This window comes from Panthera leo, chromosome C1, assembly GCF_018350215.1.
Source record: "Panthera leo isolate Ple1 chromosome C1, P.leo_Ple1_pat1.1, whole genome shotgun sequence".
Lineage (NCBI taxonomy): Eukaryota > Metazoa > Chordata > Mammalia > Carnivora > Felidae > Panthera > Panthera leo.
Window position 1 is genome coordinate 45,008,920 of NC_056686.1, and position 116,613 is coordinate 45,125,532.

Here is a 116,613-nt window from a genome sequence, read left to right on the forward strand (position 1 = left end):
TGTTGAGGTTATAAGCATAGTCTCTGTCCCTGCCACTAAACTACAGGAATCACATTCTAGTCATCCTCATACCCCTTGTACTTAGTACAATAGCTGCTTGTTGTTGCTTAGTAAATGTTTGCTTAGCTGAGCACATTCTTCTTGGAAACTTCATTATTTGTTGGTCCTTAATGAAGAATAAGAAGAAGAAGGAGAAAGAGAAGGAGAAGGAGAAGGAGAAGGAGAAGGAGAAGAAGGAGGAGGAGGAGGAGGAGGAGGAGGAGGAGGAGGAGGAGGAGGGGAAGGGGGGAGGAGGAGGAAGAGGAGAAGGGGGAGGAGGAGAAAGGGGGAGGAGGAGGAGAAGGGGGAGGAGGAGGAGAAGGAGAAGAAGAAGAGGAGGAGGAGGAGGAAGAAAAAAGAAAAGAGAAGAGAAGAGGAAAGAAAAGAAAGGAAAAGAAAAGAAAAGAAAAGAAAAGGAAAAGAAAAGAAAAGAAAAGAAAAGAAAAGAAAAGAAAAGAAAAGAAAAGAAAAAAGTCCTGGAAGAGACATTAAGCATTAGCTAGAGTCCATGAACCAAAGACACAAAATATCACTACCTTTATCCTGGCCATTCCTGCTCTCTCGCACAGTGATTGCACTCAGTTCCTCCCTCTTCTGTTCTTCCTTTTATCTCCTCTTTCCTCTGATCCCAGTTAGAAAATATAAAGAGTTAGGAAACCCACAGTTTGAGACACTTATGCCACCTCTTTATTTTATGCCACATCTTATGCCACCTCTTTATTTTACAAATGAGGAAACTGGGTCTCAGGACCCAGATGTCCCTACTCCCATTCACACCTTTATTTTTCATTCTCTGTCTATGTAATCCTTATCTCCATGGGAGTTCACTCTTTTTTTTTTTTTATAATTGAAGGTTATCTTTTCTTTTTAATGTGAAATTTATTGTCAAATTGGTTTCCATACAAACACCCAGTGCTCATCCCAACAGGTGCCTTCCTCAATGCCCATCACCCACTTTCCCCTCCCTCCTAACCCCCATCAACCCTCAGTTTATTCTCAGTTTTTAAGAGTCTCTTATGGTTTGGCTCCCTCCCTCTCTAACTTTTTTCTCCCTTCCCCTCCCCCATGGTCTTCTGTTAAGTTTCTCAGGATCCACATAAGAGTGAAAACATATGGTATCTGTCTTTCTCTGTACTCTTAATCTTCACTCCATAGACAGCTCGCTGCACCCTCACTCCATTCCATGCACAATGAGGAATCTGGATCTACATCTTGACATTCTAAGATACTGTCTTGGCCCACCTTCATAAGGGCTAAAGCTGCCAGAAATGTTCAATGTAAAGTATGATTCTGATACTTTTTGGATTATATCTCTTTTCCTTTTTGGCTTATAAGCCAGGTCCAAAGGAAGCTGTACCTGCCATCTCACTCTGACATAACTGACATTGATGTATAGGAAATAATAATTTTAAAAATTAGCAATAAAGTCAACTTTGTTGAACACCTCCTAAGTACTCTGCTAAATGTTTTGCATCCGTGATCTCATTTCATTACCACCAAGACTGTGCAAGACAGATATTAGGCCCATTTCATAGATGAAAAAGCTGAGGCTCAAAGAGGTCAAGTAGCATGCCCCAAATCATATAGTCAATTAATGGATGAGCCAACATTCAAAACCAGCTTTCTGGTTCCAAAACACACATTTTTTCCCTTCCGCTCAACCATGAAGATATTTAAGTGAAAGAAAGGTTCTGTTTAGATGCAGCATCTAATTTCTATACCCCTTTCTGGAAGCTAGCTCCTTCCTTCCCCTACTCTTCCAAAATATCTCTAGGGAAAGCTAGTTGTTGAATAGGTAAGTTGCCCCAAACTACAGGAGGTGTAGAACAGAAGCCAGGGATCAAAAACTAGGAGCTATGTCAAAGAATAGAACCCAGTACTATGGGAAAGAGTTGTAAGTCCAGCTCACTCTGTGAATCTAGACAATGTGGTTCCCTCCCATTTGGGAAAGCTTTTAATGGGCTTTTACCTAGTTCTTCACTCTTACCTAGCAGCATCTTAAAAGCACCACTGAACTCATGCCACTGTGTTCCCACTTGGCCTTGAAGGATCGCTCCGTGGGCACAGCAATTGTAATTGAAACTGTGGGAACTCAAAAACTTCCTGGTAATTTCAGGTTCTGCCATGACAACGTGACCGTTTTAGCCAAACCAAATAACTTCTCAAACGGTACTCCTGCTAACCCCAGACTCTTCAGACTTTAAAGTAGAGAATAAAGACCCGGCAATGCCACTTTACTCCCTCTCAAACCTTTTTTTCTTCCTGAAGTCTGAACCCATGGTCAATTTTTACTCTTTGATTTTGCTTTTTCAAAGCAACCTAGAATCAAATTGGTGGTTGATTGTGAAACCAGAAGTCAGACTTCAACGATGATTCAGCATGCAGGGTTATTCGAAGAACTTGACACAAGAAGTATTATGCCAGGTGACTTCTTATCCATTCCCTGATTTATCCTCACAACAACCTGGTTGGGCACAATTTTGCCCCCATGTTGTAGATGACAGATTAAGTACATTGTCCAACGTCACACGAATGAGAAGATGCTATGCAGAATTTGAATCCAGGGTTGTTGGGTTGTTGTTGTTTGCTTGTTTGAATTCCTTTCACTATTTCACAGCAATCTCCCAACTAAAGAAACAGATGTCCACAACAATGGGTAGTTTCAGGAAGTAACAAATGCCCATAGGGGCAGTAAGACATGAAAGGGCAGAGGACGTGTGAATCAGTGCGCTTTAAATAAAAAAATTAGTGGTGAGTAACGGGAGAGGGGTCTGGACAGGAAGTCAGGGCCAGTTCATTGAAAGCCATATTAAGGCACTTGGGCACTAGGCAATGCAGAATGTTTGAATAGCTTTAAGTAATTAATTCATCATTCTTTCAACAAATATTTTATGCAGTACCAACTACGTGTTAAGCCCTGGGGACAAAACTGTAAACAGAACAGATGTTTCCTGTCCTCACTGGACCCACGGTCCAACAGGGTCATTTCCATATAGAGTAGAAAGTGCTCTGATAGGGGATGAGTAAGGTGCTAGGGAAGTATTAGAAGGACCAATGAAGGGAAGACTGCCCAGGGGAAATGGTGCCTAAGTCAAGGTTTGATGGAGAGGGAGTATGGGGAAAAGGCAGTCAAGGAGATCCATAGAGTCAGTGGAAAAAGCGTGAGCAAGGCTAGAGGTGAGAGACTGGATGGCGCACTAGGATAACTGAAAGACTGTAGGGGCGCCTGGGTGTCTCAGCCGGTTAAGCGGCCAACTTCGGCTCAGGTCACGATCTCGAGGTCCGTGAGTTCGAGCCCCGCGTCGGGCTCTGTGCTGACCGCTCAGAGCCTGGAGCCTGTTTCAGATTCTGTGTCTCCCTCTCTCTCTGTCCCTCCCCTGTTCATGCTCTGTCTCTCTCTGTCTCAAAAATAAATAAACGTTAAAAAAAAATTAAAAAAAAAAAAAAAGACTGTAGAGGGGCTGATGAGCATGGCTAGAGATGAGGCTGGAAAGGTTGGACATGAGGCTGGGAGGGTCAAGATCAAGAAGCCAGGCAATGTTGCGAGTGATTTCTGTTTTAGACCACTTTGAGTGTGGTGGCAGCTGGATGCATAAAGTCCTTAGACATAAATTCAAGGCTCTATCTTTAAAACACCACGAAAATGTGGTTCAAATGTGCATGGGACCTCAGGAAGCAAATGTGCACCTCTCCCAATCAGGATGCCTTCAGGGGCAAGCAACAGAAACTCAAACTGGCTTAAATAATAAGGAAATGATATAGTATATGAAAGGAAGCCCAGAGACAGGGAAAGCACAGCACAGAGGCTGAATGATATAATCAAGCATTTTGGTTTTTTCCATCTCTCCATTCAGCCATCCTCAACATTGACTTCATTCTAAACCTGCTCCTCCTTGCGATTGTAAAATGGATGCCATTAGCAATGGGGGGCTCTGTGCTTCTGCCATCATCTATCCAGAAAGAGAGGGAAAACTCACTTCCTTGAGCATGGAACCTAAGTCCTTTCACTTAGCTGATTATACTCAGAAGTCACTCCTGAATCACCGGCCATGGGGAGAATGCCATGCGTTTATTAATTTAGATTAATCAAGATCTACCATTGAAACTGAAAATGGTGTCAACTTTCCCTGGGTTTCATGGTGGTGGAGAATATGGATGCTAGAAAATAATCACATGTGAGGAAGAAGCTGGGGAATGGATGCAGAGTCCACTGCCCTCCACCATTACAAACTGGGCACCTTTGCTTTTGAACAAGTGACCACAGCTCGGATACCCTGTCTGTTGGAGCAGACAAGCCTCAGGTCAATCCCTCATCGGTTATCCATCCGGCAACAACAACAACCAAGTGGTAACTCTGATCACCCAACTTGGTAAGTTTAATTGTATGGACGTCATTGTGTGTCTAAACAGTCCACACACCGGACATAAGCAATCCTAGATACAACAGAAGTTTATGAAACTAGTCTTCATACTCACATAAATAACAAAAAGATACTGTCTCAGCCAAGATCTTTTCTCTTTTTTCCTTCACAGAATAACGTTGAGGATCAATTTCTCCAGCTTAACATCACCAGCCTTGGCAGCAGCTCATATTTGGAATATAAATGATGTCATCTGGTTGGCCTTTTCCCATCACAAACAGTAAATCTCCGAATCTGGAGCGATCTTTTATTTGGTTACACATATTGTACAGCATCAAGGGGTTAGAACACATGTGCTGGAGATTATTAAAATCATCTGGAGGAGGATGGCTTAGTATTGGAAAGCCCAGAACTTACGACCCTTTCACGCCTGGAATCTCCATCAACTCTACTTTTGCTCCTGCCTTTTCAAAGCAACAATTATGGCCGATTGGCTCGTAATCCTTTGTGGACTGAAGTGTTTCTGGTGCACCATGTTTCTTCTCCAGAATAAGATATCCCTAACATAGTGAATGTAGAACACAGAGGCCAGGATGAGGAGTCAGGAAGCCAGCCTCAGCTCAGCAATGTTTACATGCTCTTTGCATATTTCTCATCTATAAAATGGAGATGATAATAACCAGCCTCATAGGACTGTTTGAGAGGAATAGTAAAAAAATTATGAGATCTTTGTTCATCACTTTATAATTTGCTAAAATCTTTCACATTAGCATTAGACTTACCTTGTACAGGGAAGCCACTCAAATGCTTGTCGGACAACATGGAGGTTGGTGGTAATATGGCTTGATGGATTCTGAGTCAAATTGGCTCACATTTCTGAACGTGGTTTTCCTCGTTACATGCATTCAATAATGCATTGAATTATAATATGCGTTCAATTTTAGCTTCTTTTTAGGGCTGTTGGAGGAATAAAGGAAATAATACACATGAAGCATCATTGGGTCAGGCACATCATCATGGTCAAGAAATAGAGGCTCCCTTTTCTCCACTACCTTCCTCTTCCAGAGTCTCATGAACTGGTAATAATACTGACATCCCACAGAACTGGTAATAATACTGACATTCTAGCTATGGAAGGACACAGCCCTGAAGGAGAGAGAGCAGCAAGTCCAGGCTCTGGTCTTAGCTTTCCAACTTCCTAGTTGTTTGAACTACAGTTGTGTAAATTTTCTGAGTCTCTGTTCCCTCGTCTGAAAATTGAAGGAGATGGTCTAGATCTGTAGTTCTCACATTTTTGAAATCCAGAGATCAAACAACCACACAAAACACCCACAGACCAGGAGCCTAACATAGCACGGTCAACTCTGTTATTTGATGAATAAGCATTTTTCAGGTTAACAGCTACTTACCCTTACAATCATCTCAGACAAAAGGGTAAAGGACACCAGAAGAGAAGGAAGAGCAAGACATCAGAACACAAGACATCACTTTAAATGGGATGAGTTAATTTTAGGAAAAGAATGCTGCATTGTCCTATTTTCCTTATTTTTTTCTTATCATTCCACAGACTGGTGAAAATTTGTCAGGACCAACATGGGTCTTCAGAGTCATGTATGGAAGCCAGAAGATTGTATGACCTGGAAGGTGTCCTCTACTAGGAAACCTCTGTGATTCTATCATGATTCTATCATGGCGAGAGGTGATGGTGCTAAAACAACAATTTATTTAGGGAAAATTAATAAAACAGTGAGTCAGTCCAGAGAAGAAATCAATCCAATAACTGATTTTGCTGAACTGAACGTTTCTGGGCCTAAATAGGGAATTTAATTTATTCAAAACAGTCTAAGATATCATATACATTTTGACACACACAGGCATGCCCCACAAGTCCTCAAGACACTTCCTTGTCCCTCATGTTAATCCTTCTGATTCAGCCTTCACTCTTCACTGACTGTAAAATGACCATTATCACACTTACAGTTACATCAAAATGTGAGAGAGATGTGAGCAGACCAAATCCATCCAAAATATTCCTAACGCAGGCACCACATGTTCACCCTGAGGTCAGCTTGTCGAACACCTGCCATTCTCTAATCTCAAGCCAGAAAAATGATCTTTGAGCTCCACTGTGGTGCCTTCAAAGTCCCCGCGTGAATACCACATATTTTCTTACTAAGATTCTAAATAGAGACTCCCTGATTCAGAGTTAGCACTCATTTTTAATGAGATTGGTTATCTGGTTTTGACAAAATTGGAAATAGGCAAGCAGAATAGAGGTAGGAGAAGCTATTAAGACAGATCAGTGGTTGAGGCTATGCGTCCACTCCCAGAAGGAAAAAAATCCAAAACAAACACACAGAACGGTAGTGCTACTTAGAACAACAGCAGGTGTTTATAACTTTGATTTTAAGTCATCAAGAAAACTCTAATCTATATTCTATAATCTTTTAAAAGAGGTGAATGGTTATAGATTTTAACCAAACTGGTTGGAATAGATGCTCAAAGAGGCACATCTCAGCTATCAAGAAATTCACCCAAAGTAGGTAGATGCTAATTCTCCTACGATCCGACATAAATGAAGTAGAACAGTAATAGGAACAACTGGCTGTCTTGGTGTAGTTTGCCTCTTATGAAGTTATCTTTATATCCCTTTTTACATTTAATATTCATATCAACCTTGTGAGGGACAAATTACTATTATCCATTCATCTCTCCAAATGAGGAGACTGAAACTCAGCGTGGTTTAGTAGCTTGCCCAGGATAGCAGAGTTAGTAAGGGGCAGGGCACACAAACCCAAGGCTTCTGACTTTAACCCCAATGTTTTTCCCACTCTATGCTCCTCTCTCATCCTTATAAATAGCTATAAGACTAAGAGGTTCAAAGGAACTTCCTTCTGGTTCTCAGGACCATTATAAATGCCACTTGCCCTGGGAAGGAAAATAAAGTCCATGCTCTTTGCTGGCCTATGTGCTAAGTCATTGGCGCCCAGAAATAACCTCCTGGAGACTACGGGCCTTGTATTTACCACAAAGCAGTGGGTAAATAACTAGTTGGTGTTTTAGTGTTTTGTGGTCACTTAATCTGTTGTGTTCCTTCCCAAGACTCTGAAGGTTTCCTTTTTCAGTTAATTTTTATTTACGTTTCTGAGGTCTGCGTTGTTTGGGGTTTGGTTCATTGGATGTTTTTCTTGGAGTGTGCTGCCATTGGCTTCAGGAGGTTTCTGCTCTGCTATTTCATGGAATTTTCCCCGAGTGTGGATTGCTATGTATTTCTTCAGGGCAGTGAGCCAGGGCAGCGTTGGTATGCAATCTGTTCCTCTGGCCAAAGGACTTCTTGTCACCCATCCACATGGCTTGATTGTATTTCTCCACTGATAATTTCCCTCTTGTATGTTAATGTGCAGCAACCTTGGAGTTCAGCCATCTTGTATGTTGTATGTTATTGGCTCTGGATAAGACGAGCCCCGTTGCTTCTGATAGAGGTTGTGTCAACTGATTCTACTAATTTGTTCTATCAGCCCAGGGTTGGGGAAGGAGATACACAGCAAATATTATGGGAAGAGTGGAGAAGGCTCATAGGGTTAATGTTACAGACTAAGCGAGTGTGTGATTGAAAATGTCCAGCTCTCCACACAGCTCTATGCCCCAGTAGGAGACAGAGCCAGGAATGCCAGGTGCCTCTCAAGCACCACACGCTCCCATGACCCTCAGCAAGCCTTTCTTCCTCTGTTTTTGACAAGACCATAAATGATGTGCCAGAGAAAAATAAGAATTTGTTCCATATCAGAAAGTTTTGTTCTTTAGATGTTTTCTTTGTGGGTAGAAAAAAAAAAAAAAAGAAAGGTCAAGTAGTGTTTGGTCATTAAAATGGCATGTTTCTCTCAAAGCTTTCAGGACAATTAAGATGCAAAACACACATCGAAGCAGAAAGTTGCCCTGGACAAATCCTTTCTTTGGCTCTTTCATTTATTGTACTTCATTTCATTGTTTGGTTTATGTGTTCTATACTGCTACTCTTTCCACAACGAATTTGGGATAGCTTACAAAAATATGTCAATACAAAATAAAATATTTCTAAATCATTGAAGAGGCAGGGCAAATGGATAATTTTAAAGATGTGCGTACAATTCCTGTTTAGAATTTCTTAACAGATACCCTTGTAAAATTGTTGAAAGCTATTCACACAATTGACTCCAAAGGCCTACTGTTTATCACTTAAAATGAGCTGTGGCTCTCTAATCTACAGTGTGAACTGGGTACATTTAAGAATCTGCACCCATTGTATATATAAACCACATCTTCTTTATCCATTCATCAGATGATGGACATTTAGGCTCTTTCCATACAATGGAATACTACTTGGCAATGAGAAAGAATGAAATCCTGCCATTTAAAGCAACGTGGATGGAACTGGAAGGTATTATGTTAACTGAAATAAGTCAGTCAGAGAAAGACACATACCATATGTTTTCACTCATATGTGGATCTTGAGAAACTTAACAGAAGACCATGGGGGAAGAGAAGGGGGAAAAAAGTTACAAACAGAGGGAGGGAGGCAAACCGTAAGAGACTCTTAACTACACAGAACAAACTGAGGGCTGATGGGAGGTGGGGGAGAGGGGAAAGTGGGGGATGGGCATTGAGGAGGGCACTTGTTGGGACGAGCACTGGGTGTTGTATGGAAGCCAATCTGACAATAAATTATATTAAAAAAATAATACAAATTTAAAACAAATTTTTAAAGAATCTGTACCCAACTTAATTTTAATTTGGAGGTAGAGGAGACCAACTTCAATCCCCATGCTGACTTAGATATTCTAGCACACCTCTGAAAGCCAACAGCGTTCTTATTTGCAAGTAGATAAAAGGGGAACTAACATTTACTAGTTCTATAATACATATTAAGCATTGTATAAGTATACTTGACATTTAATAACTCATTGAGTTCTCCCAACCACTCTACGAGAGAGGAATTACCTCCATTGGACAGATGACAGAACCAGATAAATAACTTGCCCAAGTTCACCCAACTAGCAGAGACAAAATCAAGATCAATGCAGGAACATTTGACCTCAAAGCCAACATTCTTCCTATTTCATTAAACTATCTGCCTGAGAGACAAGTAAAAAATTGTGGAATACGCTTCCTCCAAGTTAGTGAGTATTAAGTTCTCAAAGGTAGTCCATTCAAAGGTTGCCCCCAAGCTGTAGGCTGAACAGGACATAACTGTAAGTTAAAAGAAAATCAGTGTCTGGTGGTTACGGTCAGCAAAAAGTTATCTGTGGCTACTGGTACTCCTATATAAATGTCCTCCAACCAGCCCAGAAAAAATGTATCCCAAATTCCTTGAAATTAGAAGCCATAACAAAACAGGAGGAGTAAGAAGTTATAGTCTGGATACAGAGGAAGCAAGGAAGCAATCCTACTAAATGGGGACAGAATGAACATTGGTGTTTCTTGGGTTGGCAAAGTCACTTTCAAGAGCTGCAAAAGAGACAAGAAAAATAACCCTGATATTTGTAATAACAGCTGCCACAATGGGTGTCTACTAGGTGCTAGGCATACTCTATGCTTCATTGTTAATCTTCATAATGGGTCTCTCCTTTTTCAAATGAAAAAACAGAGGCTCAGAGAAGTTTCATGGGTGGCTATGCAAGCCCACTAATAAGGTTCAGAGCCAAGGTCTCAATCATGAGCTTGGCTAACTCTGAAATCAGTACTCTTTACTGTTTTGCTGCTGCTCCTGTGCTACCCAGGCCAACCTGGGGCAAAGCTAAGGCAAACGGGGCAACACTGATGCCCAAGATCAAATTATGAAGGAACAGCAGCATCTACTTCTGGAGTCTTGTAGGCATCAGAGAGATGTCTGCAACAGCAGTACTCTGGGGAAGACATGACCTCCAGCCCACTGTCAAGACAGGGGAAGAGGCTTGAAAGGAGAGAACTGGGACCTTTGAAATTCTCGTGAAGGAAAGGGTAGGTGCTTCCTACTCTCTCAATTTAGTGGCTCTTTCATAAGCTGGTGAAACCTGGGAACACGAATAATTTAAAACTATCTATAATATAAAGGAAAAAATTACAATTAAAAGTAAGTCTCTCTTTCCATTAGTCTGCTTTGGCTGCTATAACAAGATACCACAGATCGGGTGGCCTAAACAACAGAAATCTATTTTCTCACAGTCTTGGAAGATAGAAGTCCAATATCAAGGTTCCTGCCAATTCCGTTTCTGGTGAGAACTCTCCCCCTGGCTTCTAGATAGCCGCCTTCTCATTATGCCCTCACAGAGCCTTTTCTCGGTGCCTGGGCGGAGTGAGAGAGTTCTCTGATGTCTCTTCTTAAAAGGACCCTAATCCTATTGGATAAGGATCTTATCTTTATGAGCTCATTTAACCTTCATTTCTTCTTTGGAGGTCCCATTTCTAAATATAGCCACTTTGGGGGTTAGGACTTCAACATAATAACTTTGGGGGTACACAAGCATTCATTCCATAATATTCTTCCACTCCAGACCATTCAGCACGTTCCCCTCTCCAAAGGCAATTACTGTTACTGATTTCTGAGTATTCTGCCAAAGACATTCCATGCATACCATGTGTTTATACAGATGAACGGACACTCTATGCTGTGCTCTACATCATCCTTTGGTCTCCTGTAAGTAGAAAGGGGAGACTGTCCCATGTCTGCACATATATCTTTCTTCTTCATTCTTTCTCATGATCACATAGTATTCCATTTAAATTCCCATAATTAAATGTAATCAATCCCATACTTAAACATACTAAATTTACACTTAGTCTTTGGCTGTTACAAACAATACTTTAGTAAAACATCCTTACTCAAATATATTTGTAATTGTGCTACTTTGCACCCACAGGATGAAATCCCAGCTGACATATAGGATCCAGTGGAGCTGGTTGGGGGCTGCACAATTCTCCATGTCATCTCCAGCCACTCACTTCCTCCTGCAGACTATAGCTTTCCATCAGAGCAAATCAGTAACAGTAGAAATCCCCATGGTCTTCAGAATTATCATACCTCTAAGCCTTTGCAGGTGTTATCCTGTCTGCCCTGCCATACTTGTCTTCTTTGGCAAGCTTCTACTGATTCTACAATCTCTCAAATGTTCCTTCTTCTGCAAAGACTTCACTTCTTTCTCCTACACAGTCTTAGGGACTCTGTCTTCAATGAAACTATTGAGGTTATGTACATCTACATCATTATTACTGTAATTTTGTATGCTTCTCTAACTTCCCATTGGATAGTGATAAAAATATGGAAAAAATTAGTTCTCACTTTTTATTTCCAATGAGCTCACTGAATCTTCGAAACAACTCTTTGAAGTAGGTATTCTTAATATTCTTACTTTACAGATGAGAAAAATGAGGCACAAAGGTATAACACAACTTGCTCAAAGAGAAAGTAAATGTCAGAGCAGGGACTTGTACCCAAACATGGTGGTTCCAGAATCTATTATATAAAAATCCTCACCAGACATGTCCAACCCCCCTGGTCCCCTCTTAGTCTTATTCCAAGGGGGGGGGGGTTCTTGTTGTCTTTTTCTCTCCCAGCCTCCCCATCTCTCCTCCCATTACAACTCCATTTCTTCCTTCCCACAAACTGTATTCACTCCCTCCTAATTGGTGAAGATTAATTCGGCCTTCTCCTGGCTCCAGTTTCAAAACCCTCCTCTTACAACCACCAGGGATCAGCACACAAAGGGTCCCTAGCTACCAGGGCCCACACACCATCATAGGGAGTGGAGGATCATGAATAATAATTACAACATTAATAGAACATCGGCATCAGGTGGGGCTCACCAGAAACCAGAATCTGAATTGAAGATTAGCATACAGGACTCTATTCAGGAGACTTAGGATGACACCTGTGGAAGGGGAGGGGAGGGACACAGGGTTGGGCAGAGTGAGAAACTGAGCTCTAATACAGTCCAACAAAGACATCAGCTGACCCCATGAGGAGTACTGGAGCTGAGATGGCCTTTCAGAAATGTACCAAGTTGAGATGAGGTAGCCAGGCTATTGATCAGTCATTGGAAGCAGGCTGCCCGTTAAGAGGTGTTGTGACATTGGGCAAAGCAGTTTTCTTTTTTCACCAAGACTGACACTGAGGGCTGTCTTCAGCAGCACTCCCTGCAGTAACAAGTGTATTCCTGAAGGGGGGTCAGTATGGTACATCAGAGCATCCACTCAATGTCCCATCCTTTAAATGCCTAACATCGCATTATTCTAAGCAGTAATTTCATTTTCCAGATGGGATAATCAAGGCTTAGCAGGGCAAAGTTAATTGGTAGAGATCACATAGACAGTAGCAACGGAGCTGGTATAGGAACCCAAGACTGGCTGAGTGCAAAGCCCATGTTCCTTCTCTACATTAAGCTACCTCCCTCAGGCACATTATAAATTGTATGACAGCATGTATGTGGTAATCTTTTGAAGACCAGAAATATACACTCATAGAACTGAACTCCTTCCAGAACTGTGCTCTCCCATCATCCTCCAAACAAGCAATTCCCTCTGAGCCCACACACCCACTTGCTCTCATTTTCCACATGTTTACTTGGATGTAGTCACCAATTACATACTAGGCAGATGTCATCTGGAAAAGAAGCCATGGTCATTATCAAAGAAAAGTGAGAAATGCTTTCAAATTATACTTGATGTCTAGTCCACATTTGAGGCTAGCTTACCTTTTAAAATAAAAAAATACTAGCAATGTTTCCCAAATGTGGTCTATGGACCCTGGGAATACCCAAGATTCTTTCAGGGGGTCTCTGAGGTAAAAACTATTTTCATAATAATAGAAAGAAGTATTGCTTCTTTTACTGTGTTGACATTTGTGCTGACACTGTGTTGACTGATGGCAAGAAGCCATCGTGAGTAAACAGCTGATGCTTTAGCACGAGTCAAGGCAGTGGCACCAAACTGTATTAATAGTTGTATTCTTTAACACCGTGCACTCACAGTTAAAAGATAAAAATAAAACTCAATTTCACTCAAACATGCTTTAAGAGGGAGCAATAAAAAATATTTGTATTACTTGTAAGAGAGACTGACACAAACTATGGCTATTTAGACATGGGCATATGTCATACATTTTCTTTAAATTGAATAAAAAGAGCCTGCCATTTCCAGAAAAACAACTCATGGCATTTGTTGCCAATGGTTAAACTCAAGCTTTCAAGCAAGAATTTAAATTTTGGAAAATGTGTATCTGCCATCATGAGCTTGACAACATTCTAATACTCACATTCTGATGAGATTGGTGGTGATAATAAGGAATGTGATTTTTTATATTGTATAATGAAATGAGTCAACATTCTGAAGATCTGCATAATTCAGTGAATTGATATTTTCCATATGACCAGTGCATGATGTTATAATGTTATGCGTGGGTAAAAAAAAAGAAAAAAAATCCACTCAAAGGAAAGGTAGACCAGTGGATTTCAGCGCAGTAGAATGTGAAAAGCTCACTGATATGGTTTCAGATTTCACATTGTAACTAACATTTAAGAAATTATCACTTGTCAAGTTTTGGTGTAGTATCAAAGAAGAACATCTACAATTGTCTGATAAGATTATTAAAATGACTCCTATACTTTACCTATCTGTGTGAGACCGGGTTCTCTGCACAGACTTTGACAAAACATTACACTGCACAGAATCTGACTTCAGAGCAGATGTGAGAATCCAGTCTTCTATTGAATAAGATATTAATGAAAAAAAGTTAGAGAGGGGAGAGTCAAACCATAAGAGGCTCTTAAAAACTGAGAATAAACTGAGGGTTGATGGGGAGTGGGAGGGAAGGGAGGGTGGGTGATGGGCATTGAGGAGGGCACCTGTTGGGATGAGCACTGGCTGTTGTATGGAAACCAATCTGACAATAAATTTCATATTAAAAAAAGATATTAATGAGATTTGAAAAATATAAAACAATGCCACCCGTTTGACTAATTATTTTTATTTTGTAAAATATAATTATTCTTCATTAAAATGTCATTTCTGTAAACATGAAATAGAATACTGTCATTTTAAAATAAATTAATAAATAGTCTCATAATTCCCCAGTTCTAATTTCTCTTTTTTAGATGTTTATTTTTGAGAGAGAGAGAGTGCACGCACAAGCAGGGGTGGGGCAGAGAGGAGGGAGACACAGAATCCGAAGCAGGCTCCAGGTTCTGAGCTGTCAGCATGGGCTCAAACTCATGAACTGTGAGATCATGACTTGAGGGGAAGTCAGACACTTAACTTACTGGGCCTTCCAGGCACCCCACTCAGTTCTAATGTCTAATCTCAATAAATACATCCCACATAAACAAAAGTTCTTGGGGTTCCTTGACAATTTTCTATAGTGTAATGGGTTCTTGAGACCAAAAATTTTGAGGACCACTACTCTAGGATCACTTAGCCAATACTTAGAGAGCAGAGGTAGGATTTTTTTTTCCCAAGTGAGTTATTAAAATATTGAATGAATAAATGGAGTATTTTTATCTTTTTAAATTTTTTCTCCTCCAGTTTTTATTTAAACTCCAGTTCGTTAACATACAGTGTTACATTAGTTTCAGGTGTACAATATAGTGATTCAACAATTTCGTACAACACCCGGTATTCATCACAACAAGTGCACTCCGTAATCCCCATCTCCTATCGTACCCATCCCCACCCACACATCCCCTCCAGGAACCTTCAGCTTTTTCTCTATAGGTAAGAGTTTCCTGGTTTGAGAGATGAGACAGAGAATGCATGTGCATGTGCACACTTGAGTAGTGGAAAGAGAGAGAATCTTAAGCAGGCTCCACACTCTGGGCAGAGCCAACATGGGGCTTAATCTCACGACCCTGGGATCATGACCTGAGCCAAAATCAAGTGTCCCGCACTCAAATGACTGAGCTACTCAGGCATCCCTGGAATAAGTATTTTTAAGTGGATGAATAAGAAAAGGTTAAGCGGATAAAGTATTTTCATAACTATATGAGGGGAGGCAGAATGTTGACTGAGACTGATTGTGTATATAAATCTAGAATACGAAAATATGAAAATGGGAAGACCCCTGGAGGTGAAGACACTTAATGTGATTTGTTCATTAGCTACCATATGACAGGCACTTTGTACATTTGCCCGCATAGTCTCACGATGGCTTAAAGAGCCAGGGATCCTCATTCCCTTTTCACACAGGAGGCGTTGATTCAGGAAAGTTACTGACAAAGAGGACATGTGGGGTAGGGGGATCCTACCCCAGACGTATGTGATTCCACAATCTTCCTGTCTGTTTCCCCATACTATGCTACTTCCCACCTGGTATCCATCCCCGCTCACTCCTTCTTTTTACAAAAGAGGTAAAGCTCCAAGAAGGCAAGTAAGCAGTAGAGGCCACTGAATGAATCAGTGGCAGAGCCAGATCCAGAAAGTACCTCTTGGTTCCTCTGGCTGGCACTCTTTCCACTGCCCCGTGCAGTGTCAGGCCAAGTTCTTCTGAAGAGGAAGATATTTTGCAGGATGAGTTACATGGTCCCCCAGCTCTGAGAACTAAGGGTTCTAAGACAAAAAGGAGAAATATGTGCTGGAAAATGAAGTTTGAACACACAAAGTGTGAGGTGAGGTGGCTGGGTCTTTTACAGCAGCTGAAAGGAAACTGAAAGAAAGGAAAAAGGCAGAAGTAAAATTTTTAGGCAGATGAAACCCTCTTGCTCTTTCTCTGGCTATAACTTCAGGAAACATGTGTTTATAAAGCACCTCCATGAGCTGGGCATTATGTTAGGTGGAACATATGCTGGATGCTGGAGTTTGGGCCCGGAGTCACAGATAATCCCATGGCTGGGGGTCTTGCAGTCTTACGGGGAACACCAATGGGAACAGTTCCAATATACTGGGAGTGATCAAGGTTTTGACAGGGAAAACGCTAGGTGTATGGGATATGGAAGAGAAACATGATCTTGCCAGGGCCTGATAACATGGCACCTGCTCCAAGTCTTAAAGGACTCAGAATTGCCTAGGAAGAAGGCATAAGGGATGTAATGCGTGTCACACACCCAAAGTGTGACATCTTGGAGAACTAGAAGTATTTCATTCTTCAGAGGGGGAATGGCCTCTTTCACATCTTGCAACAGCCACTCCCACCCTCCCTTCCATACTCGGTCATACTGAAATACCTTCAGTTCAGGTTTAGACATTTAAAATAACCATGGATCCATCATGACTCCCTTCTTGGACTTCTGGAGGTCTAGGGATCCCAGGATGAGGATCAGTGGGCCAGATACTGTGAGATTTTTCTGAGTTTGCACAAGGGAGATATCACTCCCTCCCCATACACGTCATGCAAGGCTTTTCACCCATGCCTGGCCCATAGTAGGAGGCCCATAAATATTGAATGAAGAAGTAAGAGTCTTTTTCACTTCTGCTTTTTTTCTTCTATTCTTTTTATTTCAGCTGCTGCCGAAAAATCAGTCACCCCACTCTACGCGTGCTGAAACTTCCTTCCGCCAAACAGACTTCTCTTGTCATTTGTCCCCGGATCCCCAGTTCTCAAGCTGGGGTGGGAGGGGATGTACATAACTTACCTGCAAATTGGCTTCCTCTCCAGGGGATCTTGGTTCTTGGTGGATCATATTTTTACAACTCGACCTGATCACACCAGCAATTTCTTGAGGACAGGAAACTTGGCCTTTTCATCTCTGAATTTCCACCTAAGACCAAAGAACATTTGTTTACTGAAAAAAAGAAGAAAAAAGAAGTAAAGGTTTTTGTCCTAATGAAGCCCTCTCGTTCTTTCTCTGCTGTAACTGCTACCCAGACGTTCCACTAAAACTGCAGTGACATCTTTTCTTTCCCACATGGACAAGTTTGTCATGATTCCTGTGTTTATATTTCCCAACCCACTCTGATTCAGGGGGAAAAATAAAGAGGACTCCACAGGAAAGCACAAAACCCGAGCACAACAAGCTGGGTGTGGGGAGATGCTGAGCATCTGAGTCAGCTCCCAGAGGCGAGCAGATGCTGGATCCCTCTCACCAAAGTCTTCCTCAATTTCCTTTCTTCCCTACTCCAGCCAGGATACATCCTGAGCTGCAGCAGCTGATGGAAACCGGGCATAGAAACCCATGGAAAAGTCCAGAGAGACAAGAGGAATCTCGAGCCAGGTCTTTCCAAAATCCAAAATGAAGGTGACTATGAAGGTCCTTCCAGCTGCCGCTAAAATGGAAAATTACAACCATTTCCTCCAACGTCTGGTTAAGTCTCTCCTGAAATCTTGCTTCATCAATAACCTCCAGTTTAAGGTACAACCTTTCCCTTCCTCCTGTGGCACATCATCATCAGTCTTATGCACCCAAATAACTTATAACCCTCATCAGTCTTATGCACCCAAAAGAAATCACATTTTTTTTTTGAAGACGAGGACCAACAAAAAAATAATGAAAAATTAAATCCTGCTCCTGAATCTTCCTTTGTCTTTTATCTATTTTTCTTTCTTTTCTTTCATCTAATTTTCTCAAGAACTTTTCTTTCTTTCTCTGGCTCCATTTTCTCATCCCTCATTCATTTTTTTTAAATTCAAGTTAGTGAACATACAGTGTAGTATTGGTTTCAGGAGTAGAATTTAGTGATTCATCACTTACATATAATACTCAATGCTCATCCCAACAAGTGCCCTCCTTAATGACCATCACCCATTTAACCCATCCCTCCACCCACTTCCTCTCCAGCAACCCTCAGTTTGTTCTGGATTTAAGAGTATCTTATGGTTTGCCTCCCTCTCTGTTTTTATTTTATTTTTCCTTCCCTTCCCTGATGTTCATCTGTTGTGTTTCTTAAATTCCACATATGAGTGAAATCATATGATATTTGTCTTTCTCTGCCTGACTTATTTTGCTTAGCATAATACACTCTAACTCCATCCACTTTGTTGCAAATGACAAGATTTCATATTTTTTTGATTGCCAAGTAGTATTCCATTGTATATTATACCACACCTTCTTAATCTACTCATCAGTCAATGGACATTTGGACCCTTTCCATAATTTGGTTATTGTTGATGGCACTGCTATAAACACTGGGGTGCATGTGCCCCTTCAAATCAGCATTTTTGTATCCTTTGGATAAATACCTAGTAGTGTAATTGCTGGGCCGTAGGGTAGTTCTAGTTTTAATTTTTTGAGGAAACTCCACACTGTTTTCCAAAGTGGTTGCACCAGTTAGCATCCCCACCAACAGTGCAAGAGGCTCCCCTTTCTCCCCATTCTCACCAACATCTGTTTCCTGAGTTGTTGATTTTAGCCATTCTGACAGGTGTGACGTGGTATCTCATTGTGGTTTTGATTTGTATTTCTCTGATGATGAGTGATATTGAGCAGCTTAGCATGTGTCTGTTAGACATATGGATACCTTCTTTGGAAATGTCTATTCATGTCTTCTGGCCATTTCGTCACTGGATTATTTGGGCTTTTTGGGTGTTGAGTTTGATACATTCTTTATAGATTTTGGATACTAACCCTTTATCCAATATGTCATCTTCTCCCATCCCGTCGGTTGCCTTTTGGTTTTGTTGATTATTTCTATCACTGTGCAGAAGGTTTTATCTTGATGAGGTCCCAATAGTCATTTTTGCTTTTGTTTCCCCTGCCTTTGAAGAGACATGTCATATAAGAAGTTACTGTGGTCACGGTCAAAGAGGTTGTTGCCTATTTTCTCCTCTAGGATTTTGATGGTTTCCTGTCTCACATTTAGGTCTTTCATCTATTTTGAAATTATTTTTGTGTTCCCATCTACTTTTAAATCCACTGCAAGCTGGCCCTTCTTTCTCTCTCCTGATCACCAGTTCCACTGTGCATATTCCTGCCTTTATCTTATTTGACATCTTGGCAGCATTTGACCTTCTTGGCCATTCCTTTCTTTTCACTGTCCTACTTGGACTTGGACTTTTAAAGTACTATTCTTGCTTTTGTTTTTTCTTTTTTTTTAAAAAATTGTTTTTAATGTTTTTATTTTATTTTTGAGACAGAGACAGAGTGCAAGTGGGGGAGGGGCAAAGAGCGAGGGAGACCCAGAATCTGAAGCAGGCTCGAGGCTCTGAGCTGTCAGCACAGAGCCTGACACAGGGCTCAAACCCATGAACCATGAGATCATGACCCGAGCTGAAGTTGGAAGCTTAACCAACTGAGCCACCCAGGCACCTCTTGTTTTGTTTTTCTATCTCTTTGGCCACTTTTTCTCAGAGCTTCTCACTGTTTCCCTTGCTCTTCTCTTAAATATTGGTGTTCCCTAGATTTCATCCACTTCATTCTTGTTCGGTTTATTCCTTTCTCACTCCTCATTTAAGGATATTTTTGAGTATTTTCTTTGTATCAAGCATTGTGTTCTAGGTAACCAGGAATTTGTAGACAATTCTGTCCCATGGAGCTTAGAGCATAGAGGGGGAGACACAGGATTTTCTACTCTGCACACTGTTACTAAAATATTTCATCTTCATTCATCATTTCAACTACTACCAAAATGCTCTTAACTTTATAACCTATGGTTTCTATTCTGAACTTGATTCTATATTCCAGACACATAGCTCTACTTCAAACTCCTTTAGGGGCGCCTGGGTGGCTCAGTTGGTTGGGCATCCAACTCTTGATTTCGGCTCACATCATGATCTCACAGTTCATGAGTTCAAGCCCCACATTGGGCTCTGCATTGACCATGTGAAGCCTGATTGGGATTCTCTCTCTGTCTCTGCCCCTCCCCTGCTTGTGCTCTTTCTTTTTCTCTCAAAATAAATAAATAAACTAAAAAAAATAAATTAAATTAAAAAATACTTACCAAACTATACAAGACATAATCTCCATCTCTTACAGGAACTTAATTCTGCTTATTGAAACTAAATTTCTTTTCCCCAACTTTTATTTCCTGTGTCTTGTGCGAATGGCATCATCACCAAACCAGCCATTTAAGTCCTAACCACAGGAGACACTTAAAAGTCTTCCTTTCTTGCAAAGTGGGTGGAGGAGAATAGAAGGTACTGGCTTCCAGTTATGGAATGAAAACGTCACGGGGAAGAAGGGTATAACAAAGGGAATATAGTCAACGGTATTACAATAGTGTTATATGGTGACTGAGGGAAGCCACACATGTAGTGAGTGCAGTGTAACATATAAAGTTGTGGAATCACTATGTTGTACACCAAAAACTAATGTAACATTGTGTGTCAGGTACAGCTCAATATAAATAAAATAATTAATTAATTAATTAATCAATTGCTGGTTTTCACTTACCTTTCATCCAATCTGTTCCCAAGTCATAAGGATCTCTTACGTCTCTATGTCTCGTTTACAAAAACCTTGTAAACACTCTAATCAGGTCAGCATCATTGCTTCCCTCTCTTGAATTAATAAGCTCCTATTAGCCCTGTATCATTATCCCTCTACAGGTGTGCTTTCTAACATACAATATAGATCATGTTACTGCCTTGCTGTAAACCCTTCAGTGCTTTCCTACTCCTGGGCAAAGACAGAAGTACTTCCCAGTTCGCAAGGCCTTCCACGGAACAGGCCTTCCATCATCAAGGCCTTCATAAATTGAGCCATACTTCCCCAACTGCTTTTTGTATGGTCACGTGTTCCAAAGGCACAACCAAACTGAAAGCTTTGGCATTATCAGGGTGGGAGGTATCTCATGCTTATGCCTCAATGACACTGCAAAAGTGCTTCCCTCTTCCTGAAATACCGTACTTTTCCTTACCTTTTAGAAAATCTTGCCATTATCCAACATTTGGGTCTGAGGCTAATGTCTTCCCTTACACCATCAGGAATAATCAATTTCTTTCTTGTGTTTGCACATGTTTCATTTATGGCGACTTTTATATTTTAGAAACTGCTTTGGTATTTTAGGGCCTAGAAGTTACAATTTTCACTTCTGTATCCCCTGCTCTACAAAGAGCCATCAGCACATAGTTGATGCTAGGAAAATATGTGATGAAATAAAAAGCCCTACAAACCAACCTGGGCTTTACTTGGATTGATTTGAATTTGCTATTGTTTTAATCCCATAGTATGTATGTGTGTGTGTGTGTGCATGTGTGTGTGTGTGTGTGTGCTTTAGTTTTTTCACATGGAGAACGGTATTTTTAGAATGTGCATTATCTCTGGATACAAAATGTTTTGACTAAATCTAATCTGTCACTGGTGAGCACCCAGACTGGAAACAGCAGAGCCATTTCTGAGCTCCTGATACAGCACTATTTCTGGGGGATCAGCTGGTTATCCAGTAGCTGGTTGATTACCTTGAATCCATCATTTCATCACGGAGGGAGCAGTATTTATTCTAACAAGAATAGACACAATTCCTAGAGAAAGATTTCCCTTCCCTGCTTACATCCTTAAGACAGTTCTACCTTTTGTGGCCTTACAGAATACTTTACCCATTGCTACAATGTCCTATGTATCATTGCTTCCAATTAGTGAAAACATTTTATAACAAAGGAAGTATAACACAGGGTTTCCATTTACAGACTTTACTAGTCTTACCATGTGTCCCATTATTCATATATAATTGGCTTGAGAGAATGATGAAATGGCCTAACAAGGGCTCACTTTTGACACTATGTTGGACACAACCTCCTATGGAGAAATTTTTGCTTGCGAAACCATTATCTTGGGTTCAATAGGTTTGGGGTTACTACTGTCCTAAGGGAGCAACACTTTCATCAGAGTAAAGTTCTATTAACGTTGAATTAGACAGTACTGAGACTACCAGTTCCTCATATTTTCTGGGCTACTCATGTTGCTGAACCAATAGTTAAAGAAGGGTATCATTGCCCCAGCAAGGATATTTAAGTCCAATTACCAGAGGGAAATTGAGATGCTATTACACAATGGTGGTAAATAGAACTGTGTCTGTAGGGGATTCATTGGGGTACATCTTATTCTCCAACAGTTCTGTTCAGTGGAAAACAAGGGCAATCCAAAACAGGATTTTCTAGGACTTACATCTCATAAGAATAAAGATTTGGGTTACTTCAATAGATAAACAATGTCACCCAGCTGAGGAATTGGCAGCGAGTAATGGAAATGCAAATGGCAGTGGAAGAAGGCAGCTACAATTATTGACATAGGCCTCATGAGACTTATATGAAAGCTGAGGTTATATCTGCATGTTTTCCTTAATTAATATTTTTCTTGTCCCCCGCCCCCCCCCCTTTTATTTCTACCCACAGTCTTTCCTTAAAAACCTGGTGATGGCCAGAATTCTTTCAGGCTTCAGATAGGAATTTCATCAAACTGAGACCCCCATGGGACATTATGGTACCTGATGGGATTTTTGTGCCATCTGTGTTGAGGGAATCGATCTTTCACCTGGACAAAGACAAGAGGGGGTGCTGAAGGGCAAAGGTGGTGGCCATTGCCAAATTTCTTCCAACTGGACCATTATATTTACTTTCCACCATTCTCCAACCTGCACTGTGCTCCTGGACACTGGCTTTATTAACCCATCAACAAGTTCCCATGATCAATGGCTTCCATGGGTTCAGCCAAAGGGAGACAAGAGAGCAGAAGACAGAAGGAAGGTGAGATTAGGTATTTATTCTTTAGGCTATTTTCATGACAGATCACGTCAGGTTGGCTATGTCCTTGATCTGAAAGCCACAGGTCCTGTCAGGGATCCTCTACTAAGATGTTCCTCTCTAGGTTCTGACAACTTAGCTTCTTCTTCTCAAGCTTCATAGCATAAGCCTCTAATCAGTTCCTGTTACTAGCCCCGGGGGACTCCAGCATCCCTTGACTATACCATCATGAATATTTCTTTTTGAAAACCATCCTCAAATCATTCAGTTGGAGAGTGTCATCTGTTTCTAGCTGGGATGTTGACTGATAGAGCTGGTGCCCCTTGCATTATGGAAGGATGGTTCTGATTAAATAAGAGTCTTAAAAAGACCGCTGTTACAGATTTATACTCCTGGGGAGGTCCCAGATTTCTGGATGAAATAGCTTTAGGGGAGACTTAAGAAAAAGTCTTTTTTTTTTTTGTTTTTTTGATAGAGCTGTTAATAGGGCTTCCCTCCACCACTTCCCCCCAAAGCAAGAAATATGTCAGAGCATCCTAAATGGAGGTTTGGATTCATTTCAATTTGCTCTGATAGTGAATTCCATAGCTGTGGACCTTGGACTAGGATGGACTAGGTGTAGCTGAGGACTCACAGTGGCTATTGTTGGCTGGCTGAAAGGGGCATTTATGAACAGCCAGCCACAGGGTCAAGCCACAAAGTAGCATAAAGAGGACCGTGTGCGCTTCTCTCAAACTGCTAAGTACATTTCTAACAAAATGATCTTCTCCATATATTAACAGCAACAACAAAAAATTGAATCACCTGTGAACTGGACCATGAAGGAGAAATGGGTCTCCTCTTGAAAGGAAAATGACTCAGGAATCAAGCTCATTTACTCCAGCCCCCCCACAAACCTTCCATGACTTTCTCGACCCCGCTAACCATGCCCCAGGGCGCTCTATGGTTCTAACTAGAAATTCAGGGGTATTCTTTGCCTCTCCCTCTACTCACCTCAAGTTTTGACTGAGCCTGGCTTACTGGAATTATCCAGACAGACTGGGTTCAAGTTGCAGCTCTAATACTTCAGAGAGCTGTGACTTTGACCAGCACGTGTTTCATTCTTTAGTTTCAATGTTTTCATCTGGAAAATGGAAATAATGATATCTAATAACCCTTGATTTGACATAATATGAGTGCAATTAATATGTTCAATGAGCATGATTTGGAAAGTAATTAAAACATAACTCTGTTTTCCATCATCCTTTCAAAATATTCTAAGTGAAAGTAATCTTATCATTCCCCTGGATGAAAAAGACATGTGCAGATCCTATGATTTTTCTCTTGTTCTTTCTCTTAGCCTGAGGCGCTAAATAGCCCACAGTTCTCAAAGGAGCAAAACCTGGCTCCTTAGAGACATCAGACGAGGGTAAGACACAAAAATAATTAGGTCTAGGGGAATAAAAAGAAAAATGACCGTCATATTAGAAAATTATATAACTATCTCTGGAAAACCTAAAAGAACCTATGGACCAATTCTTAGAAATATTAAGATAATTTTAAAATGTGGCTGCTTCTAAGATCAATATATACAATTTCATTTCATCCCTTTCAACCTCCAGAATATATAAATGACTCACATATAACAATAAGAAAATGCTAAGGATCTTGGAAATATAATTTAAATGAAGATTTGAATTAATGGAAAGATACAATGTACTCATAAAGAGAGATTATTTTAAATATGTTAATTATCTCCAAACTGATCTATAGATTTAAGACACTTGCAGTTAAAATCCCATTAGAATGTTCTGAGGAAGCTGACTCCCTGATTCTAAAAAAAAAAAAAAAAAAAAAAGGAAGTAGAAGCTTGAAATGCATAGAGTATCTTTTTTCAAAAAAAATGTGTTTCTGAATACAATAAAAAAATAAACAAAAATAAAATGTATGTGAAAGAGCAAAGGCCAAGAAACAGCCAAACACTTCCAAAGTGAAAGGATGTCTTCTATCAGATATAAAGATTTACTATAAAGCTTGTTAACGAAGACAGTACAGTATTGGTATAGGTACAGACAAACCAATCATAGGATTAGAAAAGAGATTCACAGAACAGGGCTGCACATATATGAAAAATTGATATCTGACAGAGGGGCATCACAACCTACTTGAGAAAAGAGTATTTATTCGTTCAATGGTGCCAGGACAATTCAATATCCAAACAGGCAAAAATGACATTAGGATCCTTCCTACATACTGTACCTAAAAATCAATTCCAAATGGATTAAAGATGTATATGACAGGCAAAACTTTGTACTGGATTGTAGAGGAGACTAGCTTTACAAGCATGGAGTAAAAAACATTTCTTAAATAAGACACCAAAAAATGCTAATATGAAAGAAAAAAACCTGGTATATCCAACTGTATTGAAATCAGAGACTTCATTCTATCAAGATACCATAAAGAAAGTGAAAAAACAAGCCACAAACTGGGAGATCATATTTGTAAAACTTTTAAGTGGTAAAATATTAGTGTATAGAATACAAAAATAACCTCTAGAATTAATTAGGAAAACCAAATAACCCAAAAGAAAAAGTGGGCAAAAGTTATGAATTGGCATTTCACACACACACAAAGTCACACTTACACGGCAAAAAATATTTGAAAAGAGATTCAACTTTTTAGAAGTCCGGAAAATGCAAATTGTGATATGATATTCACTTACCACACTAACAAAAAAATCACTAAGTTTGATATCGGTTGGTGAGGATACAAAAGAGAATGTAAATTGTTATGACAAATAGTTGACATTGTTTTATAAAATCAAGTATCTGCATAGCCTATGGTCCAGAAGCAGTTCCACTCCTAGAGATGTAAATGGGTAACACAATTCTAATCTATAGGAAAAGGGCATGTAAACTGTGGCAGTTACACACATATTACAGAATAATGAAAATTAACTTGCTACAGATTATGACATAGATGAATCTTAGACATACGCTGTAAAGCAAGTTTCAAATCATTAAACTCTGTAATATAACAAAAATGATTTTGAAATAAATTATTGAGAGAATAAATACATATGTGATGGAAGAATGGAAATAAAAGAACGATAAGAAGAGAATACTAGAATTCTAGAATTGATACCATTCCAGTTCTTAAAGTTGGTTATGGGTGCTTAGGTATTCATTTTATTGTTTTGCTTCTAACTATATTATACATATTCTTTGTCTCCAAAATGTTCCTGAGACTCTTAATTTTTTTCTACCTTTTCCCTCTTTCCTCTGTTCCTTCCATTGTGAAATTGAGACTCTACAGTGAATAATGTAATTCAGTTACTGGGCATTTCAGTTTGATCTGCTTCTCAATTATCATTTCTATTTGTCTGTTATAAGCTTCTACCTTACCACTTATTTCCAAAGTAGTCACTTTTACCTCATAGAGAACAGCTCTCATCAGGTGCCTTAAATTCTCTGTTTAATAATTCCAATATCAGGGTTATCTCTGGGTTGGTGACTATTGTCTTTTCCCTTAAAAGTGGGCCAGAGTTTCTTCGTCCTTTATATGTAATTTTTTATTAAGTCCTAGACATTTTGAGTATTTTGTTGTGAGGTTCTAGGTCTTGCTAAAATCCTCTAATGAATGTCAATTTGTTGTTTTAGGAGGGAATCAGGTCGCACCACACGTTCTAGCTCACCATCCGTGGGTGGTGGTTTCAACATGAGTTCTGTTTTCAAAGCCTTTGCTGTTTCATTGCATCTCAGGGGTAGGTTAGCGATTTGTGTCAGTTTATACACAGACTCAGGGATCCCCTTTTCCAGAACTCTTCCTTCCATGATCTCCCACACACTCTTTGGTTTCCATGGAAACCAGAGGACTCCCTTTCTGAGTCCTCTGGCTAGAAAATCAGGGTTCTCCTTGTGCTATTGAAAAGTTCTATAGAGATGGGCCTACCCTCATGACAAGGTGCTTTGAGAAACGAGGAGGGAAAGAACCAGGATTTCCTCTATGTTCTTTCGGCCAGGGGGGTCCTTTTTCCCGTTTATTTGGCCAGAAAGACAAGGGGACTCAGATGTCCACACCATGATCACTATTGCTATCATGCAGCTGCCCAAATGGAGCCTGCCTCAGGGAAGAACAAGGACGAAAGAAAAAAGCCAAAAAAAAAAAAAAAAAAGTAGGACTATTCTCCTATACTCTCCAGCTCATAGGAGGCCCCTACTCTCAGTCCTTTGGTTATAACATAGGGGAATTTTTTCAGAATTTTGGTATAAGTCCCTACTCTGCAGTATGGAACTCTGACCTACCTTTAGGTCAAAACTGGGAGAGATAAGAAGGAAAAACCCTAACCACAACACCCCAATTATAGGTCATTATTCAACAATGGACCTCCCTCCCAATCTGCCTGCTGTTGTTAATGTTCAGAGTCTTTAAATCCTGTTTTTTTAATCTGTCACAAGTTATTAGCTGTAATCAGTGAAAAAGAGAGGCTAGAGTGAACTTACTCCATCTTGGCTGGTGCCCAAATCCATATATTTTTATACATTGAATACTACATAATACAATTAAAAATTTTTTAAAAATGGTCTATCCCCAGAGGATCTCATAGTTCACGGGAGAAGACAGACTCTAAACACACCGTTTTAGGGAATTTGGCTTGAATAAGGAGAAAAGAAATAGGGTCAGAGGTAAAAGGAGACAAAGAGTAACCCTGAATGAGGGAGGTGTTTTGTGGGTTCTTTTAATTTTTTTTTGGTTTTTTGTAGTAAGACTTCGCTAAAGCGGGGCTTTTAGCTTCTCCTGCCCAGGAGTTAGCACACTTTAATTATTTTATATTTATTTAGAATAACTTATTTCTGCCTTCCTCCTCGGATGCTAAGCCACATGAAAGCAGGTCCATATCTGTGGTTCACCCTTGTGCTATTCCACACAGTAGGTGGTCAAGATACGTTTACTGACAGATTACGAAGTATTGGCACTTATGTGTTATACCACGTGCTATCAGGGCTCTGCCATATCCTCTTGCCCGTTACTTCAGTGTACTCTATCCCAACCTCTAATTGCCAGCTCCCAAATTTCTCCGCTTGAGGTCTTTCTCAGGCTTCTAAAGCATGTTTTGTCTACCTGCTTGCAGGTAGTCAGTGCCAAGAAATTACTATCTGCTAGGAGAAGACCTCAACCAATGACTGACAGAGCTGGTTTATAAACACTCCAGGCCCTCCCCCCTTGGGAGGGTTAACTCTGTGTCCTGTATCCTACAAGGGCTCTCAGAATTTCCCCAGCAGAGTTTAGTTCCACCAGCCCACGGTGATAGCTGGTTCGATGATGCACAATTGATTGGCTGCCTTTTCTTCTCTGACTCCCTTTACCATCCTCTTTTGGTATCTCTTTATCCTCTGATAATAAACCACTTTCACCTAAACCCTAATTTCAGGGTATGCCTCTGGGGCAACCGACATTAAAACAGCTGCATATTCCACCTACACAGGCATGGTCTTTTATCAAGAAGTTTCCCCGTAGCTGGGAGAGTGGGCAGAGCACTGGACTTCATGCCCGACGGTCCTACTTCATCCACTTACCATCTAGGCAACCTTGAACAAGTCACTTGATTACTCTGAGGCTCAGATTTTTTTCATCTGGGAATGTGGAATTGATAAAAATCTACCTCATTATATTCTTGTGAGGATAAAATAAAATAATTTATGTGCAGAAAAAAATAATATAATATAGGTGCAGAAACTTAGCACAGATACCAGTGCACAGTGAGTGCCTAGTGCATTCGTGTGAGCTGGCTGAGTGTAAGTATAAAGAATTCTTTCTTGTGCTGTGAATCATCATGCCTGCTTTATTTTTTTTTCCTGATGTAGAGTGGGGGGTTATATTAACATGCCCAGTCAACATCAGGAATTGCTAATGGTGGGGAAATGTTGGAAAGCTTGTATTGTTTCATCTTGAGAAGCATGCTTCTAATTAGCCAGAGCCTGTTTTATTTCAACATAAATGAGCAATGGCTCAACGGATGGTCCCACTATTCCTGAGTCCCAACGTACTCCAGAGGAAATGTACAACAAACACTTCAGAGAGAGCACATCATCTTTTAATTTATGTGGATTTCTCTTTTATTTGAGAATTTTTCCATGAAGTTTTCATGGCTTCATAGACTTTTAGGTCATAACGAAACCCTAGTGATCGAGAACAGTCGGACCCCATTGTTTTACAGCTGGGGAATCAGAGGCTCCAGTAGCTTCTTTTCTCTCATGGTATTTCAGAGACAATGACAACTGTCTTCAAATATCTAAAGGATTAATAAAGGAGAGAGGAGGTAGTCTTATTAAAGTGGCTTCAAAACTTAAAGATGGCGGGAGCATTCGGAATTCTACAGAAGAGGGAAGATTCTACCAACGAGAGCAGTTCAGCAACAAAAGAGATGACTAAAGAGATAAGCTCACCATCACTGGACATATGCAAGAGGATATTGAACCTATATGGAATGCTCTACAAGGAATTCTTGCTCGTGAAAGGGAGAATTACCTGGGTATTCAAGTACCTTCCAACTTTATGATTCTATAGTTTGGGGTTTCCTACAGGAAATACTTACACAGTCCAGAGCTTTTAGTATATGCTCCGTGAAAACGACAATTGATTTCTACCAAACCCCAGTGGGTCCTTTTATGTTGCCCGAGAGATCATTAATTCTCACCTCACTCCTATGAGCCCCCTTTTTTTTTTCATATTGACACTGTATTCAGGGCCAGTTGATCTCCTTTCCAAGCAATCTGGAGGCTCAGGTGTTTGACACAGGATGGGGATCCAGGAGGCCAGGCCTGGCCCATGGGAATGAAGATGGCTACAGCAGCCATGCAAGTGCACCTCTCGGACCTCCCTTCAAGAAAGAACCTGCCATTCAGCTGTCAGGAGCAGTGAGCCGACAGGCTCCAGCCATTAGCGCCTTTAGGATCCATCTTAGCTTTTAAGCTGAAGTCCTATCATTTCCAGGGAGCCCTCACTGCTGACTGAGCATGGCAAAGGTACCAGGGCCTGGCCATGTCAGCCTGGACTGGGACTCATCTTTCAGGCTCTTTGCCCTGCAGCTCGCATTGGATCTGTGACTTTTCCGATCTGGATCTGCAGCTCTCCCAGCCTGGTCTTGTTTCTTCCCTTCTTTCCTTTCCCGGGTGTCACATCTACATCACAGTCTGAGGCTTTCCCTACCCAACCCTGCTTCTCTTCCTATTACCTCTCACAGACACAACCCTCAGTAAAGCTTTTATACTCCTAACCCCATCTCCGCCTCTGCTTCTAGAAACACCAGTCAACTCAATGGTTGCCCTGCAACTATGGAGACTATGGCAAAAAAGGGAACAAAAGTCCACATTCCAAAGAAGGAGAATCTGAATCATCAACACATCTGAGGAGACTGAGAAAGCAAGAAAGAGACCTGAAGATAGGGTGTGCCACAAAGACCAGAGGGCAGCACTGAGGCTTTAAGAGACAAAGCCTGGAATGATCCCTTGAGAAAAAGAGCTGGGCGGGGAACTGTGCCCATAGGGACCCCCTGGCCACACTGTTGCTGCTCTTCAGACAGATACCACCTACTAATGTTTGGCGTTTAAAGGGGCCACAGAAAGGAAGGTAAACTGTCCATGCTCGATCCATTGGCACCGACTGTTCCAAAGCACAAAACACGGACATCAGCAATGAGCTTTATAGATGTGGAAGCGCCAGTTTTAAGGAAGCAGATGATAAAGACAGTCAATATTTATTGTATGCTTAGCATGCATCCGGCACTGTTCACTGTTGTAAGGGCACAGACTATCAGTTTCTGAGGCTCAAGCATCTGGGAGCAGGTTGCTGGATCATTTCGACTCAGGGTCTTTCTGGAGGTTGCAGAGAAGCTGAGAGCCAGGGTTGCAGTCATTTCCAAACTTACCTGGGGCTGGAAGATCCACATCCAAGATCATTCCTGTGGTTTTGGGCAGGCCTCAGTTCCTCACCATGCAGGCGTCTCCACGGGGCTACGTGACCTGGCAGCAGGCTTCCCCTGAAGTGAATGATCCAAGACAGAGAGGTCACCAAAGATAGAAGCCATAGTCTTTCATAATTCAATTTCAGAAGTGCAACGCCTTCCTTTATGCCATATGTTACGGCCACACAGCCCAACCCTCCTATAGTGTAGAAGAGCCTTCCACCAGGGCATGGACACAGGAGACAGGGGACACCCAGACTAGACTGTCTTGGAAGCTGACTGCCACAACCTCTAGAGGAACAGTGTGAAGTAGATATTTTACCAATGAGGCTCATTTACCAATGAGGCACGGAGAAGCTGTGAGACAAGTGATGGAGTCACAGTTTGAACTGAGAGTCTATGTGCCTCACCATTATGCATACTGTCTCCCCAAGAGGAAAACTAGGAGGCAGAGAAGGAAGAAGACGGATGTGGTTAAAACTTGATCATTGTGGGTGGTTATGAACGCCATAGGCAGTTCTATACAGGAGTATAGAGCTATACAGAAGTATAGAGTAAAACAGAGCAGTTCCTCATTATCAAGGATAGTCTTTACTCCAAATGCACAGATAAAGACTTATTTTCCCATTTACCAGATGACAAAATAAAATTCAAAAAGATTGAGTGCTTTTCCCCTAGTTGCACAATAAGTACACAGTGGAGTTAAATTCTGCTCTTCATTTCTAAGTACAGGGCTCTTGTCTATACCTCGGCTGTCCTTTCCACTATCCCAAAGGATAAATTGGTGTTTCAGATTCTCCGGAGTAATAAACAAGGTAACTAAAGTGGAGGAGAATACCTAGAAATCTATAAATTGCTTAGGTATGAGGTAAAGAAGGCCTGAAATAAAGAAAGAGCACTTATTGGGTCTTTTTCAGTGTTAAAGTATAATCTACATACAGAAAAGTGCAACAGAAGTGTATGGCTAGTGGAATTTTATACACTGAACAAACCCAATGAAGAAGCAGCCATTACTATTCACCCCCAAATCTCCTTTGTTCCAACTCTCTGTCACCAGCCCTCACAGAGTGAACACCATGCGAACTTACACGATCATACATTCATTTCACCTGCTTTTGTAATTTATATAAATGTAATCTTATACTTTCTGCAACTGGTTTATTTCGTTTGATCTTATGTTCATGACATTCATCCATACTGTTGCGTCTACCCGTCATCTATTCCACTGTGTGACTATATAATTTATTTATCCACTGTACCAGAGGTTGGCAACCTACATTCAAATTTGGCCCACCTCCTATTTCTATACAGCCTGCACGGTAAGAATGATTTGTGCATTTTTGAAGGCTTAAAAAAAAACCAGTAGCATTATTTACAACAGCCAAGATATGGAAGCAACCCAAGTATCCATAATCGATGAATGGATAAAGATGTGTCACGCCCACCCATGGACGGGTACACACACGTGCACGCACACACACACACACACACACTGGAATATTACTCGGCCATAAAACAGAATGAGATCATACCATGTGTGACAACATGGATGGACCTACAGGGCATTATGCTCAGTGAGATAAGTCAGACACAGAAAGACAAACACCATATGATTTCACTTACAGTGGAATCTGAAGACCAAAACAAATGAACAAATAACAAAAAAACTCAGGTACAGAGAATAAACTGTAATATAACCTTCTATGTTAATCACACCTCAATAAAAACAATTTAAAAAATGAGTGTGCTAAAAATGCAAAAAAAGAGAAAAGAAATAATAAATACAAAAAATAATATTGCTTGACACATAAAAACCACATGAAATTTAAATTTTTGTCCATTGATAACATTTTATCGGGACAAACCATGCTCAGTCTTTTACCTAAAAGCTAGGGCTGCTTTCCCACCACCAATACAGGTAGGCAGTTGCAACAGAGACCTTATCATCGCTCTACTGCTTTGCACTGTTTTGGGGGCACTCCAAAGAGAAATGAAATAATTATAAGGTGATTTTTTGCCTCTTGGTCTGCGGAGTCCGAATATTGATGCCCTGGCCTTTCACAGAAAAGTTTTGCTGAGCTCTGGGCATTTACTCTAGCGATGGGCATTTGAGCAGTTTCCAATTGGATGCTATTATAAATAGTGCTGCTTTGAACATGCCGGTTGGTGTTTTTGCTGAACATCTGAGAGCATTTACTCTGGGCACATACCTAGGAGTGGACTTGCCAGCTCGTTGATTAGGTTCAGCTTGCATGGTACTGGCAGAGTCGCTTGTACTCATTTGGCACTCCAGCTAGCAGTGTATAAGAACTCCAAGTGCTCCATATTCTCATCAATAATTGATATTTTCTGTCTCGTTCATTGAACCACCTGGTGAATGGATAGTGGGAACGTGAGCGTGGCTTTGAAATAAAAATTACAACCTCTAATGGTTTAGGCTATGCCAAAAGCTATGCCAATAATTTCACCTACGTTATCACTTTATAGACAAGCCCATTTTACTGACGTGGAAACAGGATTCAGCAAGGTTAAGAAACTTGAAGGTCACTCTGGTATTAAGTGGCAAAACCAAGACTCAAACTCAAATCTGATGGCTCCATAGCCTACATCTCCTCTACTGCACCACCTTGTCCCTCCATGTGACCATGTGATAAGACATTATGCCCTTGGAAAGTATCAGCCACTGCAGGGTCTTTACCTAGACCTTTGTTAGGAAACAGTTGTTAGGAAAAGGGATACAACAGAGACACAAAATGTGGATATGGGGGAAGTATGGGCAAATACACCCTCATTTCTGTTGCCTCCTGCTACAGTGGTTAACTGAACACTTTTTGCTTCCCTCCAGCCCTCTGGCTGGTTATGTGTATTACATGTCCTGACAGCTGAGGCCCGTGGTGAAAAATGATAACAGATTTGTATTCTCAAGATCATCTCCAGATGCTGACCAGGAGCACCTCTGGATTCATGAAATATTTGCCTTTAGTATTTCTCAAAGATGGATGTTTGGGGCGAAAAAAAGTTCTAGGAACATTTCAGTATAAATCATGGGGAATTCCTTCCTTCGGCAATCTGGAATGCATTTCTCTATTTCTTTAAGAAGAATAATGTGTGTATTAATGACTTGGTTGGAATGGAGTCTGGGCCAAGATGAGATGATCACGGAAATCATTATTGATGGTTTCTTGTAGCCAAACAATCTGTTCCCCAAACCTGGAGTCTGTCATCTGCAGGTGAAAGGCCACACTGGAGTCACACGCATGAATCCCCTCCCCTCTGTCCCTTCTGCCATTCTTCCACCCAGTTTTAGGATTTGGTTGTTATTGGGGTTTCGGGTTATGAATTGAAAAACGCTCATAATCAGGTTTATTAATGTGCCTGCTGCTTCTGCACAAGCCTGAAGCTGACACTAGAGCTGTCCCACTGATCTGGTTATGTCATTGCCTTGATCGAATATTCCGGGAGACTCAATGTCACCCGTAGCAGTGCTTTCCAATCTTTTTTGTTTAATTGAGATATAGTCGATGTGCTAATCTTTTTGACTCTGCACTGCCACGCAGGAAAACTGCATTGATTTATGAATATATGTTGTTTGCACTTATGTATCAGATGTTAATTTATGAATTTATATATTTCACATATAAATTATGAAAATACATATTTCTCTTTTTAAATTTTTTAAAAATGTTTATTTATTTTTGAGAGAGAAAGAGAGAGGGGTGGGGGAGAGAGAGGGAGACACAGAATAGGAAGCAGGCTCCAGGCTCTGAGCTGTCAGCACAGAGCCCGATGCAGGGCTCGAACCCACGAGCTGTGAGATCATGACCTGAGCCCACGTCAGACGCTTAACTGACTAAGCCACCCAGGCACTCCTGAAAATACATATTTCTTAAAGGATGAGATAATACATACCAAGGGTCAGCAAAATTTTTCTGCAGAGGGACAGAGAGTAAATATTTTAGGCTTTATAAGCTATAAAGTCTCTGCTGCTGCTACTCAACTCTGCCACCATAACACAAAAACAGCCATAGGTAAATGAACGGGCTCGGCTGTGTTCCAATAAAACTTTATTTACAAAAACAAGCAGCAGGCCAGATTTGGCCTATGGTTCATACCTCGCGGATGCCTGGTATACACCTTTGGCCACTCCAGATGTGACGCAAAAGTGAATTCAGCAACCAAATACTTCTGACTTTCTTGTTCTATCCCTGTCGTGCATCAACTCTGTTCTCCCTGGAACTACAGCGTCCTGTACTGCAGACGACCCCACTACAACTAAGGTGAACGCTGGCCCACAGCAAGGCCCAAGTTTGACCTGTACAGTCCAAGCACCCACACAGACAACCTTATTCATCTCTCTTGGCTCCAGAAGGAAGTCCCTGGTAGGGAAGCACCGGCCCCACTTTTGTGTACCCCTCTCATTCCAATAACACTGTATTACATGGATCTGCTCTGGCAACCACTCAAAGGGAAAGAAAAGGGGAAGTTCCCCCCAAAAGCCGTATAAGCAAACAACCTCCTCAGGTATCATCTACCTTAAAGGTAGCACCAAGAAGGAAGTGATGAGCACAACCGCCAGGGTCACTTGCAGAAAGGAGAGCAGCTGTAGTTATAAAACGAACATGAGAGATACATTGTCATATATTGCGAAGCACCTACTATGCACACCGCACATTTTAAAGGCTGCCTCTTCCAAACTTCTTTCAGTACCTTTGTCAGAATGAAGGAGTTATTTTGTGCTGTGACAACAACGCTAAAAGCTCAGTAGCTGAGGGAAACAAAGACGAATTTCTTATTCACACTGCATGGCTATCAGGAGCTGGCCCAGAGCTCTCTGCTCCACCCTTTCCATCACGGGTCCAAGTAAACTGAGCATCCCCTGACTTTCCCCCCATAACGGGGAGAAAGGGAAGTGCTGAGTCATGCAATGGTCTTTAAAGGTTTCTTCCTGGAAGCGACACCCACAGCATTCACTCACATCTAATTTGCGTAAGCAGTAAACTTCAAAGGGTTTGATGTGCGATTAAGCTGTGTGCTTGGATTGTACTGCTGGTACCAATTACATGCCCCCCTCCTGTAAAAGGATTACACGTCCCCACCCACTGTCATCTGACCGCAGGTCAAGTGTTCGTCCCCCCCCTTCCTTGATACGAGGCTTAGCCAATGACACAGAAGCGGAAGTCATACGTGTCCCATTGGAGCACAAGATTTACAGCCACCCGCATGTTTTTGTTGTTGCTGTTTTCTCTTTGTCACAAGAATGATGCATCCCAAATAGAAGCTGTTCCTGCAGCATGAGTTCTGGAATGAGGACGATGCCTGGAGTGGAGCCACGTTCTACCTATAGCCCACAGGTAACGTACACGAGTAATAAATGGTGGCTGTAAACCACTGACAGCGTGGGGCCATTTTGTTACCAGTATAACCTAGAAAAAGATGACGAATACAGAGAAGCACCAGAAATATCAATAAATAGCTCTAATGACTAACATGCCTGCCAAAAATTTTATTTTCCTCTTCTTTATGTATACACACACACACACACACACACACTTTTTCAAAGGGTCACCCCAAAAGTCTGTCTAAACACTGCAGCAAGCAAAGTTCAGTGCATCTGGACGTGCCTAGTTAGCTAGGGCGACCATAACAAACAACAGAGACTACATGGTGTGAACCATAGAAATGTGTTTTTTGCACAGCTCTGGAGGCTACAAGTCCAGATCAAGGTGATGGTAGGGTGAGTTTATCCCAAGGCCTCTCTCTTTGGCTTGTTGATGGCGGTCTTCTCCCTGTGTCATCACATGGTCCCCCCTTTTGCCAGTCTGTGTCCTAATCTCTTCTTATAAGGATGCCAGTCATCCTCGATTAGGGCCTATCTATACGATCGCATTTTGCCTGAATTACCCCTTTAAAGAACTCATCTCCAAATACAGTCACATTCTGAGGTACTGGGGGTTAGGATCGCAACATACGACTTTTAAAAGGACACAGGTCAGCCCATAACACTGGGTAATGTGCAGCGATCTCTTCATCAGAGGTGAAAGATGGTGTCTTTATTAGGTCCAGATGTGGCTTCTCTTGATCCACAGACCTCTGTACTATAAAGACAAATTATGCTCCACACACCCAATATACAATAGGATAGACAAACCACAATACATAATCCCATTTAGAAAGGGAAATTACAGGAGACACAGGGCAGACAGTGTCCCATAGCAAACCTGAAATCCTACTGGGCAGAAGTCCCTGCTTGAAGGTCCCTGCTTGTGAGTGGGGAATGTGCCTAAACTATAACCTGACTCCACACCTGAGAAGTAGATCCCTTGTACTTTGTTCTCCATTGTCCTTGGCTCGGACCCCTGCCGATTATTCCCTTTCCGTTATTCTTTTGGGCCACATCTGAAGTAGGTGTTGAGCAATATGTTCTGAGGTTGGTAAGGGGGCAAGGAGCCTAAGCTGTTTTTATCAGTCTACTGTCTGCCCCAAAGAACTTGGCGATCTCAGGGATTATTTTAAGTTCAGAGAGTCAGAATCCCTTTTAACACAGGCAAGTTTGTTGTTTGTTGTTGTTTGGGGTTATTTTTGCCTGTTTTTTGTTGTGTTTCAATTGGCAGCAGAATTATATCAAAAACTTTGTCAGTCTCCTATTTCTCTGACGGCAGTCAGCTTTATATGCAGGTAATCCACAGCCATCACACTTTTGGAGAATTTATTTTGCCTGCAAAAAGAACATGAATTCGGGGGGAGGGTCAAAGAGAGGACCCTTATGAGATGAACTGTGTCCCCCTCCCCAAATTCCCATGTTGAATTCCTAAACTCCTTGTAAGAAGAGCAGATAAATAAAAACACAGAGGACCAACCAAGCAAAGACACTGGAAAAGGATGCTCCTCTACAAGCCAGGAAGAGAGGCCTGAGGAGAAACAATCTTACCAACAACTTGATCTTGGACTTCTAGCCCCTAGAACCGTGAGGGGAAAAAAAAAATGTTGTTGTTGCCGAAGCCACCCAGTCTGTGGCACTTTGATATGGAAGCAAACTAATGCAATAAAATATCAGCAGAAGATCTGAACAGACATTTCACAGAGAAAAAAGAATCAACATTACGTGCATGAAAAGATACTCAACATCTATTAGTCACCAGGGAAACGTAAATTAAAAACACAATGAGGTGCCACTCCTCATGAATCTGAATGGCTACAGTTATAGACTGCCAATGTCAAGTGGTGGTGGGGAGATGAGAAAGGAGAATTCTCGAACATTGCGAGTGGAAATGCAAAATAATAATTCTACCTTGTTAAAGTATTGAGCAGTTTCCTAAAATGTTTAACACCTTCCATAATCTCCAGCCATTCCACTCCTAAGTATTTATTCAAGTAATTAAAAAAATTTTTTTAATGTTTATTTATTTTTGAGAGACAAAGAGTGCAAGAGGGGGAGGGACAGAGAGAGGGAGACACTGACTCTGAAGCAGGCTCCAGGCCGACGTGGGGCTCAAACTTACCAACTGCAAGATCATGACCTGAGCTGAAGTCAGACACTTAACAGACTGAGCCACGCAGGTGCTCCTTTACTCAAGTAATTAAAAAGGAGTGAATTGCTGATATACAAAACGACATGGGTGAATCTCAAAATCAATATGCTAAGCGAATGAAACTACAGACACAATAGAATGCACATTGTATGATTCCATTTATATAAATTTCAAATCAATCCATAGGGACAAAAATAATATCAATGGGTGCCTACGGTAGAGGGGTAGAAGAAGGGATGAACAGCAGAGAAGAATGAGGAATCTTTGGGAGATGACATAGATGTTCTGTATCTTCATGGTTGTGGTTTCATAGGTTTATACAATTTTCGGCATTCATTAGACGACAAAGTTTAAAGAGATGCAGGGTAACGTATGTAAATAATTCCTGAGTAAACTTAGTAAGGAAAACATTGAAATTCTCCCTACAATTTGTCCAATCAATGTCATGAAGCTTTATTTCTATATTTTCACCTAAGAGTTTTATAGTTTTAGTGCTTGTTTTTAGGTCTATGATCCATTTTGAGTTAATTTTTGTATATAGTATGAAGAAGGTGTCCAACTCCATTCTTTTACATGCAGCTATCCAGTTGTCCCACTTGGGGAATTAACTCTCCTTTCCCCATTGAATGGTTTTGGCACTCTTATCAAAATTCAATTGACCATAAATTTAAGACTTTATTTCTGCACCCTCGGTTCTATTCCATTAGTCTATATATCTATCCTATATTAGTACCATTCTTCATTTTCTTGCCTAATTGTCCTGGCCAGAGCCTCAAATACAATGTTGAATAAATCCAGTAAGAGTGGACATTGTTGTCCTGTTCTTGATTTTAGGGACAAGGCATTCAATCTTAATTATGATCTTATGTGCAGGTTTTTGAAGATGCTCTTTATCAAGTCAATGATGATTCTTCCCATTCTTAGTTTTCTGAGTTTTTACTACAAATGAATGTTGAATTTTATTAAATCCTTTCAACTGGTTCATCTGGTCAAAACAACGGCAGGGATTTCTATCAGAATCTTTGTCACTTGGTGCCACCTATACATGATTGTGGGTACCTTCAAAATACAGCCACAAATAACAAGGAATGCCTCCCATGTGGTTCCCTCAAGTTTCAATTCTCTTCTAAAATCTGCTGCTTTTGTTCAGTCTCCAAAGCTTTTGGTTCCTGTTTTATACATTTGTTAGAGTTCTGTTATTTGCAACAGAACACTACTCCATCCTGGAGGTGGACTTTTAATTCCATTTTTTAAAATTTGACAATTTTCATACAGTTTATGTTCAAATGTGCAACTAAACTTTGATGAAGTCATTAACTGAGAACAATAAGGATGTTTTCCTAAACACATGAAGTCTGAAATTACATTTTACGATTCCCAAGCTGTCATCTGATTTCATCTTCAGCATCCAATTTAATTTCCTATTTTGTTTTGGTTTCACAGTATTGAGAAATCCTGATTTAAACGGGTATACAGTTGCAAAAATACAGTTTTTTAAAAAACAATTTATCTTAGGATATCAGTCAATAAAATAGAGGCTTTATTTTGAGGTCTGCATAAAGAGGAGTTAAATTGGCAACGTGATCCCCTAATCCAAGATTTTATAAACATTTCATGAAAAGCAGACATCTGCTGTCAAATATATTTGGGAAAATTTGGCTGGCACATTTCACTAGAGATATTCCAAGGAGAAATCCTTCAAAATTAACATATAACCGCCACGTTCCCCAAAATTATTTACCGCAGAATCTTTATTTCAAGCATGCTTATTAACAGAGGATAGAACCGGTGTTCCAAATTTTGGAAAGCAGAGCTATATATAATCCCAAGGGAACAGAGAAAAGGAACTGGCAGAAAGTAGGTACGTACCACCATAGTTATAATTTTTTTTCTTGTGATGAGAACTTTTAAGATCTACTTAGCAACTCTCAAATATACGACACGGTATTGTTAACTGCAGTCACCGTGCTGTACATTATGTCTGCAGGGCTTATTTATTTTGCATCTGGAGGTTTGCACCTTTTGACAACCTTCACCCATTTCCCCAAACCCTGTCTCTGGCAACCACCCATCCGTCCTTTGTTTCTATGAGTTCAGGGGTTTTTAGGTTCTACGTGTAAGTGAGATCATGCAGTAGGTGACTTTCTCTGACTTATTTTACTTAGCATAATGCCCTTCAAATTCATCCATGTTGTCACAAATGGCAGGGTGTCCTTTTTTACGGCTGAATAATATTCCATTGTATACGTATACCACATTGACTTCATCCGTTCATCCGCCAGTGGATACTTAGATTGTTGGCATATCTTGGCTATTGTGAATAATGCTGCAATAAACATGAGAGGTGCAGATGTCTTTTCAATACCGTGTGTGTGTGTGTGTGTGTGTGTGTTATAGAACACAGACTCATACCTCACAGGGCTTGCAGTGTCCTGGCATAGCCAAGGTCTATTACCCTTAGTCCCACCCAAGCACAAAAGTGGACTGAGTGGTAATGGAGCTAAACACGGTCAGAAGTTCAAAAATTCTCAGAGTAGTAGCCAAGGAAGCCACCCAGTATTGTTAAGGAGAACAGCCTAGGTAGTGGCCAAAAAGATGGGGCTGAGCAAAGAAATAAGAGAGCTGAGAAAATAAAGAGGGAATTCAGCAGCAGTATGAATAGTTGGGGAGATCAGGAATAGACAGACTAAGGACGGACAAAAGTGAAAAAGAAGGTAATCCAAGACTTAAGGTCATTTTACAAGAGGATTCGAATCTTGTATAGAAATGAGTGTAGCTATCTTAATGGACTGTTTAAGAAAATATATAATATAATAAAAAAATAATTAATTTTCAAAAGAGAGCTAGGGGAAAGAAATGCTAAATGATGTCATAGGAGGGAGTGAAGGCTTTCAGCTAGAGCAGCCATGGGGGCCTCCTTGAAGAGAGGTAGCATATAAATCAAGTCTTGAAATCAGGAGAGGATTCAAATGGGCAAAGGAAAGAGGGAAAACATTTGTACGATAATAGTTACACAGCTGTTAATTTTGTCCTTAACTGTCAGATGCTACATCTGTATCCTCACCAGTATAAAACTTCCAAGGACAATAATTTGTGGTTTTCAAATTTTATTGAGGACCTACTACATAAAAATTCTCAAAAAACATAATTGACATTTCAGTATTTTAAAGCATAATGATTCATTTTACTTTTACACTTCAAGGAAGTTCAGCAAACATCTTTTGCATTGTTCGGTTTCTTACGGTTTTTATATATAAAGTAGACTTTGCAGGGTGGAGAAGAAATTAGACACAGTGCACAAGTTCCTGGCTGCGGAATCACTTTCCACTCTAAAATCATCTTTGCGAGGCAAGTGACAATTTATCTCACTAAAATTTTTCAAAGTGGAAACCTGATTTTTTTCCAAAGCATTTTGACTTCTAGTGAAATGTTTTCTCAGCCTGGACATTTAAAGACCACAATCTACTTCCAATCATTAACTTTGCACCAGAAATCTTTGCAAGTTTTTCAAAGCAAAACCCATGTCCTATCCATATTTCCCTTTAATGTAAAAAATCATTATAAATCATTTATAAATTATAAAGTAAAAAGTCATTTATAAAGTAAAAAAAACCTTATGAAGTGATTAAATTCAGAAAAATAGAGGAAGTGGCATGTAGTCTTAATATCCAGGGATAACGTGTGTTAAGAGTTTACTGTATTTCCTTCCAGACTGTTTCTATAGCATATATATATATGCTTTTTTTTTTTTTTACAAAATTGTGGTCAAATATTATATTCAAAATATAATATGGAGATTTAAAAATATTCCATCTACATTTTCTGATTACTATTACAGGCTAATTTTAGGGAATTCAGAATTTTTGAAGAGTATAAAAAAACATAAATGATGTGAAACCCATTTATCCCAAGATAAAATATATACGGTAGCATATTTCTTTAAGATTTTCTTTTTGTAAATGTAGTTAAATTTATGTTGCGTTCTAAAGATTTTTAAGCATAATTAACACTGAGACACTTCATGGGGAGAACTTGGACACATGATTATTTGGAAGAGGTCTTGGTGAACAACGAGATCTAAAACTAGCTGCTTTCTCAGTATTTCCCAATAATATTTAAAAAATAAAAAAACTTGAGTCATTTAATGTGAGTTTTTAACTTCTAGAGAAAAATGCAAAATGTCATAACAAAGAAAAGACATATATACTTATGTGGGGCAGCATTAAACCATTTAGTTGGTATCCTCCTTGCTTTCTATGGAGCAGTGAAATAATTTTCTTCTTATAGTAACTTGCACACCTCAAGTTACCCAACATGCAATAGCTGATCTGCTCTTACTGTTAATTTAAGGGAGTCAATTTTAAAGATCTCCTTGGCTTTATTCAATGATTCATAAATCAGGCAGCACCCAATCTAGCAGGTAGAAAGGAGCTGAGGAGCTGTACAAAATGAAAGACTTTTATAGGCAGAAGAGAGCAGGAACAAGGAAGTTATACTAAGGAAAAGCAGATTGGTTATGGTAAGGTTACTTTCCTTTAGAGGCTGGCAGGGGTCTAATAGGCAAATTATCTAACTATTCTGATCAGGTGATTCTAGATTGGTTTAAGACTCCATTTCTAGGAGAGCCAAAACCGTAATTAAGTCTCAGTTTGCTGAAATAGGGCTCAGCATAAGTGACTCCATTTGAGCCTGTTGTCTTGTGTATAGCATTAGCAAATGCAGAGCTGCTTTGTGCTCCATGATTATAAGAAACTTCTACTGAATTGTAGAGTCAAGATGAAGGATATAATATGAAAAACACATTTCTAGTACTAGGGATTTATAACAACAAAAATAAGAATATGTTAATAATATCTACCATTTTGGAGTGCACACGGTTTGCCAGGGACTGTGCTAATTACTTCATACGCATGATGACTTCTACCCACTAATGCATTCAATATATGTGGCTACCTGCTGACTCTGGGAATGCTATAATGGGAAAAGAACCAATCTGAGAAGGACCTTAATTTGCTCTCACAGAACTTAGAGATTAGTGGGGAAGGCAGATGTAAGGTAATGCTGGTACAATTGAGGGTCACAGGGCAGAGGGGACAACTTATACTTTGGGTGCCAACTGTTCAAAAAAGGTTTGAGAGACTTAGTGAGAGATCTACTTGGCAAAGTGGGCACTGGGCTTCATGCAGAGGGCATGACTCACTTAAGCCAAGGTGTGGGAACCCCAGCAGCTTCAGCATCTGAATCCCTTGGCCTGGCCTAGTTGTCACTTCAAAGGAATAAACAATTCCCACAGGAGGACTGGGGCTGGGCTGGGCTGTACTCAGTCCCTGGGATGTGGAATGGGGAGACCAGGAACCAACGCACAGGAGAACTGCAGTGAGCCATGGCAGATACTACCAGCCAGCACAGAAGGACAACTCAGGAGAAGCCAGGCCTTTGACATTGTTATCTTAAGTCCACAATGCCTCAACTGCAATTGTGAAATTCACGAAGCTTCGAAAAATGGAAGGGGTTGTTTTGTTTGCAAGTGGCAAACTCATTTGGCAGTAAAACCCATCCTAAATTTATGTGAGGCAATTTGTTGTCTTTATATATCCCACATAGAGCAACAATTCAAACATTTTGCTTTGGGGGGAAAAAAAAGAATGTATCTCATTATAGGGTGTTTCCTAGACCCAGTTGAGCATATCTTATAATATTAAAAATTCCAAGTGTTTGAATTCTAAGACACCAAGACCTAAAGGTCCCAGGTAAAAGACTGTAGACATGCATTCTAACTGTTACCTTCATATTTAATATTCCTAACCCCAAGGAGGGTAACGCTCTTACTATTATTCCCATATTACAAATGAGGATTACCACAAAGCTATTATTATTCTTTCCATATTACAAAAACTTAGAGAAGACTTAGAAGGGTAAGTGGCAGAAACAGAATATGGACACATGTCTGTGCTTCAAAGTCCAAGCAGAACTTCTGTTGGTATTGCTCAATGAGAAGTATATTGACCTTGAAACCTTTCTGTGACCTCTTAGGTGTTGGTGGAATTACCTTCTAACCACATTATCTAAAAAGCAAATTGATAATTCATGGCTCTCAGGCCAAGTGTAGTATAAAGCAAGCTGGACTGGGACCTTCTCCTACTCCCACACTCTGATCCTGATGGAGCAAACAGAGAACTCAGGACCTTACAGGCCCCAGGAGGCCTCCTATTGGCCCTCATTATCTCTAATTCTTCAGAGAGGATGTACTATGCTACCACCGGCAATCTCCCCACTACTCTTTCAACCATAGCTGTGGTCTCAAAAACAGAAGAGATCTACTCCTAGGGTTGTGCATTGATTTGTTTCCAAATTTTTGGTCAAAAGTTAACCGTCTATCTAAGTTTCAGTATTGGGAGTTTTCACCTAGCTTTGGGCCACCTCACTTCTTTTTTTAAAATTTATTTATTTACTTTGAGAGAGAGAGAGGAGAGGAGGGGAACAAGAGGAGGGAGAGAGCGAATCCCAAGCAGGCTTAGTGTGGAGCCCGATGTGGTGCTCAATCTCACAACTGCAAGATCATGACCTGAGCCAATATCAAGAGTTGGACACTTAACCAACTGAGTCACCAAGGTGCCCCAACTCCACTTACTTTAAATTAAGGAAAGTCCTATCCACGGTGAAGCAGATGGTGTTTTAAAATGGTAATCCACTAAGTGTTAGTATCCAAAGTATATAAAGAACTTCTACAACCCAACACCAAAAACACACAAATAATCCAATTAAAAAGTAGGCAGAAGACATGAACAGACATTTCTCCAAAGAAGACGTATAGATGGCCAACAGACACATGAAAAGATGTTCAACACCACTCATCATCAGGGAAAATCAAATCAAAGCCAGAATGAGATATTACCTCACACCTGTCAGAATGGCTAAAATAAAAAACACAAGAAACAACTGTTGGCGAGGATGTGGAGAAAAGGAACCCTCGTGAACTGTTGGTGGAATGCAGACTGTTGCAGCCACCTTGAAAAACAGTATGGAGGGGCGCCTGGGTGGCTCAGTCAGTTGAGTGCCGACTTCGGCTCAGGTCACGATCTCGCGGTCTGTGAGTTCGAGCCCTGCATCGGGCCCCTGTGCTGACAGCTCAGAGCCCGGAGCCTGTTTCAATTCTGTGTCTCCCTCTCTCTGACCCTCCCCCATTCATGCTCTGTCTCTCTCTGTCTCAAAAATAAATAAACGTTAAAAAAAAATTTTTTAAAGAAAAACAGTATGGAATTTTCTCAAAAAGTTGAAAACAGAATTACTGTATGATGCAGTAATTCCACTACTGGGTATTTACCCAAAGAATATGAAAACACTAAATCAAAAGTTTTATGTACCCCTATGTTTATCACAGCATTATTTACAACAGCCAAAGGATGGAAGCAACCCAAGTCCATTGATAGAGGAATGGAAAAAAAAAATGTGGTGTGTATATAAAATGGAATATTATTCAGCCACAGAAAAGAATAAGATCTTCTCATTTACAACAACATGGAAGGATCTAGAGAGTATAATTCTAAATGAAATAAGTCAGAGAAAAACAAATACCATATGATGTCACTCACATGTAGAGTTTAAGAAACAAAACAAATGAACAAAGGAAAAAGAAAGAGACAAACCAAAACACATAGTCTTTCAAAAAAATTATTTTCAAGTTAATTAATATATGGTGTAGTCTTGGCTTTAGGAGTAAATTCCAGTGATTCATCACTTACACGTAACACCCAGTGCTCATCCCAACAAGTGCCCTCCTTAATGCCGATCACCCATCCCCCCCCCACATCAACCCTCAGTTTGTTCTCTTTGTTTAAGAGTAAACATAGTCTTAACTATAGAGAACAAACTGATGGCTACAGGAGGTGAGGTGTGGGGGGGGCGGGGTATGGATGACACAGGTGATGGGAGCAAGAGTATACTTACCATGATGAGTACTAAGTAATGTATTGAATTGTTGAATCACTATATTGTACACCTGTAACTAACATAATACTGTATGCTATCTATAATGGAATTAAAATAATAAAAAATAAGTGAAGAAAACCCAAAAATTAAATGGGTATCCTACCCTACACTTTCTGATACCTCTTTTTTCCAAGTGTTTTAGCACAGTGCCTTGGATAGTGTATCTTGAATCAGTGCTACTTAATCCATTACATAATTAATTAGGGGACAGATTCTTCTGAAAAAGGAAGCTTTTATCTGTCCCAATCCCTGTTTTCAATCTTCCCAAGCCTCCACCTTCATGGCCTCTAAGTAAACCAAAGTCAATCAAACACTCTAAGAAACAGCAAAGCCTAACATTTACCTAGAGAGCTTTCATCATTAAAACAACATATTCGCCCCATGGCTTCAGTGTAGGGTGATGGGAACATTGAGTGTGTTGGCAGGTGTAACTGAAACTGGAGGACTGAGGCAGAATGGCTCAGGGAGCTGACCCTGGTGCCCATGCCAGTAGCTCGGTCCCATCTAAGGACTAGCCCTGTGGCTTTAGACCGTCATTTGACTCTGGGCTTCCTCATCAGTAATACAGGAGTAATAATAATAATTTTGTCTATGTCATTGGGTTGAGGATTAAATTGAGCTAATGTACGTGAAGCAGCTGACTCCCAACACATCCAAACTCAGCTACACGTATTTGGTGCAAGTGCATTCTCCTCATGGTATCAATCCAATCTCATTGGGTCCAGCCATGCATTTAAACTCTAGGTTCAAAATAAGCAATAGTAACACAGTAATTGTAAAGACAAAAACACAAAATTTGAATCAATTCAATTTCATCATTGTATGTGACCACTTAGAGATTTTATTTGCACTTAAAATTTAAAACACTGAAACAGTACCAACTGAGAGGTATAATATTTTTGTTGACGCTAGGATATTTGTTTTTACTTTTCCCTACCGAGATAACGTATACCAAATTTAATTTTAAAAATTTTCATTGTCTGCATGTCTGTTCTCAACATCATGATATGTTTTGTTTCATATCTCTCACTGAAAATGATTTTGACATTTTGGGGCAATGGGGGTCTTAAATGATCTGTTTCAGGTGTCAAATAGGCTAGGGTGCCACTCCCAGTAACTGCTAAATGCCTCTGTGATGTTGAACTGGTTCACCATAAGCACAGCATTCTCTGGCTGCCTTTGAACATTGACTCTCTGCAGAGTCAGGGGCGTGGCCCTGAGCAACCTTACTCTTCCCTGTCAGTTCCCACTTGGAAAACAGAAGCAGAGACAGCTATCCCACAGAACTGTTTCCAGGTTAAACGGAACAGTGAGGCACAGTGGCTACCCAGGGTAGGCACTCCTCACAAGGGCTGCTCCTGGCCTCCCATCTGCATAAGAAAGGCTTACACTTGCCCAGCTCTAAACTGCACCCTCTTTCCCTGCCTTCTCCCACTAGGACTGTCTCTGAACCTAAGATCACCACACTCAGATGGCTTCCAGGCTAAATCTCCTGATGTCCTAAGTAGCCACTTCCTCCAGCTTGGAAAACCTCTCAGTCCTGAAGGTTCAGATGTGCTCAGCAGGTCTTTCACATTCATTCCTGGTTCCACAGTGATAATATCCTGTGTGTATCTTGTGTGTGTTAAATACCATACCTGCTCCACCAAATATGCTGCTGCCATATTATTACATGGCCCACATAAAATGGGATAGAGGAACTTGGCAAATAAAAGACGACATCTGCAGGGTATGGTCAAGATTTGGGGGGTGGACAGTTCTGCATGAAATGAGATATCTGTTCTATTGCCAAGCTGATATTCTATATTCCCTGCTTGCTATATTAAGTTCTCTATTCTAGGAACCTTGAGAGCCCTCCCCACGACTCCAGATCTCCCTACTGAGTCCTTAAATTTAGCGGGCTTTGTTTTTCAAAATTAGAGCCAAAAATATTTGGTTTTATGGATTCATCTTTTAAAAGCTGAGTAAATTCATTTTGACTCTTGTTTGAAGATCATTTCCCTTTTTCCAACTCTAAGACGATGGTGGGTCCATGAAGAGAAGGATAAATGTGTTTACTGTAAGTAGCATTCTAATTATAATGGCTACATGATTCCCTCCTTACTAGTAACAACATGCTTTTCTTACATTTCATTTAATCTTTATGTACACCCGCATGCACACAGAAGGCTCCCAATGCTGGTATTATTCCCATTATATATGAGGCCACAGAACCTCTGAGAGCTGAATCAACATGCCAGGCCACATGGGCTCTCAGGTCCATGCTCCACACCCCGCAGTCCCCCATGATTTCCTGCTGTGATCAGTTTGTGGGTCAGGGCCCCACCCCCTCCCCAGGCTATAAACAAGGCCGGGATACAGTCAGCATCCAAGTACCCTATATTTCCCCAGAATTAATCCACATAGTCACTTCTCAAAAAAAAAAAAAAAAAAAAAAAAAAAAAAAATATATATATATATATATATATATATATATATATATATATATATATATCTGCCAAAGAACGGGACAAAGTTCTGCTCTGACCAACAATTTTTACAAATAACATTTTTTTAATGTTTATTTATTTTTAAGAGAGAGACAGCAAGAGAGGGGGAGGGGCAGAGAGAGAAGGAGACCCAGAATCCAAAGCAGGCTCCAGGTTCTGAGCTGTCAGCAAAGAGCCTGACACGGGGCTTGAACCCAGAAAGGGTGAGATCATGACCTTAGCCGAAGTCAGATGCCCAACCAACTGGGCCACCCAGGCACCCCTACAAATTACATTTTTAATCAACATATCAGTTCTTTCTCTAATACCACCATATAATCCTCTTGGTAGAGATGAAATGGAAGTGCAGCGAGCTAAGTAATGACTTCAAAGTCCCACAGCTAGAAGGAGGGAATGAAGACTTGAACACAAGTCTTCTAGAACTTACTTCCAAGTTCTTTCCAATAAACTCTACTGACTTTTTCGAGTGTGGCTGTACCTTAGAGAAGCATAAGTACCCTGGCTACACTGTGGACAGGAGTCCAGAAATTCCCCTTATTCGCATTAGGGGATACTGGAGTCCTGAGAGAGCTCCAGGGTCACAGGCAAAGGACAAAAAGGCCACAGACAACTTGACCTGAGTGATCAGAGGTAAACAGAGCGAAGGATTCTGGAGTGGTGCCTGAGAGATCCTCCAAAGAGCCAGACTGAACAAGTTCTACCTCAGTGAACACCATTGAAGAGGCAAAGCTAGGACCAACCACTGAGCCACAGGCTCCAGCGAAGGGCTCTTTCCAGGCCACAGTCGCCTCATTACCTAGAGAGCCATCTGAGAGGGGAAGAAGGCAGAGGGAGTTCTGGAAGACTAAACATGTATGAATAAGAGGCCAAGTCACTCAGAAGAGGTGAAACAGAGAGAACTTTCACTGGTAGTCCCTCTCCCACACTCCTCATTGCCAAGCACGAGGGTGAGGGTCGTGAGCAAGATTAGAGTCACTGCAGGAAATAAAGCTGCATTTTTTTTTTAAATAAAAGCTGAGTCTGTGATAAGCTGAGTAATACAGAAGCATATAGAGTCCAGTTCTCCGCACTTCAAGATGAAATTTTTTAAACCCCATTTAAAAGTAACTGGTTAACCTCTACACCCTGAAGAGGCAAAAAAAGAAAATAATTTCTGTAGAAGATCTGTAGATATGTCTATGGCAAACCATTGCCTATTCCTTCAAAGAATAGTTTTGACTGCCAGCTATAAGGTGTGAGGAATGGAAGAGTGAACAAAATAGAAGAGGTAGTGAATTCACTACATAAAGTAAAGCTGAAAAGTTTGGTAACTGGTCCAAGGTCAAACCACAATTTAAACTCTGGTGGTATCTGATTCCAAAGCCCATATTCCTCTGTCTCCCCTTACCAGTTAAATATGAACTAGAAAAACATAGAATTTCATGCTTACAGCTTGACTGCTCTTTTTTTTTTTTTTTAAGACCAGATGTACAACTTGTACTATTTAATAATTCTCTTACCCCCCTTAACCTCCCTTAAAGAAGTTTGGGGCCCTACGTCTGTGCATTTCTGTCAACTAGCTAGTGATGAAGCTTACATTGTCTCAAGGAAACCAAACTAGGCCATAAGAAATTAAAAACTACAGTGGTCATTCTAAAATGGGGCCCCTGGACCCACGGCATTGACTTCACCTGGGAACTTGCTAGGAATGCAAATTCTTGGGTCATACCCCGGGCCTACTGATACAGAAATTCTGTGTGTGGGACCCAGTGCTATGTGTTTTAACAACCTCTCTAAGTAAATAAGATGCCTGCCACAGTTTGAGAACCACTAACTTAAGGGCACGGGGGAACACGTTGTCCCAAACCTCAGCACACCTCAGAATCCTTCTCAACACAGAGACACAAGAAGCCATTCCTGGCGGTCCTGAGTTAGTGTTTATGAAGAGACCTATTTGCCATTAGGAGTAGTTCAACCAACTAATTCCACAGATGAGAAGATGAGGCCGAGGGAAAGGAAATGACACTCACAAGGTCACAAGAGCAAAACGGTGGCAGAAATAAAGTAGGCTTCAGTTTGGTCCTTCCAAACTCCACGGTGGTTTGGTTGATGCAGTATTTCCTGATGAGCAGAACGTGAAAAGGTGGGGTGGGGATTGGGTGGGAGTTAATCACTTTTATTGGCCAAGATGCAGGATCTGGTTGAGGAACCAGCACACTGTCAGGGACTGACAAGGAACCTGACACCCAGTTTGGGACTGGAATAGGCCAGCATGAAGCAAAGGAGGCAAAGGAGAAATCTGAGCTGGAAATGGAAGGGTATCTCTCCCCCTTACCCTGCTTGGGTCACATCCAGCTCCCCCAGACTCCGCCTCTGTTTTGCAATTTGGATGAATTACCATGCTGGGCGCCTGTTTCCTGGACCCTCCTTCACCCACAGCTGCGGGATCAGATCTCCATCCATCTTCACCCAGGCAGAGAGCCCAAAGGGGGCTCCAGGGAGACCGCAGTCTCCAGCAGGAATGAGAAGCAGGACTTCTGGGAGCACCGCTGTGGTGGACGAGTAGAAGCCAGGAACATGATCACCCAATCCTTGTGAAATTACCGGATGTGATGGAACAGGTAAAGAACACTTCGTTTAGGGAAAACAAAACAAAACCCCTCCATGACTCTGAGTTCACCAACTTTTCCTTTGGTTGTGGCTGGGTTACTTTTTGTGAAACCTATCCCATCTAGAATATTCGTTCAGTGTATATAGCACCCAAGTGTCCCAATTGGTGAAGATAATTGGATTTTTTTTTTTCACCTTTGGTCCAGATGCTAGCGATTTCATCCCAGTTGGAATTTCCATCCCTTAACCAGCCTGGTAAGATACTTACTATCCTCAAGCCTCAACTGTTTCATGTGTTAAATTAAGATAATAATTGAGATAATTCCATCTCAGAGAATGAGGTCAAGTGGGATAATAGTTTTGAAAGTGATTTGCAATCTGTTAAATATCACAGATGTGACTATATGTTAGTATTATCACTTCTGACCAACTTCTATAGCCCCAATTTACTAGCGTATTTTTATGGCTACATCCTGGAGCTTATCATTAAAAGGAAGCGTTCCACCCTTGACATCTTAAACTTTAATATACCAATCTCTGACTCTCGCTTCCTATCAGCCCAGTTTTCCCTTCCTTAAGCCTACCACACATATTTTTTGACCTCATCACAACCCTCCAGTTCTTCGGTCTTTTATTTTCACTATCAGCCTCTTCCTGCTTTCACTTCCTTCCCTGTTCCCTGAAACCACACGGTCCATCACTATAATCGTCTCATAGGAAATGCCTTCTTGCTGTCAATCTCTCACTCCTCCAGCACACTGGACTCAGATCCTCGGCCTAAGCACCTGCCTTTTCCCCTTCTCCGTCCCTCGTTGCTGAGCACTGTTGGAAGAAATGACACAAGTAGATGGATTGCTGCCACCCCAAATTTATGGTCTCCAAGCTCACTGGGCCTTATTGCCAGAGCAAACATTCCACTCTGGTCAAGCCACCTTCCTAACTGCTGCTCCCCTTCTCGGAGCAGATAAACTGGTGGACTTTTCAGAGAGAAAACTGAGGCTATCAGATAAGCCCTTGACAATTCTCTTTCCAAAACCACAAACTTAAACATCTACATCTAAATCCAGACATAACCTCCTGGGATCCTGTGCCAGACCGACCGACATCCTTCTCCGATGCCAGGTAAATACCTCCATCTCTTTCCCCAGTTGATCTTCATCTAACTCTTCCAGAGATATTCTCTCTCCTGGATATTTAAACTCTAAAAGGTTAAAGGAAAGCTGCCCCTATTTCTTCTTCTTGCATCCAGGCCCATCTCCCTTTCTCCTCACAATCAAATTCTCCCGCAGAGTAATCCATAACCACTGCCCTCAACTCCCCAATCCCCATTCGGTCTTCAATCAATAACAATCCTTCACTGCTCTACTGAATCTACCTTGGTTGAAGTTACCAATCAGTGCCTAATTTCACGTTGCCTGATGGCCAGTGATTCTCAGACATCAACTTGGATGACCACATTGCTACATCTTAAGACTATCATGGCTTCTTCTTCTAACTCTCCCTCTCATCGGCTTCTAAGATGTGACTCCTCACTGAGTTCCCTGACTCACACTGACATTTCCTTCTTGCTGATATATATGCACATGTACATATTTCCTTCTTGGTTATATGTATATTTCCTTCTTGGAGATACCTATATACTGGATTCTTCATATCCATCTCTCCGGAAGTGTCAGGTTTCCCAAGGCTAATTTGACTTTTCCTTTTTTTTTTTTTTTTTTTTTTTTTAGCTATGAATATATTCTGAATAATTTCATCTGCTCCAGGGATTCATGCTGATGCTTCTTTTATTGAGGATGATTTCCAATTATGAAACTCCAACCTGAAGTGTGAAGTTAACTAACTAGTGGACATTTCCACTTAATCAATGTGCCCAAAAAGAAATTTAGTATCTTCCCCCGTCCCCAAATCAGGTTTTCCTCCTGTGTTCCTTAACTTGGAAATGGCATGACTAGATATCTAAAATTCTGGATAGAATTTTGACCTGTCTGTCCCTCACTGTAACATCAAATTAGCCCCGAAGACCTGTTTATGCCTCTCTCCATCTCATCTGCCTGAGTTCCGGTTTTCACTCTCTCCCCCATGGATTGCTGTCCTCATTTCCTGATCAGTTTTCCTGCCTCCAATTTTAGGTCCTTCTGATACATCCACCATATCAAAGTAATCTTTCTGTAACAAAAACCTATCAGTGTATTCCTCCATCTATTAAGCACTTGCTACCTGTCAGGTATTGTGCTAAAGCCTTTACATTCATTGTCCCATTGTCGCTTCACATCAACCCTATGAAGGAAATACTGATGTTCACATTTCCAGAGGAAAAACATGCCATGAAACTACTAAATGGGCAAATCAGCAATTACACCAGAGCCCATGTGCTTTATGTCCATCCACTAATGTGCTTCTCCATGGCGCAGAGAATGAATCCAAACTCCTTAGCATGCCATGTCCCCAGAAACCCACCTCATACTCTAGTTTCTCACTGCCTGTACATGCAATCTTAGCCCCTCCCCTCCCTTCCCTCCCCTCCTCTCTCTTCACACCTGAAGGAGTACCTTTCTTCCTTTTGCACCCCCACTAAACTCTGTGAAGACTTCTAACAGGGCGCCAATCCAACTTTATCTCATCTGTTAATTTCCTTCCCACAGTATTGTGTGTGAGCATCTTGAGCTCTTCTTTGTCTCCAGGGCCTAACACCATCGTTGGCCTATAGCACATGGGTTGGCAAACTACAGCCTGTGGCCCAAATCTCGCTTGCCAATTGTTTTTGGTAAATAAAGTTTTATTGAAACAAGGCAACTTCTGGTAGTTTACCTATCATCTATGGCTGCTTTCACACTATAATGTCAGAGTTGAGTAGTTGCAACCAAGACTATATGGACCATGATCCCAAAATATTTCCTATCTGGCCCAATAGAGAAAAAATTTATCAGCCTCTGATATAGTCGATGCATAATTAATGTTGGGCAAATCAAAGAATGCATGCAAGATTGGCTGAATGAATCTCTGAATGATTGAATTATTCCTAAGGATAGTACCTTTTAGCAGTAGAAAGTAAGAAATAAGAAAATGTAGATTTAAGCAAGCATTTCCTAATAATTAGCAATGATCTTGTTTTAACCACAGCCCCCTGAGATGAACAGAATAAGTGATATTTCCCCTTCCTATCTGTCTGTCTTTCTATCTATCTATTTATCTTTTATATATTTTTTAGATAGACAGAGGCTCTATCTCTATCTATCTATTTAGAAAGTAGAGGCTCACGGAAGTAAAGTCATGAGCGCATGAGCCTATAGTCCAATGACTGGCTCAGGCTGGAGCCAGGATATGGACTCTATGATTTATGGGAAGCCAGAAGTCATGGGAGCCCCCTAGGTCTTTAGAGATCAGTTTCCTGGGGCACAGAGCAGGGCAGTAAAGGACGGGAGTAGACCCCAGAGGGGCAAGGGGAAATATCCAACATTAATAATAATCACTCCACTACCCTCTCAAAGTGTTTTTGAAAGAGCATTGTCATTTTTAAAGTACTGAGAAAATGTAAACCATTGAATATTTAGAAGATGACAAAAGGACTTATCTTGTTCATTTCACCATTCCATCAGCCTACAAGAATTCTTTAATGAAGAAATACATAATTAAGCTCAGAAAGATTAAGTTTCACCCAACCGATCAGTGTTCAAACTTTGATGTCTCCAGCATTAAAATCCTTGCTCTCTTTACTCCTCCAGGATACTTTCCTTCACTTGCAAACACATCAGTTACAGCTTGAAGGAAGACCTCATTTCCAAAGACTTTAGGGCTTGCTGTACATCCCTTTGTGCCCTGCTATCCTCGCAGGGTGTTACATGGGAACAAGATTTACCAGGCACTTTTGACAAGCTTTGGTTGTCTGCGCTTATGTTGTTGTATGTTGTTGTTGTATTTATTTATCTGATTGTTATATTGTTGTCCTTGCAGATCTCCCAAGGACAAACACTGAATTTGTTTTTCAAGCACTCCCAATGGCTAGAGCTAGCCAGTCTATTTGGATAGAGGGTGTGGAGGCTTCCCTAGCCACATCATACCCGCCTAGATAAGGAGACAGGATGCCACATGACCTTCCAACATTTGCCAAAGGGCAGACTAGCAGGGGGATCAAGAGAGGGTGGGTGTGCCTAGCTAATCGGGCAGAGCAGACTAAACAAGCCTACACATTCTGACCTTTTCCTTCCTCTGGGTTTTTAATGAAAGTTCTTTCTACCCAAGAACAAAAACAGTCATTTGTTCATTCATTTAACGTTCCCTGAGCACCTATCCCAGGACAGGCCTTCTTTTCTGCAAGGAGCCCGCCAACTGGTGGACAAAACAAACATGTAAATAGACAATCGGGTGGTGTGCACACAAGGTGGTGAGTGAGCCCTCTGAGAACTTGGGAGAAAGCTCTAAGAAAAAGCAAGCCCTGCTCTCTGGGACTTGGAGAAGCCTCACACGGAGGTAACACTGGAGTTGGGTTTTAAAAAGTAGGAATTTACCAAAAAGAGGATAATAATTACAATAATAATAATTTTAGAGATGTACTGACTACCTTTTAGGAGCCAAAAACTAGGCTGGGGATCTAGCCCTCATCACTAAGTCTCACTTAGATCGCATTTTAGAAACGGTGGAACGAGTTCAGAGAAGGAATCCGGCATGTTCAAATTCACAAAGGCAGTAAATGGCAGAGCTAGGTCTGGTGTGGTCACTGGAAACCTGGAAAAACCAAGAAAACCTGGCCCTAAAAAGTGCATTATTTTGGTACTTCTCTTTCATATGAAGGTCAGAGAGGCAGAATGTAAAATTTTACATTCAGGGGAAAGTGAGGTGTTTAGATGGGCTGAAACATACAGCCACAGAAGAAAGGCGTGGAAGCTGGGGATGAAAATTCAGATTTTGAAGGGCCTGTATGTGTCATCCACTCAGGCTTTTTCCTTCGGATTGCTGGGAAGAAGCCACGATCGGAATTCTAATTTAGAAATGTCATCCCAGCAGAAGGCAAGAGAAAAACTGGAGGCACACGGAAGGCAGGGAGACCAATCGAAAAGCTGTTGCCTTCATGCAGGCCGGGGATATTTACGACCTGAATGAATAATGTATTTTATGGGGACAGCATTTTCAAAATCAATGTGAATGGGAGCAGCATTCTGGAACGGGTCCCCCAATAAAGCACAACTGTACGTTCACGGAAGAGCTCTTTGAGATCCACTGCATTTTGTAGATGGAAAGTTGAAGCCCAGAGAGGGGAGGAGGAAGGACACAGAGGGCGTCGAGCCCATCTCCTCACCTTTGGGGTCCTGTGGCCTTTCCCCCTCCCTGACAGCACCTCACGGGTGCTGTAACCCAGGCCCTCCCCTCCCTCCACCTCGTATGGGCTGCAGCCGTTTCTCTTTTCCCTCAAGTCATCCTGGACCATCTCCCAGTACATGGACAAGAGCCAGCCATCTAGGAAGGCTGGCGGGAGGAAGCCCCTAACAATGAACAAATGTTCAGGGAAAACCCCCAGTGATTTCCTAAGCAAGACAAGGCAGAGCAAACCTTCCCAGAGCTCCTGCTTCACTGAGCAGGACCAGGTGATAAGGAAAAGCAGGATGGTGGAGCCTGTAATGCCCGAGACAGGCTCTGAAGCAAGAAGCCAAGAGCAATCAGTTTTAGGAATATTACTTACCTTCCTCTGCACGCCAACAGCGGAGGGGGGTGGGCGGGTGCGCGGAAGGGAACACGGCGCAGAGACGCTTCCTTATTTGAGAATGTGGCTTACTCAAGATTCTGGTCTGTGTTAAACAATGACCACACCAATTCCAACATCCTGCACAGACTCCTCCTGACCTCCCGTGGGCTACGTGTCCAGCATCCCAGGAGGCTCTTTTGGCTAGCTCTCATTTCCGCTAGCCGACCCACGAGCTCTGTGACCCTCAGCAGACCCTCCTAATTAGCCCCACTCCTCAGAGGGAGAACCCACCAGCAGAGATACAGCTTACAGACCAATAATGGGTGCCCTTCCCTAACTAGTCACGATCCCAAAAGCCTTGTTCTTCACACAGGCAGGAGAGCGAGTCTACACTGGGCAGCTGAGTGAGTAGGCCTGGTGAAGAAAAGAGGAAAACGTATGAAGCTACAAAACAAGGGACTGGGTAGCTTTGAGGACAGACAATGGAGAGGTCTGGGGGACTTTCAGTCGTAGGGTGTAAACACGGGCAGGGTGTTCATCTGCGTTCTCAGTGCCAGCTTATTGGAATGAGGCAGCTCCTTCTCCAGAGGCCAAGAAAGGGAACAAGGCTCCCTTTATGGTGTTCTCCTACCACCAAGAACCTTCCATGAGAGCCAGCAGAAAATGTTCTAGCCAGTTCCACCTCTCTGCCTTTGGTCATTTCCTTTTCCTGGACTGGCGTCCTCTCGGCACATTCCCTTAACCCATAGTGAATGTTCCAGTTCATTTCACACCTTCTCTCCCAGAAAGCTTTCTACCTTAGGTTGGTTTCCTCAGAAAACAAAAGCCCAAGTCAGAGACTTGGATGCTGGTAATTTATTTTTGAGATCGATCCCAGAAAGCAAGAGTGAGGAGGGTGGTGAGTGAAATGGAGAGGGAAAAACCAGCATAAGGCGCACTGTCAAGGTCACCGGTGCCACCTCCTGAGAAGTGCACCACAGAATTGTCCATCGGTTGGAGGAAAGACTGGGGTGCTTCTCCCCTACCTCCCTACCCTAGGCCCCAGCCCCAGATGAGGGTTACTGAGAGCACTGTCTGCGTATCGAAGTTCTCCTAGAAGCAGATGCTGAGACAAGGGTTCAAGTCTAAGTCCTGTGAGAAGTGACACAAGGAAGCACCTGTAGGAGAGCAGAAAACTGACCCTGGGAGGGAAGGAGGCCAATACAGGTGTGTCAGTGAGCAAGCGCATCTCTAGGTGCCAGTGTAAAAGCGTGCCTCCGAATGATCCCTGCAGAGAGGAGAGGGCACTGGAGGGGCTTTCTCCACCCCTTCCATCAGCCAGTTTTTGAGGTTTGAAGCCTGCCCCTTAGGTTGAGGAAAGAATTTAAAGCCCCAGCATTCCCAGCATGGACCCAGAGTGGGGTCTGGCTGTGGGAGAAAGCCCACAGACAAAGAATTATAGCTGCTGGCTTTGTAATTCGGGTCCATCCAGGTAGGGGATGTGAGTGTGGCAGCACTCCCAGGCTGTGCTTGCCAGCTGGCTGAACAAGCTCCCCAGCTCTAGAAGGCCCTGAGGTAAGGAGCTGGAAGGCAGGAACTCTGCCCCGGAGGTGAGTCTGAGCCGTTCACTACAACAGTGTCTGCAGCGGGAGGCCAGCCCTGCGCAGAGCACCAATGCGGTATGTGCTGAATGTGACCGGCAACGCTGCCTTTCTCTTCCCCTCTTTTGAATACCTATTAAGTAATCATTGGACACGTGTAAGCTGCCCTATACATAAGTGTCAAATGAATGCTGGAAGTAGACTGCCAGTTTTTGGCGGGCAGGGTCTGCAGCCTAGGCTTTTTATCTCCTTTCGTACTTAACACAAAGCTTTGCACCTAACTCCGATTTTGTCTTCTTTTGCAAAAAAAAAAATAATAAAAATAAAATAATATATACACACACACACACACACACACACGGAAGGCTTTATGCATGAGTTCTCTCCCTTCGCCATCTATAAAGTTATCTTGCTGTATATATGCAAGGCCCTACATCTATTCTCTCTGTCTTGGAAATAACAAGAATGAGATTTCTCCTTTCCCTCCTGATGGTAAACTCGTCTGCTCGCACTTTTCGACACCACTGATTTTGCCTGTTTTCTGGAATCCTCACTCCTTCAGTCCTTCCTTCCTCCCAATTGTCTGCATAGCAAGGATTTGGGCTGGGTGGGGATCCTGAAGTCTGGGCCATCCCAAACCACTTATGCTTTGTGCGATGTGTCTAAGGAGGTCTCCTAAGGAGGCCTTGGGATAAAGGTCAAGGTCTGGAGTAAACTATCAGCTCTGGAAGCCCCAAGGCCGCTATCCTATCTGGCTTGGCAAGAAACTCCATTCTGCATGATCAAACATATAGTGTTAGCCTGGGAAAGGGGGCACCTGCTTTCTCCTTCCCCTCAGTTCGCACAGGGTGAGGACAAACAAGGGGATCTTGCAGGACTGGAATGAGGCGTGGAAATGCCTGAGTCATGCCCGACACACGTAGTGTCCTCAGCTTCTCCCTCTAATTCCCAAGTCTGCCACTCCCTAAGACTCGGCTTTAGCCTGCAGAAAATGAATTTCTCCTGGTCAAAATCATTTAGATTCCTTTATGATAAAAAGTTCCCCCCCCCCAAAAAAAAAAAAAAGTTCCCGTTGACCTCCTTGGAATCTAGAAAATCAAGTGGCTTAAAAAGTGGAATATAGATCTGAGAAGTCCAAGAGTCCTTCTGCCTCCTCTAATCCTTTTGGGAATAAGGCTGGGAGTGAATGAATAACCCTACGTAACTTTACCAAATTAATTTACACGTGATACCTTTTTCTTGCCTCATTCCATTCTTATCCCCAGTCTAAGTCCTATTCCCTTTTTTCCACCGGTACCAAGGTGAATGAGTGTGAATTATATCCTTAAATATTCGTGGATACTTGTAAAATACGCAGTGTTGGTTGGGAAGCATATATGTCTTCAATTTATACATAAACCTCACTCTGTTTCTTACTTTTGTCACTCAGCAATAGGATTGGGGGGGGGGGAGGGCGGAAGGACGTTTGTTTTGTTTAACCTGTTTTTTTCTTTTGAAGCATATCACCCATACAAAAGAGTGCATGGTCTTTGAAACCTGCCATTCGACCCTCTCTGATATCGTGTCCCTCTCCCACTGAGGGAATCCTTGCAGTAAATATTATGTCAATTACTTTCCCTTTGTTGTTGCTTCCTCTCTGCACAATATTCTATTTGCCTGGTTTGCCCTTGATGTAAATGAGTCATATAGAATGTATTCCTGTATGACTGGCTTTTTTAGGTCAATGTTATTTTTCTTTCTTTTTTTTTTTTTTTTTTTTTTTTTTTAGTTTATCCATGTTGGTGATGGAGCTGTAGATTATTTTCATTGTCACAGAACATATTGTAAACACAGAATATACGATGATTGTTTTTCATCTCTCTCTCTCATAGGTGGTCATTTGGATTGTTGGACTGTTGGTAGGGATGCTGTTCTGAATAATGTTGTTATGCACATTTTGACCACGTTTCCACGTGCACTTGGGCAGGAGTTTGACAATGAAATACGTCTAGGATCAGAATTGCTGAGTCATAGGGCACAGACATACTCCTGTTCTAAGCAATGCCATACTACATCACATTAGCTCACAGTCTCTCCCACAGTATGATGGTTTCCTTTCCCCACATCCTGGGAAACACTTACATTGTCAAACCTCTTACCGCTGTGAATCTGGTGAGCGTGGAAACATATTCCTTTTGGTTTTAGTGTGTGTTCCTTAACTGCCAGTGAGCTTGCACATCTTCGCGTAACTTTATGGGACATGTGTGTTTTCTATAAAATTCCTATTTAAAATTTTGCCCATTTGCCCCTTAAGTTGTCCATCTTCCTCTTATGAATTCACAGGAGTTTTAAAAGATACATATTCTGGATCTTAATCCTTTGTCATGTGTATGCACTCCAAACATTTTCGCCCAGTCTTGGGTTTTAATTTTAGCTCTGTTTATGGCATCTTTTGATCAACAGAAGTATCTAATTGTAATGAAGTAGAACTTACCGATTGTGTGCGCGCTGCATCTTGCATAAAAAAATTATTTTTCTTGTGGTCATTAAGGTATTCTTCAAAATGACATATCATCATGGGTTTACCCATGTTATTTACCTTCTCTGAACCTTGATTTGAAAAATATTTGTGTCCTGGAGGTTTTTTGAGGGTTGCATGTGATAAATGTGTGTGAAAAAACTTAGCAAAGCACTTCACACATAATCGAGACTCAGTATGTACAGTTCATTCACCGGAGCACGGTCCTAGTACTATCTTTCACAGATGTTAGATTTTGCAAGTAATTTCATTTTAAGCAGTGAATATTTAGAGTGTGTTATTACATGCTATGCATTTGTTAAATGTATTTGTTAAATATCTTATTGTTCACCAAAACCTTGTAAAATAAACAATATTATCATCACCATCGAGCTGATGAGGTAATTGAGGCTCAGAAAATAAGTGATTTACCTTGGGTATGGCTACTAAATGGCAGCGCCATTATTATATTTCTTATCTAGACTATGAAATACTTTATGGGAGAATTTATGTTCAGAGAATGGCAAGAGTCCTGTAAGGTGGAAAATAAGTTATATCTACAAGTACATATTTGGAGATGTGGCAGAGGGAAGAAGGTAAAGGTGGTCTACGTATCCTTTTGCTTTTCACTTCACAGAACATGTGATATAATTTGCCCTGGTCTGCATCTTCCATCGCCCTTAGCTCTGACTCAGGCAGGGTCTTTTGAAACCACCCATTCCCCAAAGTGACTGCCTTGAGCCTACAGCCCTCCTGATCTGCATCATAAAGATGGTGTCCACAATTTAACTAACCACATTGTTCCTCTCCAAGGAATTCCACGTCAAGTGGAACACTGCTCCAGTCATAATGTAACTGGACTCAGGCGATTATCTTTCTGTCAGAATCTGAGTCACCCAGGATACATATGTCAACAGGGTGTAGAGCTTGGTTTGTTTGCCTCCCCGGACAGATCTTGAAACAGGATCTCCCACCACCAAACTGGCCAGGCAACCAAGCAACTCAGTAACCACTTGTTAAAGCTAACGCGATCTTGGCATTCCGTTTCCCACCAGATGAATTATAGCATGGTGCACACTGGGTCCATTCAAGTCACTGAAGGTTAGATCCGAAAGGACCTTAACAATCATCTAGACGCCTCGTATGTTAGAGTGGAAAGGGAACCAGATTCAAAGACTGAATGCATGGGAGTAAATCCCTTTACATTAAATGTACATCCTTAGTTGAAGAACATTATATGAATGGCCCTCGTATATAAAATGAAGATTTAAAAAAGACTCCCCCTTCTTACACACTAGGCTTGTTGTGAGAATCAAATCAAATATTATACATGCTTCTGTGATGATCTACTTTAATCCAAGTATAAAGTTGTGTATGTAAGAGAAGAAAAGCAAATACAAACATTTGTGAGTTTAGTTCAGGCTTTTATCAACTCAACTCTAAATAAATTGTCCTGTAAAATGTATAACTTATAGAGATTTAGAAATGTTTTTCTTTGTGTCGATCAACACAAAGCATGCAGCAGCTTCCACAGAGATAAGGTCAGTTATTCTCATTTTTAAGCTGTGCCTACACAGAGCATAGATGCCATTATTCTGCCTTATCCTTGCCTATGGAAGACACTACTAATTAATAACAATTATCTTTCAAATGAGCACCTAAACAGCTTTAGAATCTTCCTCAACACAGGAAGTCATTCCAGGAAGTCACTGACAACTATTTCTTGAAACTAAGCTTTTGATATTGTTGCGAATCAGTGAGTTCAACTATACTCTATAACAAATCCCACTGAATAAAGTTTGTTTCAGTTATCTTTTGCTGCTTAACTTACAGCCCCGAAACAATGGCAACTACTTTGGTAGGTGGGCTTGAGGGTTCCTCAGATGGATATGCACAGGTTTGCTCACACAGCTGCATTTAGCTAGGGGTCTGGCTGGGCTGGAAGGTCCAAGATGGCCTCGCTTACAAGGCTGGCAGCTGGTGTTGGCTATGGGCTGGGTCTCAGTTCTCCTCCACATGGCCTCTCATCCTCTAGAAGACTAGACTGACTTTCCCTAGATGACACTTCAAGGTAGCATTCTAAAAGGTCTTATAAGGTTTAGCTTCAAAAGTCATGTAACTTCACTTCTGCCATATTCTACTGATAAAATCAAGTCACTAGAATACCCAGATTCAAGAGCATTATATATCTATATCTATATATAATACATCTTTCTTGAAATACACACACACACACACACACACACACACACACACACACACACATGAGCATGAGATGGGAGGAACAGCAAAGATACGTTGCAAAAGAAGCAGGTACACTGGGATGGGAAGAATTTGTGGCCATTCAACAATCTATTAGAGTCTTCCCTCTTGCCACAAGTTATTCATATTCCCCCTACACATAAAATGCTGTTACTTCCAAACTAAGACCTCTAAGAGTCTCATCCTAATTGTTTTAGTTATCTATTGCTTCACAAGTTATCCCCAAACTTAGCTGCTTAAAGCAAAAACAAGCATTCAATATCTTGCACAATTCTGGGAGTCAAAAATTCAGGAGGTTAGCTGGATACTTTTGTCTCAGGGTCTCTCATGTGGTCTTAGCTAAAATGTCAACCAGAGCGGTAGTCATTTGAAGGCTTGAAGGGGATCAGAGGATCCACTTTCAAGATGGCTTGCTCACATGCCTGTGCACAAGAGGCTTCAGTTCCTCACTACAAGACTTCCTCATAAAGTTGATTAAGTGTTCTCACAGGATGGATGTCGGCTTTCCCCAGAGCAAGTGATGCAAGAGAGAGTAAGGAAAAAACTGAGGTGCCCTTTGTGACCTTGCCTTGGAAGGTATATGTAATGTTTATTTATTTTTGAGACAGATAGAGACAGAGCATAAATGGGGGAGGGGCAGAGAGACAGGGAGACATAGAATCCGAAGCAGGCTCCAGGCTCCGAGCTGTCAGCACAGAGCCGAATGCGGGGCTTGAACTCACGGACTGTGAGATCATGACCTGAGCCGAAGTTGGACGCTTAACTGACTGAGCCACCCAGGCACCCCTAAAGGTATGTGCAGTTATTTCTGTAATATTTGGTCTATTACTCAGGCTAGCTCCATTCAGTACGGGAGGGGGGCCATTTTGGAGGCTGGCACCATGCCAATTATGGTATTAAACTTGAAGTCCAGAATTTCAATTTGCTTCAATCTGGATGTGAATGAGTCTCCATAAGTGTGGCTTTCAGGTACAGCAACTGTCCAACATCGGCAACTCCAAAGACAGGGGAACTAAAAAGACAATATATCTTCCCAGGCACACTCAACATACAACACTGAGATGGGGAAATGACTGACAATAGACAATCGCATTCGGAATGGATCAGGGGCACAAACACAGAAGTCCTTTATGCAATTGTGAAATCCAGATGTCACATGTTATCAGCTCCCTACCCTGGTGACTGGAAGTATTCCTGGATTAGGAACACATTCTCCTACCTGAGAGTTGTCTCACTGCTCCCCTCAGCTCTTCACTCTACCTTCTGAGCTCTTGTTCTAACTTTCTAAAAGGCTCTTCTTTTTAAAGAAGAAATGGTTTGTACTTATATCTGACTAACTTTCTCAGGATCTTGTGCTGCTTTCCACAAGCTTCTTCTAATCTGAACCAACTCTATCTCTTTCAGTTCAAGTTAGCAGAGTTCAAGTTACCAATGCTACTGACATGATAATTCTCTTAAAATTTTTGTGGGTTTCCCATTATCTCCTCAGCATTCCCTCCATGCCCCCCAAAGCCAAATCCATCATTCTTTTTGCAACCTCTTTATATTTTAGAAACATTCACTTCTTTGAGACAATGCCACTGAGACTATTAGAAGCCCCATTTTGTAGTAAAAGGTGCTTTCTGGGCACCTTAAATCTTACGAGATCTTAACAAAAGGTATTACAGCCATATATTTTCTCTTTGCCTAGAAGCCATTTTTCACTTTGGTAATCTTTTGCCAGCTGCAGATGCAGAAAATACAAAGCAGTTTTACTTTCCAATCTACAAGTCCTTGTTCTTCTTTTTTTAATTTTTTTTTTTTAAATTTTCATTTATTTTTGAGAGACAGAGCAGGAGCATGGGAGGGGCAGACACAGGAGAGAGGGAGACACAGAATCTGAAGCAAGCTCCAGGCTCTGAGCTGTCAGCACAGAGCTCAGAACCCATAAACTGTGGGACTCGAACCCACAAACTGTGAGATCATGACCTGAGTCAAAGTCGGATACTTAACCAACTAGCTACCCAGGCACACGCCCCCCCCCCCTTTGTTCTTTTATATTTTCTCCAAATTCTGCTTGCAAATGCTATAGTTATCTCATTAGGTCATCTCCCTTGCCATATGTTAGTATATGCAGTTGAAGACATTATTTGGTGATTTTATCCTTCTGACTTAGTATCTCCTTAGCCAGATCCAACAAGTTTATGAGGCATATTGCACTTTTCTTCCAAGTTCCTACAATTCTGCCAGCATACACCAAGAATGGTCTTTTCTTTCTTTGTCTTCAATAATCATTTTCTTTCTGCTCCTCTACCCTCTCTTCGCTTTCCAGCCTCTACCCACCATCTAGGTCCAAAGCCAATGCCACAGATTTGAGGTTTTTCTTATGGTACCATCACACATCTAGTTACCAATTTGTTTCAGTTTGCTATTGCTGCATAACAAACCATCCATGATTCAGTGGCTTAAAATGACAGTGCTTTACGATATCTCACAATTTTGTTTTGGCTAGGTCATTCTTCTGATGGTTTTGGGAGAGCTCACTCCTTCCTTTAGTTCTGATTTCCACATTTTTAATTGTTACAATTGGGTGGGGGGTTACTTGCATGTCATGGTCTGAAGCCAGGGATGTTGGTAAACATGAGACAGTGCACAGGAGAGCTTCCCACAACAATAAACTTTATGGCCCAAAATGTCTATAGTGTTGAGGTTTGAAAACTCTGTGGTAAGCATTTCTATATGCATTATCTTCTTTAATCTTCACGAGAGCCCTATGAGGTAGACAAGATCCTCGTTCTTTACAAAAGAGAAAAGTGAAGCCCAAATGAGTTAAATAATTTGGACAAGATCACTTAAGTGTCAGAGGGAAGAGTTAGAGCTTCAACACACAATACATGTCTGAGTTCTTAACCACTATACTGTATGAGGTGCATTCCACTTGGATTGTTGATCTTCATAAAAGCATAAAAGATCAGATTTCCTAAATATGAAACTCGTACCAGGCAATACCCTAAACTCTCCACCAATTATTTCTTCTTTGGGTTTTTCCATTCTATCTTAGCTACTTTTCCTAGAAATGGAGCCTGAGGCAAGGATTAGTGTGAATGCAAAGTAAGCAAAAAGAGAGGTGAGGCAGAAAAATGGAAAATAATGCAAGGTGATGATGCATTCCAGCAAGGTACCTGTAAGAGGCAGCTACATGAGATGTCTCTAGGCTATTCAGAGGGAGGATGCTCCTTGGTTCAGTCTACTGCAGGGAAGAAGGGAGAGGAAATTTATTTGCCAGATCCTTCACATCTCCCGAGTTCGACTGCTCTGAGTTTGCCTTTCAGGGACTGAGCTCCTCCACACTCCCGGATTGCATTACTCAGCCCCTGCAGCTGCTGCTCAGGAAGCCAGGTTTCACACCTGCAGCTTGGTCTTCATCTGAGTCCAGAAGTGCCATGAGACACAAATGCTTTCAGGCCTGTTGTTGGTTGACCTCGAGTAGTTTAACTCCATGGGTCAGCACAGAGTCAGACAGCTGCCACAGTTGGAATGGAGCAGGTAATCAGAGGTTCAGGAGATGGGGAAGCCACGAAAATCTGAGGTAGGACATAAAATGTGTTTATCTACTCTTCAACATGCTTCCCCATCACTGCAAGGAAACCCTCTGGTTTTGGATGATCCCTCAGTTGGGATTAATTAAGTTTTAAGAAGTAGACAACCCAGATGCAACTAGCTAAAATACTAAGAAAAGAAGGGAAGGCATTGGCTCCACATACTTAAAAGTCCAAAAGGTCGGCAAGTTTCAGATTTTGACTCATTTGTGTGACTTCAGCTCCATGGCCCTCAAGTTCTCCTGGCTAAGCCTTCCTCTATGAGCCAATTTTTTTTGTTAACGTTTTTTTATTTTTGAGAGAGAGAGATAGAGTATGAGCAGGGGAGGGGCAGAGAAAGAGGGAGACACAGAATTCGAAGCAGGCTCCAGGCTCCGAGCTGTCAATACAGAGCCCCATGTGGGGCTCAAACTCAAGAGCAGTGAGATCATGACCTGAGCCAAGTCAACAGCTTAACCGACTGAGCCAACCAGGCACCCCATGAGCCAATTTATACTCAGGCTGATAGTGAAGTGACTTCAGTAACTCTAAGTCTCTTACCCACATATGACCACATCCAGATACCCAGATGAAGAAATAAACTTTCTCCATTAGATTCTCTCCCATAAATTTTCCTAAAGGGCCCCTCAGCAAACACCGCCCTGCAGTTCTCATTGCCCAACTTGGGCAATGTGTCCATTCCTCAACAGTCCCCATTAAAGGGACGTTATGCACACTGATTGGCTGAAGCCCGGGTTCCCGGACGAATCACTGGCAAGAAGGAGGGATCACCACCACTTAATACAACCAGGGCCTACTTCCAGCATTGGGATAACCTTCAAACTGCATCACTATAAAATGGAGATGGAATGAAGAGGCAAACTTGATGTTAAAGAGAAAGCCATAATGTCTACAAGAGACAGCCTTCCAAAGTTCCTAAAGACACAAAGGCCAAGCTGCTGTCTACATTTCTTACTCAGACAATTGTCATGAGGTCCTGACTCACTTCAAATGTACACTTCTCCATGGCTCTTGTTCTTACCCCAGGGGCCATCTCTGCACCATCCCTGCCTTTGATGGCCCATCTTATTCGCCAGCTAATCTCAAAAGCTCTCCCTGAGGTTTCACATCCGGGAAACATAGGCTACAGAAAATCGAAGGTTTTAGAATTAGCAGAGATCTTAGAAACCTAGATCAGGTTTGGTCATATGGCAGGCCATGGGGTCCCAGAGGCTCTCTAAGGTGCTCTCGGGTGCCGCCTTAGAGGGCTGAAGGGAAGAGCTGAAGAGATGGGGCCCTGGACACACTCGGCACTCACCCCACCAGAGCACTGATGTGATTTAGTTTCAGCTGAATGATCAAATCAAATTTGAACGGATTTATTTTACCTAGTTACATATTTTGTTTCAAGATGAACTTTCCTTTGTAGAAAGGATTTCTTGAGGATGGGGAGGAAGCTTACAGATAAAATCCATTTATTACAGAAGTGAAAAAATTGGAGCTCAGAGTGGGGTTTGAGGCATCCGTTGAAGGTCATGGAGCTGATCTGACCCTCTTCCTCAGGACTACTATGCCACATTTGAAAAGATCCGTGCTGTGCCTCCTGAGTCCTCTTTTTTTCCAGAACCGATGGCCTGAGCTCTCGCAAATCTCACCCAGAGAAGGACATTCCAAGTCATCCCACCAATTCACAGCTCAGCTCCTTGTTATGATCACACGTTAAGAGCCTAGTGCCAAGAAATGAACATGATGATTCAGAGGCGTCTGAGCAGCAGAGAGGAGAGTAGGACTACCCTGTTCCCCGTCAGAACGCTGCACTCCTAACAACACAGCCAGGGATCACATTAGCCTCTTGGCAAGCACAGAACACCATTGCCTCATACTGTCCATTAAAACTCTTAATACTTTTTTTCATAAGCTGCTGCAAAGACTTTTCTTCCCACTCTGCTCTCAACCGCTTTTATTTAGACCCAATCTCAGGACTTAACACGTATCTTACTTATTCTAAGAATCAGCAATTCTAAGTGGCCAACCCTGTACATTTCTGGGCATATTCCATAAAGGAATGAGAATTCGAGGGCAGGAGTAGCAAACTCACCTACCTACGGGGGCCGGGCAGGGAGGGAGAGAGATCATGTTAGTAAAGGAAGGTGGCCAGGTATAATTGAAACCTGTGAGGTGGGAACTCTGGTGAGCTGGAGAGCTCAGCCCCATCTAAAGGGACTCAGCTTCTACTCAGCTTCAGGTCACCATTAAAACACAAAAATCAAGCCCAGTGTTGCTCTGCCTTCTGAGTTTTTAAGAGAAGCCAGAAATGTGGATGTTTACTGGAAATATCCAGTCTTAAAGGTTGGCCACTAATTTGCAAAGCTCTAATATACTCTGTAGGGCCAAAGAAAATACATCTGCAGGCTGGGTTCAGTCCATAGCTGCAAGCTTGCAACCTTTGCCCTGTAGGGATGAGGGAGTGGGACAGCACTGCTGATCGAGACAAAAATATAAAATGCTCTGTATTATCTTGGATTTAATAGCATAACATTTATTTTTAAAATTCCCTGGTTAATCACAGGCTTGAGCATTTTAAACCTACGAAGACTCTCGGAGATCATACGGTTTAATCCTCTTGCTTTATAAAAGAAGAATCTGTATCCAGAGATAAGTGACGTGGACTTTAACCTATTTCAGTGAAATGAATAAAAAATTAGATTCTCAGAAACGGAAGGAGCTGTATTTGTCCCCCAGTCCAGGGTTTCTCAATCGCAGCACTACTGACATTTTGGATTGGATGATTGTTTGTTGCGGGTGCCGTCTGGTGCGTTAGAAGATGTTTAGCAGCATCCTTGGTCTCTACCCACTAGACACCGATATCACACCCCACAGTCATGTGGGGCAAAATAGAGGCAAAAATGTGTCTAGACAGTACCAAAAACCCCTGCGGGACAAAATCACCACTGCCATTCACCAACCTCTGTGTCTTACAAACAAAGAAACTAAGACTCAGAAATCTGAAGAGTTTCATCAAGGTTACGAGGAGTTATGGGCGCAGCTCGTACCAAGACTCAGGCATCTTAATTCCCCACAGAGTGCTCTCCCCAGCAAAGCCTGCAAATCTGAACTACAATTTCATCAGCAAAAGAGCTGTCTAAAACTGCCTATTTTAAATTAAGGGGCAAGATGGAAGAGTGGTGAGGACCACCATTCTAAGACTAACAGATATGGACTTCATTCTTAGTTCTTCTACTCACTAAATTTGTGACACTGAACAAACTAACCTCTCTGAGCCTTTGTCTCCTCATCTGAAAAATGGGTGATTCCAAGAGACAAAAGTTTATTTTTTTAAATGGGTGGTAAAATGTATATAGTAAATGGTATAATGTGGTAAGTGGTAAAATGTATATAGTGCTTGCCACATAATAGGTATCAGACACTGGAAATACTTGTTACTACTACTACTATTATTATTATTATTATTATTATCATCATCATCAACTGGGCCTGAAATCATCAAATACAACCCCCAATCAAATCTGTCTTATTTTTATATAGTCTGTGAGATGAGAATGATTCTCACATTTTTAAATGGTTTTAAGATTTTTCTAATACTGTTTTGTGATACATAAAAATAGTGTAAAATCAAAGGTCAGATAAGATTTTATTAGAACACAGCCAGGCTTATTCATTTACACAGAGCCTATGGCTATTTTCACACAGCAGAGTTGAGCAGTGCAACCTAGATCACGTGGCTGGCAAAGCCTAAGACAGTTACTGGCCCTTTACAGGAAAAGACTGACAGTCTCTTAACTAGCCCTTCGATCTACAGGAAGAAAACAGGCAGCCACAATTTGCACAGAGCCCTCTGGTGTACAGGAGGAGATATAGCAAAATAATCCATGCTTGCTTTTTGATGGTTCATTGCTAGGCCAGCACCTCTCACCATGGCGTTTAACTCTGCTCACCTGAGGCATTTCTCAGCAACTGTGTACATCTAGTACTTTCAAAAATAATCACCCAGGAGACATGAGAAACCTTTACTCTTTGTATATGCCCTCTCTTGAATAAATCTCCTTGTAGGCTTGATATTTTTCAAAATCTGGAATATTTATCAGAAAGAAAGGAAATGGTTTTCTCAGTGTTAAGCCAACCACATATTTTAAGTGTTGCATGATTTGGACAGGACAATAAAGAAGGATATCCGGTAAAAAGGAAAAATAGATAAGAGCTATCTGCCAAGACTAAAATTTAAGAGATGTGTCATGTCACCTTTAAAAAAAAATGTATGTGTGTGTGTGTGTGTGTATACATATACATATACATATACATATACATATACATATACATATACATATACCTTGAGCATCTTTGCTTTCATTTAATCTGACAATAGGCCAAGGGTTTAAAAGTCAGGATACTTGTTTACAGCCCTAACCTTGCCACTAACTAGATTTGTGGTCTCCGGGATTCTTTTCTAACTCAATATGACGCATATACATTGACTGTCTAATGTGTGCCAGAAGCTGGGCTGGGCATCGGAAGTGCAAAGATAAATCAGACATGGTCTTTGTCCTCAAAGATTTCACTGAGGGTCTGTTTAAGTCATTGAACTTCTTTGAGAGTCAGTTTTCTCATCTGGAAGTGTAGGGCACTGAACTAAATATTTCATCCACTCAAGAAACTTTTTGAGTTCCTCTGTCTTGCCATATACTCTAATAGATAAGAAGAAATGAAAATAAGACTGTTTCACTAAAATCATTCAATTTTCAAGTATACCTAGTCACTGCCCTGTGAAGTTCACAGGTAATTATAATACAATATAATAAATGCAGAATAGATATATGAAGCACATGAAATGAAGCCACCAAGTTTTTGCTAATGAGGAAGCACAGACTTCACAGGACAAGTAATATTAGTAAGTCTCAAAGATGAGTTCATTGATGACATGGTACGTTCGGCACTCTCTTCACTGAGAAGGAATGAAGCCAGACCAAAACAAAGTTAGGAGCTGAGGAAGAAGACCATGGCCAACAGAGTCAGCTTCTTCTCCATTAGAACTGTGAATTAAAAACCAAGTCCAAGGAAGATGGGGAAGATTCACTATAATCTAGTCTAAGACCAAGGAGAATCTGAATGCAAAGAAGTGAGGTGAGGTCGATCATTCAGGTTTCAGGGCATTTAGTGCTCTTGGTGCCACATGTAAACTAAAAAGGTTCATTCTAAAAACGATGATGGGGGCACCTGGTGGATCAGTTGGTTAAGCGTCTAACTCTTGATCTTGGCTCAGGTCATGATCTCTCAGTTCGTGAGTTTGAGCCCTGCCAGGCTCCATGCTGACAGTGTGGAGCCTGCTTGGAATTCTCTCTTTCATCTCTCTCTCTCTCTCTCTCTCTCTCTCTCTCTCCCCCCTCCCACTCTCTCTCACTCTCAAAATAAATAAACATTTTTAATAAAATAATAAAATAAAATAGATGACAAAAGTCAGGCATAAGGTTCCCCACAAGAAAGGAGTGATGAGTACTGAGACAGCATCAGGCCAACAGACAACTACTCAGTTTTTAGAATTTCACTCTCAACCAGTAGGACAGAAACAAGCACCCAGGCTCAGAATCAAGAGGCCGCCTGGGTGGCTCAGTGGGTTTAGTGTCCAACTGTTGATTTCCGGTCAGGTCATGATTTCATGGTTCATGAGTTCATGTTAGCACAGAGCCCACTTGGGATTTTCTGTCTTTCTCTCTCTCAAAATAACTAAACTTCAAATATTAAGAGAGAGAGAGAGAGAGCATAACACCGTGCTTATGGGTATCTGGAATAAGGGATCCACATGTAAAGGTAGAGATTATTCCCAAACCTCGTGTTCACGTGGCAAGGGAGCTTTACATGTCTTGTCCATCCTGGGGATCATAATCTTGCTAGTGTGGGTACCATGGCAGGAAGCTCAGGCATGGAAGGGGCAGGCATGATTGGTTGCAAAGAGAGAGAAGGATGAGAGGTCTTTATAAATGGAAGCACAACATGTACAAAAGCGCAAAGATGCACTTCTAACTCCTCAACCACCCAAATTCTCCCCTTCTTGCTGTCCAACCTGCCATCTGCAAATGTATCTACAATGCCAACGAGAGAGGCCCCATCATGACTCTCCATTTGATAGGTCCTAAGTAATTTGGCAAGGGATGTAGGATTCACACACATTGTCTAATGCTTTTCTGATTAAACTTAACTAAATTCCAAACATTCAATCCCATTGTACAAGGCATGGGATACAGCCAGACCTGGCTTCCTCAGGAAGGATCCCTCGACATTCAGACCCTTAAGGACTCTCCAGAAACTTTGGATGCCTCTGCCTGACTTGACAACCACACCTGCCCCTTTTCCCATTATAATATCATTCCACTTACTCCTCCATTTCCCAAGGTCCCTGATAAAGGGCTGTCCCACTACAGACAGTTCGGAACACACCTGGCCACAGCTAGTTATTGACCCCCTGTCCCCACCCCACCACTTCTCATGGGACCCAGGTTTCACAAAGTTCCCCGGTGTGCTGTGCCAAAGCCTTCCTCTCTACTCACCCCCACACCCGGCCTCCAATCTACTCCTGGGCCACAGTGCACTTGGGGGAAATTCAATCCATATGTTTCCTTTTCTTCCTACAGAACGCATCCAGCCATTGTTTAAAGAGGGAGGCAACAGCCAAGAAGAGCCACGTGAGGCCTCTCTTAGCCTTCCAATCCTTCATTAGGGAGCAAGGAAAGAAGGACTTTGCCAAGAGCAAACCTGAAACATTCCTTTGGGCTTGGTTCAAAGCCCACAAGTCACGCTTCCACACAAACATGTCCCTAGGACAGAAGACGCAAGGCTCTGTTCAAGGAATCTCTCGGGCATGAAGAGATGGGAATAGCCACCACCACCACTGACCTGGCTCTGAGATGTGTGTGAAGGGGATCCATTGGCAGGAGGCTGTTTTACATTATTATCTCCCAAAGCTGATACAGACCCTCTCTGAGAGTATCAATTCTCCCTAATTATAAGCACACACTACGACAGATGAACAATTTTACAGTTCAAAGAAACCTGGGATATTCTTCAGGTGTCTCAATTATCTCATTTTAAAGTAAGAGAAAAGTCAGGCTCAGGGACTTGTCCAAGGTCAAACAGCTGGCCAGTGTTTTGTGAAGAATCCAGGACTTCTGATTCCAAATTCAGAGCTTTAGACTCAGTGGTCCATGCCAGACCTCACACAGATGCTAAGTTCCAATAGAGACAAGATCCACGGGACCAATCCTTTTTAAACAATCAGTTAAGCATCTGACTCTTGACCAGCTCAGGTCATGATCTCACAGTTTGTGAGATCGAGCCCCATGTGTCCAGCTGCACGCTAACAGCACAGAGCCTGCTTAGGATTCTCTCTCTCTCTGCCTCTCCCCCTGCTTGTGTGCATTCTCTCTGTCTCTCTCTGTCTCTAAACAAATAAATAAACATTTTTTTAAAGTTTTCTTTCTCCACCTGTCTACTTTTTTTTGTATTTTGGGGGTGAGGGGATTCTTTGAACCCATGAGCTAGGGACTCTAGGTATCCTAACAAATGTCTATGTGGGTTTTCCTTAAATAATTTTGAAGACAGGAAGCTCAATGCTCTCTATATTGGCCCATTCCATCTTTGGGCAAGCTCTAGTTGCTGCAAAGTTCTTTCTCACAGTAAGCAGAAGTTTGCTTCTCTATCATTTCCCCCACAAACTCGTTTGCTTACTATGATCTCCCAGAACTGCTTTCAGTAGAGGCCAAATAGGGGTCCTCCGGTACTCTTATGGAACGAGCACTGCTTTGTGGGTTTAACAGTGCCTTTATCACAGTCACCCCAGGTGGCTGCTGCCTTTACCCATAATCCCATCAGGAAGGGTCTTCTTTCTTTCACTGAGATGTAGATGACATACATTATAGAAGTTTCAGGTATACAACATAATGATTCAATATATGTATATATTGTGAAATGATCACCACAATAAGTCACGGTAACATCTATCACTATACATAATTACACATTTTTGTTCTTATGGTAAGAACTTTTAAGATCTCAGCAACTTCCAAATATTCAATACAGCATTATTAACTATAGTCACTAAGTTGAACACTACAACCCCAGGACTTACTTATTTTATACCTAGAAGTTTCTACCTTTTGACCCCCTTTACCTTTTGCCTACCCTCCACCTCCCACCTCTGGTAACCACCAATCTATTCTCTGTACCTATGATCTCAGGGGTTTTGTGTGTTTGTTTGGGGGAGGGGATTATTTCGATTCTACATATAAACATAGTATTTGTCTCCCTCTATCTGACTTATTTCACTTAGCATAATGCCCTCAAGGTCACTCCATGTTGTTGCAAATGGCGGGAGTTTCTTTTTTATGGCTGAACAGTATTCTATGGTGTGTGTGTGTGTGTGTGTGTGTGTGTGTGTGTGTGTGTGTATGTGTGTACACACACATACGTACCACATTTTCTTTATCCATTCACCTGTCACGGGACACTTGGGTTGTTTCCATGTCTTGGCTATTATGAATAATGCTGCAGTGAACATGGAGTTGCAGGTATCTTTCTTAGTTAGTTTTTACATTTCCTTCAGATAAATACCCAGAGGTGGAATTATTGGATAATATGGTATTTTTAACTTTTTATTGTATTTTAAAAATTTTTTGAGAGAGAGAGAGAGAGAGAGAGAGAGAGGGAGAATTCCAAGCAGGTTCCACACTCAGAGCAGAGCCTAATGCACGGCTTGATCCCACAACATTGGGATCATGACCTGAGCTGAAGTCGAGTCAAACGTTCAGATGACTGAGCCACCCAGGTGACCCTATTGTATTTTTTAAAGAAACACTGTAGCAGTTGAAAAACCAAGACTCTATTAACTAATATACCATCAGAATCTAAGAAAACACTAACAAGCATTATAGTAAAAATGTAATTTATGATATTGATATAATGATTCATCAAATAAAATTTTAGGGGCACCTGGGGTTGATGAAGCATCAGACTCTTGATTTCGGCTCAGGTCATGATCTCACAGTTTATGAGATGGAGACCCGTGTTGGGCTCCTCACTAACAGCACAAATTCTGCCTGGGATTCTCTCTCTCTGCCTTTTTCCTACTTGCACTCTCATTCTTTCTCTTAAAATAAATAAACTTAAAAAACTTTTTTTTAAATAAATAAAATTTGAAGATTCAAGGTCCTTATGTGTTTTTGAAAATTGGTATATTTAGTGCATTGTTATTTGGCACCTTATTTACCAAGTACTCTTCTAGAGTGCTGGGATATTACGAAAAAACAAGATTAATGCGCTCCTCCCTTTGTAGAGGTTCTTTCTGGTAATATCTCTCTGTCTTAAATATCCACGGCTATAAAACAGAATCTCAGACTAGAAGGGAGGCCACTGCTGAGAGAGGCCGATGACGAGCAAAGAGAATGGGGCAGCTGAGAGCATACCAGTAGAGGGGAAGTTGGAGATTTAGAACGTGGGTAAGAGACAAAAGTATGGGGAAAAGGTAGAGAGGCTGGATTCCAAGGGGCCCTGTGGATAATAGTGGGTTATGGAGCATAATGTCATAGAAAAATCATGGACTTCAGAGTCAAGCCATGCAGGTCCAAATCCCAAATTCCACACCATTCATTTGAGAAGGTATTTAGCCTTCAGCCATCAACCAGTCTAAAGCCTTATCTCTTCATCTACAGAATGCAGATAAAACACATATTTCCAAGGATAAAATGAAATCACAACAATTTTTTTTAAGTTTACTTATTTTTTTTTAAGAGAGAAGGAGCACGAGCAGGGGAGGGGCAGAGAGAGAAACCTAAACAGGCCCTGCACTGTCAGCGTGAAGACTGATTCAGGGCTTGATCCCATGAGCCATGAGATCATGACCTGAGCCGAAACCAAGAGTCAGATGCTTAACCAACTACGCCATCCACGTGCTGCGAAACCACAACAAATTTCAAGTATCTGACACACACTGACCAACAAACATAAAGTTCCCATCCCCCAGAAAGGAGAGGAAGCCTAGAAAGCAGACCATTGCTTTGACCTTCACTAGTCTATTTGAACACCTGATGGCCCTTTTCCTCTTGATGAGGGAGTTCTGGAAATCAGAACCTCGAAATAATCGAATCCCATGGGCTTAAGCTCCAGTTTGACTATTATGAAAAGATATATCCCTTTCCCCCAACCAGTAGGCATGGTTTCATTCTTCCTACATACACCTTGCCTTGGGCTAAAGTGGAACAAACCCAGATATCAAGATGTTCATAGGTCGGGATGAAGGGGACACCGGTATCCCAGTGTGCTAGGGTATTTTCACAGCTGCACTCAATTAGATGAAACTGTAATTGTTTTATACTTTTGCTCCACGCTTAATCCTGGAGAAAGAAGAGTGGATTGTTGGTTTTCCTTTTTCATCTTCCAGTATTTTTGTTTTGTTTTTATTTCTCACCATAATATTTAGATAGTATTTGTGTAAGGGAAAGCAATCATAATGAAATGGATAATCAAACAGAGTGCTCTCAGGCACATTTACAAAAGCCTTCATTTCAGAAATGCTTCATTTACCCAGACAGTGGGCAGCCGAGGGCATGGGAAAGTCTGTTTCTATGGACAGGGAAGTGATTCATGCCAATCAGCTAGAGAGTTCCTCTTTCAAAATGCTCCATATGTAAGACATAGCATAATAAATCACATCAACAAGCAAACAAGAGGTACCATACGCCTTCCAGGTGCTGACTCCATGCTAAGGACTAGAGGTGCCAAAATGAAGAAGACATGAGCCCCAGGGCCAGGATGAGGGTAAGAAGAGTGAGACACTCGCCTCAGGAGCAAACTCTAACAGGATGCCCAAACACCCAGTTATCAAGATAAAAATAACACTGTAAAGCAATATTTCAAAAAATAAAAATTAATGCAACAAAAGCCCATGGTGAACCAAATATCACCAACATGCATTTAGACTGCAAAAAAAATTTAGGAAAGGCACTATTAGAGTAAGAAACAAGAACGTTTACCTTACAAGTCATAAAAGCTAGCTTAGTGCTGAATCTGACATTTGAAAAAAAATGATGGAGAAATACCAAGGAAAAACTACATGAAAGCAAACACCATATGACACAAAACCAATTATAAAAGGAAATATAAGCGTTTTACATCTCCCCTTTAAGAACTGAAGTTGATACTAACTTCTAAAATAAAATCCCTTGATTTGAAATTTGGGAATAATATTGCAAGTCAAAAACTATTCATTTCCTTTGACCCAAAAATCATACTTCAGGGAATTTATTTAAGTACAACTGAAATATGGAAAATGCATCATTTGTAACCAAGAAAAAAAATAAAAGAACTCTCCACAGAATATTATCCAGTCATTGCAAATAATAGTCATGAGAACAAAGCAATGATAAAAAAGATAGAAGAATGTAATAAAGTGAAGAAAGTAGGAAGCATAAATACAGGTATACCACAGGAACAGCTACATTAAAAACCGCATAGAAAACAAAAACTGAAGGTAAACGCACCAAAATTACAACAGTGATCTTCTTTTGGTGTTCGAAATCTGAGTTTATTCCCCTTCCTTTCCTCCTTTCTTCTTTCTTTCATTTTTTTTCCTTCTTTTTCTTCCTCCATTCCTGTTTTCAGGAATTATATATTACATTTTGTATTGTATCACATCATTCAGGGCCTAGGCAGGAAACAGGTGGCATACTCAGAGATAACTGAAAAGTATTTAATTACAGGACTCCTCTCAGAGGTGTGAGCAGGACTGAAGGGAGTGCCAGGAGATAACATACAACGTCTAGCCACAGCTCCGAGCTGCTGCTATTTAGGTCAGAAGACGAAAGAGGAGGGAACAGTTTCTAGAACTAGGAAAGAACTGAAGTTATAGGAGAAAGCTGTCCCAGGGGCACTTGGGTAGCTCAGTTGGTTAAGTGTCTGACTCTTGATTTCAGCTCAGGTCATGATCCAGGTTGTGGGATCAAGCCCCACATTGGGCTCCATTCTGAGCATGCAGCCTGCTTGGGATTCTCTCTCTCTCTCTCTCTCTCTCTCTCTCTCTCTCTCGTTTTGTTATTACTATAATCATTATTATATATACGTTCATGGTGACGATGGTGGCCATGTTGGTAGTGACAGCACGGTCATGATGGTGGCGATAATGACAGCAGGGACGGTGACGACGGTGCACATAATGGTAGTCGTTGCAGTGAAGGAGGTGCCAGTGGTGGTAATGGTCATCGTGACGATGCTGTGAACATATCTCCTATGAGATCAGGTATGCTCAAATGGTAAAACAGGGATCCCTCAGGCCCATCTCCATGACACTCCTTTAATCCAGAGAAAAAATTAACTCAATCCATAGTGCATTCCCTAGGAAACGACCATGTGGCATCTTCAGAAAGAAAGTTTCTACCTTCACCGTCTCTAGAGCTAAGAGCAAGGACAGGAAGCAGATGTACAATACCGTGAACACAGCATCCTAGGTTGTGAGCAGTGCCTGGTAGAATGACCAGCACCAAGTAATCCTGAAATTATTTACTTGAGGAGTGAACGAAAGCTCTATGGATTATTATGAAGTCCGAACTAGCTTGATTGTATAAAGAGGATGATATTGAGCATTTAACCATTCTAACCACTTAACTCAGTAAATCTCAACAGTCTTACAAAATAGATACTAATGTTGTTACCATGTTAACAGATGAGACAACTGAGGCACAGATGACTCGAATAGTTCTATGTTGCACAGCTAGCAGGTAAATAACTTAGAATTCGAACCTGGAAATCGCTGTGCTAGAGCATGGACTCCTTCCCCTAATGTCCTCAGACAAGGCTCCAGGGTGGAAGAGGTACAATTAGAATTGAGCTGAGGGGAAGGGGTAATGGCAGGAAAACTCTCAAGAGGGCCATTCAGGGCCTAGGAAATAGTGTTCAGAAGTCATCTGAATGATATTCTCAGAGATAACTTCCAGGAAGACAATCTGGAACTCAAGTCACAAGTGGATTCCACGGACTCATGTTTGGCACAATGAAATAAACAGAAAGCAAGTCAGAAAGAGTTATCCTGGACTTTTCAGGACCACGAAAGATGTCTTGCTTACCTTCAGACAGATCTCTGTCCTGCATTCCTTGCAAAAGGGAGCACTCACGGTGGAGATGGGGGAGGGCACCGTTGTAAATCTGATGCTCTTTAGCCAGTGCAAGAAGCAGGAATGAGCTCAGTGATGACCCTGACCTCTACGTGGGAGGCAGCATTCAATGTGGGCAAAGAGGGACTACAACAGGGAACAAGGAAGGTCCAAGATGGGAGCAGCGTCTCAAGCCCAGGAGGGAAGTGGGAAGGAAACCAGAGACTGGCCAGGTTTCACAGGAGAGTATGGCCAGGCTCCAGCACAGGGCAACTTGGGGAAATTTCTCTGCCATTTCCGGTTTCCCAGCTGTACTTTATTGGCTCGGCCCACCTGCTCCAACTCTGCTCTCTGCCCCAGCACCTAAAGGCACAGCAGCACCTCCGACTGTTTCTGCTACATTAAGACTGGCTGGAAAAGGTGAAAATTCAGTCTACCTCAGGACAAGAAGATGAATGATTTACAGGGAAGTTATTTAAAAATCTCCTCAAAATAAAAACTATACTGTCAGGGTGGTCAAGAATACAAAAGAAATATAGATACAGGCAGAGAAACGCACGAGAAGAAACCCCATGCGTGTGTTTTCATTTGGCTAGGTTTCTTTCAAATAAAAAATGTTGTCGGGAAAACATTCCGAGTGAGAACTTCTTTCTTGGCACGAAGCTGGCAGGGTCTGGGCTCCCTTCTCAGAACACCAGGGCCCTTCAAACCAAGTGCAGGATTCTGAGTGTGATTACCTGCCATAGGCCTCGCCGCCAGCCTGGGTGAGGCACGTGGTTTGAATCCCTCTCCACTTTCCCTGGCCATTTCATCCATCTTCTCCGACACATGCCTTGGGGGCCCTGGTTTAGCTCAGCCACGTGATTTCATTTCCTCTTTGCCTCAGTCTCCTCATTATGAAATGCGGCTAAAATGGCTTGCCCAACAGCCCTCACCAAAGTGAAGAGCCCTGCCGCCATTTGGGATGGGGGTGGGGGGCAGGTAAGTGCAGGGGAAGACCACTAACAGGTGCATGGATAGGAGGTGGGACATTTTCAGATGGATGCTTCTCATAAATGGGGCAGTTGGCACCTTTCAAATGCGGTTTGGTGGGCGGGGGGCGGGGGTGAGAATCAAAGGAAATTTACAACCAGTGGGAATTTTTATTTATTTTTGTAATATTTATTCATTTTTGAGAGAGAGAGAGAGAGAGCAGGAGAGGGGCAGAGAGAGAGGGAGAAAGAGAATCCAAAGCAGGCTCCAGGCTCTGACCTGTCAGCACAAAGCCCAATGTGCAGCTCGAACCCACATACTGTGAAATCATAACCTGAGCCAACGTCAGACGCTTAACAACTGAGCCACCCAGGTGCCCTCCCCCGCCACCCAGTGGGAATTTTAAAAAACATGTTTTGGTTACCTTTACTCGGGAGACAGACACTAAACAAAAATAAGGGGCCCATTCAATAGTACTGCTGTGATAGTCATATTTTAAGACTTTTGTTTTTATCCACTTATTCATTTATTTGATTTTTATTAAATATTTAGTAAATGCCCTCTATACTCTCAGGCACTAACTTAGTACTGGATTGTAACAGTGAAAAAAATTGAACGGATGTATCTCGTCCCCACAAGTCTTGACTTCCAGGAGAGGAGGTAGACATTAAGCAAATACATACACACATACATGTAATTTCTGAAGGATGCCATAAAGGAAAAGAAATATCATCCTCTGAAAATCAGACACTCAGTAAAGCCTGCTCCGCGCATGCCACATTTGAGCTAAGACCTCAAGGGCAAGCAGGAGCTAGCTTGGGCAGAGAGACCATTCTAGGCAGAGGCAGGAGCACGAGGCGGAAAAGCACTTGGCAGGACACCTGGCTGGCTAGGTCAGTTAAGCTTCCGACTTTTGATTGCGGCTCAGGTCAGGATCTCCTCGTTCTCGAGTTTAACCCCCATGCAGGGCTCTGCAGTGACACTGCAGAACCTGCTTAGGATTCCCTCTCTCTCCCCTCCTCTCTCTTCCCCTTACCAGTGCGCTCTCTCTCTCTTTCTCAAAATAAATTAACTTAAAAAAAAAGGGAGAAAGAAAAGCACTTGGCAAAGAAAAGGCTAAGCTCTTTGACAACAGAGGGTAAGGATACAAGAGGGGGCTGGGGTTGGGGGAGGAGCCAGGTCACGGGGGGTCCTGTAAGTGGCCTTCCAATCTTCGGGCTTATTTTCACAGCAGTGGGAATTTACTGAATGGTTTCTGGACCACAGGGCAATGACATGAGCCACAAGAGTGGGAGCAAGAGACTAGGGAGGAAGAGGACTGTCCCCAGAGCCTGGAAAGAACTACAGTGACTGCAGTGCAGGCCAGAGGAATTAGGAAGCATGGGGTGGGGAGCGGGGGGGGGCAGGGGTAAATGCAGAGGACGTGGTGGCTCACTGATGGGGAATGGAAAGGTGTCAGGGAAGGCGCCGGGAGTCCCAGGCTGAGCAAGCAGATGGGTGAAAGCGTTATCTGTGGGACAGGGGAGTGACAGCTTTGGGGAGCCTGCAGTCCAACAGACAGCAGGGCTCCTCATGCGATGCCATTGCTTCCTGCCGAGTTGGAGGAATACACAAAGCCTTAAGGGAGCAGAAAAGAAGGAGCCTGTGAATCTGGCCAGGAAAAAGAATCACAGAGGAGGGGTCATTGGAGCGGGCTCCTGAATATGAGGAGTGTCTGATAGACTGAAACGGTAGAAAGGCTTCTAAGAAGAAGAACGGTATTTTAATACCTTTGAGTAATAATGCCAATCCTATGAAACATTACGAGGATTAAATAAGATAACTTACGTGGAAATACCTGTAACGGTTCTAGAGTTTACTGATGGCCTTTTTACATTCCTGTTACCAACCCATCCGCCAGCCAGCATTGTTCGTGTTCATCTTGTTCTTCACCAGCCAAAAGGAGAACAAAACTCAAATTGCCTTCCCTGCCTCTTCCTAATATACCTAAATAAGTATATGAAATGGGCCACACGTGTGGCCCTACCTGCCGTAGTGGTAACTGAAGGGCGCAAAAGAAGAGCTCAGTTGTAAGGCTAGCTATTTTTACGCATTGCCTTTTCAATTATGATCTTGTAAGATTTTAAAGTAAAGTTCTTTTTGAAAGCTCCTGCTCTCTCCATTTGTCTGTCTGCCTCCCGTAGCCATTAGCACAGGACCTAGCTCAAAGAGGTGCTCAACACAAGTAACTGAGACAATAGGAACCAGCAGAGTATTTATGGGGTACCTCCCACTTTCCAAAACGGTATGAGGTCTGGGGGCACAGAGATAGTTAAAGCAAAGGCCCTGTCCTCAAGAAAATCAAAGATATAAATCGAAAGGAATAAAAACACACGCATACATACTTACGTACAGTATGATAAATGTGTCCAAATAAATACATATGCTCTCCTGCCCCCCAAAATTCAGAAGTTCACAGAATACAGCCAAACCAAAATATTTTTCAATCCATAAGCATTTGCAGGCTTGAAATCTCCAAAGCAGAAACTTAAAGGTACAAAAGCAGACTAAGGTACAGTCAGTGGAACTCCTTGAAGTTACCCATAAATATTCGCCAAGCCTTTCCCCCGTCCTACACCCAGTCATAAATCCCCCTGCTTCTTTTCAAGAACTTTTACATTTGATCAACGAGGCAGGGTGATGTTTAAACCAGGCCATTTGGAATATTCGATTTTCGTACATAGTTTTAAGATTTTAATTTCCAGTCTGCAAGCCGGCTCGGATTTTCCCTGTCCTGAAATAAATCAGGATTTCCAAGACATGAAAGCAGGCTCCGAGCACAGAAGGGCTTTCTGAACGTTCAGCCTGGTTGCACTGCTCAGTCAAGTCATACTTACAAACAACTTACCTCTCACCTCATCTCAGTCCTGGGGGGATAGCCTGGAAAACTGGCAGCTAATGTGGTGAGCGAAAAACACCCAGCACTCAAGATCAATCTGTCAAAAAGAGGCAAGAGCCATTCATCAAAGGAGAGAGGAACAAACTCAAAGATGTTGTGAAACATTTACCAACCGGTCCAAAACTAATTGGCCCCTCTACTTAATCTCCTTCTCCCCTCCACGTCAAGCCAGTGGCCACAGAGCCATAGAGGGATAGAAGCTCGTAGCTGTAGAATGGATGATGTAAGCAGGATATTGCTAATATATCACAGAATCAGAGCGTGGTAAAGCTAAACGGGTCTTTGGAGTTCATTTAGCCTGGTTTGGATAGATAGCACTAAGGAGCAAAAAGAGTCCTGAACTTGGGTCAGACTGGACTAGGGTTCTAGCCCTTCACTTGTATAAAGTTCAAGCTATACGACCTTAGGGAAGTCACTTCAACCTGTGTGAAAACTGCCTCATCTGTCAAAAGGAAAAAAAGGTCTCGCTCATAGGGATACCAGTAAAGTCTGATAATATAAGTAAATGCACTTGGAAATGCCATTGAGCATTTAATGGGGTGAAAAAATATTATTATTGCAAAGAACCCAATAAATGCTACCTGAATCCATTGACTAGTAGACTTAACTGAAGCTTCGCCTCACTGATATGATGGAGTTGATAGCTTCTATTCATTTTGCAAAAGATGGAGTCATGTCCCTGGCACAGAGAATGTCCAGTGCTACTGTCCTTGTCTCTCCAGCATGCTAGAAACTTATCTCCCACCAGGTCAGTGATATGATGATCACAAGTCACTTATATTTGGTTACCTACTCTTTATTCTGGTTTATCCTGGTTTATTTCTGAAAAAATAATTACTAAACTCAATTACATATTGTATTTCTGAAAAATAATCACTAAATTCAATTACATATTGTGTAAACTACTGAAGTATGAATTTTTATAAAGAGATTTGTTGTTTATATGAAAATACAGGTGATTGCCATGTCAACATTTTAAAGACACCATGGCAAAAGTCATTATTGCAAATTAATAGTGAACGAGATGATTGTAAAAGACTAGAAAAAAAATCACAGAAATCTAAGAGGCCTGGACATTAAAATTTCTTCCAAATGTCTTTTATACCTTGCATCACTTTAAAGAAACTTTAAAGTGCAGACACAGCTTATGAACATAACCATTCAAGAGAGTCAACGGGGCACAGCTAACATCCATCAGGGCACACATGGACAAAGTAAAAGCCTTAGCCCTACTTTGCAAGATAGTTATATGAATTTTGCACTAATAGGATTCTCATCCTAACTAAATCAACCACTGATGAACCAACGACGAGTTTTAAACGACTTGTAGGTAATGATTTATTGTCACTTACATACCTGACTATCTCCTGATCTGTAGGAGCACTGAGTATAAATCCCATTTAATCAGAACTCCTTGCCACTGAGGAGCCCACAGTCTAGTTACACCCTAGTAAAATGTGAAACACTTGCAGTTCAATTATTGACATACAATTTAACTTAAAATTATCCTTCAAGTGCAATGGTATCAAGAGAAGAAGCTAGATTTTTAAAAATGGTTGGAGGGGTGCCTGGGTGGCTCATTCAGTTAAGCGTCCAACTCCTGATCTCAGCTCAAGTCTTGATCTCACCTCAGGGTCGTGAGTTCAAGCACCACATAGGACTCCTCGCTGGATGTGAAGCCTACTTTCAAAAAAAAAAAAAAAAAAAATAGCTGCAACACTATTGTTCCTATCTGCCACTGCCATAAACTACCTGACTTTGTTATCCCATCAATTCAGGGATAATGTTACTTTATTATCAATTCACCGCGAGGGCTTCGAACAGAGTGGGTTCTCAATTGATCTGAGCAACTGGCATGAAAGGTCTGAGAAAAACATACACCATACTTTGAAGGGGGATTAAATAAAGGGCACAATCCAGGAGGCAGGAAGAGATTGAGTGAGAGCCCAAGAGGAAACGCATCCTGGATCCATTTTTTTCGTAAATATTTCTTGAGCCTCTTCTTAGACGTCATAACCTCTCTACCTGTGTGCCAAATCTGACCTGCAGCCTTGTTTAGCCCAAGCAATAGGGATTTTTAAATGTGAACTACCTGCCAACATTAATGTATCAGTAGATACCATGTGCAGATTAGCATCTTCTCTTAAAATATGAGAAGGTCCACCAACACCAGCATATTCCCACATGGAAACAATGAGCAGGCACTTTCCTAGGCAGCCACTCTTGCCGGTAGATGAGACATGACCTCCGCATTATGTCATGGCCGCCATTGCTCCCTGGTAGGCTTCACTCATTTACGTTCCCGTGTGCCCCTTCGGCAGTTAAGGTTTTGACCCCTTCCTGACCACGTGCCTTGCACTCCGGTGATGCTGGGCCCCTGCCTGTAGGGGCTACAGAATAACAGGGAGTGGTCCAGAAAGGCAGATGACATGAACCTGAACAAAAAAGTGGCAATGGGAAAGAAAACAGAAATATGTGCATTCCAGACATCTGTCAAAGACTAAAATCGTGGAGATCAGTGAAAGATCTTAGCTGGCCCTAAGGGGCCATGCTAAGTGATGAAGGGACGTAGGAAGCTAATATTTCCTGTGAGCGTGGTCATGCAAAAGGTGTAGGGTTTTGTCCTTTAAGTAATGGGGGAAAATGAAAGAGCAATATGCTCAGATCTGTGCCTGAAAAATGTCCCTCTAGCAATAAGGTGGACATTGGATTGGAATGGATTGGATTGGACTGGATTGGACTGGATTGGGACACATTGAGAAGGGGCATTTAAGAGAACGTGGTGATGGCCCAGGTGGAAAAGGATGAGGGACCCCAGCTGCAACAGTAGAGGAAAAAAAGGATAGATTGAAGAGAAATTTCTGAATTCCAAGATTAGCAGATTATACAGACATATCTTTTCAAGGTGAACATAACCTCTGGCTTAATATTAATCATTTAAAAGACAACATAGTGACAATATAACTTCTACTAACTCAGTTCATTTTGGCTATGCTGAATAGTCTGTACTCAATGGAAAGGGAAATTGCTATTTTTGTCTCTTTATATTTATATCCACAATTCACCTCTTTCCACGAAGGATTCGAGGTGCCTGGAAACTCACTAAATGAAATGCAGCATCTGACAAGTGGCTTCTTCCTAAGAGAACTGACCTGGCAGCATAAATCAGCCTGTCCTGTCAAGTGAGACAAGTTCAAGTTGAAGATAGCAAGAAACATCCTCTACGTCAGCTTGAGTCTGCCAGTTACGGTCCCTTCCTTTGTCTGGACAAACATATGGTGAGAAAGTGTCCAGTTTGCTTTACTAAGTTGAGTCTTTCTCCGGGAAAAGGAAGAAATATTGAAACCGGCAGTGAGTTTCAAACAGAGCTTACACACCCTTTCCTGAGGACACTTAAAATTATATAAAGAGACACATAAATAAATCAAAACTTTAAACAAGGCAACACCTTAATCTTAAAACAAATGGACTCTAAGGAAAGTGCAGCTCTCCAAATATATGTGTGTGTGTGTGTGTGTGTGTGTGTGTGTGTGTGTATCAATTCACATTTGTGCACAGAGCATTTTTGCATTCTAAATCTCACTTAATTTTTTCATAACAATGGGCAAATAGGCTAGAAAAGAATTATTATCTCCATTTCACAAATGAAACACTGAAGGTCAGAGATTTAAGGACTTCTGGAAAGTCGTACACCTTTAGTTCTTAGTGACAGAATTACATCTAAGCATCAGTTTTACTAATTCTCATTTTAAGGAAAATGGGGTAGAAAAAAAAAAACAGGAGGAGGAGGAGCTAACATGGAGTTGCTATGGGTTCCCTGGTGTTAGCCCCAAAATGCACATTACATACATTATCGCATTTAACTCTCAAACCCCCTATGACAGAGGCAGTATATGGTCCCATTTTACAGATGAGGAAACTGAAGCTAGACTTGGTGATTATGTCAAGGTCACACAGATAATTATTGGTGGAGTTGGGATTCAAACCCCAGCGTTCAGTGTCAAATCTAGTTCTTAACCAAACAAACATCTATTTAAATGCTGCCTCTGCTAGCTATTAACTGTCTAGCCTTGGACATATTATTGTACGTTTGGAGCCTCTGTTAAATAAAATTGGGGGGAGGGGGTTGCTGGTTCAGCATCTTACTCTTTGTAGGCCACCAATAAACATTAGTTTCCCTTCTTTCAACCACAATCTGTTGTCACTGGTCATTTTTATAACAGAAATGACCATGTTAATCTAACATCATAAAATGGTAGTGCTTCTACTGACAGGCAGAAAATAGAGAGTGTATCTTAAGCTCATCTTAGAGTCACATTTCACCGCTATTCCCAAACTTTTCTCCCCCAGGTTCTTCTTAGGGTAGAATTAAAATGAGGAAACAAAACTACACTTGTTCATAAAATTAATTATCTTGCCAACAAAAGCCCATTTGTTCTGGAATTCCCAAATGACCGGAGCATATTAAGTCTGGGTTGCTTACTAATAGTATAGCTTAAATAAGTAAAATCTTGTTAATCAAAGACGCGTTCCAGAAAAATCATCCTTTAAACCTGCAGGCTTTAGAACTTCAAGACTGAGGCACTGGAATTCGAAACTATGTCATGTTTGAAATGGAGAACCCTAGTATTGTGGTTTCCGACCCTTTCAGGTAAATATGCCCCTTTTTAAACATAAAAGAATTTGTGGATTGCCCCCTGTCATAAGAAGAAAAATAGTATTACTGATTTATTAAACTACTGATTTTTAAAACTGCAGTTATAAAAGTGGCTGTGTTCATTAATGCAGAAATTAGTTTGTATGTTGCCAATTCTAAGTATCTAATACACTTAGGTCAAAAAAATAATAATACTTTGAGCCGCTTAGGTATTTTTTGCAGCATACAAATTCTTATGCCTATATGGATTTATGGATCCCTTTCAAAAAAATCTGTAGCATCTCACAGTAATCTACAGGGTAGACTCATTATTCTAAAAGATTAGGACTAGGAAGGGTATTTAAGGTCATAGAAATCATCTCAGTACCCAATAAATTCATCCCGGCTTTAACATTTTGAGTGCTAGGCACATGCTATGTAGGTGAACACACTCAAAGAGGTGGGAGTCCGGGAAGCTGGAGCAGAGGAGGCGTGGCCAAAAAGACAGAGGTGTGCTAAGCACCTCTCAGATTGGTCTATCCTGCTGCGGAGATATTAGGAAATTCTCCAGAAGGAGCTTACGTCGGCCAAAATCTCTCATGTCCCCTGTATCAGTCAGGGTCTCCTCAGGCATATCAAAACCACACTAGTGATTTCAAATGGGAAGGGGAGGGGTAATACAGGCTCCTGGCTCTAAAAGGACTTGAAGGCAAAGGATGCCAAAAGGGGGTGGTAAGTAATCCCAGAGATTAGTAACTGCAGGAAGCTGCAACCACCCTACCAGCTTGAGGCACAAAAGGGAGGCAGTGTCAGCAGAGACCAGGAGCTCACTGGCGGCCCACACTGCAGCCGCCTAAGGACATGTAGCCACCACACCTGCTGCTCCAGCCAGGACCACCCTTCCTACGGACACCACTAAAGCCATAACCTAGCAGTCACTGGCAATCAATTGCCACCAGGTCTACTGCTACTAGACCTACTGAAGGCGGCCACCATTCACAGCCACCTGTTTCTGCCTGACAACAGCGAAAGCAGACACAGAAGAGCAATGACCTTCCCCCTTCCTATCCCTTTTCCCCAATTCTACTCCTGCTTTATAATCTCGTGCACCTTCCTCCCACTGGTGAAACAGAGAAGGACGCCAGCCATCAGGGGAGTTTGGGGCGTGCTGCCTGCAGAAGCCGACCCCTGTCCTACAGGCCTGAGCATGGAAACCCAGGAAGGGAGCTGAAAGCATTGCACAAATGACGTGCGTAGCCCACACCTTCAGCTATCCATTTAGTGCTCATGTTTTTAGCTACATTTAACTCCCACCAATAATAGACTCATAATACGATCACTTCCCCATAATACAAAGATCCTTTCATCTTTTTCAAATACGGAGAGACATAAAGCCCTGTCAACCACCCAGTCCATGAGTCAATTCCACCTGGAAATTCTGTAACCTAAAAACTCAATAGAAAGAAAACTACCAATAAAACTCCTCATAGAAAATATCAAGCGTAAGGAAAAGACAAAAAAAGAAAGGAAGAAAGAACTGTATAATAGGTACATAAAATATAAGAAAGAACACAGATACAAATCTTTCAATCTTTGTTCCTGTAATGGATCATTTATTCCAAATTTGACATTTATCTCCATCTCCTTGCTCCTGGCTGGCGCCCCATTGGAGAGACTTGCGCTCACCTGTATTATTTCCCATCACTGTTAGCTTTCCTAAATCCTGGTGCAGCACCTTCCAGAATGAGCCCTGACTAGTTAGAGGAATTTGCTGAACACTATGCTAAATTAGGTCAGTGTGACTGTGACAATCAGTGACTATGTGATTTTATAAAATATGTTAGTAACTTCAGTTGGTTATTTTCTTTCCGAGTATGGAAACATTTTTACCATTTACGTGTAATGTGCTTATCAATATGGCTGTGTTTAAGGCCAACATCTTGCTTTCTATTTGTCCCACCTGTGTTTTTGTTTCTTTTATCCTCTTTTCCTGATCTCTGGTGGATTAACTGCATAATTTCTAGTGCCACCTATTTTATTTTTTTATTGGTTTGTTAAAATTAACATTTTGTTTTTTTATTTCCTAGTTACTTTAGGATTTACAGTACACACCTTTAACTTAAAACAGTCCATCTTCAAATAATATTAAACTAATTCACCTGGAACATAAGAAGCTTGTAACAGTGGATTTCCTTTTTTTACGTTCCTGTCTTTTACTTTATATTTTATTTTTTATTACTTTCCTTTTATTTTTATTTTAATTCCAGGGTAGTTGACATACAGTGTTATGTTAATTTCAGGTGTGCAATATTCAACACTTCCAGACGATACCCACTGCTCCTCACAGGTGCCCTCCTTAATCCCCATCTCCTATTTCACTCATCCCGTCACCCCCTCCCCTTTAAAATAAAAGGGGAGTTAAGAATCTGTTTTCTGTAGTTAAGAATCTGTTTTCTGGTTTATCTCTTTTTATTCTTTGTTCATGTCTTTGTTTCTTAAATTCCACACATGAGTGAAGTCATATGGGATTTGTCTTTCTCTGACTGGCTTATGTCACTAATAAGCATTATATTCTCTAGCTCCATCCAAGTTGTCGCAAATGGCAAGATCTCATTCTTTTTATAGTGAATAATATTCCATTATATATATATGTATATGTATATATGTATATATACATGTATATATACATATATGTATATATGTATATATATATGTATAATGTGTATATATGTACATATATATACACCACATATGTATATATATATATACATCACATCTTCTTTATCCATTCTTCTATAGATGGACACTTGGGCTGCTTCCGTAGTTTGCCTATTGTAAATAACGCTGCAATAAATATAGGGATGTATGTATCCCTTTGAATTACTGTATAACAGTATATTTTAATTTCCCCTTTCCCTTATTTACTCATCATACATTTTACCTCTGCATATATTATAACTTTCCCAATATACTATTATTTTTTTTTATTTTAAAGAATCAGTGCTCTCTTAAGGAGGACTTTTTTTAATGAGAAATAAATACTGTACATTTGCCCATATATTTACAACGTCTGACGCCATGCTTTCATCATGTAAATCCCAGCTTCCATCAGGTGCCATTTGCCTTCAAACTGAAGAACTTCCTCAGGGCGCCTGGGTGGCCCAGTGGGTTGAGCGTCAACTTCGGCTCAGGTCACGATCTCATGGTTCATGAGTCTGAGGGCCACATAGGGCTCTGTGCTGACAGCACGGAGCATATTTAGGATCCTCTGTCTCCCTCTCTCTGTCCCTCCCCTACTTGTGCTCTCTCAAAAATTAAAAATAAACATTAAAAAAAAATGAAGAACAGGGGCGCCTGGGTGGCTCAGTCGGTTAAGGGGCCGGCTTTGGCCCAGGTCATGATCTCTCAGTCCATGAGTTCGAGCCCCGCGTCGGGCTCTGTGCTGACATCTCAGAGCCTGGAGCCTGTTTCAGATTCTGTGTCTCCCTCTCTCTGACCCTCCCCCGTTCATGCTTTGTCTCTCTCTGTCTCAAAAATAAATTAAAAAAACGCTAAAAAAAAAAATTAAAAAAAAAAAAGAAGAACATACTCTAACATATCTCATCATGCAGGCTCAGGTGACATATGCTCTCATCTTGTGCATGCATGAAAATGTCTTTGTTTTGCCTTTCAATTTTGCATGTTGTGCACCTTCTCCATTAGAGGCCTTGGCATTTTAATCAGCATTAGTTTTTAATGCTTCTTAAATTTATTGTTTGAGAGAGACAGAGAGAGACAGAGAGAGAGCAAAGCAGCGGAGGGGCAGACAGAGGGGGATAGAGGATCCAAAGCAGGCTCCAGGCTCTGAACCGCCAGCACAGAACCTGACGCAGGGCTTGAACCCACGAACCCATGAGCTTGAACCCATCAGCTCATGACCTGAGCCAAAGTTGGACACTCAACTGACTGAACCACCCAGGTGCCCCTAATCAAAGTTATTTTTAAGTTCCTCCAGTTTGATAATTCTAAAATCTCTGCCATATCTGAGTCTGGTTGTGGTGGTGGCTTTCCCCCTTTCAGATTGTGTTCTTTGCCTTTTCATGTGCCTTCTAATTTTTTGTTGACAGCCAGACATGATGTATCAAGTAAAGAGAAATGGAGTAAATGGGCCTTTAGCGTGAGGTGCAGTGCGTATCCGGCTAGGAGTGAGGCTGTGTTTCCTGTTCGCTGTAGCTGTCCAAGGCAGAGGCTAAACTTCCCTCCTATGTCTTTATTTTGGTCTGCCCTGTTGCTTCTGGATTTCCTTAGAGACTCTTTGTTAGATAGGGCCTGAGGTTACAACTCTTGCAGTTGTAATCCTCTGCTATTTCTCAGTAGCCCGGCTGATGCGGGGGCATGTGGACACCAGCAGCAGGCTTCTGATCCTGGGCATCCTCTCCAAGTCAACTTTGATTCTTTGTATTCACCTGTCTGTCCAATGTTCAGGGTGGCGGCTTGTGACCTCAAGCCTCTCATCAATCTTACAAGAGTTGCTGCTTTGCGTTGTTTCACCTTTTTCCTTGCTGTGAAATGGGAGTGTCAACTTCCAAGGTCTTTACATGTCAGACCAGAAACTGGAGGACTCGTTGCCTTCCATTTCTGAAGGAGATTACTTTTGGATATAGACATTTACTCTGACAATTTCTTTTAGCACATTAAAGATGTTGCTCCACTGTCTTCTGTCTCGTATGTTTCTGAGAATTCAGCAGCCATTCCAGGATATTTCTCTTTTGTATTTAATGTGTCTTTTTCTCTGGCTGCTTTTACAATTTTCTTCTTATTGCTGGTTTTCAGCAATCTGACTATGATGTGCCGGGCTGGTTTTTACTCCTGTGGGTGTTTATCCTGTTACGATACTTAGAAAACCTTTGGCAATTATTTAAGTAATTTTTTTACCGCCACCTACCACCCTATCTGGGTTTCTAATTGCATGAACATTAGACTATTTTCTCAGGGTGATTAAGGCTGGTTTTTGGTAGGGTTTTTTTGTTGCTGTTGTTCTTGTCTTGTGCCTTTTTTTTTCTATGTGCTCCCACTTAGATAGTTTCTAGCTTGCTAGTTTTTTGTTCTGTTATTAAGACCATCCATTGAAATTCCATTCAAGTTTTGAACATGTTTAATCTCTAGAGTTTCTGTTTGGTTCTCTATGTATCTTTTATTTACTGACTCATATGTTTCTATGATTCTTTAAATCCCTGCAAACATTTATGACAGCAGTTCTGGAGTCCTCGTCTGCTAATTCTATTATCCCTGTTACTTCTGGGCCTATTTCTACTGATTGTCTTTTCTTCAAGTTATGGGTGACATTTTTCTGTTTCTTTGTATGTCTAGTAAATTTTTACTGAATGCTGGGCATTATAAGTTTTACATTACTGAAGATCTGGATTTTACAATCTTCCTTTAAAGAGTCTGAAAGTTTCTTTTCGTGGGGCACTTAATTGCTTGTGAATCAGCTTCATGCTTTTAAGATTTGTTTTTAATATGCTAACTAACTTGGCTGTAAATTAAAAAATTAAAAAAAGAAATATGTATAAAAATTAAGGATTACACCATAAATAAATCAGGTGTATTCCATTAAAAAAAAAAAAAAAGATTTGTTTTTAAAGGTTATTCGGGTAAGTCTAGAGTAAGACTATCCTTTACTCTGCTACTGCGGCATGAGCCTTCTTGGGTCTCGATGGAATGTCCTAGATGTCCAGCAAGGTCTCCACACCCTGGCTCTTCACAACTCCCAGCTCTTTGTGGGCTTTAGGAATTGTTTGGCTTATACCTCCTTGGCCGATATTGTCTGCTTGACCTCAGAGAGAAGCACTCTGCACCTGCACAGGATGGCATTTATCTAGACTCAAGGGGACCCCTAAGCATATTTCTGAATCTCTTTCTGGGCTTACCTCCCTCTTCTGTGGTACTCCGCCCCGTAATTCAAGCGACGTAGGCCTCCCCAAATGCTTATCTATTTCCCTGATTCAGTGAAACTGCAAAGCTTTCCTTAGGTTCCCCCTCCCTGTCCCACGTTCCAGAGAATGCCTCCAAGTTGGAAGCTGAATTGACCATGGGCCTCGCCTCATTTGTTTACCTTCTCTTGTGAAGCATAATCCCATACCGTCCAATGTCTTTAAACAGATGTATCGTGTATATTGTTCAGTTTTTCTAGTTGCTTATGGCCTGTGAGCAAGTCTATTATCAAATGCCAATAGACATTTTTAGCATTTCAGTATAGCAAAAAGTATACGGGATATTCCACATGCTCATTTATGCATTCACTTAACAAACAGCTATTAAATATCTAACAAATTCCTGGCAATGTGCCGCAAGAAAAAGCCAAATTGTACCCTGGGAAAAATCTAACACTTAGAATCAGAAGATCTTGGTTTTGATCTTGGTTCTCTATTTTTTTCACTCTGTGACCAGTCACTTAACCTCTCTGAGTCTTATTTCCTTACTGTTAGAACAGGATAATAATGTGCCTACTTTTCAGGATGATTGATATGGTTACACACATTGTACACAAAACAACCAGCCAATTTCTGGCACATAGCTTGAGCCTGATTGATTGCAATTATTATTTTTATCAAACGTGCTATGAATAGGATTGAAGGGACAATAAATCAGCAGATTGGGGTGAAAAATGCCTCCATTGGAGGCTAGCAATAACCCTATGCCTGGATGTAAATGCCTAAACTGGGAGACATCCAAGAGAAAGAAAGAACAATGAAAACTGAGAGCTTAAAGAAATAAACTTTCCCTCTGGCTAAGTAAGGGAAAGCCTCACAGTATGCAGCCTGAGATTTCCAAAGTAAGTAGTACAGGCTCACCCAAGCACTGAAAGGCAGACCAGCAGCTACTGATAAAGCAAGGGGATTCCTTAAAGACAGAAGACTGAGCACCAGAACAACGGGACCCCAAGTCAAGAAAGTTATGGTAGCACATGAAGACGGAGAGTAAGATGGCCTTCGGTGTCAGTCTCCATAACTTGGGTGGAGAGCTACAGCCAAACGTGGGATTTCATGACAAGCAGAAAGCAGACTGTGCCAAGTTAATGAGCCAAACATGAAAATAACAGTGTTTCCAGTTAATTAACCATAGTAGTAAAACCCTTTGATTTGTCTGTGTGTTCTATTTTTCAGAAATACTTAGGAGAGCTGCAAGAAATGATTACGGGTGAAGGAAGAGGGATAAATGCTACATCATAAACAACCCATGGTATTAACTAACTGGGGACTGAAATGAAAGAATGAATGATGTAGATGTGAAGCTTTCCATCAGGCCATTTCCCAATGCATGCCGAAATCTACTCTGTGCTTTCTGCTCCAACACAATTTTTTTAAAAAATTTCTTTTAACGTTTATTTATTTTTGAGAGAAAGAGAGCGAGACACAGAGCATGAGCAGTGGAGGGGCAGAGAGAGAGGGAGACACAGAATCAGAAGCAGACTCCAGGCTCTGAGCTGTCAGCACAGAGCCCAATGCGGGGCTCGAACCCACGGACTGTGAGATCATGACCTGAGCCAAAGTCGGCCTCTCAACCGAGCCACCCAGGTGCCCCTCCAACACAATTTTTGTAAGTCACCTTAACAGAAATGTGTTTAAATAAATTAACACTGTGTTAATTTCCTTGTGTTCTGATTTATCTCCTCTAATATAACAGAAGCATCTTGGATTCAGTCAATGATGACTTATTTTTCCTTAGATGCCATTAGCACCAAATGCTAACGTGTGGCCCGTAGTAGGTGCCCCATTAAGTGTTTTATGCATAAAAGTCTGAATGAATTAATGAATGGAAAGAAAATCAACCACTGTGACCTAATTAGTAAGAAAAATATTATGAAGGGATGACTTTTCAAATGAAGCTGGCCACTGATCAATCAGAACTCTGATGCTTACTACAGATGGGACATATTTTTATGTAAAGCTTCTAGATGCATCATCACCCTCTCCTTCCCCTCACCCGATTTAGCCATAGAAAATACACACTCTCATGGTTATGTTGAGACAAACTCTCAGAGGCACTAACAGAAAGAAATAAACCAGAGCAATTTCTCGCAGGAGAACTTGATGAAATTTTGGAAATTTTGTCTCATATTCTCATTTTGGATGGTTTCTGCTTTAGTAAATTAAAATTCCTTAAAATACAAGGCAATACCAATCAATAAACTCAGGCAGAAATAAGACTTGTTAAGTGACATTATGCAAGGGAAACGGTTTATGAGATTTTGTCCCCCATCTCCATTAGAATCATCAAATAGGGCTTGCTTATTACCCCTGGATTCCTTGGAGTAGATCCTTCGAGAATGACCAAACTATACTCCTGAATAGACTATATATTGTTTCTAATGTGGTTAATTTAAGAACAATTACATATGATGTACTATAAATAAGAGTAGTAACTTAATTTGTATAAAAAAAACCACCTGACTTAAAGCCCAAGCGTTTACTGTCCAGCCTGTTGTGACTTCCTTTATACGCACAGCCCAGTTCGATGGCACCTTATCACACCAAGGTGTCGCCTTTGGTATCAGGGCTTTTATTACTATTTCAACTGACTTCTGATTTTCATGGCTATCTATATTTGCTCAAAGTCTAAGAACCAAATTTAAATCAGAAGACCTTTAGGAGATTTGGTGCCATACAGAGATGTCCTCTGAAATTCTCACACTGGTTAGGTATTATCCTGGGGACAGTATCCTATATTTCTTTGGTGCTGCAATATCGTCCCTTTCTATTCTATGATGCCTCTCTATAGTCAGTAGCCTCTGTGATGCCTTCAAAATCCTTTTAATATGAATAGTAACTGCTTGATAAGATCCGAAGCCTTAAAAGTTTGCCTTTTTCCCAATTAGACAAAACAATGAAGTTTTTTTTAAAGGTTAGATTTATATTTTGTAAAATTATGATACTAAGTGAACAGCGGGCCAAGTTTTGACAAACGTGTGCACCTGTAAAACTGATATTTCTATCAACATACAGAATATTCCCACCGCTTAGAAAGTTCCCTCATAGACTTTACCAGGCAATCTCCTATGTCAGAGACAGTTATTCTAAAATTTGCTTTCTACAATAAATTGGTTTTTGCTTGTTTTAGAACCTCATGTAAATTGAATTATACAGAGGGTACTACTTTTTATCCACCTTCTTGGGTTTACCATAGTGTTTGAGAAACTTATCCATGAGTTTCATTCATTGCTGAGCAGCATTCGTTTCTTCTCCATTTACCTGATTCCAGACAAAAGGGTTGTTTCCAGTTTGAAGCTGCTATAAATATGTTTGTGGATGTATTTTTGTGGACATTTGCTCTCATTTCTCTTAGAAATAAACCTAAGAATAGACTTATAGGGTGGTAGGGTAGGTGTATTTTAACTTCATATGTGACTGCCATGGTTTAGTGACTGCTGTGGTATGCTGCCCGGATCCCCCTTCCAGGACTACTGCACACATTCCCTCATCTGCTAGAAATGCTGGCAACTCCCGCCAATAACGTAAGAGGTTCCCCTTTCTCTGCATCCTCGTCAACGCCTGTTGATTCTCATGTTGTTAATTTTAGCCATTCTGTCTGGTGAAAGGTAGTATCTCATTGTAGTTTTGATTTGTATTTCCCTGATGATGAGTGACGTTGAGCATCCTCTCGTGTCTGTTGGCCATCTGGATGTCTTCTTTGGAAAGTGTCTATTCATCTCTTCTGCCCATTTTTAAACTGGAATATTTGTTTTCTTGGGTGTTGAGTTTCATAAGTTCTTTATATACTTCGGATGCTAACCCTTTACCTGATATGTAACTTGCAAATATCTTCTCCCATTCCATAGGTTGTCTTTTAGTTTTGTTGGTTGTCTCCTTTGCTGTGCAGAAGCTTTTTATTTTGATACAAAAATACTAATTCGAAGGATGCATGCACCCCAATCTTTATAGCAGCATTATAAACAGTAGCCAAATTATGCAAAGAGCCCAAATATCCATTGATTGATGAATAGATAAAGAAGATATGGCATATATACACAATGGAATATTGTCAGTCATATGGAATATTTGTCCAGTCAAATGGAATATTTACTCAGTCATAAAAAGAATGAAATCTTGCCATTTGTAACTACAGAGATGGAGATAGGGGGTATTATGCTAAGTGAAATAAATCAGAGAATGATAAATACAACATGATTTCGCTCATATGTGCAATTTAAGAAACAAAACAAACGAACATAAGAGAGGATTAAAAAGAGGCAAACCAAGAAACAAACTCTTAGCCATAGAGAACAAACTAAGGGTTGCTGGAAGGGAGGGAGGGAGGGGGATGGGTTAAATAGGTGATGGGTAATAAGGAGGGCACCTGTGATGAGCACTGGGTGTTGTATATAAGTGATGAATCATTGAATTTTAGTCCTGAAACTAATATTACACTATATGTTAACTAACTGGAATTTAAATAAAAATCTGGAGAAAGAAAAAAAAAGAAATGTTAGCAGCGGACAGCTCTAAGTTAAATCCCTCTCTGGGATGTGCCCTTGGCAGAAGAGAGCTCCCTCACCCAACACTCAGGGCTGGGACTAGAGTGAGGCAAGCAAGGTGTGTAGGGTATAAAATTTTAGGAGCTATTGCTCTAACGTTGGTACAGGTATAGTTGTTTCTCCTACCAACATACATCTGCACACAAATTCGGAAGCTCTTTTCTCGGGACACCTGGGGGCTCAGTCGGTTAAGCGTATGACTCAATTTCAGCTCAGGTCATGATCTTACAGTTTGTGAGTTCGAGCCCCGCATCAGGCTCCATGCTGACAGTGTAGAGCCTACTTGGGATTCCCTCTCTCCCCTTCTCTCTCTGCCCCTCCTCCACTCATGCTCATGCTATCTCTCTCTCTCAAAAATAAAGTTTAAAAAAAAAAAGAAGCTCTCTTCTCTACCACCTTGAAAGGCTAGGCCTATTATGACTCGAAAGGTAGCAACTCTTAGTTTTTGCCTTCATAATAACTTTTTCTCTCTGTAGAACATAATACAACTTAGCAAGCATTTTCATCTGTGGATTCTCTTTTTAACCTTGTAGGATGCTTAGCAGGTAGAGACGGGTTTTACATGCAAGGAGACTGATTCGGGACATGGAGTGACATCGCCAATAACAAAGCCAGAATTAAGTTTAAGTCCTAACACATCATAAGCACCAACCTTTTCCATAACTGCCTTCCTAACATGCTGTAAGTTCCTTCCTGGCAATTTGGCTTACAAAGAGACAAAGGTACAGGAGTGGGAAATGCATGAGCACTGATGATATAAACTTTCCTCCAGCCAAACTACAAGACAACGACCACACACACTGGCTCTGCATGAACCAGCTATCTCTGATAGTGCTTTTCTCTAACATGGGAAAAGTGCTTTTCTCATTATATGTAATTCTGTTTCCTTTCTTAGCACTAAACTGTTAGTCAGTAGACCTAAGGGTTATTCCTATTCTGTTAAGAAATGGGACTATCATTTTAGGGAAATCATATCACTTCTCAGAGTTTCATTTTCCCCATCTGTAAAACGGGCTCTCAGATTAATGTGTGATTTCAGAGACTCGTGTGTGTGTGTGTGTGTGTGTGTAAACTACCATACTATTATCACTATCGATCTGTCATTTCATGAAAGAAGAGAATAAAAGACACTCCTCTAAAATGAATGTATTCAGGGGCGCCTGGGTGGCTCAGTCGGTTGAGCGTCCGACTTCGGCTCAGGTCATGATCTCACAGCTCGTGGGTTCGAGCCCCACGTCGGGCTCTGTGCTGACGGCTTGGAGCCTGGAGCCTACTTCAGATTCCGTGTCTTCCTCTCTGTCTGCCCCTAAGCCACTCGCATTCTGTCTCTGTCTCTCTCAAAAATAAACATTAAAAAAATTTTTTTAATAAATAAAAAAAGTAAAATGAATATATTCAGCTTGATGAGATCAATATAAATGCCATTATCATAACTAAGCCTGAGCCTTAGGAAAGACAGTCTCAGGTGATCTGTGAGACCCTTTTAATTTTTGAAGTTACTGGCTTTTCTAAAGGCAACATGAGAGTGTTTATGAAAAAAGCATGGTCCTTGGGGGTAGGTAGCAGTTCATAACGTTTTTGATTTTCTGCGGGAATTGCATAAAGAGGCTTGTCACTGGGAGCTGGACACCAGAGGATAGGCCTGGCCAAAAGAAATCTGATAATTAAAGGCAATGTTTGTTTGCGAGCTTATTTTGTTCAGGGACGATCTACATCCACCAAGTGCCTCAAGTTTTAAGAGCCCCACAAACAACACACGGCCCCGCAGCCCTGTGAGCCTGCGAGGCCAACATGATCAGTCCGCAGCAGGTAGTGGCCCTTGCACTTGATGGCTGAAGTAGGCAGTAGGCCTTTCATTCCCGACATTCATTTTTTTAAATGTTTATTTAGTTGTGTGAGAGAGAGAGAGGCCTGCGCGAGTCCGGTGGGGGTGGGGGGGTGGGGGAGGGATGGGGCGGGGAGGTGGGGGTGAGTGACAGGGAATCCAAAGTAGGGCTCGAACACACAGGGCTCGAACTCACAAACTGTGAGACCCCGACCCGAGCCAAAGTCAGACCATCAACCAACTGAGCCACCCAAGCGCCCACCCCAACCATCATTTTTAATGAAAGCAAACTTGAAAAGGTCCCTCCGACGTGCTCCGTCTGAAGGGAAAGAATAACTAGAAGTTTCAAGCTCCATTTGTCAACAAACAATTCAGCTCTACCCTACACATTTGTTCTTTTTTCCCATTTACTTTTTTTTTTTAATTTTTATTTAAATCCCAGTTAGTTAACATATGGTATAGTATTAGTTTCAGGTGTAAAATATAGTGCACTTGTTGTGATGAGAACCGGGTGTTGGAAGGAAGTGTTTTTATATACCCATTTCCATGTTTAAAGTACACTTTTTTGTGTACTTTCGGTGAAAAGTACTCTATCTCGTACACCCGTTGACTTTTAAAAGTTTACAGTAATATGTAAGTCTCCTGATATCCTTCATGGTTTGTGAGCAGTATCATTTAATCCTCTTAGCAATCAATCCTTTCTCATAGAGACACTGGGACAGAGACCAGAGCCGTGATCTTCACAAAACGACGTAGCCAGAGACCAGTGGCATCAAGTTATTTGCCTGGATTACAAATCTCTACGGATGGACACCGAATCTGTACCCACAGCACCGAGTCCGATGCCCAGGATGTGAAAGGCACTCAATGACTATTTTTTGACCAAATGAATGGATGAATAGTTATACTAAGGAGCGAGAGAGTAAGGTTTATGCTGCTTTTTGATCACCTTTGGCTAGATGTAACGAACTTCCAGAGAACTTCTGGAATTGCAGCCATGGAGATGCCTGGGGACATGGTCAGCCTCCTATTTTTATTAATTAATACATACGCATTGAACTACTACCACGTGAAAGGCAGGATGTTAAATGCTTCAAAAATTTTTACAAGAATAGGTATGGACCTTATTTATTTATGTCTGGAAAATGATGTTAGTGAGTAGAAAAATCATACTTTCCCTCTACTCATTCTACCTCTTCCTCCCACCTCCTATCCTGCCTGCTTCCCATCAACAAGGCTGGTAAATGCAAGCATTAGCCTATAGACACCGGGTTAATGTTAAGATTTCCTGTTATTCATCCCAGATTTCCATGACAGTCAAACAAACAGGGAAATAATAGAGAGATATACCAGCATTTCCATCATGGCCATGTTCCTGGTAAACTAAGTATGTCTTACTAAGTCAAATGCTTTGTTCTACTGACTTCCAGGAAAACTGGTCAATTTCATTCTCATTTACTGTAATCTTCACTTAGTAAGAATTCCTAACACAAAAAACTCAAATTAATCGTTCTTTATCCTAGCACACTCACCAAGAGAGTCTTAAAAACATACAATGCAATTTGCTGACTTCACCCAAGATCAACTAAACCTGAATATGTTGGTTTCACTTTCAAACTGCTTTTCAAAAGAGAGAGAGAGAGAGAGAGAGAGAGAGTTAGAAGCAAATACCTAGTTTTGCTATATAGGGAGCAATGAGGAGGTAGCTGGAGGGGGGATGTGAGGTAAAGGGGATGTTATTTTTGAAGTTGAAAAATCTTACACCACGTTCATATCCTGTTGGGAAAGATTCAGTAGAAACAGAAGAAGAAATACATTAAAGATTCAGGAGACAATGCAATTGATAGAGGCAAGTCACTGAGTAGGTAAAAGGGAATGGATCCAGGGCACATGAGCAGGACTGGTCTTTGATAAAATCATGAATCTTTACCTATATTAAAGGACGAAAGGCAGAGTGTGGTCGGTTGGTGGATGTTGTGGTAAGAGTATGTAGACATTCGACTTTCTCAATGAAACTAGAAGGAAGGTCAAGAAGAAAACAGTTCGGGGAGAGGGGAGAGGTGTGTTAGAGGTTTGAGAAGCCAAGCAAAGATATGAAATTGTTACCTAGCAAAGGAGCATAGCGATTGAACCAGGAAATTAGGGAGCATACAAACATCACATCAACAAAACAGACGGAGACCCACTCTTATGGCGTTTACATTCCTATGACAGTTAATAAATAATCAACCTAATGTCAGATGAACTCTATGAAGAAAGTTAAATTGGGGTAATGCAGAATGAGGACAGGATGCCCTCAGTAGGAAGAAGACCTTTTCATCAGATAACACTTGGGAAAGATCTGAATAAAATCAGGGAGCAAGACCGGGCATGGGGGGAGGGATTATTCCGCAAAAAAGAGAACCCCAAGTGCCAAGTCCCTAACGGTACATGCTTGATATATTTAAGAAACAACAAGTATATGCATGTGGCTGGAATGGAGTGAGCAAGGGATAGAGTGAGAGAATGGAAAGGTAGAGAAGAAGCCAAGGGACAGACTGAGATGCCCCTTATAGAGCATGTGTTTATTCTACAAGGTTAGGAAAGCCCCTGGAGGGGTTTAATCCGGGAATCGGTCATCAGACTTCTCTTTTAAAAGAATCCCTCTGCTAGTCTACTGAGAATAGACTTCAAGGTGGCAAGTATGGAATCACCAAGACCAATTAAGAGATGTTTTGAGTCGTTCAGAGGAGAGGTGATGGTAGCTTGAGAGTGGTAGCAATGGAGTAGTAAAATGTGGTCCAATTCAGAATACATTTTATAGATAGAACATAGCAGGAGTTGTTAATGACACAGTGTGAGAGTCAGAGAGGAGAATCCTAGATGACTTCAAGTATGTGGGCCTGAACAATGGAGCAAGTGGCAATACCATCTACAGAGGTGGGGACCTTTAGGGGAAGAGGGAATCAAGAATTCAGTTTTAGCATTTTTCACGTAATATTGCCATTATTAACATAGGTGACTATCACTCCATTAGATGATCAGCCATCGAGGTAAGAACTACAAATCCCCAACTGCCTCAGCAGTTAGCCCAATTTTTAACATATGAGAGCTTGATACCGTGATACACTGAGAACTGTATCTTTGGTCTTTGTCCTGGTTCCTGGCGTGTGGGCTTCTGGGACCCTCGGAACTTTCTGAGTGATAGGGGCTAGAGGAGGTGTCTTTTGTTATTCATAACAAGCCATTTTCAGCCATGTTTGGGTTTATGCTAGTGAGATGACTGGTTGCTGATGGCCATTAGAGAGCTTCAGGACTGGGGCTGGTTGCCAGAATGACCAAGGCATGACTGGAGGACTGAAGCTTTCAGCCCCATTCACCAGCCTCCAGGGAGAAAAGAGGGGCTGAAGGAGGTTGAATCAGTCATGACAAGCTAAAGACTCCATCAATCATGCCTATGTAATAAAACCTCCATGAAAATGCCCAAATGCAGTGTTTGGAAAGTTGTGTCGGTGAACAGATTGAAGTGCAGGGAGGGTGGCATGCCTAGAGACAGCAAGGAGGTGCCCTGCTCTCCTGTCCCCTCCTGTGTTCTATGCATCTCTTCCATTTGGCTGCTCCTGACTTGTGACTAGCAATAGTAAGTAAAACACTTGCCTGAGTTCTGTGTGCCATTCTAGCAAATTCTCAAGCCTGAGAAAGGGGGGTTTAGGAGAACCCTTCCAACTTTGCAGCCAAGTCTGACACACGTGTGAGTTACCTGGGGACCCAATACTTGTAACTGGCATCTGAAGTGAAGGCAGTCTTGTAGAACTGGGCCCTTTTTTTTAAGTTTATTTATCTTGAGAGAGAGTGCATGCACACATGTGCACATGAGTGTGAGGAGGCAGAGAGAGAGGGAGATAAGAATCCCAAGCAGGCTCTGCATTGTCAGCACAGAACCCAACACGGGGCTCAATCCCACAAACCATGAGATCATGACCTGAGACGAAACCAAGAGTCAGACGCTTAACCAACTGAGCCACCCAGGCACCCCTACACCTGGGCCTTTAAACCTAGGAAGTCTGATGCTAACTATAGATAGTTTGTGTCAGAATTGAACTGAATTGTAGGACACCCAGTTGGTATCCAAAGAGTTGGAGAATCCATTGGCGCGAGACAAAAATCTCACACATGTGGTATCAGAAGTATTCTGAGTGAGAACATACAAGAAGTAGGTATTCCTTAAAATTCATTGAACAAATCTTTAGTCTATTGAAAGATAACTGTTTACGAAGAATTTGTTATTTATATATGCTTTAAATCATGGGACCAAAACGTAACTTTGTATTCAATGTGAGAGGTATTGTAAAAACAGCACCAAAAGCTTCTTTTTTTAAGGACTTACACAATAAACAAACTTCTGGCAAGGTTTATTTTAAAAGAGAGAGTATAAGCATAAATAAGCAATATCAGGAATACAAATAAAAGCATGTATAGGTAGAGATTCTGAAAATCTTAAGAGAGTACCGCCAATAATCTAGATTAAGAAATTTTAAAACTTAAATGGATTGGACAACCTCTTAGAAAACTACAACAAGCAAAATTAAAAATAGAACTACCATAGGATCCAGCAATTTCTCTAGTGGGTATCTATCCAAAGAAAATGAAAATACTAATTCAAAAAGATATATGCAGCCCTATGTTCATTATAGTATTATTTACAATAGCCAAGATATGGAAACAACCCACGTGTCCTTTGATAGATGAGTGGATAAAGAGGTGTGATATATATACAAGGAATACTACTCAACCACGAAAAAAGAATGAAATCTCGTCACCGGTGACACCATGAATGGACTTCAGAACATTATGCTAAGTGAAATAAATCAAAGAAAGACAAATACAGAGTGATTTCACTTACTGGTAGAAATCTAAACAAACAAACGAAACAAAACCCAAACTCTTAAGTACAGAGAACATAGTGGTGGTTGCCAGAGGGGAGGGAATTGGAGGAAAGCAAAATGGGTGAAGAAAATCAAGAGATACAAAGTTGCAGTTATAAGTAAATAAGCGATAAGGGATATAACGGATAGTCTGGGGAATGTAGTCAGTAATATTGTATCAACTTTGTTGGTGACAGATGGTAACTAGACTTAGCATATGATCACTTCCCAATGTGTACAAAAGTAGAATCCCTATGTTGTACACATGAAACTAATATAATATGGCAGGTCTATTTTGGTTCAATAAAAATAAATAAAAATAAAAACATACAAAATTGAAGTCACGCCTTTGAAAAAGGGAAGGCAGAGAGGTGAGCTTGGCTTAACTCTGTTTCTTTCCCTTCTTCCTTTTTTTTTTTTAAGAGAGAGCTGAAGCAAATATGGCAAAATGTTAATATTTGTTTAATCTTTGGCATAGATAATAAGTGTTTTCAATGCATGATTTTCTATGCATGAACTCTTTCATCATTTTAAAAATATTTTCTTTTTAAAAAGCATAATATAATTGCTTTAAACATCTTCCTTTGTGATAAAATTGGGCAATAAATCCTTTGTCCATAAAAGGGCAGTTCATTCTGTCTGTCTTGAGTGTAAATAGTGAAGAAACTTTTTCCTGTGTGTGTGTTTGTTTTACAATTGGAATATTAAACGGGCAATTTTCTTTAACATATGTTGGTTGTCTTACAAAATAATCTGGATCCCTTTACAAGTCAGGTTGCTGAGTTGATCCTATAGTGAAAGACTAAAGGAAATGATTAGAAACAGATGTGACATTTTGAAAGCTTCTACCATTAAAAAAAAAACACCAAAAAACAAAAAACAGAAAAAAAGACAAAGAGGGACCTGGCGGGAGGGGGGGGGGGGGGGGACAGTGGAAGTTACACTGCATTTCCACAGGCATCCCTTTGTCCTTACTAAAGAAAGCTCATCACCACCCTCCATCCCAAATATACAGAGAGGATAGTTTTCTCCATACAGACAAGATAGAACACTGATTCAGGAGCTGGTAGCTCAGAGACACAATTAAGAATCAAACCAGTATCAGTGGTTAGAATCTCGCGATGCCTAGTTAAAAGGGGGGAGGGGGAAGCATCGATGTAGGTTTTATGCACTGTAAAGCTCTACAGGAACTGAAATACAGTGGCAAAAGAAATACAGAGTCTGAATAAACTGGGGTAGTTATGGAATTAACTAAGTAGACAAATTTCTGTCAATTTCTGGAACCCTGGTTAAAAATCTCTGTGGCTTACTTTGCTCCATTCCAAGGGAAGCATCAAATATTGTTCAGTGTTGTTGGGGGACAATTCCTTTCTGAACATCTTCTGAGCAGAGATACTGAATATTTTGTTCTGGACTAATGTATCGAGGATATTTACATAGTAAACAACCTGGGAAAATAGTGTCTCCCTCCAGAACAGAAAGCAGGTTTGTCTGCAGTCCAATAGAAAAGAAAGAGGTTGCCTAAACTTAGGATTCCCCAGCTCTGAAGCAAACCCCCTGAATGTGCAGCATTCACCTGGGTCCTGCCACATCGCCCCATGGAGTTTGGAAGTCAGGGGAGCCAATGAGAATGAGAAGCTCATGCTGCTTGCTGTTCTGGGAGTAATAAAGTCTTTTGTCTCTGATCCAGGGATCTTGTGACTTCTCTAAGCATCCACAAAACTGCAGCAGAATTACCTGACACATGTAGCTTAAAATCTCTGACCCTACACAATTCTTAACAAGCATTACTTCCAAGATTGATGGTTGAATATATCAAGTTTGGACTCAACAAATATGTATTGATTATTTATCACGTGCCAGGCACTCTGCTAAGTAAGCATCTGACATCTGTTGTTTATTTTATCCTCATATTGGCTCTAGGAGGAACTAAAGCATAACTAGGTTGCACAATCTACCAAAAGTCACACAGTTCATGAGTAACAGCTTCAGGCCCCCAGTCCAGGCAGCCTGACTAGAGCATCTACTCTTAATGACTTCCTCTCCGTGCAGCAATGCTTCCAAATTGCAATTGCTGTCCCTATTAACAATTAGGAAACTGATTCTGAACTGCTCATACTCAGAAGTCACAAAATTCACTCATGTGAAGTGGTGATATTAACTCCATTATAAAATCAAAAGGCAATATTGACTATGAAGCAAAGAAGCAGCCTCCAAACATTTTGCATTAAAAATCTTGATTCTTGCTATAATCTTCCAGTATTTTCTGCATATTTTGTAGGTCTTTTACTGAAAGCAAATGAAGCAAATTGTTGCAGATAAAATCAACGAAAAGATGCTAACATTAATGGACAAAAGTTTGAGGAGAAACAGGATTTTCATAATGGCAAATTATCTTCCTGCAACAACTTATTATTGACTAGAAGGGAAAAACAGAAACTTTACAGTAAGAGAAACACAGCAGCCACTAATTTAACCCAGTGAAGAAGCTGCACTGCACAGACAGATTATGGATAGGATCTTGGAACCAACAGGGACGGACATACATGTTAACGCTGGTCAAATTAGAAAAAGGTCTACAGTTTACTTAGTAACGGTCATTGCTTGTACTTAATAACCACATTTAAGATGCTAACACTTGGGAGAGCAGGGTGAGGGGATAAAAGTGGGGGGGGGGGCTTCGTATTCTTGTTTCAACTTCTCTGTAAGTCTGATATGAGTTCAAAATAAAAAGTTTTTAAAAACCTCAATCATTCTGGCATTTATATAAAACAATGTTTTAAGGAATGTACTACAGTAGTTAAGGGGAGCCTGGCCTCTCTTTGTCAGTTGAACATGCCACTCTTGATCTCAGGGTCATACACTGGAGCCCAGGTTGGGTGTAGAGATGACATACATACATACAGACAGACAGACATGTGAGTTTGAGCCCCACATTGGCTGTAGAGATTAAATACATACAGACAGACAGACAGACATGTGAGTTTGAGCCCCACATTGGCTGTAGAGATTAAATACAGACAGACAGACAGACATGTGAGTTTGAGCCCCACATTGGCTGTAGAGATTAAATATATACAGACAGACAGACATGTGAGTTTGAGCCCCACATTGGCTGTAGAGATTAAATATATACAGACAGACAGACAGACATGTGAGTTTGAGCCCCACATTGGCTGTAGAGATTAAATACATACGGACAGACAGACAGACATGTGAGTTTGAGCCCCACATTGGGTGTAGAGATTAAATTCATACAGACAGACAGACATGTGAGTTTGAGCCCCACATTGGCTGTAGAAATTAAATACATACAGACAGACAGACAGACATGTGAGTTTGAGCCCCACATTGGCTGTAGAGATTAAATACATACAGACAGACAGACAGACATGTGAGTTTGAGCCCCACATTGGGTGTAGAGATTAAATACAGACAGACAGACAGACAGACATGTGAGTTTGAGCCCCACATTGGCTGTAGAAATTACTTGAAGGAATGAAGGAATGAATAAATAAACTGTAAAAAAAAAAAAATTTAATGATTATTTTTGAGAGAGAGAGAGAACAAGTGGGGGAGGAGCAGAGAGAGAGAAGGAGACACAGAATTTGGAACAGGCTCCAGGCTCTGAGTTATATGCACAAAGCCCAACACGGGCTCAAACTCGGGAACATTGACACCATGACCTGAGCTGAAGTCAGATGCTTAACCGACTGAGACACCCGGGCACCCCCGAAGAATGTACTATAGTAGTTAAGAGCATGTTCCCTGTATTGAAACTCTAATTCTTCTACTTATTAACTGTATCACTTGGGGAAAGTTATACTAATCATTCTATGCTCAATGTCCTCCTCTCAGAAGTGAGTGGCACAATAATTCCCGCTGTGTAAGAGGGCTGTGAAGGATAAATAAGGGAATCATTGCTAAATGGTAAAAACAGAGGTTGACACAGAATAAACACTCAATAGATGTCTTCTTTCTCATTGTTAACAGGCAGTGGCCCCCCTAACCCAGGTGTTCTTGGGTTTCACCCAACCAAAGATGGTCTAATCAAAGGCACCAACTCTTAGAAGTGACAAGCAGGCAAGTATAAACAGTGAAATTGTGGCCTCATTACAGCCTGCACCGAACCAGGGATTGCGAGCTCAAATGCCAAGAGGGACCAGGCCTGCAACACCAGAATGAAGTCAATCTGGGCAAGAAGGTGGTGAACTGGAGATTGGTACCCCGTGCCAGGGAACAGCTGCCCTTGTGCTATCATAATACACTGTGGTCCAATCCTGCCAGGTCTTCCATTTTTCAAGAAGAACAAGAAGTTTTTATAAGAAAACTCCCAACCTCTAAACGTTGACAAATAATTTAAAAATGTAAAACCCTCTAAGGCCAATACTACAAAAGCCAAACCAACCATGTCAGTGCACTACAGCCAGTAGCCTCTAGTGTGTGTGTGTATATGTGTGTGTGTGTGTGTGTGTGTGTGTGTGTGTGTGTGTTTTAATGTTTGTTTATTTTTGAGAGAGAGAGAGAGAGAGAGAGAGCAGGGGAGGGGCACAGAGACAGGGAGACACAGAACCTGAAGCAGGCTCCAGGATCTGAGCTGTCAGCACAGAGCTTGATGTGGGGCTTGATCTCACAAACTGTGAGATCATGACCTGAGCCGAAATCAAGAGTGGGATGCTTAACTGACTGAGCCAGCCCGGCACCCCTGGGACTTCTTTCCCTCATCAGCTGATTGAGGAGTGTTTGGCAGGATAGGGTATAAAATTCCTTGGGGTTGAAATGCACTAATTCCGAGATACCAAATGCTCTATTTTTCTTAATGACTTTATTTATTTTTGAGAGAGAAAGAGCAAGAGTGCAAGCAGAAAGGGGCTGGTGCAGAGAGAGAGAGGGAGGCAAAGGATCCGAAGCAGGCTCTGCGCTCACAGCAGACAGCCCAATGTGGGGCTCAAACTCACAAACTGTGAGATCATGACCTGAGCTGAAGTTGGATACTTAACCGAGTGAGCCACTCAGGCGCCCCTCAAATGCTCTTAAATGTAGGCATGAAATGTTTGCTACTGCATTTCCCACTTCTAAAACACACACACCCCAACACCCAGAAGAAATCCACAGTTCTCCATTTGAACTTGTTTTCACTCACCAAGTGGTTGTTTGCAAATGTTTTCTGATTGTAACAGAAATGAGCCCACCTCTCCTAGAGGAGATTGAGTTCTTTGTTGTTTACTGAAATAAACTCCACCTCCTTCTTTGTTTGGTTTTTCCTTTATAAGCAATCAAAGCCAACTGGCAGAGCCAGCTAGCCTGTGCAGTCCAAGTTTGTCCAATCCAATGTGGCATCTTTACTTCCTTTCTTCTTTTTCTTTTCCTAAGCTAACGTACAGGCTGCATCATGAGCCCCCAAGGTCCTTTGCAAGAGGCAATTAATTCCATTAAGCATTGACCAAGAGTCTACAATGCACCAGGCACTGTGGGGAAGAGTGTGGAGGGGAGGGGGAAAGGGGGAGTGATCTTGATTCTGAGCTCAGGATCATGGAGAGCCAGGGTAGGGCAGGGTGGGAAGAAGCCTCAGAGACCATCTAGTCTGATGTTCCCCAAGTGTTTTCACGGAACACTTGTCCACTGAGTAGCTGCTCAGAAAAAGGCCTGGTGGGGACGAAATTGAAAAAAAATAAAATGCATACCATAGCTGCTCATCTGGATTCACAATGTACCTGACCATATGAAAGATTCTGAGACTTGCAGTTCAAAACTTTGTGTTTCATTTTGTGTAATTCCGTTTCCCAAGTTTATATGACCAGGTGACATGTGTGTGTGTATGTGTGTGTGTGTGTGTGCGTATTCATATGTGCATAGGTAACACTAATTAATGACAGAACTGAATTTGCAACAAGGTGTTCTGACCTCAAAGTCCCACGCTCTTGCTGGTCCTTTAGTTGTTCCTACGAAGTCAGCCATTCAAAATGGAGGCTACCAAGGGTACCAGGGTGGCTCAGTCGGTTAAGCTTCCAACTTGGGCTCAGGTCATGATCTCATAGTTCGTGAGTTCAAGCCCCACACAGGGCTGTCAGCACAGAGCTCACTTCAAATCCTCTGTCTCCCAGTCACTGTGTGGTCAGCGCTGAGGACAAAGCAATGAATCAGACCCCAGTGAGCACTCAAAGTGGGAACTGAGAGGGGGAGGAAGACAAGGGCAGCATTCTGATCTGGGTGACCCGTGAGCGCTGTGGAGGCCCAAAACACTGGAATGGAAGGCCCTGGAAGGGTACTTGGAATTGATGGCATTGGAAGCGATCCTTGAAAGAGTACAGAGTTCTCAAAGGGGAAGCAGGAAGAAAATGCTGCTTGAACATAACGGAAGGTTTGGAGGGCCACGGGTGTGCAGGAAAAAACACCCACTGGACCATGGCTGGGGCAGGAGGTGCATTGCGAGGTAGAGGCAGATGCACGTGGAAAACATGAGCGTCCTGAATTTCAGGCTGAGCTACTTGAACTTCATGTTGTAGGTAACGAGGATGGAGTGCACAAGGTTCAGTTTCAGATGTGTGACTACAGAAATGACCCGAGTGAAACAGACACGGGCCTGTGGGTAATGTGGGTTAAAAGGGAAAACGAGCTATTATAGTCTGATGCATGCTCGAATCCCAGCGCTGCTCCCCACTAGCTGTAGGACCTTGGATAAATGACCTCTCTGAGCCTCAACTTCCCCATTTGTAAAATGGGAAGAATAAGAACCTCCAGCTCAGGAGTTTGCTGTGAGGGTTAAGGAACAATCTCCCAAAGTGCTTTTGAAAGCGCCCAACACATGGGAGCCATTATTCACATGGTAGGTCCTGATTTGCATAATGTTTGGTTTGTCAGGGGTTTTGGGTAATCAATGCCAAGGTCTTTTTTTTTCCTTTCAAGCTTGCCCTCTGGCTAGGACTCTCGGAAAGTTGGTGGTGTAACAGAAATGAGCACTAGCTTTAGAGACAGGCAGGCAGTTTCTAATTCTGACACCGCCCCAGAGGAGCCCAAAGTGAACAACCTTGGGCCAATTATGACCCCGGGCTGAGCTTCAGGGTCCTTTCTCAGCACAGAGGCGGAGGTGATCATCAGCACGCATTGACACCCTTCTCTCTTCCTTCCTGGGCCCAGGTCATTTCATTTCTCTGGGCCTCGGTTCTCTCTTTAGGAAAATGGGACTAACAATCCGCACCGGGTCCTTACAGGATTATTCTGAAGATCAAATAGCAGACGGGATAACACAGACCAGTGCTCTATAAACCGAATCTCTTTACAAACATATGTGATCTTTATCCAGCCAATGTTCAAAGGGTTATTCTGAGTCCCTGAGGCAAAAAGAGGTGAATATCTACAGCAGCCACTTGAGCTCCAAGGAAGAATACCAATGAAACTTTCATCCCCTGGCCCAATAATAGTGAAAAACGGTTTACCTTGGTGAGACTATTCACTGCTACCCAGTGAAAACAGGGCTAAATGCTATAAAACGAGGCCCGTTAAATCCACACAATTGTGTTTCCTGCCTGGCCTCAGTCTCACCTCTTCCTCCTCCTCCCCCAAATCACAGCCCTTTCTCCACCCTTCTCACCACGGGAAGTCTGACATCTGTGAAGGTCATAAAACACACAACACAATGGAAAAAATCACCCTAGAGCACACACGGACACACACACACACACAACACACGCAGGGTACATCACCCCTACCCCACGGTACCTCTAAGAAAGGAAATACCCAGTGGGGAAGAGCTACGTCAGTAGAGTCATCGAGCAGTGGAGTCATTTTTAATCGAGCCATTGGGGACATGGCCATGAGCATTTCCTGAATCCTTTCCACATGCTCGCCACACCAGGACACGCAGGCTCGGCCCAGAATCAAGCCCCGTATGGACATTAGAAGCTAAATGTCCTTTAATTAGTGCCAATATCAGAGCATTTGTTGCATGGCTCTGCAAGAGTTACTGACCGAGGGGGGACCTCCCTTGGGTCTCTTCTTCTGTCACGGGGAGACAGAAATGTTGCCCCACAGATCACTCGCAGATGTACCATGCCCAGATTTGGAAATGTGGTGTTTCTGTTTTTATTCTTGTTCTTGCTCACACTCCTTTGGGAACGGTGTACAAGAAAACGATGTGGAAAGTATCCGGGACTGGAAGCAAAACCACCCAACTCCCAGTACCGATGGTGTTCCTAGTAAGTTAAGTCATGGGTGCGTCACCTGCTCACCGGTAATATGTTATTATGCCACCTCCCGAGCTTGTTGGGAGCTCAACAGAAGCATTCCGGAAATAAAAGGGGCTTTTATATCTCTAGTGTTGAAAAAATGTGAGTGGCCTTCATTCTAAAAAGTGATGAATGGGAGATAGGAGACACGGGGCCTGAATCCTGGCTCTGCCACTAAATAGCCGCATGACCTTCAAATGATTTCACCTCTTGGACGTTCATTTTCCTCACATCACTTGAGAAACAACTCACAAAACCTCTATCCTGTGGAAGGTAATGTGTATCATTCTATAAAGTTTTAGTCAAACACAAGGGATAAACACTGTATTACTGACGCATTCGTACTGGTTAATCATATGAATTATACAAGGTCATTACGTCCGTGTGGTTATCTTCCGTTATGATCTACATTTCTAGGTTCTATTATTCTCTGAGATCTTAACCTTCCATTCCGACTAACATTTTCCCAGCTTTGAAATATTAAATATTTTTAATTTCTACTTTACCATTTTAGCTATATCAATATAGCCATATTGAATAAGCTACTGCAAACACTTCGTAGGATGAAATGTGACAATGATATATCAACAAATAAGAGCAGAGAAAAATGTTCCCGGATTAAAGTTCACTGATTTTGCCTAAATCAATCTGATGTCATTCTCTGATTACCCGGTCTCAAACCTATCCTAAGGTGAGGATTAAAACAGAGATGCTTGTTTTTACAAGATTAGATAATGCTTAAAAAACAAAACAAAACAAACAAACAACAAAACAATATTACCAGTTTTTCTGGTAACTGGTTTTGAAAATGGGTGCAAAATGTTGAAATCAAAGAGTGCTATCTCTTGACGACTACGGAAACTGGTGGGAACTCCCACCAGGAAAGGGACGGGAAGAAAAGGGCAAAGAGAAGGGCGTGACTGGCCAAAGGCAGCTGGTTGTAGGGAACACCCAAGAGGCATCAGTGTCTCACAGTTGCTAACACGTTTAAATCCACACATGCCTGTAGGGAAAATGGCACCATCCCCTATTCACAATGTAGCCCACATGACTGTGGAATTCAGGCCCAAGTTCTTCAGACCAAATTTGCACCAGCTTTTCATTCCACCATGCAGATCCTCTTTGTAGCCCTTCCTAACTTCACTGAGTGTTAGCACTGCCTCTGGCAGCACCCTCTGCTGCTGACCTATGATGCCCCTGAAATGCAGGTGAGCCCATGGGGGCACAAGACACCCATCCCACCCTAACTCTTCCTCCCTCCCTTCCCTCCTGACTCCTGGTCCATTGCCTCTCCACAGTGGCCACATAAAGGACAGAGCAGGCTTAATAAAGAATCAGCCAGGGGGCGCTTGGATGGCTCCGTAGGTTAAGCATCCAATTTTGGCTCAGGTCACAATCTCACAGTTCACAAGTTCAAGCCCCACATCAGTCTCTCTGCTATCAGCACAGAGCCTGTTTCAGACCCTCTGTCCTGCTCTCTCTCTCTCTCTCTCTGTCCCTCACCCACTTGCTCTCTTGCCTTCTCTCCCTCTCTCAAAATAAATAAACCTTAAAAAAAATTTTTTTTTAAATAATCAGCTGGCATTTCAGTGTATGCTGTATCCAGAGTGAGGAGGAAGAGTTCCCAGTTATACTTAAGAGGAATGGTCTTCCATTTTAGAAGCTTTTATTATGTGAGACAACCCGGACGGGAATAAGGAAGGAACCCAGAACTTTGTCATAAAGATATGAGTTGAAGTCCAGGCTCTGTAGTCCTGGACTTCAGAGGACTCTGAAGTCCATTGTGCAATGGTATTTTCTACGATGATGGAAATGTTCTATAGCTGTGCTGTCTAATATGGTAGCCACTAACCACATGTGGCAATAGAGCACTTGAAATGTGGCTAGTGAAACTGAATGACTCAGTTTTTAATTTTATTCAGAATTAACTAATTTAATTTAAATGGCCATATGTGGCCAGTGGTTACTCATTTGGATAGCACAGCTCTCTTGCTGCCTAGCTGTGGGACATTAAGCAAGTCATTTTTTTTTCATCCTGAGCTCCCTCATCCATTCATGACTCTGGTACCTCACAACTTTGCTGGATGGACAAAGGGAGAAAAGAGTCACTTGAATGCCTAGCACAAAACCACACACTTTAAGTATTCAAGAGGCTTTGGTTGGATCTGAAAACGTGAATCTCATAACAGTCCAAGAGAAATGCATGCTAACAGTCTAAGCCTGGATTTTTCTCCAGAATTGATTCCTTATGATTGTTTTATTCATCCAAACCTCATTTGCCTGCCAGAAATGACCTCTGAGAAAACGAGGGCTGAAGACAGCCATGCCACTTACAGGACTGAGGGTACAATGCCTACCCCTTACTGCCCCGCTTCCCCCAGGAGC

At 41.6% G+C, this 116,613-nt stretch overlaps 1 long non-coding RNA gene across 1 annotated transcript; it reads right to left on the bottom strand.

Annotated features, from left to right (window-relative positions):
- Nucleotides 1-29,052: 29,052 nt before the first annotated feature.
- On the bottom strand, nucleotides 29,053-84,163 carry LOC122227851. Its single transcript, XR_006206244.1, has 4 exons — nucleotides 84,075-84,163; nucleotides 33,106-33,265; nucleotides 30,860-30,970; nucleotides 29,053-29,224 (listed from the first exon to the last, which is right to left on the bottom strand). It is a non-coding gene; the product is annotated as an uncharacterized LOC122227851 (long non-coding RNA).
- Nucleotides 84,164-116,613: the final 32,450 nt, after the last annotated feature.